Genomic DNA, 144,179 nt, shown 5'->3' with positions numbered 1-144,179 from the left:
AAAACATCCTACTACCACAACAAAATTAACAGCTGCTGTGATGCTCAGACACTCTTCAAGAATTTCTCTTCTCTTCTTAATCCGCTGCCTCCACCTCCTCCATCGACTCTTACAGCGGACGACTTTGCAGCTTTCTTCACAAATAAGACAAGATCCATCAGTGACCAATTCTCCACACCGCAGACTGAGGATAACTTCACAATGACCGACGCACACTCTTTATCCTCCTTCTCCCCACTCTCAGAGATGGACGTCTCCTAAATTCTCCTGTCCAATCATCCTACTACTTGTCCACTTGATCCTATCCTCACTCACCTCCTTCAAGCGATCTCTTCTTCAGTCATACCTTCGCTTACTCACATTATCAACTCCTCTCTTCACTCTGGAACATTTCCCTTAGCATTCAAGCAGGCTCTGGTAAGCCCACTGCTCAAGAAACCATCTCTAAATTAAGCGCTTCTTGAAAACTACAGACCGGTATCCCTTCTTCCATTCATTGGAATTACAAACAACCTTGTACAGAACAACCTCCTGGACAGCAACCAATCTGGCTTCAAAAGTGGCCACTCAACTGAGACTGCCCTGCTCTCGGTTATTGAAGCCCTGCGACTAGCAAGAGCAGCTTCAACATCCTCAGTACTCATCTTACTGGACCTGTCTGCTGCTTTTGACACTGTTAATCATCAGATTCTCCTGTCCACCCTCAGAAAGATGGGCATCTCTGGAACTGCTCTCCTGTGGGTTAACCCTTTCGAGTCGATTAACGCATATATGCGTTTTGAGTCATTTTCACCTGATAACCCTGAAAATAACTTAAATTACACTCTCAGTTTTAATCGTAAAGATAAGAGCAATACATCAATCGAATCTGTAAAGGGTCTAGTTTTTTTTGGATACAGACATAATAACAAAAAACCTTTGTGCACTTATAAAATAAAGATAACAAACAAGGTGCGCTGTCTACAGTCTTTATCTCCGCTGATCGTCATGTACAAACATTTCATTAAAATGAACTGTAACTCCGTGAATACTCAACGAAGAGACATGAGAGAGATATCCATAGAAAGCCTGGAATGTCTACTTTTAAACTAAACAAGTGCTGCCGAAAACAAATATTCTGAGATAAAGTAATCCATATGAAAACAACGCAATGTCTGTTTTTCATATCTCGCTCATTATATCTAATGTGACCACGCCCCCGCGCTTAACGCGCTATTCAGATTCAAACTGAAGCGCGCGGCTTGAATACGCCCACACAGAAGAAAAGGCATTGAGACTGTTCTTCAAGTTTTTTTTTTATTTTACTGTTTGCTTCGCGATGAGAGGAATAAGACATAATTCACCCCAAAAAGATGTGATGTGATTGAGGATTTGAGAAATGGATTTCCTCAGAAAAAAGAATGAAGCGCTTTATTCAGCAGAGATCATAAACATGAGTAAGTCTCTTTTTATTTATTTGTACTAGTTTTCACATAACGTGTAAACATTTTACTAGTTAGACTTTTTCCAAATACTTTTTCCAAACTATAATTCCTGACTAAATGTATAATCAAGTGAAACATTATGAAGTTTCAATAAGAATATACAATACTATACCATTCAAAAGCTTGATGTAAATAATATAAATGTGACAAAAAGAGATAACTCTAACAAATGTAAAAACAATGCAGTTCTTTCGATTTATTCCCCCTAAAAAAACCTGAAAAATATTATCAGCTCTTTTCAACATTAATAATAATAATAATAATAATAATGATGATGATAATAAATGGGGTTTATTTGGTAGAAAATAAGATTGTTAAAAGGATTTCTGAAGGATTGTGTGACTAGAGAAAGGATGCCAAAAAATTTGAAAGTCAGCTTTGATTGTTCCTAATAAACTGTTTAACTGCTCCCCCAAGTGGATATTAAATTATGTTGTAGGATAATTAAATATATTCTTAATAAACTACAAACATAAAATTATATACTTTTATTTTGTTCTCACAATTCTTTCTTGTAAGTCCTCCCTCACAGTGGCACAGTTGAATGAGAGGCTCATTATGCAGCTCATTATGCAGGCCTTTGTCTTCTCAGGTGTAAATCACAATGATATTCATGATAGTTGACGCCTACTCGCATATGACTTTTACCAACAAAAAGTGTTTTAGAAAATTTAAATCAATATATTGTTTTCTGTGAGTGAGTAAACAAGATGATTTTCACATCATTCAGAAAGAAAAATTCTAGGCTACAAGCTCCAGTTCTCAACTTTTCCCGCAACCAATTTTATGTATGTGTTTTATTGCCTTATTCAAGTGATTTAACATTTTTAGTTTTTCACTAACCATGCATAACATTTTTTTTCTCAAAAATACAATCATGTACATGCATGCATTTCACATATTATTATAGCCCAGTTTGTGCTGATTACAGTGATATTAGACTTTACCCATTTAGATATTTATAAGAAACTGAAAAAAGCACAAATGTCAGGGCATGACAAAACTTCTCAAGGCCCCAAAAATACCCTTAGACTCCAGAGGGTTAAGTCCTACCTCTCTGACAGATCCTTCAATGTGTCTTGGAGGGGTGATGTTTTAAAGTCACACCACCTTGCTACTGGGGTTCCTCAAGGCTCAGTACTCGGACCACTTCTCTTCTCCATCTACATGACATCTTTAGGATCTGTCATTCAGAAGCATGGCTTTTCTTATCACTGCTATGCTGATGACACCCAACTCTACTTCTCATTCCAGCCAGAACAGGAGTTGTGATGGATCATCAGTTAAGCTTCACTGACCACATTGCTACAACAGCCCGGTGCTGCAGGTTTGCCTTATACAACATTAGGGATATTAGACCCTTCCTGTCAGAGCAAGCAACCCAACTTCTTGTCCAAGCTCTTGTTCTCTCCAGACTGGACTATTGTAATGCTCTCCTGGCGGGCCTTCCTGCATGCACTGTCAAGCCTCTGCAAATGATCCAGAATGCAGCAGTGAGGGTTTTCTTCAATGAGCCAAAAAAAGCTCATGTTACTCCTCTCCTCATCAGGTTACACTGGCTACCAGTAGCCGCTTGCATCAAATTCAAGGTACTGATGCTTGCCTACAAGACGACCACTGGCACGGCACCAACTTACCTAAACTCACTGGTTAAATCCTATGTGCCCTCCAGAGGTTTGCGCTCTGCAAGTGAACAACGCCTTGTGGTGCCATCCCAAAGAAACTCTAAATCACTCTCACGGACCTTTTCCTGAACTGTGCCCAGCTGGTGGAATGACCTCCCAATCTCAATTCGTACAGCTGAGTCTTTACTCATTTTCAAGAAACATCTAAAGGCTCATCTTTTTCGCCTGCACCTAACCTACTAACACAAGCACTTTTCCTTTTCTTGTCTTTTTCATTTAATAAAAAGAAAAATAATAATACCTGGCTTTGCGTTCTATACTAGACTAACTGAGACTTGTCATTGCACTTGTATACTGTTGTTGTTCACTTGTTGACCTGACTGCTTCTATTGTTCTCATTTCTAAGTCGGTTTGGATAAAAGCGTCTGCTAAATGATTAAATGCAATGTAATGTAAAAAAACAGTGTGTCAATAATGCAAAATGATAGTTAAAGGCAGTTCATCATTGAATTCAGTGATGTCATCTCTGTTTAGTTAAATAGTGTCTGTGCATTTATTTGCAATCAAGTCAACGATATCGGTGTAAATGAAGTGACCCCAACTAAGCAAGCCAGAGGCGACAGTGGCAAGGAACTGAAACTCCATCGGTGACAGAATGGAGAAAAAAACCTTGGAAGAAACCAGGCTCAGTTGGGGGGCCAGTTCTCCTCTGACCAGACGAAACCAGTAGTTCAATTCCAGGCTGCAGCAAAGTCAGATTGCGCAGAAGAATCATCTGTTTCCTGTGGTCTTGTCCTGGTGGTCCTCTGAGACAAGGTCTTTACAGGGGATCTGTATCTGGGACTCTAGTTGTCCTGGTCTCCGCTGTCTTTCAGGGCAGTAGAGGTCCTTTCTAGGTGCTGATCCACCATCTGGTCTGGATACGTACTGGATCCGGGTGACTGCAGTGACCCCCTGATCTGGATACAGACTGGATCTGGTGCCTACGGTGACCTCGGAATAAGAGAGAAACAGACAAATATTAGCGCAGATGTCATTCTTCTAATGATATAGCAAGTACATAGGGTGTTATGGGAAGGGTTCCCGGTTCCGTTTTACCTAATTAATGCAGCCTAAAAATCCTTTAACGGATTTGGATATTAAAAGCATATTAGTATGTTATGTGTAAGCCAGTTTAAAGAGATGGGTCTTTTATTTAAACTGCAAGAGTGTGTCTGCCTCCCGAACAATGTTAGGTAGGTTATTCCAGAGTTTAGGCGTCAAATAGGAAAAGGATCTGCTGCCCGTAGTTGATTTTGATATTCTAGGTATTATCAAATTGCCTCAGTTTTGAGAACGTAGCGCATGTAGAGGATTATAATGTAAAAGGAGCTCATTCAAATACTGAGGTGCTAAACCATTCAGGGCTTTATAAGTAATAAGCAATATTTTAAAATCTATACGATGTTTGATAGGGAGCCAGTGCAGTGTTGACAGGACACGCCCCCCTGTTTGCGTATTCATGTGGGCGGAGGTTAGTAAAAAAACTGTTTTAGTGACGTCATTACTGCAGGAACTAGAGGGATGTAGTCCAAACGGGTCGTTTTTTGTTGGCGAATTCTGTTAAATAAAATATCTCGCTTGGCATTGAACTTTGAGCTTTAAAATTTTACAGATATTATTTATACTCTAACAACAACATTACACACTAACTAAAGTTTAAAACATGGGATCATGAAGAACGGGACCTTTAAACCATCTTAAAGCCTGCCCTTGAATACCTGTGTAGTTTTGTAATAGATCTATGTCATGATTTATAGTGTCGAATGTATTACCAATATAAAGTAAAACTAGCAATGAAATGCAGCCTTGGTCTGACACAAGAAGCAAGAAATTGTTTGTTGAAAGTGCAGTTTCTGTGCTATGACTGGGTCCTGAAACCTGACTGAAGTTATTCATCGATAAAATTTATAGCTAGAAGGAGAATAATTGAGCAGACACATTTATATTTAGTCATTTTGCAGATGCTTTTATCCAAAGCAACTTTGGGGGATACATAAAGCGTTTCCTCTTAAAGAGGCAAACAGACACAGGAAGTGCTTGTAATACCAAAGTTTTAGATATTTTTCAAATAAGTACAAGCTAGCAAGAGAAGGAATAAACAAAGAGAAAGACTTTTTTATTTTTCATGAAACCAAGTAGTTTCGAAAGAGATTAATTTTCACCTGTCGCTTGAAAATTGACAGGGATTCAGCAATCCGGATAGGGGTAGGAAGATCATTCCACCAGACAGGAATGGTGAATGAAAATGTTCTGGAAAGTGATTTTGAGACACTTCGCTCACTAGCAGGTCTCAGACCTCTGGAGGGGATGGCGATTCGTAATAATTATTGGAAGTAGGCAGGTGCTGAGCCTGTGGCTGTTCTATATGCAAGAATCAATGTCTTGAACTTAATGCGAGCTGCAACCAGTAGCCAGTGCAAGGACAGAAGCAGTTCTTCTGCTACAGGGAAAAACTTTTTCAGTAATTTAGTGGGTACAGGATCTAATGTTGGTTTAGATACAGTGATATGTTTATTTAGCTCTTCCTGTCCTGTAGTTGTAAAACACTGCAGTTTTTCTGTGGTTGCGACAAATGAAACTGAATTACAAGATGCTGTAGTTTCTACATTTGTATTGTATTTTGATTATTTTCCATGAGTTTGCAGATATGCTCAGCCCTGGCGGCTTTTAGGGCCTGTCTATATCTGGAAATATCCCTTTTCCATGAGAATAATATAAATGTCTGCATATAGGTATTAAATAGCTATCAGGACGTTAAAATGTTAAATCCTTTTGAGCAACAAAATAATTCAGACCTGCAATATTACAAGTGTCATCCATTATTGCATTATTATTATGACATGGTTATAACTGTATCAGTAACCTTATTCTGCAAAATGCCAACTTCATGTCTTTTATTTTTTCCTTTTCCTCCTTCCTTCCTTCCTTCCTTCCTTCCTTTTTTTTTACTTAGTTAATATAAATTTGTCTTCGTTAAATCAAGATCCTCTATTAACCCTTAAATAGACTGCATAAGACTGCAGACACAGGTGCTGTTATAGACATTGTACTTGAAGGTACAGGTGAAATAATATGGATATAACAGTCCAGATCATAAACTCCTATTACTCACTAGAAAATGGATTCTTATTGAGTGGATTCACCCCAGACCCCCATCTCCTTCCCTTTGGTATCTAGAGATCTTCAGAATATTGGCTATAGAAACACTTACTGCAGTGGTCAGGGGAGACAGTACCATGTTTGAAGAGATGTGGAGGCCTTTTATGGAACATCTTCCAACCAGTTTACAAGAGATTTTATTTGATCTATTTGATTTTTTTTTTTTTTATTTGTATGAGATAGAATGAGGTGCATATAACAAAGTCAAGAGGTACATGATAATCTGAGAATTGTATATATTTATTATTGCTCAGTTTCGATTAATGAACCGTAATATGATTTAACCATTTGTATTATTGTGTTTTTTGTTTGTTATAAAAAAATAAATAAATAAAAAACAGCTTCTGTTTTTCTCTGATGGCCTTACATTAGATGTTGAAACATGACTGCAAGGAATTGCTACCATTTCTATGTAAGCACAAGTGAGGTTATACTGTAATGTTGGACAATTGGGCCAGGCATGCATTTGGGGTTCCAATCCATCCTAAAGGCATTCAAAGGTGGTTAGGCCTGGTACTGCCAAGATATGTGATTTTTTTGGACTTTCCCAGTTAAAACAATCTAAGACATGAGGCTATGAAAAATGTAAATAAATACATAAATGATGCTCATTATTTTTTCTGACAGTCTGCCAGCACCTACCTTTCCACTTAGAGAGCTAGACTGTTACTGGTCTTTCTTTCTTTCTTTCTTTCTTTCTGTCTTTCTTTCACTGCATTTTCTCTGTTACCCACATCTTACTCTTATTCCTTTTTGTCCTACATTTATTAAAAACAGAACTGCGATTTTTGAGATTCTTGATTCAGTTCTTTCCCTTTCAGTTGCCCAAACCCATCGCAGCAGGACAGTAAAAGGTGCAATACAGAATTACATAGATCTGATTATTGCTCACCACACCTTTCTTTCCTCCTAAGGCAAAGGTTACCTGTCTTCTCCTGTTAGATTTTCCTCCTACCTTTCAAACCCATTAGACAACAGTGCAGACAGATCCCTACATTTCTATCTTTAAAGTTAACCACAGATGTAAGGTGTGGACAGAGCTTGACTTTGTTTTGTTGACCTGCTGCCCTGGCAACAAGCATGCTGCTGCAGCCAAACATTTAGTGATCATTTTTCATTTTCAAATTTTTGTTCTGCATGTTTTAGTGTGAGAGTGTCATATTATTATTATTTCTTTCTTTCTTTCAGGTAGACATTTCAGGACATTCACTCATTCACTTTTAAATAAATGTGTACCGCCACTACTACCAGATTACGTGCCACCCAAACCTTAATAGGATTCTTGTTGACCCTTGGAAATGTTGAGTGATCCATTAATGGCTTTGGTCTAATAAACTCTAAAAGTTGCTATTTTAATTCTAGTGAAAACATTATATGAGTGTGTGCTTGCACATGTGCGTGCACATTCTGACCATGCCATCTCTAAATTTTTACATGTAGATAACAGAAACGATGTTTCAGTTTTGTCTCTAAGGAGTTCCCAAAAACTGTCTTATGCTTGAAGTAGCCCTGATCCTTTAGACTTCAGATTGAGGTGAACTCCCTGGTGATTCTACAGTCCAAGTATGCAACATGCAATACAGACTTTCAAATAAAGTCCACCTTACACCATCTTTGAGTCAAGTTTCCGTGTGCTAAATTTGTTTGACACATGGCACATGCAATTCGCTATTGAATGCTGAGGTCACTGGCTCCATTGTTAAATAATGTCACTCTGACTGCTATGAGGAGCGTGACCACTATGAAACACAATATCCAAGGAAAATATTTGTTATTTGTATAAGCCCAATTGAGGACATATTGGGAGATTCCTGTGACCTGAGACATGGAGTATATGACCAGTGGAAAGACCAGTGCACAGTGTATTGATGTTAAGTGTAAACACAGATAAAGTTTTATCCATTTAGTGAAAATGTTGTGCTGCTCCATTTGGGAGAATGAGTGTAAAAAAAAAAAAATCACTGGAAACTACTTCTTGAGGAAACACCATTTTAACAAATATGAACAAGCTTCCATGCACAAAGCAAGGAAGCAATTATTCTCCTAATGGTTAAATGACATGAAATATTTCAGAGGTTCTTAGAACCTTCTTCGTGGTGTGACATGCTATATTCTTTATAAAACTATTTAAATAGCATTTTAAACAACTATTTAAAGAGATGTTTTAAGAATAATTTAGCTGCTTTTGTCTATTCAATAAAACTGTTGTTTAAAATTTTCCGACTTTAAAAAGCACTAAAATAATGCATACAATTACTAACCTTTTCAGTTAATCTCAGTGGAATTATTTGATATGAAATCTGAGATATTTGAGACAATGTAATTGAAGCCAATCATTCTGTAAATGCCCAGTGTTGAGTGTTGAAGTAAACAAGAAACTCACATTATTAGTTTTATCAGTTCAGCTGATACTTTGGAACCTAAGTTCTTTCAGCTTTATTTTTTTATCTGCTTATCTTTGTGCCCTTGTTTTGCTTGTTGTGTATGTGGACTTCGAGGGCCTGTCCACATGAACGCAATCATGGTTTGGCTGTTTGTCCACACGTAAACACAGCGCCAGGATACTGAAACTGAACATTTTTGAAAACTCCTGCAAGGGTGAGGTTTATCATAGAAAACCTCATAGAAACTTTTTCAGGCTTCTGATTGGCCAGCATGGCTTTACCGCTGAGGTTGTATCACCACCTGTTGGTCTGGCATGCTCTTGAAAGTGCATCATAGTGTGTATTTGCGTATTCATGTGAACAGAGTTTTTTTTTTTTTCTTAAATGGAAGAAGTAAAAACTTTGTTTATAAAAATAACTGTGTACATGTGGACATGGCCTGCATGAGTTTGCAGTTTTGCTTGGTTCCTGTTTCCCCTTGTCAGATTATTACCAGCTGGGTCTGCTTAGTCCTCTAAAAAAAAGTGCTCTGCATTTAACCCATCCAAAGTGCGGACACACAGCAGTGAACACACACCCAGAGCAGTGGGCAGCCATTTATGCTGCGGCGCTCAGGGAGCAGTTGGGGGTTCAGTGCCTTGCTCAAGGGCACCTAAGGCGTGGTATTGCCAGCCTAAGACTCAAACCCACAATCTTAGGGTTAGATGTCAAACCTTTCTAACTACTAGGCCACGACTTCCCAAATCCAAATCCAAATCCAAATTCTTAATCCTAATTTTTGGTTTATTCATTTATCTGGTGGTTTTGAAGGTGTTCTTGGTTTCTCATGCTTCATGTTTGTTGTATGCTTGATTATTCCTTTAATAAACTTTATTCTTAACATGGATTCTGCTCTCGTCCATCTTTGACTCACCAGTGTTATAGACCACCAAACCATAAATGGAGCCAGAAGCATTACCACCAGGAGTGTGTCTGCTTCTCTATCAGGGACACGTTCATAATTTCTTGAAGACCATATCTGTGACTTTTTGGACAAATCCAGACAACTGAATGGACCCCATTCAGTGTGGGATGTTGAGTCCAGAAACCATTTCCATTTCCAATAGTGACAATGTTCCATATTCCAATAGTGACAGTGTTCCATAACCCAGGGTTTTACCCTAGAGGTGGCAGTACCTGCTTCCTGATTGATTGAAATGTCTTGAAGTGTCATTCCTGAACTCCCTGTGTTACTTGCTTGTTGTGTTATGGCGTCTATGCCATCTATGCCCCTGAGTCTGTTTGGTTCCCTGTCTCTGTTCCACTGGGGTGGTATTCCACTCTGCTGTGGCAGCCATCTTGAGTTACTTGGTTCTTGTTCCTGTTGTCATTAGTAAGATTTTTTTTCTGCCATAATTATGTAAATTATCATATTGAATGCACATACCTTGATTCATTATGTTCCTATGAATGCTTTTGGTGATAGCATTGCAACAGCCTTTATCATGGCCATTGTTTGCACATTTGGTATATTTTGTACTATAGCCTGTACTACCATACCGGTAGTACAGGCTATAGTACAAAATATACCAAATACATACCAAGTACAGTGTACTATTTTTTGTGTTTCATACAGATAATGTGATGATCATTGTTTCAGTCTTAACGAATGCAGTATTCTGCTTTTGAAAGGAGGGTCTGCCCTCACTAACCTTGCCCTGCAGATTCTCACATACAGCAAATAGAATGTCAGATGTCCAAACGGAATTATTTTATTTGAAGTTTTCTACCACTTATATTTAATTAGGTTGTGTGTGAGTGTGTATACTCTATATATAGATTGGTTTTATTTTAAGCACTGTTTACTTGATTTTTCTCTTCACATCTTTATCTACTAAGTGATTACTTTGATAATTCTGTATTATATTTTAATCATTCAAGTTTTTTTGAATGAATTTTTGAGTTAAAATCAATTATTGAGCAAGTAAGCAAAAAAACGATGTTCAAAAGTGCCTCCTTGCCTTACCATGATACCAACAATCCCTCCAATCAATACACACATATAGGTGGCTTGTCAAAATCCCTAAAATAGAACCCATCAAAGTGTATACTACAAATGCACCAACAGGACACTTCATGTTAATGCTTTCTACTCTTTTATCTGCATCATAATTTGGGATTTGCATAGCTCAGTTGGTAGAGCATTGCATTATACAACGATATGCAATCATGTGATTATGGGTTTGATCACAGAAAATGCACATGCTTATAAAATGTATATGCACTGTACATTTTTTGTTGGAGGACAGTCTGCATGATACAAAATGGTATAATTATAATTAAGAACTTGTGAGCTGCCATGTGATATTTTAAACAAAAAATGTGTTCAAAAAGGCAACGAGCACTGCAGGTCTTTCGGGGTGATGGGTTGTGACAAGCAGTGACTGGCTTGTACCCTTACAGGATCCATTGATATGCCACTGGGGATAGTGATATAGCTCAGGATGTGAACATGAACATGAACATGTTGGACGAGGTCTGTCCAATGGACCCCAGTCATCTTGGTTAAATTGGCAGTGTGAGTGAAGGAAACATTCTAGGTCCTAACTGAGACACTTGGTTTGTACATTGTATTGGGGATGATAACCAGATGAAAGACAGACAATGACATGTAAAAGACAGTGAAATGTTGAAAAGTCATTCTGAGGGTTGATTAGAGGATTTTAGATTTGCACGGATGTCATTGTCAGGTAAGAGAACCAGAAATAGTTCTGGAATGATTCAATAGTTGCTTGGATGCCAGGGTGACCAGCACATGAGAAGGTATGAATCCATCTAAGAACTCGAGGCAGCATACAGTAACATTTAGAAAATGCATAATGTGAGAAGGTCATTCTCGAAGATTCAGCTTAGCTCTTGGCAGAACAAATATACTCCAAGTTATGATAGTCAGTTAGTATTTGAAAAGGATGTTTTACTCCCTTCAACCAGTTCTTCCATTCTTCAAGAGCAGCCTTCAAATCTAGTAACTCTCTGTTGCCAACATCATAATTGTGCTCTGCAGCAATGAACTTATGAATGTTATACCTTGGTTGCCTCCTTACCACTCCCAGGATGTTCAAATAAATCTCTGAGTCTGGCTTGAAATGCCAGACAGAAAGTCATCTGTAATCCTCTTTTACCCACGCTGATGGCGCCCAGTCCAGAGCCATCCTAGAGAGAAATTATATGATAAACACCACCTTAGCTTCTTAACTGGTGAACAAATGTGGTTATTGAGCCAGAAAAAAAGGAATATTCCATAAAATATACCTTGCACTTAGCTGTAGTGCAATCAAACTGCAAGTAAAGCCAAACAAGGATTACCTCCCATTGCATGTATTGTGGAAGCTTGAAGCTGATTTGGCTGGGTCAGTGGCATGGGTGAGTTCAAAAGGAATTTGCAGAGATCTTACTAATTGACAGTTTTTTGTTTGTTTGTTTTGTTTTAAATCTTTGTTCAAAAATCTCCTCCTGGATTAAACCATAAATGTATTATGATATTATATATATATATATATATATATATATATATATATATATATATATATACGTACAGTACAGTACAGACCAAAAATTTGGAAACATTACTATTTTTAATGTTTTTGAAAGAAGTTTCTTCTGCTCATCAAGCCTGCATTTATTTGATAAAAAATACAGAAAAAACAGTATTATTATGAAATATTATTACAACTTAAAATATACACTGTACTCAAACACATACACTGTACTTATGATGTTGCTTCATTCCAGCTAATCAAATAGGCCTTTTTATTGTTGTTGTTTTAAATTTTCAAATGTGGGGTCAACCTCCTTTATATATAGGAGACATGCACACCTGTAGCTGTAGAAATGAAGCCGGTTGCCAACAACATGGAAGTAAACCTTTCTATGACAGGAATACTAAGATATTGTCTGACAAAGCACATACACAGTATGTTTCCTTGGAAATCAGTAAAAAAATTTTTTTTTTTTTTTTTTTTTTTTTTTTTTTTATCTGGTTAGAGGGGAAAGCCCTTGTTCATTTTTCCCCATGTCACTCAGTAACACCTGTGATGTGGTGTTCATTTTCCTACTTGAGGCGATTAATTATGACATCATTGCGATGGGGAAATCAATGCAATGACAGATCAAGGGTGAAGTTCTCGAAAAACAGGCTTAAAGTCATTAAGCGATCAACCATGACTTCATGAAAAAGGATTTTGCTCACTTGCCTGTGTGTGTGTGTTTGTGTGTGTGTATGTGTGTGTGATTTGGGAGGAAAAAAACATGGAGACAATTGGGGGGAAAAAAATTGATACATTGCAATAGAGCAATTTGTTATAGTAGCCCAAGTCTTGGCAATGTGAGGCGTTCCTGTGGGTGTGAGACATTTTTGTCTTGCTGCCAAAACAACTAATATAATACACCATCATAACATCCTAAGGTAAGTGGCACAAAAAAATCCAGGAGAAGAAACGTAGACTCCAATTGTTAAAAAAAAAAAAAAAAAAATAGTTTTCCTGTTAAAGTAGTAAATATCTTAGCACAAACCGAAACATCACGCTATTGTTCTGAAGCCATTTGACATACATAAAAAAGACTTGACATTACCACTTCATATAGTAACTACACATTGTGTCAAAACAGCTATGACTAAAATTGGATTAGATAATTATCTATTATTTGACAGTTTGTGCAAACTAAATCTAAAATGACTTGAGGTAAAATATAGTGTTACTCATACACTGTGTCTAACTGTCCCTATCACTTTGGGAAACAGTGAAAGTGAAAGATAATAGAAAATAGAAAAGACCATAGGATATAATTGATTAAAAAAATGTGGCAGAATTGCTCTATTTTAATAATGACATCTAAGACAGTGAAGTGAATATATGTGAAGATTAAGTTTTTTCTTTTTTTTTTTCTTTATACTTCTCATAGCAGAAATGACAAGTGTTATACTATAGTAAGCTCAATAGGTGCCAGATTCCCCTAACTGGGCTATGTTTCCCTAAAGTATTGTAAGCCTAAGTAGTTTGTAGAAACCATTAGCACATTGCCTTAAACTCCTTTTAGGAAAAGCACAAATGTCAAGTTTTGTTTAATTTTTGGTTTGGGGTTGGCACCAAGGAGTAATATTACACCTAGAGAAAGCTATCCATTAGCATCCCCATTCTTTATATCCATCAGTGGATCAGTGTTCAGATAATTCATGAATTCAAACCAGCTCAATTTGGATATAACTTTTGAAATGGAGCTGTGGCAGAAATGGGAGGAATTCAGTTATAAAGTAACTCCACCTTTTATCTAACGCCCAGCATGTGCTGCTCTTTCAGCCTCCCACCCCTAAACAATCTCAGCTCTTTAAAAGCAGCCCATGTTGCATTTTTTGGGCAAATATTATCCAATTACTCTCTTTTTAACACATGTCTCCTGCACATCCATAGTTCTTCCACTGAATATTAAAGAGGGACATCAATAGCAAAAAAGAAGCTGAAGAGAGAAGACCATTCACAGAAATTACAAAAACTGCTGTTTTTGATCTGCTGAGGTTTTCTAAATTGGACAAAGATGGTTGCTTTACATTATTTACTAACACTTATGGTTACCATTCAACTCAGCCTATATGGCTCCAACTCTCTTGTATTAGGCTTAAAGAATATCTGTACATTGTGTAATGGGCCCTCTGGGGAATCCAAGGCCCACAGAGGTGAGCGTTTATCAGGGGAGGAGATCACATCCGTGTTGGCATTAGGTGAACCCTGTGGGGTTTACACTCTACCGTGTGCTCAGGGTCTTCGGTGTATCCCTCCTCTTGGAGAGCAAAGTCCCCTTCAGGCACTGCTTCAGGGACGAGGGGTCTGCAAAAACATCAAAATTACCTTTACTGACATCCATCCACCTACAGGTAAGAAGACTGATCTCTGTGCATCTCTTAAATGGATTTTGTCTGGTTACAATTTGAGTAACTGACTAACCTAAACAAACTAAACCTAAAAGTTGTGCATGTAGATGTATACACTAGAAAGAAAGTAAATACAATTCACATACATTTTTTGATTTTTCACTTGGATGTGTAAAAGGATTTATAATCCACCAACACATTGCTAAAATACTTTTAAATTAGTTTTTGCATGTTTAGAAGGGATAAGAAACCAGCAAACATACTGCAAAATGCTCATCTTGTACAATATAAGGGTATGATATTTTTTCTATTACGGTAAGAATATAGTTAGTATGTTTTCAGATTATCTGTTACTTCATTTTACAGTCCATGTAATTTTTCATCCTTTGTCCTGAATTAATATTTTAAGTACAACCACTTACAGTATCTGCTGTTCAGTTGAACTAAAGCTATACTGCAATCATCTTAAAACTACACATATTATTATTTCAGATTATCGTCCATCAACCAATGAAGACAATTTTGAAAAGGTAAAATTTTTGATTCAGTTAATTACTGCTCTATGTAAATATTTATGTAGTATTCCTGTATAATTGTAGTCACAAAAAAAAAAAAAATTACATTTAGCATACACTTCTATACAAAGCAATTTACAGTGCATTCAGGCTATATATATATTTATTCATTCATTTATATATATATTTTTTTTATTTTTTTATTTTTACCAGTATGTGTGTACCCCAGGAATTGAACCCACAACTTTTTTTGCAGTGCTGACGCAAAGCTCTACCAAAGAGCCACAGGAAAACTTCTATTTATTATGTGTTTTGCTGCTGTTATTTCATCCTGTAGGGGCCTTGTCGCAAACTGCTAAACACAGTCCTCCAAAGTATAGAGCTCACAATTATCCATTCAATTCCGGACATCTACATCCCCAACTGTGACAGACAAGGGTTCTTCAGGAAGAAACAGGTGTGTAGAGTACACAAAATGTTTTGTGGAAACTTCTGTTAAAACAGTTCCCATGGTTCTTGAAGAGTTTTGTAAATCCATTTGTAAATCTGTATGAGGTCATGATGTACATTGTAACAATGTTATCTATTCTCTATAAACAATAATGTAGTTTATACCTTCTTTTTGGACATTCTTAAAAACAGTGTCGGTCATCAAGAGGAATGCAAAGAGGACATTGCTGGTGTGTTGATGAGAAAGGATCAAAAATTTCATCCCGTAAAAGGAGTGATGGAACTATCTCATGTAACAGTGCCTGAAAATTGTGATACAACTTGACATCTGATGTTAATATGGACCTGTTTAGTGGGGACTGAGAGAGAGTCAGCAAAAGAGATGACAGAAAAAAGATAATATTCTCCCTGAGTAAATGTAACTAATGTACTGTCTGATTTGAAATTTATGAACTATGCAGTAAAGACAGTACAGTATTTTATTTTATTTTCAAATTACATATATTTATGTTGCAAACATATTAACTGCTTATGTATTAATATAATTAATTAATATATTAATTGTCCTTTCTTTTTACATATAAACTCAGCAAAATGGAAATATCCTTCTGCATTCAACTGACTTTATTTTCAAAAACTTTCTTAACAGCTTTAAGTACTAGAGTGCTACACATTTTCATGTTCTGCCACTGATTTGCTGGTTTTTGCTGTGAGATGTTACCCCACTGTTACAACACACACCTCCACCAAGACATTTGAAAGTCCTTGAATACATTAATGGGCACACATGGTTGCACATGGTTTGCCACTGCAAGGACCGTCACCTGTTCTATATCCCTGTAGCATTTACTCTTATGTGTCTTACACTACAGACATTGTAGTTTATTTCTCTGGCCACGTCTGTAGCCCTCATGCCCCCCTGCAGCAGGACTCTCTGTGTATTTTGTTTTTATTTTTTTCCCAGAGTCAGTAGAAAGGTTTCTTTACTGTCCTTAAGTTATTGTTACTGTGACCTTGATTGCCTTCAGCCTGTAAACTGTAAGGGTCTTAAGGACTGTTCCACAGGTGCATGTGCAATAATTATTTATATTGTTTATAATGCATTGAACAAGTATGAAACATATTGTTTAAAACCTTTCCAATAAAGATCTGTAAAGCTTATCTTAATTTTGCTAAATTGTTCCTAAAATACCTCAGCCTGCTACACTGAAAAATTGATGTTCCTTTCTCTCTTTCTTACTAACACAAAGTAAACCCTCTTTATGTGTCTCTGTGTATGTGTGTGTAATTGTTTATCCTATACTGTAGGGATCAAAAGTCCAAATGACCAATGGCCTGCAGTCCCCACAAGGGAAAAAAAAAATAGTACATGATGTTTAGCTAAAAGTGTAACAATGCAAACAGGTTTTCTGTAAGGGGAATATTTAGTGTGTGTGTGTGTGTGTGTGTGTGTGTGTGTGCGTGCGTGCTTGTGGAACATATTGCTCAAGTAAAGAAATTGGAACACTTTATTTCAATCAGACAAGTTAAAGACAAGTTTAGTTTAATTTGAATATACAACAGACAGAATAACACCAACATTACATTTGAGCACCAACGTTTGAATCGATTAACATACCATTATCAGTAGTTCATTGGTCACTCAGTTAATAATGACAGGCATGATGGTGGTCAGCGGAGGAACAGTGAGGTTTGATATAAGTCTTTATATACAAGCAAAACTTCAGAGATAGTATCAGAAATAATTGATTTTTTTTTTTTTTTTTTATCCTCAGTTTCGTCTTCCTTATTGCCTGCTCATGAATATGTTGGTGTTCCCTGCACATCATCTTATAAATGAACACGTAAACACTGATTTCAGTTACTTGTGCATGACAGTGCTGCATGCATTCTTTGTTGTTGATTTGCGTATTCAGGTCAGTTCAAGATGTGAACAGTTCACACTTTAATCTGATAATGTAATGTGAACTTCAATTTAGTAAGAAGCCTCAGTAGCTTCAGTTTCACAAGGCACATCCACCACAGACACTCTCTCAGTAAGAACATAGCCTATACATCTCCATCTGTTAAAGATTAATTAATCTGGAAAGCATTTTTGTACAAACATCTGAAAAAAAAAACCTTAAAAGCTTTCATACATTCTAAACTTAATTTTTTTACATTTACAGTCATTTTAGAGGCATATTTACAAATGTCTATAATATTGCAAACATAATAAAAAAAATGTGTTCTCCAAATTAAAACGTACTTCAAAATACGTAGACATCAAATAGATGAAATCTTAAAGATGAAAAGATTGTGACCTATTTCGGTATTAGTTCAGGGAAAACACTAGTAGCATATATACAAAGTACCAGGGAGGTCTGCAGAGAGAGCTATCAGTTAGCTCTTCTATTTATTTCAGTAGCAATTGCTTGTCTGGTGCACACATGTGCTATTTTTACTTCATGGCCTTTAATTATTAATAAATAAATATAAGTGCATTTCAATAAATTTGAATGTCATGAAAAATTAATCATTTATTTCAGTAATTCAACTCAAATTGTGAAACTCGTGCATTTAATCAATTCAGTGCACCCAGACTGAAGTAGTTTTAGTCTTTGGTTCTTTTAACTGTGATGATTTTGGATCACAATTAACCCTTTAGGCGCCAGAGGTTTTTTCCTAAAAGGTTTGATTTTGACATCTCAATTTCAAAAGGCTATATCTTAAAAGTGATAAAAGATAGAGACTTTCTTTCAATTATAGAAATATTAAGGATGACCCAATGTTTATGTAGGGATACATTTTTTGCCATCTAATTTGCATATTATGACGTCATATGGTGGCGGCCATCTTGAATTATAGAATTTTCATGAAAAGTCACGTTTAAATTATAAAATGCAGTATTTCTTTCCCCCCAAAATGTCCCTTACCTTCTGTATGCTGTATTACACAACACTGAATTTTCAGGTGAATAGTAATTAGTAAACAAGCTGTGTAAATCATTTCTAATAAATGGTAGAAACAAACCAAATGCATGTAGCGGATGGCCTTTTGCTGTAGAGATTTTCAATGTAGCTACTACATACAGCAGGCACTCTGATTCCATGTATGGGGCACATATATATTATTCATATGACACACAAACACAAGTAGACAAGACCTGTTTAGTTCAAAAAGCTATGCTCCATGTCACATCACCTCTGCAACCTGCTACAAGCAGCGCGTCCAGATCTGCCTTGTGCACGCGCCGAGTGTGCACTGCACGGACTACTGTAATTGTCATTGCGATTCCCCAACATGCCTCTTCGTTGCCCCTTTACTGTCCTATGAATACTTCGACCTTGTCTAAAATACCCAGTGGCATTTGACAAAGTCTCCACCACAATACTGTGCCCATGATTGCGGAGAGGCACACGGTCAGGGTCAAAGCTACATGTCTAGCGCGGTAGAAATCACCCGCCTCGTTCCTCGCAACACTAACACGCCTGCTTATTTAGTGATGAACACTACGACCTTGGGAAACATATTTCCCACCACTGACATTGGGCAAAGGACCATCTACATTGGGCAAAGGATTCACTGTTTGTGCTTGGTGTAGGGCATTTATCTTCTGAATGCAGATATTCCCCCTTCAGAATCAGGGTCCGCGAATAGAAGTCCCAACACTTCTTTGCGGGTAAGCTTTATTGATGCCATTAGATAATAATAATAATAATGATAATAATAATAGTCTAATGGCAATACCCGCTGACGTTGACAATATTGCTCTGATAAAATGGCTCACTCTCACACTAGCTCCGCTTTTGTTTGCACTGATTCAATTATGCAGCCAAGTTATGATATCTCAGATCATTATTTAGTTTTGTGCAAACTTCATATAGCCAAAGTTGTAAATTCTACTTCTTGTTACAAGTATGGTAGAACCATCACTTCTACCACCAATGACTGCTTTTTAAGTTATCTTCTTGATGTATCCGAATTCCTTAACATATCCAAAACCTCAGAAAAACTTGATGTAGCAAAAACTATGGACTCTCTCTTAACTAGCATTTTAAATACAGTTGCTCCTTTACGCTTAAGGAAGGTTAAGAAAACCAGTCTGACACCATGGTATAATGAGCATACTCGCACCCTAAAGAGAGCAGCCTGGAAAATGGAGCGCTGCTGGAGGAAAACAAAACTAGAGGTATTTTGTATTGCTTTGCGGGACAGTAACCTATCCTTCAGAAAAGCATTAAAAACTGCTAGATCCGATTACTTTTCTTCTCTTTGAGAAAAAAAACAAACATAACCCCAGGTATTTATACAATACAAAAACTAAATTAATGAAAAATTAAATTAATGAAAAAAAGCCTCAACAAGTGTTGACATTTCCCAACATCACCAAAAAATTCTAGAATCAATACTATTAGAAATAAAATTGTAACCATTCAGCCGTCATCTACAGTACAGCATCAAACAGTGCACTATAGACCTCCTGAGAAACAGTTCCACCCATTCCCTACTATAGGAGAGGAAGAATTGTATAAACTAGTTAAATCATCTAAACCAACAACATGTATGTTATACCTTATTTAAATTAAATTAAATTAAATATTATACCTTATACCATCTAAGCTCCTAAAAGAGGTGCTTCCAGAAGTCATAGATCCCCTTCTGACTATTATTAATTAGTTCAGGATTTAGAGTGTATCATAGTACTGAGACTGCTCTCCTTAGAGTTACAAATGACCTGCTCTTGTCATCTGATCGTGGTTGTATCTCTTTATTAGTTCTATTGAATCTTAGTGCTACGTTTGACACTATTGACCCCAACTTGCTTTTGCATAGACTTGAACACTTTGTTGGCTTTGTTTAGCCATCAATTCGTAGCAGTGAATGAAGAGGTATCATATCGATCACAAGTGCAGTATGGAGTACCTCAAGGCTCAGTACTAGGGGTGCTACTCTTCACGCCTTATATGTTACCCTTGGGAAATATCATCAGGAAACATGGTGTTAGTTTTCACTGTTATGCTGATGATTCTCAGCTCTATATTTTTTGCGGCCCGGTGAAACACACCAATTTGACAAACTAATGGAATACATAGTCGATATAAAAAACTGGATGATGAGTAATTTCTTACTGCTAAATTCTAAAAAATCACAGGGGTTAACAATAGGACCTAAAAACGCTCTAAGCACGGTCTAAGACTTGATGGCTGCTCATCAGCTAGGAACCTAGGTGTGCTATTTGATAGCAGTCTTTCCTTAGTAAGCCACGTTTCTAGAATTTGTAAAACTGCATTTTTCCATCTGGTTCAAAGTCCTGTTTTCAGATGAGACCAAGTTTTGTATTTCATTTGGAAACCAAGGTCCTAGAGACTTGAGGAAGGGTGGAGAAGCTCATAGCCCAGGTTGCTTGAAGTCAAGTTAAGTTTCCACAGTCTGTGATGATTTGGGGTGTGATATCATCTGCTGGTGTTGGTCCATTGTGTTTTTTTGAAAACCAAAGTACCTGCACATTCCTTTAACAAGAAATTGTAGAGCACTTCATGCTTCCATCTGTTGACCAGCTTTTTGAATATGCTGATTTAATTTTCCAGCAGGATTTGGCACCTGCCAACCAACAAAACGTTGGTTAAATGACCATGGTGTTGGTGTGCTTGATTGGCCAGCAAACTCACCAGACCTGAATCCCATAGAGAATCTAAGTAGTATTGTCAAAATGGAAAATGAGAAACAAGAGACCAAAAAATGCAGATGAGCTGAAAGCCACTGTTATAGAAACCTGGGCTTCCATACCACCTCAGAAGTGCTACAAACTGATCACCTCCATGCCATGAAGAATTGAGGCAGTAATTAAAGCAAAAGGAGCACCTACAAAGTGTTGAGTACACGTACAGTTAACGAACATACTTTCCAGAAGGTTAATAATTCACAAAAATGAGCTACTCACCCCCTAGTCCCATGGACCCTTGGCTAAACGTCTGATGCATATGGGACATAAAAGTGGAGACACTTCAAGTCGTCATTGTACTGAAATGAAAAAGGGACCAAAAGTGTTGCTTGCCCCTTTAGTGCAAAGTGCTGATGAAATACTGAGTTTTTGTCAATGTCTGTGTGTTGTGCCCATGTAAGGCCATCAGAGGGCACACTTCTTGGTTGTTGTTTGTTTCCCTGGACTTTCTTTTCCCATCACCCTTTGCTTTGACAATCAAGTCTCATCTCATTCAGCTGTGTCTCATTCATCATGTTAACTTATCCTCATAAGCCCGGTTTTGTGTGTATTTGGCAGTCATGCAAAGTTTGATTAATTTCCGCAAACTGGTTCTTTTTTAACAGATCGGCTCATTAAACCGGTTCAAAAAGCTAATTCACTGGTTCCTGGCATCACCAAGTAATAACAACTAAACACATTTATTTTCTAATAACTTTAAAAAAATCTAATAAGTCATTTGTATCAACACATACAGAAACATTCATATGTTCTACATGTCTACAGTATAAATAATAAATAAACCTTATAAAATACTTGATTTTGCTTAATCAGCTAAATACATTACATACACAGTATTGTCAACTCACTCATCAGAATCTTCGGTAATCCTCAGCAAACTTCATCACAGCTCATCCGGTTCTTGTTGTGTCCTCGATAATTCTCAGTAAACTTCAACCCTGAACTAAAGTTCGATTAAGTTTGTTAATTCTGTTTCAAGTATACCTTTCACATATTCCTCAGAACCCCAATTCCACTACGCCCACCTCAATTGGTTGGCAGACATGATGTTGCATCAGGGAGTGGCCCACTCCCCTTGGTATAAAAGGAGCAATGCAACGTCATCATGAAATTTGAACACCTCTTCTCGCTTCACACCAGAAGCCTACCCAACTCAGATAGACATCAACTAGTCTCTACGCTGGTTGCTGGCTTATCATTTTGGTTCTGAACTTATAATCAATTTCGTTGGCCACCACTTCGGTTTCGCCTAACCCCAAAATTGGCACTCCTGCTCATTGTTGGGGTCATTCAGTACCTCAACTATGGCTGCAGCAAAGCAGACTACCCTAGCTAGCGAGGGAGATCCATGACTTTGCTCATGCGGGAACAAGATCTCTTGCAAAAACATACCAGGTCTGCTCTGTATGTCTTGGGCTGAAACATGCCCAAATGGCAATTGAAGTCCTGGCTCCTGTGAGCACTGCATGCATTTCACCATGAAGAGCCTCCATCATAGGCTAGCATGCCAAGCTAGCTTGTCAGCTCAGGATACCCTCATGTCAGCTAGCCCCACTTCAGTTTCATTCCTGTAGAGCTATGAAGAGAAACTTACAGAAGGGAAAAGTGAAACATATTAAAAAAACATTAAGTCCCTTCACAATCAGCAGTCCAATGATGGCAGATAAAGTTACAGAATCCACACAAGAAACTACATCAGAGAATTCAATCTCATTACAGACATTGAGAGAGGAATTGCAAGTATACAGGATGTGGTGCTGGTGCAGCTAAAAGCTGAGATTGCAACATCATTTAAGGATATCAAAGCAAATATTTCCTCACTGCGTGAAGAAACGAAAGCGGACATTCATGCTATACATGACGAGCTAGCACATCTCCGTTCAACACAAGCAGCGACTGTTAGTACTGTCGAGGAAATGGGAAACACTCAGTGTAATGATGTTCAGGGTAACAGCTTTGGAACAATCACATCAAGCGATTGCAAAAGAATGTAAAAAATTCTAGAAAACAAAAGTAGGGGGGCAAAACCTTTGTCTGGTGGGCATATTTATTGATAAAGTGTTTCCATCATTTGAAAAGCTACAAAAGAAATAGAACATACCTTGATCACATTTTATTTTATATTTGCAACTGCGAAACTTTGTTTAACAAAATAATTAATTATACTCCAAATCAAACCATGATGGAAATGATACTTTGGCGTGATCCTCAGAATAAAAGAGGTATTTCATATATATATGAGCACTATTTTAGGTGACAAGCACATAAACTTGAACACATGAAATTACAGAAGACCAATGGGAGGCAGCCCTTAAACAGATTCAGGGTTCATCAGTTTGTGCAAGACACAGACTCATACACTTTAAAGTAATACATTGTTTACACTGGTCTAAGCAAAAGCTCAGTAAGATATTTCCATATGTAGACTAGGGGTCGGGTCAAGTCAATTCAAGTCACCTTCATTTATATAGCACTTTAAACAAAATACATTGCGTCAAAGCAACTGAACAACATTCATTAGGAAAACAGTGTTTCAATAATGCAAAATAACAGTTAAAGGCAGTTCATCATTGAATTCAGTGATGTCATCTCTGTTCAGTTTAAATATTGTCTGTGCATTTATTTGCAATCAAGTCAACGATGTCGCTGTAGATGAAGTGACCCCAACTAAGCAAGCCAGAGGCAACAGCGGCAAGGAACCAAAACTCCATCGGTGACAGAATGGAGAAAAAAACCTTGGGAAAAACCAGACTCAGTTGGGGGGCCAGTTAGCCTCTGACCAGACGAAACCAGTAGTTCAAATCCAGGCTGCAGCAAAGTCAGATTGTGCAGAAGAATCATCTGTTTCTTGTGGTCTTGTTCTGGTGGTCATCTGAGACAAGTTCTTTACAGGGGATCTGTATCTGGGGCTCTAGTTGTCCTGGTCTTCGCTGTCTTTCAGGCATGTAGAGGTCCTTTCTAGGTGCTGATCCACCATCTGATCTTTATCTTTACCTTTATCATACGTTCTGGATCCGGGTGACTGCAATGACGCTCTGATCTGGATACAGACTGGATCTAGTGGCTACGGTGACCTCGGAATAAGAGAGAAACAGACTAATATCAGTGTAGATACCATTCTTCTAATGATGTAGCAAGTATATCGGGTGTTATGGGAAATGTTCCCGGTTCCGGTTTACCTAATTAATGCAGCCTAAAATCCTTTAACGGATTTGGATATTAAAAGCATATTAGTATGTTATGTGTAAGCCAAGTTAAAGAGATGGGACTTTAATCTAGATTTAAACTGCAAGAGTGTGTCTGCCTCCCGAACAATGTAAGGTAGGTCATTCCAGAGTTTAGGTGCCTAATAGGAAAAGGATCTGAGTTTTTAGAACGTAGCGGACGATGAGGATTATAATGTTAAAGGAGCTCATTCAAATACTGAGGTGCTAAACCATTCAGGGCTTTATAAGTAATAAGCAATATTTTAAAATCTATACGATGTTTGATAGGGAGCCAGTGCAGTGTTGACAGGACCAGGCTAATATGGTCATACTTCCTGGTTCTAGTTAGAACTCTTGCTGCTGCATTTTGGACTAGCTGTAGTTTGTTTACTAAGCTTGCAGAACAACCACTGAATAAAGCATTACAATAATCTAACCTTGAGGTCATAAATGCATGGATTAACATTTCTGCATTTGACATTGAGAGCATAGGCCGTAATTTAGATATATTTTTGACATGGAAAAATGCAGTTTTACAAATGCTAGAAACGTGGCTTTCTAAGAAAAGATTGCGATCAAATAGCACACCTAGGTACCTAACAGGTGATGAAGAGTTGACAGAGAAACCATCAAGTCTTGGACAGTGTTCTAGGTTATTACATGAAGAGTTTTTAGGTCCTATAATTAACAACTCTGTTTTTTTCAGAATTTAGCAGTAAGAAATTACTCATCATCCAGTTTTTTATATCAACTATGCATTCCATTAGTTTTTCAAATTGGTGTGTTTCACCGGGCTGCGAAGAAATATAGAGCTGAGTATCATCAGCATAACAGTGAAAGCTTACACCATGTTTCCTGGTGATATCTCCCAAGGGTAACATATAAAGTGTGAAGAGTAGCGGCCCTAGTACTGAGCCTTGAGGTACTCCATACTGCACTTGTGATCGATATGATACATCTTCATTCACTGCTACGAACTGATGATATAAATACGATTTAAACCAGAGTAATGCATTTCCATTAATGCCAACAAAGTGTCATGTCTATACAAAAGAATGTTATGGTCAATTGTGTCAAATGTAGCACTAAGATGCAATAAAACTAATAGAGAGATACACCCACGATCAGATGATAAGAGCAGGTCATTTGTAACTCTAAGGAGAGCTGTCTCAGTACTATTATACAGTCTAAATCCTGACTGGAAATCCTCACATATACCATTTTTCTCTAAGAAGAAATATAATTGTGAGGATACCACCTTTTCTAGTATCTTGGACAGAAAAGGGAGATTCGAGATTGGTCTATAATTAACTAGTTCTTTGGGGTCAACCTGTGGTTTTTTGATGAGAGGCTTAATAACAGCCAGTTTGAAGGTTTTGGGGACATATCCTAATGACAATGAGGAATTAATAATAGTCAGATGAGGATCTATGACTTCCGTAAGCACCTCTTTTATGATCTTAGATGGTATAGGGTCTAACATACATGTTGTTGGTTTAGATGATTTAACAAGTTTATACAATTCTTCCTCTCCTATAGTAGAGAATGAGTGGAACTCTTCCTCAGGGGGTCTATAGTGCACTGTCTGATGCGATACTGTAGCTGACGGCTGAATGATTGCAATTTTATCTCTAATAGTATCGATTTTAGAAGTAAAGTAGTTCATAAAGTCATTACTGCTGTGGTGTTGGGAAATGTCAACACTTGTTGCCCTTATGAAACAAAAATAGATTGCAGTATATTGGAAAATATCATGTAATATATTAGGCATATATTCTTATATATATTTATTTTTTCCAATATGTTGCAATATATTGAAAGCGGCAATCATTTGTATATTTTGTAATATATTATGTAATATATGTATCATCAATATATTATTAAATGTATTCAAATATGTAAAATATTATAAAATAAAAAGGGAAGATAATATATTACAATATATCACAATATATTTTAAGAATTATATTGGTAAATATATTTTCCTTTCGTAAGGGTGAGGCTTTATTTTTCATTAATTTAGCCACTGTATTGAATAAATACCTGGGGCTATGTTTGTTTTCTTCTAAAAGAGAAGAAAAGTAATCGGATCTAGCAGTTTTTAATGCTTTTCTGTAGGATAGGTTACTTTCCCGCCAAGCAATACGAAATACCTCTAGTTTTGTTTTCCTCCAGCTGTGCTCCATTTTTCAGGCTGCTCTCTTTAGGGTGCGAGTATGCTCATTATACCATGGTGTCAAACTGTTTTCCTTAACCTTAAGTGTAAAGGAGCAACTGTATTTAAAGTGCTAGAAAAGAGAGAGTCCATAGTTTATGTTACATCAAGTTGTTCTGAGGTTTTGGATATGCTAAGGAATTTGGATACATGGTAGTCTTTTGTGGTAGAAGTGATGGTTCTTCCATACTTGTAACAAGAAGTAGAATTTACAATTTTGGCTATATGAAGTTTGCACAAAACTAAATAATGATCTGAGATATCATCACTTGACTGCATAATTTCAACACTATCAACATCAATTCCATGTGGCAGTATTAAATCTAGAGTATGATTTCGACAATGAGTAGGTCCTGAAACGTGCTGTCTAACCACAATAGAGTTCAGAATGTCTATAAATGCTGATCCCAATGCATCTTCATTATCAACATGGATATTAAAATCACCAACTATTAAAACTTTATCTGCAGCCAGAACTAACTCAGATGTAAAATCACCAAACTCTTTAATAAAGTCTATATGGTGCCCTGGTGGCCTGTATACAGTAGCCAGTACAAATAAAACAGGGGATTTATCATTAACATTTGTTTCTCTGGATAATGTTATATGAAGCACCATTACTTCAAACGAGTTATACTTGAAGCCTTCCCTCTGAGAAATCCTGAAAACGTTGCTATAAATTGAAGCAACACCACCTTTGCCTTTTAGACGCGGCTCGTGTTAATAACCGTAATCTTGGAGGGTGGACTCATTTAAAATAATGTAATCATCAGGTTTTAGCCAGGTTTCTGTCAAACAGAGCACATCTATATTATGATCAGGAATCATATTACTAACAAAAAGTGTTTTCGTAGAAAGGGAACTGATATTCAATAAGCCAAGCTTTATAATTTGTTAATCCAAATTGCATCTGTTTTTTTTTTATTTGTTGAACCTCAATTAAATTGTTAATCTTAACTTGGTTTCGGACGTTTTTTGTATTTTCTAGTTCGGGGAACAGACACAGTCTCTATAGTGTGATATCTAGGTGAAAGAGTCTCTATGTGCTGAGAATTAGCTGACCTCTGTGACATGAGGCAGCTAGCAGACGGTCGGTTTAGCCAGTCTGTCTGCTTCCTGACCTGGGCCCCAGTTAGTCAAGTATAAACACTAAGACTATTTGCCATATTTCTAGAGAGAAGAGTGGCACCACCCCAGGAGGGATGAAGACCTTCTCTTTTCAACAGGTCAGGTCTGCCCCAAAAGCTCATCCAATTGTCTATGAGACCTATGTTATTCTGTGGGCACCACTTAGACATCCAGCCATTGAGTGATGACAATCTGCTATGCATCTCGTCACCACGGTAAGCAAGGAGGGGACCAGAGCATATTACAGTGTCTGACATCGTGCTTGCAAGTTCACACACCTCTTTAATGTTATTTTTAGTGATCTCCGACTGGCGGAGTCGAACATCATAAGTGCCGGCATGAATAACAATCTTACTGTATTTACGTTTAGTATTAGCCAGCACTTTTAAAATTGCCAAGATGTCAGGCACTCTGGCTCCCGGTAAATATTTGACTATGGTGGCTGGTGTCTCTATATTCACATTCCATACAATAGAATCACCAATAACTAGAGCACTTTCATCAGGTTTCTCATTGGGTGCGGTGTGTTGACCCACGACTACGCTGCCTCACTTTCACCCAGTTGCCCTGTTGCAGGGGCTCTGTTGCCGGAACCGAACAATGTACAGAAATCCCTGAGCTAGACGCATCCAAAGCCGTATCTAGAGCCCTAACATTCTTACTGTCCTCAATTAAAGTTTGGATGCGTGTCTCTAATTCTGAAATCCTCTCGGTCAGCCTAACTATTTCCCTGCATTTATCAAATGTGAATCCCTCATCTGCGACAGAGATAGATAAACTGTACATGTGGCAAGAGGTGCAAATAACAATACCAGAAGAAGCCATTACTCACCGTGCTTGATGAAATATTTTTACTGCGGTTGTTTGATGAGCGAGCGAGAGATAGGAGAGGAGAAAAGAAAACAGCGATAGGTTCAAATGAAAATGCTAATGACAAGCTAACAAGTGCTAACACTTTGCAGGTGTACTGCACTCACGGATATAAAATAAAAGTGAACGATCAAAATTAATCTGATAAGATTGATCGATAATATCAGAAATATGGAGTGAATTAAGTTATATTTTATCACTTAAAAAAACAGAGTGATAGTAAAATAAAAATTCTAAAGAAAAAAAATTAGATAAAAACAGCTACACAGAACTACGATTAGCTACAGAAGGCCAACAGGAAGTAGAGAAAACACTGTCCAACAGTGACACCCACAGTCAGAGAGTCACAACACCTAATATTAGTCTGTTTCTCTCCAGTTCCGAGGTCACCGCAGCCACCAGATACAGTCTGTATCCAGATCAGAGGGTCACTGCAGTCACCCGGATCCAGTACGTATCCAGACCAGATGGTGGATCAGCACCTAAAAAGGACCTCTACATCCCTGAAAGACAGCGGAGACCAGGACAACTAGAGCCCCAGATACAGATCCACAATAAAACAGATGATTCTTCTGCACAATCTGACTTGGCTGCAGCCTGGAATTGAACTGCTGGTTTCGTCTGGTCAGAGGAGAACTGGCTACCCAACTGAGCCTGGTTTCTCCCAAGGTTTTTTTTTCTCCATTCTGTCACCGATGTAGTTTCGGTTCCTTGCCGCCGTCGCCTCTTGGCTTGCTTAGTTGGGGTCACTTCTTCTACAGCGATATCACTGACATGATTGCAAATAAATGCACAGACACTATTTAACCTGAACAGAGATGACATTACTGAATTCAATGACGAACTGCCTTTGACTGACATTTTGCATTATTGACACACTGTTTTCCTAATGTTGTTCAGTTGCTTTGACACAATATATTTTTGTTTAAAGTGCTATGTAAATAAAGGTGACTTGACTTAAAACAGAACTGCGTTTAGTAGGAATGGTGTATTTATAATGTTCACCTAAAAGACTTTAAAACAACACAATAAAACCAGGTAAACTCAGGCTGTTAAAAGAATACCGGTTGTTTGTAAATACCGTAAACAGATCCAACAAATCCCTGTGTGTTTATAAATCCAATGTGACAATCCAAAAATGATAATCCAAGTGAATCTGGAAAGGTAAATCCACAATCCAGATATGTATTGTTAGCTGAGTTAGTGTTTCTTCTCTTGAGTTTTTTTTGGCAGATTGGCAAACCAATGTTTAATGTGCATATCTGCCACCTACTGGTCTGGAGTGTGAAACATACATGGTTCATCTATGAATTATTCAACTATTATATAAGAAAAGATAAATAAATCTGATATTTTATACATAAATACATTAAAATCTTCAAACTCTTTCCATTAATCTTGTCTTTTTTAAAAATACGTAAACACTTCTCAATATACTCTTTCATTACCCCATAACCTAAAACTGTCTTTAGAGATATAATATTGACTCCCATCATTTCCAGTTCTTGGAACATCTGATATCTTTCCCTTTCATATGCAATACATATTAAAAGAACATGCTCAACCATTTCTGGAAGTCTACATTCATCACAATTGCCTGTTTCATGTTTCCCTATTATGTGCAAACTGTTATTTAAAGCCAAATGTCCTATTCTCAAATGAGATAAAATAACATCATTCATTCTATTTCCATAACTTACTCTCTCTTTACCAACATGCTCCTGGATCTTAAATAAATGCCTAAACCATAACGCTCCATCATCTGTATACAATTGCCTGCCCACACCAATGTCAATATTAGAAATCGTTTATTTATAATTAAATTAATAAGAATAGGACTACTTACACTACCTTGAGGATTTCCGTTCTCTATTGGAAGAACCAGAGAGTATGCAGAACCCACTCTCAAAAAGTTAAATATCCAGTTATACATTTTACCTTTAATTCCCATTCTATCCAAATTCAATAACAAACCCTCCTTCCACAACATATCATACACCTTTTCAATATCTAAAAATACACCTACTTCCTTCTTAACTTGAGACTTCCTGATTTCATTTTCCAAACATAAAATTGAATCCATGGTATTCCTCGCTTTCTGAAAACCACTCTGATATGCAGGAAACAGGCTCTTGCTCTCGATAACATATGACAATCTATTCATGGTCATTCATTCCATAAGTTTGCAAATATTAGAAGTCAGAGATATGGGTCTATAATTGATTGTCTGATACTGATCTTTTCCTGGTTTGGCGATCTGCACCACAACCCCGTGCTTCCATGCATCAGGCAACTTCCCTGTTTCTCAAACCATATTAAAGAGTCCTCATATATTGTTTAATGACACATGCGATAAATGTTTAATCATCTCATAACAAATATCATCTTTACCAGGAGAAGTCTGTTTAATCCGCACCACTGCTCTTTTCATCTCATATGATGTGAAATCTGAAGCTAACTTGCCTCCATCTGGATTCTTTTTTCCAGATATGGGGGCATTATCCATCACACACTGTTCCCTGGACCTCCTCATGTCCTCTGATACATTCGCATTACTATGAACCTTAACAAATGTCTCCACTAATATTTCAGCTTTATCACTATCAGTTACTGCAATATTGTTGTTGTCAATTAACACTGGAATGCTAGTATTCCTCTGAATTCCTTAATTTTATTTCATTTAATTGTATTGCAAAACTATATGGGGTTAAGTGAGGTTAACTAAAGTTCGGGAGCAGGGCCACGCCTCAAACAATCACCTGACTTCCAAACCTCCATATATACCGGGCCACCTCACACCACTCTGCTAGTCTCGTTCTTGAGAAGGACAGGTGTACTTGCCTGGTCTGAACGGCACGCTGTTTGATTCATCGTCACTGACGACACTCGACGATCACCTCTCATCATTCTGATCACAGTGTCTTTCAGAGCGTTCGCGTTCGATCATCCACATTCTGGGCCTCGAGCGCCCACTCACACACTCATCTCAGGCGGATCCTGAGCCCAACCTCCTTGCTCTCCGTAAGTGAGATCTGCGGGCCGAATTCGACATCTTCATTAGCGCGGTGAACGCCGAAACTGAATTCCCGCTCCCGTCGCGGCCGCTCGCTCACGCTTCCTCAGCGCTCTCATTGCACGTCTTCTAGAATCCAGAGCCGAGGACAACTGCACCACGGGTCGCCTTCAACACGCTCTTAAATCCAAGATATCCAGTTCAATCGTGCAGATAACAAACAGTTATTTCAACTATATTGAGTTCAATTAAACTTCTGTCATAACAAACTTTGAGCCCCCCAGCACTTCCGGCAACTCTACTCTCCGTAACATGTGATGTCACCTGAATTCTCCTCCACAGCATCAAACCACAGCGCCCCCTAGCGGCAGGCAAGACGTAATTCCACCTACTCTCATTCAATCGATCTCTCTTCACGATGTTCACATTTCGTTCATAACTCCTCTCACAAACATCCTTTCATCCCAACATCCATTCCTATACCCTTCCTTTCCCTCCCTTTTGATTAAAGCAATACGGCTCACAGCCCAAAGACATGCAGGCTGGTCAAATTGAACAGTCTAAATTGTTCCCCCCTTGACTTGTATGTATTAAAGACTTGTGCACGGATTGATTTTATGTATTAACTGATTTTGCCATGACATATAGCCTCATATGCTGGTATGGCTTAATAAGTAAATAGAAACTATCAGAAATACAGCTCCATGTTTTCTAATAATTTTCTACAGCTACTTCTAAATTCCAGATGCCCATTCACTGTCCCTCACGCCACCCAAAACTAAAGGAGTGACATGTCTTCTGTATTCTTTAGTCTTCACTCATGCAGACCAGCCGGTCTCCCTTCAACCTCCAATTCTATTTAAATCTTCTTTTCATTCTCTACCTCCCAACCTCCCTCCCTCCCCGCATCTTGGAACACGCCCCACTCACAAACATCCCTTCATCCCAACATCCTTTTTTCCACCCTAACTTCAGCTGGTTACAGGAATATGGCCCTGTGTTTCTAATTATCTAACTAATCTGACAAGCACCGTGTCATAATGTTGTTACTTCTGCCCAAATAGCATTGTTAAATCTGCAGCTATCACCACCGCCACCACCACAGCGGTACCTCAGGTGGATGACCTCACAACTAACAACAGCACCACCTCTACAGTGCCCAGCGGTCGAGCCTGCAGTTAACTACAGCACCACCATCAGCGCCTCAGATGAAATGATCATACAGCTACAACAGCACCGCCATCAGCGCCTCAAGTGAAACGATCATACAGCTACATCAGCACTGCCATCAGCGCCTCAGGTGGAATGATCATACAGCTACATCAGCACCGCCATCAGCACCTCAGGTGGAACGATCATACAGCTACAACAGCACCGCCACCAGCGCCTCAGGCGAATCGATCATACAGCTACAACAGCACCGCCATCAGCGCCTCAGGTGGAACGATCATACAGCTACAACAGCACCGCCACCAGCGCCTCAGGTGGAACGATCATACAGCTACAACAGCACCGCCATCAGCGCCTCAGGTGGAACGATCATACAGCTACAACAGCACAGCCATCAGCGACTCAGGTGGAACGATCATACAGCTACAACAGCACCGCCATCAGCGCCTCCGATGGAACGATCATTCAGCTACAACAGCACCGCCACCAGCGCCTCAGGCGAAACGATCATACAGCTACAACAGCACCGCCACCAGCGCCTCAGGCAAAATGATCATACAGCTACAACAGCACAGCCATCAGCGCCTCAGTTGAAATGATCATACATCAACAACAGCATCGCCACCAGCGCCTCAGGCGAAACGATCAAACAGCTACAACAGCACCGCCATCAGCGCCTCAGGTGGAACGATCATACAGCTACAACAGCACCACCATCAGCGCCTCAGGTGGAATGATCATACAGCTACAACAGCACCGCCATCAGCGCCTCAGGTGGAATGATTATACAGCTACAACAGCACCGCCATCAGTGCATCAGGTGGAACGATCATACAGCTACAACAGCACCGCCATCAGCACCTCAGGTGGAATGATCATACAGCTACAACAGCTCCACCAGCAGCGCCCCAGGAGGAACGATAATTCGGCTACAACAGCACCGCCAGCAGTGCCTCAGGTGAAATTATCATACAGCAACTACAGCTCTGCCAGCAGTACCTCGGGTGAAACGATCATACAGCTACAACAGCACCGCCACCAGCGCCTCAGGTGAAACGATCCTACAGCTCCAGCAGCACCACCACCAGCGCCTCAGGCGAAACGATCGTTCAGCTACAACACCACCACAGCAGAGCCTCAGGTGAATGATCACACAGTTAACAACCGCTCCACCTAGACCTCAGCGGAAGGGCCCCGCAACCATCTGCACCACCTCAGCAGCGCCTCAAGTGGACGAACATGCTCCTAACAACAGCATTGTTACCTTATTCAGGCTAAGATTAGTCAGTGAGAGCGCACAGTCCTAAGTGCATGTGTAAGACTGCTGACTGTTTCTATAGCAACCAGGAAGCTTCTAATAGCAACTCCAGTGACGTGCAGTGTTTGGCTCTTTCATTCAGAAGGTGGGGCTTCCTGTGATTTAAGCAACCTATTGAGCATTGCATGTTCTTTACTGTTGCTCACACAGACCAGCCGGTCTCCTTCAACCTCCAGTTCCATTTCCAAACCTCTTTCCATTTCAACCCCTCCCTGCATCTTGCAACACACCCCACTCACAAACATCCTTTCGTCCCAACATCCCTTCTTCCACCCTTCCTCTCTCCCTACCTTCCCTACCTCCTCCCCCCCTCCTATCCTCTCATCCCAACATCCCTTCTTCCACCCTTCCTCTCTCCCTACCTTCCCTATCTCCTCCCCCTCCTATCCTCTCATCCCAATATCCCTTCTTCCCCCTTCCTCTTTCTCTACCTTCCCTACCCCCTCCCCCTCCCATACCCTCTCATCCTCAACCCCTCCCCCACTCAAGACATCCTTTCATCCCATCATCCTTTCTTCAGCCACTGTCAGGGCCGCCTCTCTTCTACAGGCGCCTCCACACCTGTGCATTCCGTGATGGAGCCACGTGAGAAACTCCTGCTCTCATAACCCTACGATACCAGCAGACTGACTTGCAAAGCACCTCCGCACTCCTATCAAGAACCTGACATAGTCGACAGGCCACTAGCTAGAAGAGCTGTATACGGATGCAATACCCTAAGTAGACTTCAGCAGTTAATATGGTGGTTGCCCGGTTGATTCTGAACAGCCTCCGGAATTTAGTTCCTACAATTCACAGTCAAGAGCAGTCTCCACAGCATTATGAAATGTGTCCCATAGTCATAATATAACATCCTTGGGGGTTTGAATAGTCCGATTCTACTCATCTGCTCAGACGATGCAGTAGAAATTGGAAACATAAACAAGGGACAATTATGTTTGGCAGTTATGCAATTCATGCATAGGCCAACTTAATCTACTCAACAAAAACTCCTCCGAGCCACTCCTATACCACGACTCCTTAATCTCGTAAACCGACTCTCGTCTCGTTTCCCATTCCAGAAGTTAGACTTGGCTCCGGAATAAATCATGCATCTCTCACCGGTCATACCACTGACCAAACACCAAATAGGCTTCCCAAGAAGCCATTCTTAATCGCCTTGCTCCAAGCATGATCTTCACAATACCTCTCCGGCCGGAACTGTCTCAAAGCTTCTTTCCCATCAACTGACCCACTGTATATCTTTAACTTAACATCTCACTCTCATTCCTTCCTCAGATCCCCACATGCATTTAAACCTACTTGAGGGATCAACTATTCCTTCAAATAACCACTGGCTGCGATTGCCCAGCTTCTCTCTTTCCAACACATTCATATTTAAAGGCTTTCGAAAAACAGAAACCCACGTTAACCATCTAACGCCTGAACTAATCAGCCTTTGCATCCTCTCCGTACAAACAGGCTTATTGAGCTCACATATCTCAACTCTTCCCAACTTTGGGGGTCCTCATTGTCTGGCCTAAATATACGCTAGAGATGGTAACCCCACCCTGAGTCTCCCTGAGCCATCAATTCAAGATTCCCTGATCAACCTGACCATCATCCCATTCCCTCGACCCCTTCATCCTCTTTCTACTCTTCCCCAGTTGCATAGCTGGTTTGTGGCGTGGTCCTAGCTAGTGAAATGGGGTTAAGTGAGGTTAACTAAAGTTCGGGAGCAGGGCCACGCCTCATACAATCACCTGACTTCCAAACCTCCATATATACCGGGCCACCTCACACCACTCTGCTAGTCTCGTTCTTGAGAACCCACCCTTCCCTCCCTTTCTCATCCATTCAACCAACCTTACCCCACATTATATTTCTATCAGGTTGTATCAGGGGGTCCTCATTGTCTGGCCTAAATATACGCTAGAGATGGTAACCCCACCCTGAGTCTCCCTGAGCCATCAATTCAAGATTCCCTGATCAACCTGACCATCATCCCATTCCCTCGACCCCTTCATCCTCTTTCTACTCTTCCCCAGTTGCATAGCTGGTTTGTGGCGTGGTCCTAGCTAGTGAACTCCAAAAATGTTTCTCTGCTCTTCAAATTTCTCTCCTCAATATTGCCTGAGCTCTTTTATAATTATAACTAATTAAAAATAGATTTTCTTGCTTTCCTAAGAGCTTTATTTCCTTTAAGAGCTTTAACTAATTCACTGCATTTTTCCACCATGGGACCGCCTTGGTGGGAAGTCGTGGCCTAATGGTTAGAGGGTTGGACTCCCAATAGACGGAATTGTGGGTGGGGGGAGTGCATGTACAGTTCTCTCTCCACCTTCAATACCACGACTTAAGTTCCCTTGAGCAAGGCATCGAACCCCCAACTGCTCCCCGGGCGCTGCAGCATAAATGGCTGCCCACTGCTCCGGGTGTGTGCTCACAGTGTGTGTGTGTGTGTGTTCACTGCTCTGTGTGTGTGCATTTCGGATGGGTTAAATGCAGTATGAGTAATGAGTATGGGTCACCATACTTGGCTGAATGTCACTTCACTCACTCACTCGCTTCACTTCACTCACTCACTTTCTTTTGTTTTTAGATTTGTTTTTGCCAATTGCCTCCTCTGCTGTATTTCTAAGTATACATCACATATTTTATGACTTAACTCATCTACACCCATATCCGAATAGTTATTTAATCTGTTTTATTCTGGAACAGTTCTTTAAAGATCCCCCATTCAGCAGTCTTAAACTTCCATCTTGGATTTCTCACCACTTCCACTTTTGTTATGTACACCCCAGTTATAACAACAATAGGAAAATTATCACGTCCTATAGTACTTTGTTTCATTATATTCTATTCACAGTTTCCAGCAAAATTTTCAGACACTAACATTAAATCTAATGCTGAATCACATCCATGATTAACATCCATTCTTGTATTACTTCCATCATTAATGCACACTAACCTTCCCCAATCAAGCATATCCTCGACAACTGAACAAATCAAATCATTTTTGTTACTCCCCCACAACATGCTGTGTGTTAAAATAACCACACCAAATCACTTTATTCCCTATATTCCCACCAATATTTTCCAATACATTTAAACTCAACTTCTCACATGGACTGTAGAAATTAATTACTTTATAACTTTGTATCACTTCCCATACTTCCACAACTACTACCTCTTGCTCCACATCTCTTACAGTATTTCTAAACCCAATTCCTTGTTTAATGAAAGTAGCTACCCCACCTCCATTACCTTGTTTCCTATCTTTCTGAATTATTGTATATCCCTGTAAAGTAAAATTAAACTTTGGCTTAAGCCAAGTTTCTTGTATACATATTATATCTGGGCTGCGTTCTTTCTTGGATATATATTCCTTAAATTCTTGACCATTTGCAATAAGACTTCTGGCATTCCACTGTAAAATTATAAATACCATTATTAAGATCCACCACATCCTGATTGTGAGCTTGTTACATATACTTTTAGATTTTTATTTATCATGTCTACCGAAATATCCTTTATCTCAAAATACTTTTCAGCTGATTTGATTATTATCTTGATTTTTTCTATCCAGCTATCAGTTTGAGCAGAACAGTTGTCAACTTCTGCCATAAACTACACAAATGACACTTTGTCTGTTATTTTTGATCAATATGCATTGGCCTGGCACACTTTTTACAACCAAATGATGTGCAACCATCACAGACACGACATCTGAGAAACCTGTTCCCTTTAAAACAAAATGAACAATTTACAATGATTTCTCTTTCGTATAGCTTTTGGAACACATCTGCAGGTGTTAAATGTTATAATAAAAACAAATTTTCATATAAATCTGCCTACCTGTGTTTATCGGCCAGTGAGCAACACCATCAAACCTGGAAATATCAGTCACAGCAGCTGACATTGAGGATGGCCTCCCTTGTCCTTTAGGTGCCGTACCAAATTTTTTCAGGAGACTTTGGGCAACTACTCGCTGAAATCCAAGGAGATCATAGTCACCATCCATGACATCTCTGTGGAACAGCCAACTGTTGACCACAGCACTGTGGAGAGTCCAGGCATAAATTGGCCACCACCACTTTTTTGATCTTATTGTGCAGTGGTAACGGGACACCTGAAGATCATGTAGATCTACTCCTCCCATTTGCTAGTTGTAAGAGTGGATTATTTGAGGTTGTTGAAGGTACTCATATGCCTTTCTTTCCTTGTTCCATCTCCTAGTTGGTAACTCAGTGTAGACATTTTCCACATTGCTTGCAACAGTGACCACACTGTTGTCCCTCCACCTCACCAGTAGCTTTTCTCCTTCAGACAAAACTTCTGTGGAGCCCCTCTGTAGCTTTTGGAATTCATTCATTGGTTTAAATGTCACATCACACAACTGGTTTTGCCGCATGGTCCCAGTGCAACCATATCCTCGCTTTGTCATCTCATCAATCAGGGATAATGTGGTGAAAAGGTTGTCATGCGTGAAGTTGCATCCTCCTGGAACACCAGCTTGTTCAGCCAAACCCAGCACTACACTGGGCCCATGACCTAACCCAGTCTCTGGAAGAAGGGTATGCACTCCAGCATAAGGCTCCATGTGGTAGAGGTAACCCCCTGTGGATGCCAGGCTCCAAACCTTATAGTCGTAGCGGATTGGTTTTCCCTTTATGAACTGTTTGTACCCGTGGCGCCCATAGTAGGGAATCATACTTACATCAACTGACAGCCATTTACTGAATGGCAGAATTTTGTATGAGCTATTAAGCTCCTGGAAGATTGGCCTCACCTTAAAGAAGGGGTCATTGTTGCACGTTGTGTTGTCCACAACATGGATGGAAGCCATAATTTCATCAAATCGGTTTCGTCTCATAGCATTGGAGATTGTACCTGTTGTGGACATCCCCATCTAGTGACCAGAGAAAATGCCGTCATGGAACAGTACAATATCCAGAGGTGAGGAGCACACCATAGAATACAAGTAGTTCATCCATGCTTAAATTAAGAGGTTTGTTTGTGTTTTGAACAGAGTAGAGATTTGACATTTCTATGGTAAGATCTCTCAGAGATGAGGGGTACATTGCTAAAAACACATCCAATGGATTCGGATTTGTTGCTTTTAGACATTTTGCTGCAGTTGGTTCATACACAATGTAGTCAGGCAAATTGCTTTTTGCTGTTTTTTTAGACTTTCTGAAACACCTACTCTTGTTTTTCCCTTTTAATCAGCTGGGCAGGGGTGCTTTCTGCCAAGGGCACTGGTATGGTGGTAGTAGTAGCATCTGAAGAATGCAATAAAGATGATGAAGCAGCTTCAAGTTGTTTTGTACGATTTCTTGTTTGGATTTTGAGTTTCGGTTGGTGACCGCAAGCAGTTTCAGGGATGTTTTCTGCCAAGTGCGGCATGGTGGCAGTAGTATCTGAAGATGGCAACAAAGATGATGAAGCAGCTTCAAGTTTTTTTGAGAGACTTCTTGTTTGAATTGTGAGTTTTGGTTGGTCCTCGCATTCAGGTTCAATTTCCTCAAAATGATCATATCCAAACAGTTCTGCAGTAGAATTCAAAATTCTTGATGGTATGTGAGCTGAGTCACCAGTAAAATCCATGTCAGATGCATCGCTATCACAGTCGCTTTCTATTGCATCCTTCTCTATCTTAGGGACCACTGCTCTATTACAAATTGCAGGCTCTGGATCATCAGTGTCAAGTAAATCCAAAACTTGACTTAAAGTCATTCTGAAAGAGAGTTCATAAAAATAACACAGAATTACATATGGGTAACATAGACTCCCTGTGTTATACCACCGGTCACTATTATGACCATCTTCATTTATTTGCAGTTTGACAACAGAATAAAGCATGTTTTCATTTAATTTCAATGTGTATGTATAGATAATCCTTTCATGACGATATGTGCAAAAAAATTATGAGATCCTCAAAAAGGAAGTTAGTATTCTTACCTGTCCTTTCTGAACTTTGACGTCATCCTTCTGTTAAGATGGCAGTACCAGGAAATAAATGTGTGTGGTCACATTACCAAACTAACCAATCATGTTAGACCTGCCATAAACTCATATAGACATCTTGCATTTTCATTATATATGAACATATGCTTGATAATATGAGTTACTTTTCAATTTTACACAAAAAAAATGCAAGGAATAATTGTGGTCACAATTGTGACCAATGGGATTAAATGGGTTAACCCAACTTTTTTTGCTTCATTGTAATGTAGTCAGTTTAATACGAGGGCATTTCCTATCCCATATATACCGTGAAACATGCATCAAGTTTGTTTCAGTAGCCAGCCAATGGGGCGAGAGGAATAATGGAAGAAAATAAAGACGTGGGAGAATATTCATTTTAATCAGAGATATACGAGCCTGAAGAGAAGTAGGAAGACGAGACCAATTTTCCAAATCTGTGGATACTTTGGCTAGAATACTAAACTAGTATTATAGTTTTTTGCGAGAATTTCCTGCAAGGAAGGAAAAACATCTATCTCAAATTACTTAAAGTTTTAAACCAATGAAATAGATACAGAAAAGGAAATGGGATCCATTTTAGAATTGAGGGGAAGTCGACATGACTTACTTCAATTAGTTTTTAACCCAGAGAGAGATCCAAAATGGTCAAATAAATTCAATGAGGAATAGAATGTGATGGTGTCACATAAAAGAACATGAAACCCAATTGCAAGAAGAACAGTTTATTTGCCACAAACGCAAAACAGCAGGGTACAAGAAAATAGAGCAGGTGAGCTGGTGAACAGGTGAGCTGGGGAATAGGTGAGCTCCAAATAACACGAAGACGTTGGCTCAGACTGGTGGTGATCGGCCTGGGCCTTGGTGCGCGCCCCACCTGGAGGATGGCTTCTCTAGCCCTCCTCCAGGTGCGGTGGTACTTCTGGACAAAGGCGTGAGCAGAGTGGACCGAAACTTCAGATTCAATACTTTGAAAGATAGGTGGCTGGTAACCTGTGCTACACTCAAACGGAGATAGGACCGTGGATGACACTTGTAAAGAATTGTGTGCGTACTCCACCCATGAGAGTTGCTGACTCTAAGAGGATGGGTTTTGAGACACCAAACACCACAATATACATTCCAAATCTTGGTTGGCCCTCTCCATCTGACCATTACTCTGGGGATGAAACCCAGAAGAAAGACTAACAGTCGCCCCTAACAAACGACAAAATTATTTCCAAAATTTGGAAACAAACTGAGGCCCCCTGTCAGAGACCACATCTACCGGGAGGCCTTGAATACCAAAGATGTGATCAATGACAGCAACCGCTGTTTCTCTGGCTGAGGTTAATTTGGGCAGAGGAACAAAATGAGTTGCCTTCGAGAACCTGTCCACCGATGGTGGGAGTCCCGAAACAAAATCTAGGGAAATGTGGGACCAAGGTCTCGAAGGAACCGACAACGGCTGAAGGAGTCCAGCAGAGGGTGGCACCTTAGAAGTGGCACAGACAGAGCAAGTCAAAACAAAATGATGCATATCCCGGGCCATAGAGTGCCACCAGAACCGCTGTTTCACAAGAAATACTGTAGAATTTACCCCTGGATGACAAGCTACTTTGGAAAAATGGTCCCAACGGATGACCTCGGACCGTAATTCCTCTGGCACATATGAACTACTTGTTGGGCATCCAGATGGAGGCATTACCCCTTCTCGATCTCCCAAGTCATACCAAATACCACGATGTCATGTGGCACGATAGACTCGGGAGACAATGCGCGTTCAGATTTATCAAAAATACGAGACAAGGCATCAGGTTTAACATTCTTAGAACCTGGACAATAAGAAAATGAAAACCAAAAACGACTGAAATATAAGGCCCACCGAGCCTGCCTAGAATTTAACCTTTTAGCAGAACTGATGTATTGGAGGTTCTAATGACCAGTCCAGACTATAAAAGGTTACTCCGAACCCTCCAACCAATGACGCCATTCTTCCAAAGTGAGCTTAACTGCCAGCAACTCTATTTCCAATGTCATAGATGTCAATGTCAGCAGGAGAAAAACGATGAGAAAAATATGCGCAAGGGTAAACCTTTACATCCACGGAAGAATGCTAGGAAAGAACCGCACCAGCCCCCACCTCTGACGCATCGACCTCCACCACGAACTGACGGAAGGGGTCAGGGATGGGAGCTGAAACAAAGCAACTCTTTAATTTGCAGAATGCGGCTTACACCATTCTAGACCACATGAACGTCATCTTGGGGGAGGTCAAGGCTGTCAAAGGGGCGGCTAGCTGGCTGTAATTGCGAATAAAACGCCGATAAAAATTGGCAAAGCCCAGAAACCTCTGCAGGGCCTTGCAGGAATCTGGGGTTGGCCAATCTACCACAGCCTGAACTTTGTTGGGATCCATGTGTAATCCCTCAGATGATACTATGTACCCTAAAAGAAACAGATTGTGCATGAAAAATGCATTTTTCCACCTTGACAAAAAGCCCATTCTCTAGCAGCCTCTGAAGCACAACCCTGACGTGCTGAACATGTTCCTGGAAAGAATGAGAAAATATCAAAATGTCATCCGGGTAGACATATATGAACTGATCGACAATGTCTCTCAGCACATCATTGACTAGTGCCTGGAAGATCACGGGAGCATTAGAGAGCCCAAATAGCATAACAAAATACTCAAAATGCCCCCTGTAGGTATTAAAAGTGGTCTTCCATTCATCCCCCTTTCTTATGAAACCAAATTATAGGCATTGCGAAGATCCAATTTTGTGAAAAAGGAAGCACCCTGCAGACTCTCGAAGGCTGAAGACATCAACGGCAAAGGGTAGGTATTCTTTACAACGATACTATTCAACCCTCAATAGTCGATAAGAGGACACAGGGAACCAACTTTCTTTTCAACAAAAGATAAATCCCGCACCTGCAGGAGAAGAAGGACGGATGATCTTGGCTGCAAGAGAATCAGAAATATATTTCTCCATTGCCTTCCACTCTGGTACAGAAAGTGAGTATAATCTGCCTTTAGGCGGAGAAGTACCTGACAATAAGGCCCAATCCCAATTCTACCCCTAAGCCCTTCCCCTTTCCCCTACCCCTCTGTTTCGCGTGTTCATGTGAAAGGGTAGGGGTGTCCACACTTCAAAAGAAGGGGTATGAATTATCTCGGCAACATGGCTGCAACAGCAAACAAAAAGACACATAAATGAAAGCTTTTATTGCATAAATAAAGATTTTAATGAAAAGTAATCATTTGTTTTATGTTAATTTCAATTGTGAGTTCATATTAAAAGTCATGTTACTCAAAGAAATGTTTGCAAAAAAAATAAATAAAAATAAAAAATCGCTAATATTTGTTAACGTCATATCATTATAGACTGCATGATAGTGCCACAGCATATGTCTGATCAGGGTGATAACTGCCGTAGCATTGATGGGGGCTAATCCCCCTGATAATTAGAAATCGCTAAACCATTTTCTCAAATATTGCCTAATAGAGAGAGAGAGAAATGGAAGTTGCGTGTTTTCGCGTCTGTGCGTTTATCTTTTTAGAGTGAGTTCACTTAAAAAACGTGATTGTATCCTCTCGTCACTGGAAAATATAATGTAGCGATTCAGTATTCAAACTGTATCTAATAAGAGTCGTGGACAGCATTGACAAGTTTATTTTCTTCTGGATGTGTGAGCTGCACGATTTTCGATATGTGTGTGTGTCAGTAAGCAGCTCATTAATACAGAACGATAATCAAAGGCTTTAATGCACACCAGCAGCACACTAGTATATGCGTGTATTGTAAGAGCTAGACGACGAATAATGACGTGTGATGGCATAGTATTGGTTTCCCAATCCTTATGGGAAGGGGAAGGGGTACAAAATAGAATTGGGATTGGGCCTAAATCTATTGCACAATCATGAGGACGATGCAGAGGAAGAGAAGCAGCGCGGGACTTACTGAACACTCCTTTCAGGTCAAGATACTCCGCGGGCACGTTAAACAGATCCACAAGTTCATCCTGCAACACAGAACAAGACACAGAAGAGCAAGCAGAACAAGACACAGAAGAGTAAGCAGACAACAAACATTTTGCATGACAATATTCACTCCAGGATGAGACTGTGTTTAGTTGCCAGTTTATATTGGGGTTGTGTAACACTAGCCAGGGGAGACCCAAAACCACAGGAACCAAAGGGAAATCACTCAAATAAAAAACTGAAGTGATAAGACTCAATGACTCAGTGGCATGGATGATGGGTGGAAGCGACATGAGATAGGTGAACTAAGTGGGACTGCACGAATACCCAGCTTAGACGCTATCCCACAATCCCAAAAATTACCTTCTGCGCCATAATCCACCAGGGCTTTACTAGAGAAAATGTCCCGGCCCCTCCGTATTTGAACCGAGAGCAGAGTTACCGTGGAGGAGGACTTCTGAGTGGTGACTCCGCCCGTCAGTAGCCTCCTTACTGACAGGCTCTGGTTTTTACCAGGCACTGTGCAGCGATGTGACCCACGGCACCACAGTATAGGCACAGCCCCAGGTTCCTACACCTGTCCTTCTCCTCTCGAGAAAGGTGAGCTCTGCCCACCTGCATGGGTTCAGGATCGAAGCGGTGATCGTTCGTCTTCTCCGCCATGGCTGCATACTCGTCACACTGATGTAGTCTGGTGTCCACTCTGATGGCCAGATCGATCAATCCGTCGAGGAGATCTGAGACCTGCGTGACGAGTGCCTGCACTGCACGACCAGTAGCCATGATTTGCTCCTCCTGCTGTGCAAAACGGCTATTGCTGCTGGAGAGATTGTCTCTCAGCTCTGCCATTCTTGCTGGATCCATCTTGGTTAGATCGTTCTATCACATTAAAGAACACGAAATCAAATTGCAAGTAGAACTATTTATTTGCCACAACGCAAAACAGCAGGCTACAAGAAAATAGAGCAGGTGAGCTGGTGAACTGGTGAGCTGGTGAGTAGGTGAGCTGGTGAGCTGGAGAGCTGGAGAGCTGTTTCTGTAACACGGACACTATAAGGCACTGACCCGAACCAACCAAGAAAATATTCCTTGTAACAGGTATGAAACCACACTGGGCGATCTCCTAGGGTGAGAGCAAGAAGAATGAACAACTATGAACAACGATCTGACAACATGCAGTCACAACCACAAGACAGATAAAGACAGGACAGAACCAGCATCAGGTGCAGCCACGCTGATTAGCTCATCAGCCCAATGATTGACGGAGTAATGCTGAATGAGCAATCAGACAGATAATGAGAAAACAGACATGCAGAATGAACACACAGATCTATGAACCGTGACAGATGGCTTCTCCAAAAACAATAAGATATCATCCACAAACAAAGAAATATGATGAGTATCCCATAAAATTATTGGAGAAATAGTTTCAGATTCTCAGAATGCTTGAGCTAAGGGTTCCAAGAATAGGACAAATAATGTAAGAAAGCAGGCAACTCTGACGAGTACCTCGATGTATCAAGAATGGGTTAGAGCAAACAGAACCTCTGAGAACAGAGCCTGCTGGATTGGCGTACATAACTTTTATCATATTTATAAAATTTGATCCTAGACCCAGATGCCGCCCATAAATAGTTCCATTCTAGCTGGTTGAAAGCTTTCATAGCATCTAGAGATAAAACTGCATAAGGGGAAGACAAACTATTGGTACTGGTATAAATCAAGGTTAGACAGAAAAGATGCAATAGTGTCAGGATCACCATTAGTAGAAGTATAGAGGTTAGAATAAAAAGTTTGGAAGATGATAGTAATGACATTAATGTATTTTGGGTTTGTCATAATGAGCTCAAATTGGGATTTCAATGCTGAAATATTAGCAAACTTTTCACTGTTGCTAATCTTAGAGCTACAATGTGGCTTGGTCTACTTACTTGAAAGTAGTAATTCTGCCTAGATCTTTGAATCAGTAATGCTGCCCTGGATCTCAGTAATGAATTGAGTTCAGACCTAACCGCCATTATTTTTGCTGAGAGTATTGTCCAGTTCAACTATATTTTTGTGTCTGTATTCCTGAAGGAAAGAGGCATGTAATTGAGTTATTCATAAATCCTTTAACTGAATGCACAAATTTCCATCATGATCAGACAAAGATAAGGAACAGATATCGGCATCACGAACAGCTGAAGATAAAGAAGTAGAAATGAAAATATAGTCTAGTGTGATTCCTTTGATCCAGATCTATCTAGGATATGTGATAGATGTCATATCTGCACACAATACAATTTTAAATTTCAAGAGACAGGTTGACAAAACAAAGAAAAAATAGGGTCAGGAATAAAAGGGGCATAAACTGAAAGAAATACAATATTCCTATTCTCCACTATTGTTTTAATATATGCTATTCTACTATCTGAATCACAACCTTTATCTAAAATAGTAATATTTAAAGTCCTCCGCCCTGATGAATGAGATACCTCTTCATAAAACTTATTATTACACCTGTGTACGTCATCCTATTTCAAATGGGATTCTTGAACTAACACTATATCAATCTTTCTTCACAACAAATCCAGAAAACCTGTATGTTTGTGCGGGTCATTTAGGCCATTAATATTACAACTGAAAATATTAAGGTCAGTCATATGTGTCAAACTAAATTACTGCATAATAAAACAAAAAAAAAAGTATAATTTTTTATTTATTTATTATAAAACCAGTTGAGTCTAACATTAAACCACCCCCCACCCTTCCCGTCACTATTCAAAAAAATGATGAAAACTGTAGTTTAGCGCAATCTGAGTAGATCCTTGTGTACACGCGATGCACTCACTCTACTTCAGTCTCTTTGCCCACCAGAGATGGGAGCCACGTTGGTAGCGATCTTTTCAAAAAGCCCATAGGGTCGTTCTTCCAAATGCAGATTGCTACGCCTTTTGTTATCCTGTAAGTGCACAACCTGTTGCTCGAGCGAGGCTACTTGTCTGCTCTAACTTTCTTTTGTTCTCTCATCTCCCCTGTAAGAAGATCCAATTTAGAGCATTGTGACTGAACAACTGACATGTGAAAAGCGAACTCTTCCACATCGCTGTCAACTCAGTTCTGAGAATGTCCTCGAAGTGCGCAACAGTGTTCACCATCTTGTCCACCATATCACCCATGGTTGGTGGCTTGGATTTATTCTTAATCGATGGGGCCAGTGCCCAGGGGCCCTTGACTACCAAGAGCCTGGAGGGGGCCATGGCTTTAATGTTGCGCGTTACAGTTAGGTACGAAAAACCCATAACCAATTAAAAATATTTTTTTTATTTATGCTTGAATATATGTGTCCCTTAGATATACAGTGCCTCTTGAACAAGGCTCTCTGGCACTCCTATTACTAATGGGCCTTGTAAATATGAAGGCCTCCCAATCTTTATAGAACCAGGGCTAGAGCTGGAGTCTCCGGGGCCCAATGCAGGTTGTTGCTGTGGGCCCCCTTGAAAATACATTCCAGAAGCAGGGACCTTTCAAGCCCGGAGCTCCTAGAAATGTCACCACCTTTCCCCGCTAGCAATGGCCCTGTGAAGAACCATTGTATGTCCCATCCTGTTTCAAATGAAATTTATTTAAACCACTCATTGAGCTTCTTTCTTTGTGTAAGAGTATAGGAAAAAGTAGGGTACAACGGGGCTAAAGGTGTCCCCGGGGTAAAAGGCACCTTTGATATTATTTTCATCTAAACCACTAGATGGCACACAAACTGTTTCTGAAACATTTTCCTATCTAGATGCACTTGTATATTTGACAGATCCTTGACAATACAGCACAAAGTAGTGCAAAATTGATTATGTGCATATATGTATATATATGTGTGTGTGTGTGTGTGTGTGTGTGCGTGTGTGTGTGTGTGTGTGTGTGTGTGTGATGTAGATTTAAATATGAATTGCTAAAATTAATGAATGTTTTCGAGAAGGTTTTCTGAGATTTTCAGTTTTAAGATAATGACAGTATATTTATTGAACAAAAATGTATTATATTTTTCAATATAAGTAGGAAATAGTACAAACTTTGCTGAAGTGATAAATTTGAACAAGTATTAACTCAGACATTATTAAAAAATAACAACAAAAAAACAAAAACATTATTTTAGCTGAAGTATTTTATGTGTGGGGTAAAAGGCCCCCTTGTCACCTCATTCATTTATTAGATTTTTAAACAAAATAACAAACTATAATTATTTATTTCCACACAAAACATGTTGCTCCATTAATGTACAATACAACATAAATATATATGATTTTTTTTTTCTGCAATTAGGCGCAGTGAATAGCACATTTTTTCTTAAGGTGGGCCTTTAGCCCCATTGAACCCTGTTATTATACAGTCTATGGTTGAATCCTGTTATTCAGTCTATGGTTGAACCCTACTATTTGTCAGAATCAGAAAGAGATTTATTGCCATTGCACACACAATATATATATATATTTTTTTTTTTTTGGTTACAGAAAAAGCTTATAGTGCAGACTCTAAGAAAACAATTGTACACAGATACTAAAATAAGAAGATAAAGATAAAGATATGTGAATAAGGGGCATAGAGAGAGCAATTGAGTCTGTTAATAAATATTAAAAATTTGGGCAAAACTTACAGGGGGGCCACAGAACACGTTTTTCCATTCCAGTGCACTATTTTTACACTGTTTTTCTACATAAACAAGTGATAGACAGAGATGTATACACATTGCGCTCGCGTCTTGCAGTCTTTTGCAACATCTCTTACTTTCAAATGTGTGCTTTTTACTACTATTTCACTCCTCAAGGCAAAAACGTTCTGTGTGAATGTGTCATAAAGCATTTGCTGATTAATTTAGTTAATTGCAACATTTCTAGTGTTAATCAAACAATAATGTAGGCTGTCAAATCAGGCCTTAAAAACAAATTAGTTCATTCTAGGCAAAAATGCAAATTTTCTTCTTGTTCCGGTTCCATAGTTACCTGTTAGAACAAAATATAAGGCTTTATTTATTCTAAAACAAACGTATTTAAATTTGTATTTGTTTATTTTAATTTTCATTTGATGAGTTTACAGTAAATAACACTCCCAGCGGCCAACACAGGAAACTCTATGACTTCATTTGAGATTTTTAGTGTAATTTCCTCATCATATTTACTCAAATATATTAGATATAATTGAAGTGTGTGTGTGTATATATAGATATATATATATATATATATATATATATATATATATATATATATATATATATATATATATATATATATATATATATATATGTGTGTGTATAGTAAAATTATTTTATTTACAAATGATCTATTTTTTTTATTCGTTAGACTATGCTTATTTTAAAAAAGGGGCTAGTCATAAATAAGTGCAGTTTATAAGCTAACATTTTATTCTTCCTGTTTAACATTTATTAGACTCCAGGTTGAAATAAAAGGATGCTTAATGTTATTTAAAAAAATAGAGATAAATCACAGTTTATTCTGGATTTTTACCAAATGCAGTTTCACTGTGCAGAACAAAATGAATATCCTGTCACGTACAGCGATACAGAAAACAAGGAGAGATCCAAATGCAGGTATGCAGTTTATTTTAGGGCAAATCCAAAGGGGTAAACAGTCCAGGCAGGGTCAAAACAGTATATCCAAACAAACGATAAAACAGACAAGAGTACACAACAAGGGTCAGACTACGGATAGCAGGAAACATCGACATTAAACAAGGACTCCGTAACAAAGACAGAAACAAACCAGGTATTTATAGACATGTACAAACGATGAAAGTGGAAACAGCTGAAAACAATGAACAGTGACGATAAGGGGAAGTGAGACCTCTAGTGGACACCCAGTGATACACAGACCAGACACACTGTGACATATCCTAATGTGTACATTGCATTAAGACGTTTTCTAACACTGCCAGTTATGAATTGCGAGGGAGACTGCTCATTTTCTACAATGTCTTGAGTTAAAAACAAACTGAGAACGAGAATGTGCCAAGAATGTTTCTACTCTCTGTCGCTCATGGCCATTGAGTCCGAAAACTTAAAAGAGCTCAGTTTCAAGTGGTAGATGACTTCGCGAGAAGGAAGATAAGAAAGAAACTCCTACAAGAAATTGTTTCAGTAGCCACAGTGGTTTGTCAGGGCCTGCAAAAATTTTTGTAATTATGTGTTTTCTTAAATTGCATTTTCTTATACGTAATAATCTGATGTTTATACTTTACATGCAATGTTTTATACAGATTTGTTTAATGGCAAATATGTCTTTTTTTATTCATGATGCATTAAACATATGTACTTGGCAGTTAATTAATTAAAGAAGTGTTTCATATGTGTAACGATTGGGAACCCAAGGAAATACAGGAGACGAGAGATCCAAATGCAGTGTGGTTTATTAGGCATAATCCAAATCAGCATCCAACAAGCAGGGGTCAAAACCAGAAATCAATCCAATTAAATAAACAAAGAAGGAGCAGGAAAGGGAACAGGAACGAGACAGGAACGGGAACTGGGAAGACAAGAAAACTGGGTAACGGAAGGAAAGGACTCCATGAAGACAACCAGGAAAAGACTGGTAAATATAGGGAGGATAATGACTAATAAGTGAAAGCACCTGGTGCAATTAATGTGATGAAGGGATAAGGCTTTGTGGGAATTGTAGTGCCTACGGTGAGGTGCCTAAGGGGAAGTGAGACCACTAGTGGACACCCAGGGAAACAGAGACCAGACAGCGTGACATTACCCCCTCCTCCACAGAGCAGCTACCAGATGCTCCACCCGAACCCAAGAAGAGACCAAGGAACACAGAGACCAGGAGGGATGTGGAGCGGCGGAGGACCAGGGGGAGGGACGGAGGGCCAGGTAAAATGGGGAAGCGGAGACAAGAAGTGCAAACACAAAACAAGGAGCCCAGCAGGGAGATGGACCAGCGGAGGATCAGGGCGAGGGACGGAGAGCCAGGTCTATAGATGGAAACAGACAGAATAGGAGCAAAAACAAAAAACAACAACAAAACACAAGTCCAGGAAGGACATAACCCAGGGCCGAACCGACAGGGCAGGAATCCAGAGAGGAGCAAGGTAGAATTGGAGCCCTGCAGTCGAGACAGAAGCCCACAAGGGCGGCGCAGAAGACCACCGTATCCGTGCGATCGAGACAGAAGCCCACTAGGGCAGCACAGAAGACGCCCACTAGGGCAGCACAGAAGACCACCACATCCGTGAGGTCGAGACAGAAGCCCACCCAGGCAGCACAGAAGAACGCTGCATCCATGCAGTCAAGACAGAAGCCCACCAGGGTGGCGCAGAAGACCACCACATCCATGCGGTCAGGACAGAAGCCCACCAGGGCGGCGCAGAAGACCACCACATCCATGCAGTGGAGGCAGGGGGCCACCCGGGCAGTGCAGAAGACCACACCAGTGGGATCGATGACACAGAAGAGCAAGTCTGGTTAGGCAAGTCTGAAACAGAGGGCAAACAGTCTAAGTTATTATGCAAATTAATTTGAGTCAGAATGCACAGTTGCATTTGTCACCCGTCACCGTGTCATCAAGTGGACTTTTGAAGCTGAAATAATGAGTGGATTCAGCTTGCATCAAAGGCAGTCAGGTACAAGGAAGAGAGACTACGGCTCTTTAAATTAGGTAAGACAAAAAGCTGTATTTTTCGCAACAGGTTTATTGACTTGTAATAACAATTTAAGCTGGAATATTTGACAGTCGGGTCCAGTCGGGTCTGTGTCTTCCTTGCAGGTTTGGGTCCAGATTTCAAATAATATACGGGTCCGGATCAGGTCCGGGTAGGCATTTCTCGGATCTACACAGGTCCGGGTCCAGCATTTGAAATATTAGATGGGTCTGGGTCAGTTCAGTGTAGTACCTCTTCTCCAGCAGGGGCGGGATTCTTTTTTGTGGGTAAGAAGGATGGTTCTCTGCGACCTTGCATTGATTACCGAGAGCTGAACAACATCACAATTAAGAACACCTATCCTTTACCACTCATGTCTTCAGCTTTCGAGAGGTTGCAGGGAGCATCCATATTCACAAAACTGGATTACGTAATGCTTATCATTTGGTCAACATCAGGAAGGGGGATGAATGGAAAACCGCCTTTAATACCCCTAGAGGGCACTTTTGAATACTTGGTGATGCCGTTCGGGCTCTCCAACTCGCCCAGGGTTTTCCAAGCACTCGTGAATGACGTGCTCGGTGGGCTCGGTGGGCACTTTTTTTCGGTCGCTTTGAGTTTACTTTATCGTACCGCCTGGGTTCCAAAAATGTCAAACGCGACTCTTAATCACGTCTTTTTGATCTCTCCGCCCGCCCGGTGACTCCCGAGTGTATTATACCTGAGAAGTAAGTGGTCTCAGTACGCGTATGGGAGGTCGAGTCGAAGGTCAAGACAGCCTTACAAGGGGTAACGCCTCCGTCCGGTTGTCCACCGAACCATTTATTTGTGCCGGTGGAGTTAAGGTCCGAGGTTGTCCAGTGGGGTCATTGTTCTAATGTAGCTTGTCACCCAGGGATAAGTAGAACTAATGGGTTGGTTAGACAACGATTCTGGTGGCCACGTATGGCTCGTGACATCCGCGATTTTGTTTTGCCATTTCATTCCCTTGCCCAAATTACCTACAGCCAAGGAGACAGCGGTCACTGTCCTAGATCACATCTTTTGGCTTCATGGCCTCCCGGTAGACGTGGTTTCAGACAGGGGCTCTCAATTCATATACAAATTTTGGAAAAAGTTTTGTAAATTGCTAGGAGCATCAGTTTGCTTGTCTTCGGGTCATCATCCTCAAAGTAACGGAAAGTCTGAGCAAGCCAACCAAGATTTGGAGAGGACATTGCGATGTTTGGTCTCCAAGAATCCTTCTTCCTGGAGTCATCAACTCTCTATGGTGGAGTACACCCACAATTCGTTGCCAGTGTCAGCTACGGGCCTTTCTCCGTTTCAGTGCAGTTTAGGTTACCAGCCACCAGTTTTTCCCAGTTTGGAATCTGAAGTGGCGGTCCCCTCCGCTCCCGTGTTTGTCCAGAGGTGCCACCGCACCTGGACCAGAGCCCGTACTAAGGCCAAGCCCGAACGCCACTGGTCAAAGCCTCCCATTTGCGTTGTGGGTCAAAAGGTGTGGCTTTCTACTAGTAACATTCCTCTGCGTTCCGTTTCTAATAAATTAGCTCCCAAATTTATTGGCCGTTTACTATCACCAAGATCATTAGTCCGGTGACAGTCCACCTCAAATTACCTCCAGCATACAAGAGGATACATCCTGCCTTTCATGTGTGTTCCCTCCCCCCCCGCCGCATCTCATAGATGGGGAACCGACTTATTCGGTAAATCGTATTCTGGACTCGAGACGGAGGGGACGAGGATTCCAGTACCTGGTGGACTGGGAAGGTTACAGTCCGGAGGAGAAGAGTTGGGTACCTGCTAGGGACATGTGTGTTTGTGTCTGTGTGTTTTGCGTCTGCACTGATTAGTTTGTGGGCGTCTCCGTTAATTGTCATCAGCAACAGCTGTCACTCATTACTCATCCCCTATATATTGGCTTGTCTCACGTCTTGTGTTTGTGAGATCGTTGTTTAATGTCGTTTACCCTGTTTGTCGGCTTCAGTGTTGTCTGCGTTGGATGTTCGTGTTTTCCCAGAACCTCATCCACTCTACGCACTTCCACTCAGCCACAGACACTTATCTTTGGCTCTATTCCCCGCAGTTCCTGTGCCATCCTCTCCTGCTGCCATCTCACCTCCATCTTGGATTGTCGTCTTCCCAGCATCTTTGTTCCTTCGTGTTTGTTTGTTTGTTTGTTTCCATTAAAACTGTTAACTCGCATTTGTTTCCAGTATTTCCTTCACCCCACCATCACAATATCAACGTACTACACAACTCCCAACTATCACTGTTTATATCAATCAATTATGAGTCGTTATTTTTGTTTTCTTTGCATAGAAAAAGTTAAATTGCCTTAAATTGTGTTCCAATGATGAACAAAGCTTTTATGGGTTTGGAACGACATGAGGTTACGTGATTAATGACAAAATTTTCATTTTGGATTGGAATAAACCTCTCATTAAAAAAAAAAAAAAACAACTTGACCCCAAAGAACTAGTTAATTACAGAACAATCTCAAATCTCCCTTTTCTGTCCAAGATACTAGAAAAAGTAGTGTCCTCACAATTATATTCCTTCTTAGAGAAATTTTCCAGTCAGGATTTAGACCGTATCATAGTACTGAGACTGCTCTCATTAGAGTTACAAATGACCTGCACTTATCATCTGATCATGGTTGTCTCTCTCTATTAGTTCTACTGGATTTTGGCGCTGCGTTCTACATTATTGGCTACAATTTTTTTTAACAGAATAGAAAAGTTTGTTGGCAATTGGCATTAGTGGAAGTGCATTAGCATGGTTCAAATCATACTTATCTGACCGTCGTCAACTCATAGCAGTGAATGAAGGGATATCACAAGTGCAGTATGGAGTACCATAAGGCTAAGTACTAGGGCCGTTACTTTTCATGAGTAACGGCGTAGCTTTTCCTGTTATGCTGATGACACAGCTTTATATAACTTAATGGCCCAGCGAAACATACCAATTTGAAAAACTAATGGAATGCATAGTCAGTATAAAAAACTGGAAGACGAGTAATTCCTTACTGCTAATTTCTGAAAAAACAGAGTTGTTAATTATCGGACCTAAAAATTCTGCATGTAATAACTTGTTATATTGTCTGAGACTCGATGGCTGCTCTGTTAAGTTTTCGTCATCAGTTAGGATCCTTGGTGTGCTATTTGATAGCAATCTTTCATTTGAAAGCCACATTTCTAGGATTTGTATAACTGCATTTTTCCATCTCAAAAATATATCTTAATTACGACCTATTCTCTCACTGCCAACTGCAGAAACTTTAATTAATGAGTTCATGACCTCAAGGTTACATTATTGAACACTTCCCATACCACCCGATGAACTTGCTACATCATTAGAAGAATGGCATCTTCGCTAATATTAGTCTGTTTCTCTCTTATTCAGAGGTCACCGTAGCCACCAAATCCAGTCTGTATCCAAGTCAGAGGGTCACTGCAGCCAGCCGGATCCAGTACGTATCCAGACCAGATGGTGGATCAGCACCTAGAAAGGACCTCTACAGCCCTGAAAGCCTTACTTAGCCTTATGATTTCTCTCACTCTGCTGCTCTGTGTTTCACGGAAACCTGGCTGAATGACGCCATACCGGACAGCGCGCTCCATCTGCCGGGCTTTCAGCTGTTCAGAGCGGATCGCGAATCAGAGTCTACTCGGAAATCGCGCGGCGGCGGGACATGCTTTTACATCAATGAGCGGTGGTGTAGAGATGTAACTGTGTTAAAGAAGATGTGCTGTCCTGATCTAGAAATGCAGTTTGTCAACTGCAAGCCGTTCTATTCGCCGCGGGAGTTTCATTCGTTCATTCTGGTTAGTGTTTACATCCATCCGCAAGCGCACGTGAGCTCAGCTTTACAGAAACTCGCTGATCAGATCACAGAGACAGAACAACAACACCCGGACTCTGTTTTAATCATTCTTGGGGACTTTAATAAAGCCAATCTTTCCCGTGAACTGCCAAAATACAGACAGCATGTTACATGTCCCACCAGAGACAGTAATATATTGGATCACTGCTACACCACAATAAAGGACGCATATCACTCTGTTCCACGAGCAGCTTTGGGAAATTCTGATCACTGTCTGATTCATCTTATACCATCCTACAAACAGAAACTTAAATCTGCTAAACCTGTAGTAAGGACTGTGAAGAGATGGACCAGCGAAACGGAGCAGGATTTACAATCTTGTTTTGACCTCACTGATTGGAGTGTTTTTGAAGCTGCTACCACCGATCTGGACGAACTCACAGAGACTGTAACATCCTATATTAGTTTCTGTGAGGATGTTTGCATTCCTACCAGGACTTATTTAACATTCAACAACGATAAGCCATGGTTTACAGTAAAACTCAGACATCTTCGTCAGGCCAAAGAGGATGCCTACAGAAATGGTGACAGGGTCTTGTACAATCAGGCCAGGAACACACTGAACAAAGAGATCAGAGCGGCTAAAAAGACCTACGCTAAAAAGTTGGAAGACCAGTTTTCTTCCAACGACTCAACTTCAGTTTGGAGAGGACTGAGGGCCATCACAAACTACAAGACACCATCCCCTTGCACTGAGGCTAATCAACGGCTTGCTAACGACCTGAATGAGTTTTATTGCAGATTTGAAACCCCCAACACCCATTCTGACCATCTCCCTGCACAACCATTAACACCTCCTGCAATCCCCCGTTCCACACCTACTGCTCTTCAAATCTGTGAAGATGATGTGCGCCAGGTCTTCAAGAAGAACAAAAGAAGAAAAGCACCAGGCCCAGATGGTGTTACACCAGCCTGTCTGAAAATCTGTGCTGACCAGCTGGCCCCCATCTTTTCACAGATCTTCAACAGATCCCTGGAGTTGTGTGAAGTACCTTCCTGCTTCAAACGCTCCACCATCATCCCCATCCCAAAGAAACCCAAGATAACAGGACTTAACGACTACAGACCTGTGGCTCTAACATCTGTCGTCATGAAGTCGTTTGAAAAACTGGTTCTGGGTTATCTGAAGGACATCACTGGACCCTTACTGGACCCCCTGCAGTTTGCTTACCGAGCAAACAGGTCCGTGGATGATGCAATCAACATAGGATTGCACTTCATCCTGCAACATCTGGACAAAACAGGGACTTATGTGAGGATCCTGTTTGTGGACTTTAGTTCGGCTTTCAACACCATCATCCCAACAACCCTCCAGACCAAACTGACCCAGCTCGCTGTTCCTAGCTCTATCTGTCGGTGGATCACCAGCTTTCTGACAGACAGGCAACAGTTAGTGAGACTGGGGAAATTCACATCAAACAGCTGCTCCACCAACACTGGCGCCCCTCAGGGATGTGTTCTCTCCCCTCTGCTCTTCTCCCTTTACACCAACGACTGCACCTCTAAAGACCCCTCTGTCAAGCTCCTGAAGTTCGCAGATGACACTACAGTCATCGGCCTCATCTAGGACGGTGATGAGTCTGCTTACAGACAAGAGGTTGAGCAGCTGGCTGTCTGGTGCAGTCTTAACAACCTGGAGCTGAACACGCTCAAAACAGTGGAGATGATCGTGGACTTTAGGAGAAACCCACCTGCACTTTCCCCACTCACCATCATGAACAGCCCTGTGACTGCAGTGGAGTCATTCAGATTCCTGGGAACCACCATCTCTCAGGACCTGAAGTGGGACAGTCACATTGACTCCATTGTAAAAAAGGCCCAACAAAGGTTGTATTTCCTTCGCCAGCTGAGGAAGTTTAACTTGCCACAGGAGCTGCTGAAACAGTTCTACTCAGCAGTCATTGAGTCTGTCCTGTGTACTTCTATAACTGTCTGGTTTGGCTCAGCAACAAAATCAGACATCAGAAGACTACAGAGAACTGTTCGGACTGCTGAAAGGATTATTGGTGCTCCCCTGCCCACCCAGAGTGAGGAAAAGGGCTCATAAAATCACTCTGGATCCCTCACATCCAAGTCACTCCATTTTTGAACTTTTGCCATCTGGCCGGCGTCTCAGAGCCGCAAATACCAGAACAGCAAGGCACAAAAACAGTTTCTTCCCCCAGGCAATCTACCTCATGAACAGTTAAATGTTCCCCACTTATGCTTATGCAAACAAAATTGCAACATCCTTATATTTATTTGTTACCCCTCCATCCTAGTACATCCCTGCATCTTTTTCAATCCTATCCCATTATCATTTATAGCACAATTGTTTATACACTTATTTATTTGGCTAAATTTTTTTTTTTTTTTTTTTTTTTTGTCTGTGTGTTGGTGTCTCTGTGTACTGGAAGCTTATGTCACTAAAACAAATTCCTTGTATGCGCAAACATACTTGGCAATAAAGCTCTTTCTGATTCTGATTCTGATTCTGATTCTGATTCTGAAAGACAGCGGAGACCGGGACAACTAGAGCCCCAGATACAGATCCCCTGTAAAGACCTTGTCTCAGACGACCACCGGGACAAGACCACAGGAAACAGATGATTCTTCTGCCAATCTGACTTTGCTGCAGCCTGGAATTGAACTGCTGGTTTCATCTGGTCAGAAGAGAACTGGCCCCCCAACTGAGCCTGGTTTCTCCCAGATGTCCAAATCAACAAATATCAATGCGATTATAAATCAGATTATTATTATGTTGTCAGAGTGGATATGAAGCAATGCAGGTAACGTAATGTTAGGCTGTTTCATTTGTTAGCAGCTGGCTGATTAACAAATTTTAAAGCTGTCATTTGCCTTGATAAGAGTTAATATGTTGCTATCTACCGTATCCGTCTTTGGATATTTGCATTTAAATGCGAGTTCAACCATAATTTGGCCGCGGGATACTAAGGCAGATTGTGCAGTATCTGTGGTGTCTAACGGGACAACAGAGCCAGAACACAGTAACTTCACTTACTTTGTACTTGTAGTTGTCTCAGGAGCAAGAGAGTCCTTCTCCTGCCTGGGTGTCCAGAGCCCTGTGATGTATGGGTTAAGTCCAAGAGGGGCTGACGATGAGTTGGGGGAACATAGAGTCTCCCCTCTGGACCTCCTGGGAAAGCAGGGTCTAATTGAGGGTCATAATTCTGCTCCACCGGGGATAACTTCTTAGAGTAGAAGGCACATGGATGGGGCCATGGAGGGTCACCCTGCCACTGAGAGAGGACTGCTCCGACCCCAGTTGCCGAAGCGTCAACCTCCACCAAGAACGGCAAATCTGAATTTGGATGAACTAGGACCAGAGCGGATATGAAGGCTTGTTTTAATTGGGAGAAGGCTTCTCAGGGCAGGTGTTGTCCATGATAGAGACTTGGGCCAGTTCTTGAGCATAGATGTGAGGGGAGCACTAAGAATACTGTACTTGTTAATTAAGTTGCGCTGAAGTTCTTTCACAGTGTTGGGTAAGGGCCACTGCAGGATGTATATCAGGGTATCGTCTGTGTAGATGATGACAAAGCAATTCATGTACTCACGGAAGAACTTATTCATGTAATTCTGGAAGACGGACGGAGAGTTGGACAGGCCATACAGCAATTACTCAGTATTCTTAGTGTCCTAACGAGGTTATGAAAGCAGTCTTCCATTTGTCGCCCTTTCTAATATGGATGAGATTGTAAGATTGAGAGTTCACGTGATGGTAGTCAATGCATGACCTCAAGCCTCCATCCTTCTTGGCCATGAAGAAGAAACTCGAGGTGGCAGGGGACGTAGATGGATGAATAAATCTCTGGTGCAGGGCTTCCTGAACGTACTACTCCATGGCCTTCAGTACCAGGATGGACAGTGGGTAGATCTGATCCTTTGGGAGAGTTGCTCCAGGCAGGAGGTCGTTGGCACAGTCCCATGGCCGATGAAGTCGTAAACGTGTAGCCAACTACTTGCTGAACACATCCTGGAATGCCTGGTACACTGGTGGGATTTCCACTTTCACAATGGTCTCCAGACTTTCCACAGATTTGGACAGAACAGGAAGATGATCAGAGGTTGTGGGAATTCTAGGTTGGGGCTTTCTTGTACAAGTAATACACATCTCAAAACATTCATCACTTCATTTGAGAATTTCACTGGTTGTCCATTTGATGTCCATTTGATGTGAGGCTGATGGGCGTTTAACCAGGGGCATCCCAGGATCATGTCCGCAGTTGACTCCTCCAGCACCATTAACTTGATATCATCCTTATGCAGGCTGCCAACATGGAGGGATAGTGTGGGGGAGTAATGGCTGACACGACCTGTACCCAGTGGCTTTACCTGGATATTCTCAGGTTGACGGGGCATATCTTCCGATGAACATTTCATTCTTGGAAGATTTGGGTGCTAATGAAGTTCCCAGTCGACCAAGAGTCGATGAGGGCTTGCGCTGAAACACAAGCATAAGAATTACCGACATGGACCAGAGTCTTAGTGAGTTGAGAGGTATGAGGCGGTAATTGGAGTGTACTCAGAGCTGAATGTAGAGGTCAGACCAGACAGTTGGAATCACTTGTTCTTCTCCCCCAGAATAAAGACAAGATTATTCATCCATTGTTGGTAAGATGGTTTGAGTCAACCTGCATTTTAGAGAGTTGGACTCGTAATCAAAAGGTTGTGAGTTCGAGTCTAGGGCTGGCAGGAATTGTAGGTGGGGGGAGTGCATGTATAGTTCTCTCTCCACCTTCAATACCATGACTTAGGTGCCCTTGAGCAAGACATCGAACCACAACTGCTCCCTGGGTGCTGCAGCATAAATGGCTGCCCACTGCTCTGGGTGTGTGTTCACAGTGTGTGTGTGTGTGTGTGTGTGTGTGTCTGTGAGTCTGTGTGTGTTCACTGCTCTGTGTGTGTGCAATTGGATGGGTTAAAAGCAGAGCACAAATTCTGAGTATGAGTCACCATACTTAGCTGTATGTCACGTCACGTCATAAAATAGGTTCAGGTGCAGGAGCGGCGACAGCTGCTACAGCAGGCAGAGTATTGACACTGGGAGTACTCATGTGGCAGGCATACAAACGTTGTGACACTCTGATGGTTTTCTGAATAAGATTCTCAAGTCCCGTGGTGTCTTCGTAAATGACTATTAATTTTTTAACCTCCTTTTGCAGTCCCTTACGAAAAGCAGTGATCAAAGTAGTTGCATTCCAACCACTCACCGAAGCCAGGGTGTGAAATCGGAGAACATACATACTGACTGACGAATATGATATAGCTGATCGTGAACTGACAGTTCCGCAGTATGTTGACCAAGCACTTCTTTCATGTGGGCAAAAAAGGCGGATAATGATGCAACTACTGAATCGTTTGTCTCCCAGAGAGGTTGAGCCCAGTGTAGCGCTCATCCAGAGAGAAGTGAAATGAATGCAACGCGACCGCGTCCATTCTGAAACAGGTGAGCGTTTGCCTCGATGTAGAGCGAGCACTAAAGCAAAAACCCACTGCAATCCTCCGCCGCACCACTGTATGACGCTGGTCGGGCCACGGGACTGGCAGAGGCAGCGGCCAAAGTACGCATTGTTGAAGGTGGCTGCTGGAGTGCTTGCTGTATGATCGTGATGATCCCAGGGGGAACATGGGTTGTGCTTGTCGTGGGTTGTGGTAGTGAGGACCGTACAGTGTGAACCAGTGTAGCAAATGAATCCACGTTGCGGTCCCCATCTGTGTCCAGAGCGCTCTGCATGAGGTCTGATCTTCTGTCAGACACAGACGGGAACACAGAGGTAGGTGAAGGTATATATAGTGTTTTATTGTCACAGAGGTTTCAGACACAGGTGTGGTAATAGGAAATATCTTGACACAAAGAAGAATATAACTTAGCTCTGGTCGTAATGTCTCTTTATAACAGGATCAGAAGAATGCACAGAAGAACTGACGAAGAACAGGAACAATAGGTATCCAGGGGAACAGCACAGGTAACGAGAATATGGGTAGGTTCATGGAGATCAATGCGAGATCAGACGAGGATTGAGGGTAAGTGAAAGTCCTTTTATAAGATCCTGGTGATGATGAACAGGTGGTCAGAATTCCGGTGATTGTGAACTAGTAGGCGTGGCATCTGGAGAGGGTGAAGGCTGTGACTCCGTAACACATAGTGGTATGTTCCCTGTCTTGTGTATGGACATTTAATTTAAAGAGTATTTTCTGTCCCTATTCTTCTGTGTTTTCATTTCTTGTTTGCCTTTGGTTCCATTGCTTCTTTGTTGGTTGCCATGGTTTTTCATTAGCTCCACCCTCTCCTTGTAAACTTATCTTGTGTATTTACACCTAATGTGTTTCTCTTATTTTGGTGTTTGTCCTACATGGATATATTGTGTGCCTGTTGTCATTTATGTTTTATTACCTTTTCTTGCCCATTTTCTTCACAGTGTTTGGCTTTACCATGCCTGGATTTATGTTTATTACGTTTGTTTGAATAAATGTTGGTGACTGAACCTGGAGCCTGCTTTCCCTCATTCTGAAACAGCCATGTTACACATACAGCATACTCACAATACATCCTAAACAGCAAATCTAAAATTCTTGATTGTTTAGCCTATATCATCGCACAATGTGAACTACAGTATATTATTGCCTAGCTCTAATCTGGTTAATGTGGTTTCAATGAAGATTAATATCATGTTTTTCTTTTGAAAATGTGTATTGTAAAAAAAATATATACAAATACATTTGATGACCTATTTTGAAATATTTTTTTTATTTATATTATATTATATTATATTATAAAGAACATTAGCATGCTGCTTCTTGCATGTTTTTAGAAATGTTAGAGTTATGTGAGGTAATTGTGCAGATACAGTAAAGTACAGCAGATACACATTTGACTGTGTAATCATAACTAACTACCTCACTGGCTGCCACAGTACACACAGTGGACAAGAATCTTTTGCTCTTTTACCAGCACTGAATATATACTAAAAAAAAACTCTCATTGATGAAAATAGTTTTTTGATAATTATTTGTCTACGAGGGTATATTCATCTAAAAGAATAACTATCAGGCATGTGACTGTTTTGGATCAAGTTATGTCAAGTTTAATTCTCTCCAGTTTCATTTGGAGCAAGTCAGCGGAGCAGTTTATCCTCTACTGTATGGGTTCACTGGGTTGCAGTATTTATATCCTGGAATTTCAAGACCACCATCAATTCACCATCGCAACTGAGGAGGCAAGTTGTTGTTTTGGTCTATGATTATCTGGGTACATTTCTGCAGTTATGTCTTCTCCTGGTAAGACAGGAGCAGTTTCAAGCTCAGCGAGAAGGCTTTCACGAACAAAAAGCAAGAAAAAACATTTTGTACATCAAAAAGTGGAGGTATTCTGGGCCAGCGATCCCATACTGACTGTTTTTATGTGGGGCATCAATCACACGGTATGTTATTGCAAAAATGTGTTTTACATCTGAAAAACATATATAAAAAAATTTCTCAAGTACTTGAAAATGATATGTTGCTTATTTGCTTAAGTATAATGCATTTTTTTTTATTCTTGTTATGCGGTGGGAGAATGATTTTAATTGATACCAACACCAACATAAAGCATTACAACTTTTCAGCCTTCCTTGACATTTTAACCTGCATTTTACCATTGTAGATAAACGACCTCTTTCAAGTGCCTATGCCAGTAATGCTACTTCCAGATGACTTCAAAGCCAACATAAAAATGAAAGTCAACAACCATTTATTCAACAAGTATGTATTCAATAATTTTACTACATTTACCACAGTTGACTCATGTCATCATGAATTAATATTTGGCAGTGGTTTGGTTTAGTGTGGTGCTGCAGTCCAAAAGTTAGAGATGACAATATATGGTTGGCTACATTTACATAGGTACATGGCAAATATTTATTTATTTTGTATTATTAATCTAGACATATCTGGTGTCATAGTCACAGTTTTTAGTCAATTTTACATGATTGCACTTTGAACTGCACAAAGCTTTTTAAAACTCATAATCCGCCCTGGTATGGAATTTTTTTTTTTATTTTTTTTTTTTTTTTTTTTTTTTTTTTTTTTGATATTGGTTGGAGTGGGGTTTATTGACAAAACTTGTGACTTCGCTGAAATGCAACCTTAGTCTCAGTTCTTCTTATTAATTAGCAATTAGATGAGAACAAAAATATATTGCTTATTCAGACACACATGGCATGAGTATCTGTAAATATTCAATGCTATACTGTAATCTTGAGAGTATATGTGATTGTAAGTGGTTTCTGCAGTAAACATGAAGTAAAACAAATGTATACTTTATTTGTATTAATAAATTAATTAAATACATTTGAATAGATAGTGATGTAAGTTATCACTGTCAATTCACTATTCACTGGTTTAATTAAAACAAACTCAGGTGAAATTGGTCAGTTTGGAACCACCATCTCCTTGCAGCAAATCTCTTCTGTTAGCTCTGTCACAAAATATGCATCATAAATTCTGTCCAGTCAGGCTGTATCTTTAGGTTCAATATTACATATGACTAAATATAACATTATATTTTTGGTCTGACCAAAAGACTAAGCATTAACAGTCCCCTAATGTCTTCAAGCACCCAGTGAACAAATAAATATATAAAAATAAAATATTATTTATTTATTTATTTATTATTGTTTTTTATGTTAAGTGGATTTATTAGAAGTATTAGAGGGGTCTTGCACTGTTAAAATCCACATTGTTTATTTATTTGTAAATTTTCAGGGAAAACCTCCCTGGACATTTTAAGTTTAAGGAGTACTGTCCACTGGTGTTCCGGAATCTAAGAGAGCGATTTGGAGTTGAACATCAGGATTATCTGGTATGAATTTTTTGTACAGTTTAAGTCTAAAGGTATGAAAAGTTGAAAGATTTCTGTGATGTTTTTGAACATGGTTCTCTGCTGTACTTTATCTGTACTTCAAAAAGTTACATGTGAATCAAAATCAAGATTCACACATCACAATTGTTCACACAATATTTTGCTGTGAGTTTGCAAAAGCCTGCAAAAAGCATTATTTGCATGAATCAGGTCAGACAGGACTAGTATACAAAAGGACTTCATGGGTGTTTTTAGGTCATGTGATCAAGTACATTTGCATGGTGGCTATCATTTGCTTTTATGTTTGCATGAGGCAATTGCCGGTGTATTCTGCATTTAGTCCATCTGCTCATAAAATGTGCTTGCTTAGTTTATTTTATTTTATATTTCTTTATATGAATGCTTTATATGGCGTTTTATGTCACTGCATGCTGCAAGGACCTTGTAACCCACACAAAATCTACATTTAACCACAGAGCAAGTTCTATAGAAATTTATTTTCTTTTAATACTTGCATACTCCTGTGGATCAGCATCCTACACCACTTTGTGTTCAAGGATTTTGACTCCTTTCCCATTGTATTGCTATCCAGTACGATCAGTGGAAGATGTCACCACAATTGATATACTCACTAGACCACTTTTAATGTAAATACTGTATCACTAACATAAAACCTCTTTACAGAGATGTCACAAGATCACCAGTTTATGTCTTCCTGTCTGTCACAAGACCAGTCACCTCTGGTCATTACATTTCCCAGAATCACACCAACTCATTGTTCCCAATCACATTTGAACCACAATAATGAACCATTATATTCACGGATGCCCTGTAACATGAACAATTGCATGTTGGAACAATAAGTTCTATATGCCCTCCTGCTGAACCTTTCCTCTCCTGAAAGACCACACAACCCTCCTGTGATATTAGAGTCTGCGCCAGATCAAATACATCCAGAGTTTGCTACAGTCAAAACCATTTCAGGGTCCACTCCAGTGTCTTCTCAAGCTCTTAAACCCACTCCAGAGTCTACTCCAGTCAAGTCAGAGTCCGCTCCAGTGTTAGCTCCAGCCCCTGAGTCTGCTAACTTCATCAAATTCAGTTCACAGTCCACTACAGTCCAAACTAATTCACAGTCTGTTCCAATTCCAGAGTTTAGTTACAAGTCTACTCCAACCCCAGAATTCAGTAAAGCATCAGAGTATGCATCAGAGCCCACTCTAACCCCTGAATCCTTAGCTTAACCCATTCGTACCAGTTAGTTAACTCTAAGTTTATCTACAGTCCAAAAGCCCATACAAGAATACCATCCAGACCATGCACCCCTCTCATGGGTGGTTCTAGCCAGAGTCGACAGAAGGCTTATGTTCCCAAGTTTATCCCAGAGAGGGCTTCCGTCTCCAAGTTTAGCCCAGAGAGGGCTCCAATCCCCGAGGCTCACCCCAGTTTGAGCTTGGCCCAGAGAGGGTATTTGTTCCATTTGTTCCCATGGATTTGCTCCAGAGTTTTCTCCTAGTCCAGAGTGGGCTCCAGAATGTGCTCACTTTACAGAGCTTAACCAGGAGCCCGGTCACTTCACAGAGCTCAATTCTGAGCGTAGCTCTCCTTCATCGTCCCTGGTCCCATTAAGCTCCTCATTGTCTCCTGAGATTCTTTCGTCTCTGCTGGCCCCATCCAACTCTTCTTCATCTCTGTTTAAAATACCACATAATAACATTAATTTCACTCAAAACTCACTTCATAACATTCCAGCGTTTGAAGTTAATCCTTCTGTGAGATGATGTGGCTTCTTACACAGAATAAGAAATGTAACATATTTTATAGTATTCTAAGCAGTGATAAAGGCTATGTCAATTAGCATTGCATTTTTATATACTTTATTACAATAAATGTTATAATACAAACTCAGATAACCCATATATTGTCATAGTCATATCTTAATTAGTCCCGATGAATTAATGAAAGCAGTTAAATCTTCAGCAACCACTATTGGCATTTCCTGGGTTTCTTCTGCAAGGTGTATTTGGCCTTTGGATGGAGATTTACTGCTGATCACACAACCGTGCTTCACTGAAAGATATGCATGACAATCGCAGCTTCTGCCTAATCATGTTTTATCACCTTTGCGATTTCATTTTGATTAATCATGCAGCCCTACCCTCCAGTGACCGCTCCTCCAGAGCGCTTCCCAGTGTCTGCTCCTCCAGAGTGCACTCAAGTATTCTCTGCTCTTTTACTCAACATGGAGCCTACCTTGGTCACCTTGGCAAAGCACAGTCCTGTGATTGTCCCCAAGAAAATTTTGGGTGAGGGATTCTCCCTCATCAAGGCCAGTGAGGTCATCTGTGCTCCATGTGCTCCTGGCTCCTTCAGTATGACTGCGGTGGTCATCTGTACTCTCTATGCTACCAGCAACTTCGAAATGACCGTGGTAAATGTCTGTACTCCCTGTGCTCCTGGCCACTTCGATACCACATGTGTTGGTCGTCTCTACTCCCTGTGATCCTGCTTTCTGTAGTATGGCAACAGCAGTGTTAATTTGTGTTAATAAACAGGCATTTTTGATTTAGTATTAGGGCCCTATTTTAACGATGTAAACGCAAAGTGTAAAGGACACAGCGCGCGGGTGCACTCAGGGCGTCAAAATAATTTTTTGCTATTTTAACGACGGAAAAACAGTTGGTGTGCCCGGGCGCATGGTCATGGGTTGTCCCTATTCTCTTAATGAGCAATGGGTGTTTTTGGCAAAACGTGCAATAAACCAATCAGAGCACAAAGAGAGAAAGCATCTCCGAGATGAAACGGAGCTGCTCGAGTACGAGCCAATAATTCTGATACATGCGATGACTATCCATTATGACATGTATATATATATTTATATTTATATTTATATTTATATATATATATATATATATATATGTATGTTTTAAGCCGATTCTTGAAGATGGCTAAGGACTCAGCTGCTAGGATTGAGTTGGGGAGGTCATTCCACCAGGAGGGAACATTTAATTTAAAAGTCCGTAAATGTGACTTTGTGCTTCTTTGGGATGGCACAATCAAGCGATGTTCACTTGCAGAACGCAAGCTTTTAGAGGGCACATAAGTCTGAAGTAACAAATTTAGGTAAATGGGTGCAGAGCCAGTGGTAGATTTGTAAGCAAACATCAATGCCTTGAATTTTATGCGAGCAGCTATTGGAAGCCAGTGCAAATTAGTGGTGCACTGAGGTGTGACTTGTATTCTTTTTGGTTCATTAAAAATGTATCTTGCTGCCGCATTCTGGATTAAATGTAAAGGTTTGATAAAACTGGCTGGAAGACCTGCCAAGAGGGCATTGCAATATTCCAGCCTGAACAGAACAAGAGCTTGAACAAGGAGTTGTGCAGCATGTTCCCGAAAGAAAGGGCTTGATCTTCTTGATGTTGAATAAAGCAAATCTGCAGGATCGGACAGTTTTAGCAATGTGATGTGCCTGCCTAACTTGATGGTGAAATTGTGATGAAATGATTGGTTTGCTGGAATTACAAGCAGTTCTTGGTGAGGTTGAGTTGAAGGTGATGGTCCATCATCCAGCAATAAATGTCTGTTAGACAAGCTGAGATGCGAATAGCTACCGTCAGGTCATCAGGATGGAATGAGAGGTAGAGTTGAGTGTCATCAGCATAGGAGTGGTATGAAAAGCCAGAAAAAAATGTTTCTGAATGACAGAACTTAATGATGCCATTTACACAGAGAAGAGAAGTGGTCCAAGAACTGAGGCCTGAGGCACCCCAGTAGTTAGATGTTGTGACTTGGACACCTCACCTCTCCAAGATACTTTAAAGGACCTATCTGATAGGTAAGACTCAAACCATTGAAGAGTGGTTCTTGAGATGCCTTTTGCCAGTAGGGTTGATAGGAAGATCTGGTGGTTAACCATGTCAAAAGCAGTGGACAGATCAAGCAGGATAAGTACTGAAAATTTGGATTCCGCTCTTGCCAATCTTAGAGCTTCAACAACTGAGATCAAGGCAGTCTCAGTTGAATGTCCACTTTTGAAGCCAGATTGGTTGCTGTCAAGGAGGTGGTTGTATGTGAGAAATGTAGAGACTTGGTGGAACACAGCTCGTACAAATGTTTTTGCAGTGAAAGGAAGAGGGAAACTGGTCTGTAGTTCTCTAAAAGAGATGGGTTGAGGGTGGGTTTCTTAAGTAGTGGAGTTATACGAGCCTGTCTAAATGATAAGGGAAAAACACCAGTGTGGAGGGATGTGTTGATGATGTGAGTGAGTGCAGGTACAACTGTAGGAGAAATGGCTTTAAGGAGATAAGATGGAATAGGATCAAGCGGACAAGTAGTAGGGTGATTAGAAAGGATGAGTTTTGAGACTTCTGCCTCAGAGAGTGAAGAGAAGGATGTAAATGAGTGTAAGTTTGCTGGTGATATGAGCTTGACTGAGTGTGGTGTGGAAAATTGTACACTGATGTGTTTAATTTTATTAATGAAAAACGTGGCAAACTCGACAGCTATTAGAGATGAAGCAGGAGGGGGAGGAGGAGGACAAATAAGTGAGGAAAATGTTTTAAAAAGCATGCGAGAGTTGTTAATTTTGTTATGGTAGTATGTCATTTTAGCAGTGGAGACATTAGCAGAGAAGGAAGATAGGAGGGACTGATAGTGGCTTGCCTGGAAGATAAGGGGCAAACAGTGTCTAAACAAGATTTAAGAGTGGAGCAGAAAGTATCAGTAGCACTGTTAGCATCCAAAGATGCAAACAGTTTAGGGGAAGGAAGTGAAAATGAAACCATTGCAGATAGCCGGGAGGGTGAAAGTGTGCGTAGGTTACATCGAAAGATGATATGTGGAGGGGTAAGTGATGTGTCAGGGACCATGTTGAGGTTAAGAGTGAGGAGGAAGTGATCCGACGTGTGCAGTGGAGTAACCAGAACATGATAAGTAGAGCAGTGTCACATATAAATAAGGTCCAGTTGGTTGCCTGATTTGTGAGTAGCAGTAGTTGACACTCGGTTGACATCAAAATAGGCAAGCAGAGTGTGGAAATCGGCATACAGAGGTTTATCTAGGTGGATGTTGAAATCTCCAAGCATAACTAGGGGAGTACCATCCTCAGGAAAGGTTGAGAGCAACGCATCTAATTCATCAAAAAAGTTACCCAGTGGTCCTGGGGGTCAATAGACAACTACAAAATGTATTTTAAGAGGGTAGGTAACAGTAACTGTATGAGATTCAAAGGAGCTGTTAATACCCAAAGATGGTAAAGGATTAAATTTCCAATCATTAAAGATGAGCAAACCAGTACCTACACCTCTTCCTGTCAAATACCTAGAAGATGATAAATAAGGGATAATGTACACACAGCTGGTTGTGCTTACAGAATAAACCATGACAGAGTGATCAGAACTTTTGTTATGTGTTATGGTTTAACTGGTAACCGTGTTATCTGGTGATCAACTTCCTGGTTCAGGTCTCCGCTCCAGATGTGATGCAACGACCGCAGCAGATTCGCCGATTCTGAAAGCACAAACTGACTTATTAAGATATTAAGTTGTCTACTAAACGCAGACTTTCTTATTACATAATTTTGATATTCTTATAAATATTACAAGTTATTTGTATGATCACCCATAGCGGCTGAAGTAACTGGGATAAACAAAACAATACGATTTCTGGATTCAAGACAGGACTCTCGGCATCACATTGTGCAGCTGGTTGAATCAAGAAAATGTGACCGTGTTAACTTGTGACCTGTGTTTACCTATTATGAAAATAAACCATAGTAGAACGAGGACTAAATTTTATGGTTCATGATGTTGAAGAACATTTCATGACGTCTCAGACAAATTTGTGGCTACTGTGGTTTAATTATAAACTCTATCGTTAACTTATATTTACCATTGTAAAAACATGGTACATTTTCTTTAGAGCCTGGTATTTTATTTGATTATACAAGTATTTGAAATATTAGCTTTATCCTGTAATAAAAAAATCTGTATATAAATGTAATACTTTGTACCTTGAGACTTGCGTTCACTAGCCAATGACTTTAAAAAATATAAAATATAAACTGTATTTTCTGCTTGTGAATATATTTGCAAACAAAAAATACTGTTTATATTTCATAATTAATATTTATTTATATAGTCAATATTTCAAATAGTTCTATAATCAAATAAAATACCAGCTAGTGAACGAAGATAACAAGTTAACACATTTATAAAGTAATGTTTATATGCATCATTTCAGCTAGCATAATCTTATACGTTTACACTTCATTCAAATCAAGTCACGTTTCCAAAGTAATGCTATGAGAAAATAACAGCAACGTATCAAGTGACTGCAGTGACCCTCTGATCTGGATACAAACTGGATCTGGTGGCTTCAGTGACTTCGGAATAAGAGAGAAACAAACTAATATTAGCATAGATGCCATTCTTCTAATGATGTAGCAAGTACATCGGGTGTTATGGGAAGTGTTCCTGGTTCTGGTTTACCTAATTAATGCAGCTTAAAAATCCTTAAACGGATTTGGATATTAAAAGCATATAAGTATGTTATGTGTAAGCCAGGTTAAAAAGATGGGTCTTTAATCTAGATTTAAACTGCAAGAGTGTGTCTGCCTCCTGAACAATGTGAGGTAGGTTATTCCAGAGTTTAGGCAGCAAATAGGAAAATGATCTGCCGCCCGCGGTTCATTTTGATATTTAAGGTATTATCAAATTGCCAGAGTTTTGAGAACGATCATAATGTAAAATGAGCTCATTCAAATACTGAGGTCCTAAACCATTCAGGGCTTTATGAGTAATAAGCAATATTTAAAAATCTATACAATGTTTGATAGGGAGCCAGTGCAGTGTTGACAGGACCGGGCTAATATGGTCATACTTCCTGGCTCTAGTAAGAACTCTTGCTGCTGCATTTTGGATTAGCTGTTGTTTGTTTACTAAGCGTGCAGAACAACCACCCAATAAAGCATTACAATAATCTAGCCTTGAGGTCATAAATGTGTGGATTAACATTTCTGCATTTGACATTAAGAGCATAGGCCGTAATTTAGATACATTTTTGAAATGGAAAAATGCAGTTTTACAAATGCTAGAAATGTGGCTTTCTAAGGAAAGATTGCGATCAAATAGCACACCTAGGTTCCTTACTGAGGATGAAGAATTGACAAAGCAGCCATCAAGACTTAGACGGTGTTCTAGGTTATTACATGCAGAGTTTTTAGGTCCTATAATTAATACCTCAGTTTTTTTTTCAGAATTTAACAGTAAGAAAGTACTCGCCAGTTTTTTATATCGACTATGCATTCCATTAGTTTTTCAAATTGGTGTGTTTCACCATGCCACTAAGAAATATAGAGTATCATCAGCATAACAGTGAAAGCTAACACCATGTTTTCTGATGATATCTCCCAAGGGTAACATATAAAGCGTGAAGAGTAACGGCCCTAGCACTGAGCCTTGAGGTACTCCATACTGCACTTGTGTTCGATATGATACCTCTTCATTCACTGCTACAAACTGATGCCGGTCATATAAATATGATTTAAACCATGCTAATGCACTTCCATTAATGCCAACAAAGTGTTCAAGTCTATGCAAAAGAATGTTGTGGTCAATTGTGTTAAATGCAGCACTAAGATCCAATAGAACTAATAGAGAGATACAACCACGATCAGATGGTAAGAGCAGGTCATTTGTAACTCTAAGGAGAGCAGTCTCAGTACTATGATACAGTCTAAATCCTTAAAGTGTAACACAGGTCACAAGTTAACATGGTCACATTTTCTTGGTTCAGCCAGCTTCACAATGTGATGCCGAGAGTCCTTTCTTGAATCTAGAAATCTGTAGCTGAATCAGTGTAGATTGTTAGCTCGATGGTTCATTACTGTCATCTCATGGTGCGCCGTCTTTTAGCAGGTGTTCAAAACCCGTGCCAACACAGACTTACTTTATTTTTATTGTTTTGTTTATCCCACTTACTTCAGTCGCTATGGGTGGTCATACCAATAACTTGTAAGGTTTACAAGAATATCAAAATTATGCAATAAGAAAGTCTGTGCTTATTAGACAAATTAATATCTTAATAAGTCAGTTTGTGCTTTCTGAATCAGTGAATCTGCTGTGGTCTGGAGTGAAGACCTGAACCAGGAAGTTGGTCACCAGATAACACGGTAACCAGTTAGACCGTAATACCATCACAAAGTGTAGTGGTTCAAGTATCACCCTGATGTGGTGATGCAATGATTTTCAATAACTATTATTTGTTTCCAAATTTCTGTGTGTTTCAGGTTTCTCTTACACGTAGTCCTCCAGCAAAGGATGGCAAAAGTCAGGAAGCAGGATTGGTGTTGACATCATATGACCGAACATTAATTGTCAAGCAAATATCTAGTGAGGAGGTGGAGGACATGCACAACATTCTTTCAGAATACCACCAGGTACTGACTACTGTTTGTTAAGTCAGGTTGTTTAATTACAAGTACATTTAACTTTTGTTAAATTAAATCTCTTAATTACTCTTAAAGAATTACTTCACTTAAAAATCTAAATTATGCAATCGCATACTAACCTTCATATCATAAAAAAACTATATGATATTCTGTCTTCCACAAAAACAAACCTTTTGAATAATGTACTGGTTGCTTTTTTCCATACAATTACAATGACAATTTATCCTTAAAGCAGTGCTTACAGTACATGCACCATTAAGTCTTTTGAAGCTTTATGATAGTTTTGTTTGATAAAAAATGAATGTTGTTAGAATTTCTGCATCTATAAAACTGTTAACTACAACTGGATCATTAAACTGGATCTGATTCTGATTCACGCTGATTTGTGAACCAATCAGTCAAGGCTGAATGTTCTTCATGGTGCTTGTTTGTCATTTTGGAGCTTGACAGCCTGATAGTTAATTAATTTCCTTATATTGAAAATAGTGGCCGGAATATTCTTCCCAAAATATTCTTACAAGGATTTCACTTTTTTAAGTTCAGGGCTACAAGGAAATGAAAAGGTGGTACAAGCAACATTAGCATTAGTAAATGGCATATTTTAAGGCCAGAGCACCAATGGTGCGAGGACCCTCTTGTATCTTCTCCATCTATTCTTCTTCTTCTTCTTCTTCTTCTTCTTCTTCTTCTTTTTCTTCTTCTTCTTCTTCTTCTTCTTCTTCTTCTTGTTCTCCCAAATGAATCGCATTTTTGAGGGCTTAAACATGCTCAAAAAGTCATGAAAATTTGCACACGCGTCAAACCTTGTGAAAATTTTCTCTGAAGAGGTTGTGGCAAAATGGATCGACAGCGCCACCTATACTAAGAAAATCAACAGCCTTCCAGCTGTGTTTCACGTAAATGCACGATAATTGCCACACACATGTAACAAACCAATTCCTACAAAAAGACTCTTGGAGCAAAATTCTTAAACCAACAGGAAGTCGGTTCTTTTTAATATTATGAGCAAATTTTGTGTAATTTTTGTCATTTGCATGCGTTGTATTTTAACAAACTCCTCCTAGAGATTTATTCAGATCAACACCAAATTTGGTATGCCTAATCTAAAGGCCTTTGTGATGTTAAATTGTGAAGATCTTGAGGTTTCGTTAAAGGGTGTGTCCATGGCGGCCTGACAACTTTGGATGTTTCGTCATGAAAATGGAAGTTCGCTGTAACTCAGACATACAATGTCCAATCTGCCCAACAAAACTTCACATGTTAGATAATACTCCTGCCCTTAACAGATCTACATGCCCATATTCAGTTACAGTCATAGCGCCATCTGCTGGCAACAGGAAGTGACATGTTTTACACTGCGACAAACTACTCCTCAAAAATTTTTGACATTAATGTATTTTTTGTTGTCAGTCTAATCTTAAGGCCTGTGCAATGTTAAATTGTGGAGATCTTGAGTGTTTGTTAAAGGGCGTGTCCATGTCGCCATGACAATTTTTTTTTATTTTGTCTCTATGCCCTCTATGTTGCATTGCTCCATTGGTTCTCATTCTCTTTTATAGTTGCTTGACTGCTTTGCTTTTTGGGTTGCTTCTTTATAAATTGCTAAAGTGATCATTCTCTTTATCTGGTTTCTTTCTAACCATTTTTGTGACACCGGTTGTCATGATCCTAGTAATCTAAACGAAACTTAAATATCAGTATTCTAGATACAACAGCACTTAGTAATATGCTGTTTAACACAATTCTTTATTTTCAGACGCTACATACTAAGAAAAAAGGACTAACCAACTAGCTGGTCTTACAGTAGATGGTTTGGGATAGCCTTACTGTGTCAACCAAGCAACTGATATTTAGATAAACTTGAATTATGTTTGGATGGATAGAGTTCTCCAGACACACCAAGCATAAACCAAAGATAAAGCTAGATAAAGACATTTATTGAACCAAAATAGGTAATAATAAATAAAAATACTTTTTATTCCCTTTTCTGTCATATTAAAACTTTTTTTTCACCTCAGCACATCGTAACATGCCATGGTAGCACACTTCTTCCCCAGTTCCTTGGCTTGTACCGTGTTACTGTGGACAATGAAGACACATACCTTTTAGTCATGAGAAATATGTTCAGCCACCGACTAACTGTCCACATGAAATATGACCTCAAGGTAAACAAATTCTTTACTCTTTGTCTTCATTTTAAATTACTGATTTATTAATTTGTTATTGAGCTATCATGGTGAGAAATTAGCAGCCTTGTTTTGTTATAGTGACTTTTTAGTCAGTTTGCACATTTAAGGCAATCTATTACATTTAATTACTAATTTATTTAATTATCATTTGTAGCATTACTGTTTCATATTCATGTAGATCAACTATTAGTTTTTAAGCATTATTAATTTTTGTTATGCATCTTTATATGGCATTACATTTTATAGGGGTCGTTGGTTTCTCGAGAAGCAAGTGATAAAGAGAAGGTAAGAACGCTACAACATAACATACCACAAATCATGCTGATTTTGTCTAAAACATTCACATCTATGTTCCAGATAAACATACTCTATTCTCTTTCTGTAGCAACTTACAGCAAAGTTACAGTAAAAACAGGTGTTCAAGTACCTAAAATAGAAGAGAAACAAGCTTGACAAGGTTACATGTTCAGTTGCCAGGGAATGCATGTAAAATGTATAAATGAAATACAATGTAAGAGGATGACACACGTATGACCAATTTTTTTTTTACTTAGATCAATCTCCTAAATCTTCCTACAAATTACTTTTGAAACATCCATACACAAAAGTAATTGCTCTTAAATACATCTTGCTTTGTAATTTGCACATCATTTTAAGATTACGTGCACATGAATGAGCAGTTTACTTACAGCAACTTGACCTACTGAACACCCACAAGCAGTGTTAGATGGTTTGACATGCTTTGAATGCAGTATGAAAATATGACAGTGGATGGGTGAAACAAGATCATTTATTAATTAATAGAATTCTCCGTAATGGTAAATAAAGTGGGAAAGTAGACTGCAAGTGGTAAAACTAAGTTATATTTGCTTGACAAGTTTTTTGTAGGTTGCACACTTTACAAAAAAATAAGTCATCAAATACGAGATAAAGGCAACACTTTAAGTGAATATTGTGAACTCTGCATTGACAAAGGTGACATCTGAAACATTCCCCCCTTTGTTTTCAGTAAATATTAATTTTATCATATTTTTCTTGGTAGAGTTTGCTGACAAAATGTGTTTTTTTTTTTTGTCTACACACCTCATTTGGACTGGTTTAAAGGTGAGGTGAGATCCTGGCTATTCTTGCACTGAGGAATAACCAGCGACCTTTTCAACTGAATTGTATGCTCAGACCTTGCTCAGGGATAAGCTGCATTACAGCTTTCAGGGTCTGTGGGTTTTGCAAGGGAGTCAGTAAGCACATTTTAAGCGGATAACCTCTGTCACCTAGGAAACAAAGAATGCAGATAAGAGAATTAGAATGTCTTAATTCTATAATTTGCACAATTGAACTAGTTGCAATAGCCCTGACTTCTCTTTAAAAGGGTTCTGTAACAACCATACAGTGGCGTACATCTAGGTATGCAAGGCAAGTACATATGAGCCCGGGCAGATTGGAGGCCCGCCAAGCCGTTTAATTGAAACTTTAAATACATTTTTTTTTAAATAACCAATTGGCCAGTGGCAGACAGTGAGTTGAGCATATGTCTGATCTATTTAAACTTCTCAAATAAACACAACTTGCCAAAAATAAAATCTATAGAAATAATACATTCATGCATTTCACAATATTAATTAAAAAATGTAAGATAAATGTTCACTATTAGGTGCATATTGAATCATTTGTGCGGAGAGTGAAAGTTGAAGTGTAAACTTAAAGTCATTTTTGCTCATAAAGGTAAGGGTAATACATCATTCAGAACTGCAAAGTCTTCTTTTATTAGTGCGCAGTCACAAAATCAACAAAACATTGTGCTTTTGTAAAATAAAGACAAACAGGATGCACTTTGCACAGGCTCAATTTTGAGCAGGAGTGCTTCACAAAAATTAACCCAAAACTCAGCTAATACTTGGCTCACAGACATAATAAATATATCTATAGAATGCTATAAATTACTATTTTAAAATTAAATAATTCAAATCTAAAACAGAAACTCTTTCATTATGTAATCTGTAAAGATTAATTTCTCCCAAAAAGCCCATCCAGTGAGGAGATGATGGCGAGTCAGGATCATCAACTTCATCTTTGAGAAACTACTCAGAAAACATTAGTTTAATAATGGCGCTGTGCCAAGTTTATGTTTGCAAGCAGTATAAATAGTCTAAATCCGTCTATATTTGTTGAAAAACAAATATCTAAATAAATGAGATTAACGTCATAATATTTTAAGAATAAAGTGTGATTATTAAGAGGCTTGCATGTTGAATGTTCTATATTATTTCCAAGCATTTACACATAATTAAAACAGCTTGTGAATAGTCATATGATGTAATTTGCTTCAGAAAAATTTGTTACGTTTCCAAGTAGGAGCCCATAACTATTTTTTTGGGGTGGGGGGGGGCAAACACATTTTTTGCATATGGGCCCGGGGCTGATTTTGCTACACCACTGCAACCATGTCATAGACGGAACTTTTACTTTTACTGAAATTTTGACTAGTTTTGCTCTCAAGGGTGTGATGGAGCTGTAGACATATGTTTAAAAGGTACAGCCTACTCTTGGAAGATGGTATAGACACATTATCATGGGCCAAGAAATCTAAACAATATTGGAACACATGCTCTCTGGCTTTCTGGATCCAGACTGAAGCTTGTGTAAATCTTAGTTACCACAGGATGTCAGTCCCGTGGCAAAACAGAGAAACAAATAGGGACATAATTAAAATTGATTAGTTTAACCTAAGCTCAAGAATAATAATGCACTTTTGTTCAGATATAACTGCAGTCCAAAATTATGAGATGCATTATTTGAATGCTTGGAGAAAGAGATGTGTTTTTAATCTAGATTTAAACAAAGAGAGTGTCTCTAAAGCCCAAACATTGTCAGGAAGGCTATTCCAGAGTTTGGAAGCCAAATGCAAAAAATTTATATCCCTTTTAGTGGACTTTGCTATTCTTGGTACTACGAAATGTCCAGCATTTTGTGACCTTAGGGAACGTGGTGGATTGTAGCTTGGTAGAAGGCTAGTTAGGTACACAGGAGCTAAACCATTTAGGGCCTTATAGGTAAGTAATAATAATTTGTAACTGATATGGAACTTAATAGGTAGCCAGTGTAGAAACTGTAGAATCTGGGTAATATGATCATATTTTCTTGACCTGATAAGGACTCTAGCTGCTGCATTTTGGACCACCTGTAGCTTGTTTATTGAAGAAGCAGGACATCTTTCTAGCAGTGCATTACAATAGTCCAGTCTAGAGGTCATGAATGCATGAATTAGATTTTCTGCAACAGAAATAGGTAACATTTCGTAGCTTGGCAATGTTTCTAAGATGGAAGAATGTTGTTCTTGTAATATGGTAAATATGGTTTTCAAAAGACAAGTTGCTCTCTAGTATTGTGACGGCTGGTGAAAGGACAGTCTGGAAACAATAGCGGGTTTAAGGTTTTAATGAGAAGATATGGCGATGGTACATAAACAATGACGATGAGACAGCGACACTCCGAAGGGATGGTGTAGCGGTAAGAAGTCCAGACGGTGGTGGAGAGAAGGTGAGGAATCCGGATGTTGACGGCGTGAGGCAGCAGGAGAGAGTGGCACAAGAACTGCGGGGAATAGAGCAGAAGGTAAGTGTTCGTGGCTGAGTGAACATGCGAAGAATGGATGAGTTTCTGGGGAAACACAAACATCCAAACGCAAAACAACACAGAAGCCAGACGGGGGGTAAACACAAACACAGGATGTGAGACAAGCCATTATATAGTGGATGAGTAATGAGTGGCAGCTGTTGCTGATACAATTAACGAAGACGCCCACAACTAATCAGTGCAGACGCGGAACACACAGAATTCACCACAAAGTGTAAACAACCCGAGATCACGGTTTACCAACCGTGACAGTACCCCCCCCCCCCCCCTCCTGGAGTTCCCAGAAGGGCCTACCTGCTGATTGTATTCATCAATAAGGGAGTGATCCAATATGTCCCTAGCAGGTACCCAACTCCTCTCCTCCGGACCGTAACCTTCCCAGTCCACCAGATACTGGAATCCTCGTCCCCTCCGTCTCGAGTCCAAAATGCGATTAACCGAATATGTCGGTTCCCCATCTACGAGACGCGGCGGCGGGGGCACCGGAGTAGGCGGATTAATACGTGCATAAAACACGGGTTTAATTTTGGACAAAGGCGGGGTGTATCCTCTTGTACGCAGGAGGTAGTTTGAGGCGGACTGTCACGGACTAATGATTTTGGTGATAGTGAACGGGCTGATACATTTGGGAGCTGATTTATTAGAAATGGATCGCAATGGAATGTTACTGGTAGAAAGCCACACTTTTTGACCCACGATGTAGACGGGAGGCTTTGACCGGTGGCGATCGGCCTTGGCCTTAGTGCGCTCCCTCACCCGGAGCAGAGTCTCACGGGCTCTGGTCCAGGTGTGGTGACACCTCTGGACAAACGCGTGAGCAGAGGGGACAGCGACTTCAGATTCCAGACTGGGAAACGCTGGTGGCTGGTACCCTACACTACACTGAAACGGAGAGAGGCCCGTAGCTGACACTGGCAACGAATTGTGGGCGTACTCCACCATAGAGAGTTTTTTGACTCCAGGAAGAAGGATTCTTGGAGACCAAACATCTCAACGTCCTCTCTAAATCTTGGTTGGCTTGCTCAGATTGTCCGTTGCTTTGGAGATGATAACCCGACGACAAGCTAACTGACGCTCCTAATAATTTGCAAAACTCTTTCCAAAGTTTGGATTAACTGAGATCCCCTGTCTGAAACCACGTCTACCGGGAGGCCATGAAGCCGAAAGACGTGATCTAAAACAGTAACCGCTGTCTCCTTGGCTGTCTGTAATTTGGGCAAGGGAATGAAATGTGCCGCCTTCGAGAACCGGTCCACTACGGTCAAAACGACCGTCATGCCATTAGAGGGCGGGAGGGCGGTAAAAAAATCTAGAGCGATATGGGACCAGGGTCTCGAAGGGACAGACAGCGGTTGAAGAAGCCCATCAGGAGGTCGGTTAGATGACTGTGACAAGCCATGTTGGAACAATGACCCCACTGGACAACTTCGGACCTTAACTCCTCCGGCACAAATAAGCGGTTCGGTGGGCAACCGGACGGAGGCATTACCCCTTCTAAGGCCGTCTTGACCTTCGACTCAACCTCCCATACGAGTGCTGAGCCGTGACGGGCGGAGGGATCAAAAAAACGTGACAAAGAATCAGGTTTGACATTTTTGGAACCCGGGCGGTACGATAGGGTAAATTCAAAACGACCGAAAAAAATTGCCCACGGAGCCTGCCTGGAATTGAGTCTTTTGACAGTTCTGATGTATTCTAGATTCTTGTGATCGGTCCAAACAATAAAGGGAACCCCTGAACCCTCTAACCAGTGGCGCCAGTCCTCAAATGCTAATTTGACCGCCAACAACTCTCTATTGCCAATGTCATAATTATGTTCGGCAGGAGATAATAGATGTGAGAAAAACACACAAGGGTGTACCTTATCGTCTGAAGCAGCACGTTGGAACAACACTGCTCCTACCCCCACCTCTGATGCTTCGACCTCCACCACGAACTGCCATCTGGGATCAGGGGCCACAAGGATGGGAGCCGAAACGAAGCCGTTCTTGAGGTTAGTGAACGCAGCCCCAGCTGCATCAGACCACCTGAACGGAGTACTGGGAGAAGTCAAGGCTGTCAGAGGTGAGGCTAGTTGGCTGTAATTATGAATGAAACGACGATAGAAATTGGCGAATCCCAGAAACCACTGTAGGGCCTTACGGGAATCTGGAGATGGCCAATCTATCACAGCCTCTACATTGTCAGGGTCAATTCGTATCCCCTCAGACGACACGATATACCCTAGGAAGGGGGCTGACTGTGCATGGAATACGCACTTCTCCGCCTTGACAAAAAGCCCATTCTCAAGTAACCTCTGGAGCACTTGTCTGAACATGTTCCTGGAGAGATGAAGAAAAAATCAGTATGTCATCCAGGTAAACATATATAAACTGATCTACCATATCTCTCAACACGTCATTCACGAGTGCTTGGAAAACCCCAGGCGAGTTGGAGAGCCCGAACGGCATCACCAAATATTCAAAGTGCCCTCTAGGGGTGTTAAAGGCAGTTTTCCATTCATCCCCCTTCCTGATGCGGACCAAATAATAAGCATTACTTAAATCCATTTTTGTGGATACAGATGCTCCCTGCAACCTCTCGAAAGCTGAAGACATGAGTGGTAAAGGATGAGTATTCTTAATAGTAATGTTGTTCAGCTCTCGGTAATCAATGCAAGGTCGCAGAGAACCATCCTTCTTAACCACAAAAAAGAACCTCGCCCCCGCTGGAGAAGAGGAAGGACGGATGAACCCAGAGGCTAAGGCAGTGATCCTCAAATCTGGCTCGCGAGAGCCACTTTCCTGCAAAGTTTAGTTCTAACCCTAATCAAATGAGTTTGCTAATCAGTGTCTTAAGGAACATTAGAAAATCACAGGCAGGTGTGTTTAATTGGAGTCGGAGCTAAACTCTGCAGGAAAGTGGATCTCGCGAGCCAGATTTGAGGATCACTGGGCTAAGGAATCAGAAATGTATTTCTCCATGGCCTCCCTCTCAGGAATAGAAAGTGAGTATAACTTGCCTTTAGGTGGAGATTTAAAGAAGCAGCCCGGGACTTACTGAACACTTCCTTCAGGTCCAGATACTCAAAGGGCACGTTTGGCAAAACCATGGTCTCCTGCTGAAAAACAGAAACCGGAACAACAGGACAAGCAGAAACCAGACAAGACTCATGACAACTTTCATTCCACAATGTGACAGTGTTAGAACCCCATTCAACTCGTGGATTATGTTTGAACAATCAGGGGTGACCTAAAACAATGGGAACAACAGGGGAGTCCATGAGGAAAAAGGATATGGTTTCTTGATGGTTGCCAGATGTCATCAGTGTGATGGGTTCTGTATGGTGGGTGACGTGAGGCAGTTCCTGGCCTTTGAGTGCGGTGACATGGATGGGGAGAGACACAGGAAGGACAGGAATGTTCAGGTGATGTGCAAGTGAAGAATCAACAAAATTACCTTCGGCTCCAGAGTCCAGAAGGGCTTGACATTCATGATGTTGATTCTTCCACCGCAGTCTCACCGGAAGGAGGGTCGATGATGTAGGTGAGGACTTCTCAGCGGAGATCCCACCCGATAGTAGCCTCAGATTTACTATCGGGCTGACTCTTTTACCGGGCAAGAGTAGTTGGTATGGTCAGAGCCTCCGCAGTATAAACATAGTCCTTGGGACCTCCGCCGTTCCCTCTCCCTCCGGGACAGCCGAGCTCTACCCACCTGCATGGGCTTGTGATCGTCGACAGAACCGACCGTGTTCTCTCGACTCAAGCGCCCCCTACCAGGAGAGAAGGGAGGCCTGGAAGGACTGTGTTGGCAGCCCATACGATTAAACCTGGCCTCCACCCGCAACGCCAGGTCATTGAGTTTGTTTAGAGTAGGGGGCAGCTCGAGGAGGTAGATTTCCTGCTGAACACGGTTGGATAACCCATGCAGGAATTTATCCCTCTGCGCCGCCTCGTTCCACTGGCACGTGGCCGCCAAGGTACGGAACTCGATGGAGTACTCGGTTACGGATGAAGATCCTTGTCGGAGTTCCGAGAGGCGATGGGCGGCCTCCCTGCCGGTCGCGGCCCGGTCGAAGACTCTCTTCATCTCATCTGTTGATTCTCCCACACCGCCGTTCCCCATAAGGCAGCCTTGCCAGAGAGAAGTGTGAGCGTGAACACTACTTTGGATTCCTCCGTAGCGAAAGTGCGGGGCTGCAGAGCAAAATGCATCGAGCATTTGTTAAGAAATGATCTACAAAAGGTTGGCTCACCCGCATAGTTCTCCGGTGCCGGAAGTCGCGGCTCTGGCCGGAAGTGGTCCTGGGGAATCCCCGGGGGAACGGACGGCACAGGCAGTGCGATAGGCGCAGTGGGAGACGTGAGCTCGGACACCTGTGCCACCATTGCTTTGACAACGCGTCCGGTGTTCGAGATACTCTCCTGCTGCTGATCCATTCTTTTGACACTGTGGTGCATGAAGTCGGTGAGGGTATTGGTGCTTGCTGCTTCCATGATGGGTGAGATCGTTCTGTGACGGCTGGTGAAAGGACAGTCTGGAAACAATAGCGAGTTTAAGGTTTTAATGAGAAGATATGGCGATGGTACATAAACAAACAATGACGATGAGACAGCGACACTCCAAAAGGGATGGTGTAGCGGTGAGAAGTCCAGACGGTGGTGGAGAGAAGGTGAGGAATCTGGATGTTGACGGCGTGAGGCAGCAGGAGAGAGTGGCACAGGAACTGCGGGGAATAGAGTGAACGTGCGAAGAGTGGATGAGGTTCTGGGGAAACACAAACATCCAAATACAAAACAACACAGAAAGCCAGACGGGGGGTAAACACAAACACATAGAACAACGATCTCACAAACACAGGACGTGACAAGCCATTATATAGTGGATGAGTAATGAGTGGCAGCTGTTGCTGATACAATTAACGGAGACGCCCACAACTAATCAGTGCAGACGCAGAACACACAGAATTCACCACAAAGTGTAAACAACCCGAGACCACGGTTTACCAACCGTGACAAGTATAACACCCAGATTTTTGACTGTAGAGGAAGTAACAGAACATCCGTCTAGTTGCAAATCTTAGTCCAATAAGTTATATCTCTCTAATCCAAATTTAATAGGAGAAAATTATTGGTCATCCAGTCTTTTGCATTTTTATCACACATTGTATTTTCTAATAATATTACCAATGGGCAACATGTATATTCAAAATAGCAGAGGACCTATGGTGTCGAACGCAGCACTAAGATCAAGTAAAACTAGCAGTGAGATGCAGCCTTGATCTGACGCAAGAAGTAAGAAATTTGTAACTTTAACAAGTGCAGTTTTTGTGCTATGGTGGGGCCTGAAACCTGATTAAAAATTTTTTTATTATTATTGCAGGAAGATTAAGATTAAGTTGTGTATACTTGAATCTGTAGTACAAGTAATTGGTGGAAAAAAATGCTCACTGGTGTCTGAGTGCAATCATTTTGTAAAAATATTTGTAGCATTTAATTTTACTGTCCTGTTCCTCATGTGCATACTACTGTATATGCTTATTATAGAAATTATAATAACTAGGTAATAACTACTAACCCTGAACCTACCATTAAGCCTAACTCTAGCCCATGTATTTATTAGATATTACCAAAAGTTTCTTAGGTAGGTACACTGTAACTACATGTATATACACATTCTGTAAAATATAGTCCAACCACGAAACCCATAGAATTTAAGATCAATATGATCACACATGCATTTTATAAATGAGGCCCCTGCATGGTCTTCGTGATTCTTTATTTCACTTTTCGTATTCCAGAACTTTTTGATTCCGAATTAAATATATCTGAAAAACAACCAAATCAGGAAATAAAGATAAATGATATTGACAAAATTACTCACATCTAAGTGTTATCTTAGCACAGGCCTTTGGTCCAAATAATGAAGCACTTTCTATAAACATCAGTGAGTTTCCTGCACCTCTGTAATGCCCACTCCACTTGTGCAAACTGCTCACGTTCTCCCATATTAAAGGTTGCCTCCACATTACTACTCTCCAGTACAATTTTTCAATTAGATCTAAACTCCTAGACACTTCAGAACATTAAAAAAAAAAAACATTTAATATGATATAAAAATATATATATATGATTTTCTCAAAGATCAATAAAAAAAAGATTTACAAAACAGAAATGTTCAAGATCTCCAAAGCAGGTTTAATTATGCACTCATAACTTGGTTAGGGCTCCTTTTGCACGAATTACTGCTTCTGTGCGGCATGGCATGGAGGTAATCAGCCTGTGGCACTGCAGAGGTGTTATTGAAGCCCAGGTTGCTTTGATAGCAGCCTTCATTTCCTCTGTATTGTTTTCAGATGTTACTTATCTTCCTCTTCACAATACCCCATAGATTCTCTGTAAGGTTCAGGTCAAGTGAGTTGACTGGCCAATCAAGCGCAATAATACCATGGTCAGAGGTGGGTAGTAACGAGTTACATTTACTTCGTTACATTTACTTGAGTAATTTTTTGGGGTAACTAATACTTTTCGGAGTATATTTAAAGATGGGTACTTTATACTCTTACTTGAGTAAATTTATTGGGAAAAATCTGTACTTTTACTTCGTTACTGTGGGCGACGCCCCTCTCGTTACTTTATCTTAATGCAATAATTGTTATAAATGCTTCAGTTTATTCCAAACGCGCCGTCTACTTTTCTCTGGGCGATGAGCGATGCCCATTCGCGAATGATTCATTCTTTTGAGTCAACTCTGTTCAAAGGCTTGATCAAACCAATTGGCAAACGAGTGAATTGGTTCATGAATCAGTTTGATTAAGTCGTTCAGTTCCATGCTGCACGCGCTGAGCTCTGAAGCGGTTCACTCAGAGATGTAATGTTTAACATCAGCAGCGTTGAAAACGTGGCTATGGAACTGCACTGAATTGAAAGCTAATCTGCAAAGGCTATTATTTGCTTGCGATGGAGATCCTTATTAGATGAACACCACGTGTGCTGTCTACTGTTTAACAGGTAATAACTTGGGCTACATTTGATTACAGGACACGATACCACTGTGACATTAGTTTGTTGTACATGTGTGGCTTATAACAGAGGGGAGTCAAGTTGAATGCAGCTTCCAAAAGACAAAAAAAAAAGCTGCTTAAAATTGTATTCATTTTAATACAGTCACACCAGTGCGAGTACGTTCAGCAAGTCATATCATCAGTTGCTAAATTCAGATCTGTGATCGCTTGCTGGCGCTGAGCCAGAGAAAGACGCGTTTTTACAGCGCTGCGCATTATAACCAATCACACACGGTTCTGTTGAGCTTTTGAATGCGTCACTCGCTCACTGACTGACTGAATACCTCTTTCTGGCGAATTCTCTCGTCAGAAACAACAAAGTGCAGATGTGTGTACGAATCTATAATTAAGATTTCAGTGATTTTAATAGGGGTTTTTGAGAGTGACTGAGCTCTAGACAGTCAGTGAAAATTATCTTTAATAATGTAAATGTTATTTGCTCTCTTTCTGAACAATGAAAGATTAGCAGCAATATTTATATCACATTAACTTTCAATGTTAAATTCACATTTAATATAAAGTCAGTTGTATTAAAAATATGTTATGGCATGACACCTATATCTGTTAGGTTACTTAAGTAAACATACAGGGTTTTATAATAAATTACATAAATTGGAGTAAAGGCTGATGAAATATATACATTTATACACACACACATACATTACATACATTTTATCTATGTATCTAAATAAAAATAGGCTCAGTATATATGACCCAAAGTAACTAGTAACTAACTACTTGAGTAGATTTTTTATCCGATACTCTTTTACTCTTACTCAAGTAACTATTCAAGACTAGTACTTTTACTTTTACTTGAGTAAATATTTCTAGAATTACTTTTACTTTTACTTGAGTACAGTTTTTGGGTACTCTACCCACCTCTGACCATGGTCATCAAACCACTTGGAAGTGGTTTTGGCATTGTGGGCAGGTGACGTTGTTTCTGTTTCAGAAGTGGCTTGGTATCTCTTTTTCTGAAGACGTCTGAGTGTGGTTACTCTTGATGCGCTGAGACTGGCTTCAGTCCACTCCTTGTGAAGCAGTTCTTGAATCGTCTTTTCCTGACAATCTTCCCAAGGCTGTGGTCATCCATGTTGCTTGTGCACCTTTTCCTACCACACTTTTTCCTTCCAGTCAACTTTCTATGAATATATTTTGGTACAGCACTCTGTGAACAGTATGTATGTATATGTGTGTGTGTTTCTGTTTGCACACAGCTTTTTCTGACAAACAAAAAATCTAAACATCAGGTAAGGTCAGGAAATGTTGAGACTGTCGACTTCCGATGCCTTTCTCCCTTTGCGCCTCTGCAGCACAGCAGTGTAGCACACATTGATTGGCATATGTGCATTACAAACAGAGAGCTGCAGAAGTGAAGCCCTCCCTCCTTTTCCAGTTGTGTTTGTCTTGGTGTGGAGGTGAGTGTTGATGAACAACAGACTAAGCTACCTGTGCCTCAAATGTACAGCTAATTATCCTATCCATGACTCATTAAGAGCTACCATGTAAATTAGCTAAAATATAGCCAAGGCAATAGGAAGTGTAGTACTGTAGGTTAGACTAGTGCAAGTTCTTTCACTGCATTCAGTTTATTTACAAACCTGATTCCAAAAAAGTTGGGACACTGTACAAAATGTGAGTAAAAAATGAATGGAATAATTTACAAGTCTCATATACTTATATTTTATTCACAATAGAATATAGATAACATATCAAATGTTGAAAGTGAGACATTTTGAAATGTCATGCCAAATATTGGCCCATTTTGGATTTCATGAGAGCTACACATTCCAAAAAAGTTGGGACAGGTAGCAATAAGAGGCCAGAAAAGTCAAATGTACACATAAGGAACAGCTGGAGGACAAATTTGCAACTTATTAGGTCAATTGGCAACTTGATTGGGTATAAAAAGAGCCTCTCAGAGTGGCAGTGTCTCTCAGAAGTCAAGATGGGCAGATGATCACCAATCCCCCAATGCTGCGGTGAAAAATAGTGGAGCAGAGTTTCTCAGAGAAAAATTCCAAAGAGTTTGAAGTTATCATCATCTACAGTGCATAATATCATCCAAAGATTCAGAGAATCTGGAACAATCTCTGTGCGTAAGGGTCAAGGTCAGAAAACCATACTGGATGTCTGTGATCTTCGGGCCCTTAGACGGCACTGCAGCACATACAGGAATGCTACTGTAGTGGAAAGCACAACATGGCCTCAGGAATACTTCCAGAAAACACTGTTGGTGAACACAATCCACCGTGCCATTCGCCGTTGCCAGCTAAATCTCTATATGTCAAAAAAGAAGCTATCAAAACATGAGGCCAAGGCTCATTTAAAATGGACTGTGTTCTTTTTGGAAAACTGGGACGCCATGTCATCCGGACTAAAGAGGACAAGGACAACCCAAGTTGTCATCAGCGCTCAGTTCAGAAGCCTGCATCTCTGATGGTATGGAGTTGCATGAGTGCATGTGGCATGGGCAGCTTACACATCTGGAAATGCACCATCAATGCTGAAAGGTATATCCAAGTTCTAGAACAACATATGCTCCCATCCAGACGTCGTCTCTTTCAGGAAAGACCTTGCATTTTCCAATGTGACAATGCCTGACTACATACTTCATCAATTACAACATCATGGCTGCGACGGAAGAAGGATCCGGGTACTGAAATTGCCAGCCTGCAGTCCAGATCTTTCACCCATAGAAAAAATGTGGCTCATTATAAAGAGGAAGATGTGACAAAGAAGACCTAAGACAGCTGAGCAACTAGAAGCCTGTATTAGACAAGAATGGGACAACATTCCTATTCCTAAACTTGAGCAACTTGTCTCCTCAGTCCCCAGATGTTTGCAGACTGTTATAAAAAGAAGAGGGGATGCCCGTAAAATGATACATTTTCTCAGTTTAAACATTTGATATGTCATCTACTGTATATTGTATTCTGGATAAAATATTGAAATTTGAAACTTCCACATCATTGAATTCTGTTGTGTCCCAACTTTTTTGGAAATTGCATATATTTATATAATTTCATATAGTTATACAGTATCACATGAAGACTAACGTTTTTTCCACCTAAAATATTACAAAATTGATTTTATACAGTAGATCAATAAACAAGAATTTAATATTAAAGGGTTAGTTCATCGAAAAATCAAAATTATGTTAAGGAACACTGTTTAAGATATTTTAGATTTAGTCCGAGAGCTCTCAGTCCCTCCAGCATTGTGTACGGTATACTGTCCATGTCCAGAAAGATAAGAAAAACATAATCAATGTAGTCCATGTGACATCAGAAGGGTCAATTAGAATTTTTTGAAGCATCGAAAATACATGTTGGTCCAAAAATAGAAAAATGCTGTGAAGAGAGAACTGAAGATGAACACCGTGCCGAGCCAGATAACAAACAAAAGATTGACTCATTGGTTTTCCAATCACTAGAAGTTCTTTCGCACAGTTCAATTCAATAAACATGAGGGTGAGTTATTAATAACATAATTTCGATTTTTTTGATGAACTAACCCTTTAAGAAACGTACGTTTTAGATAGAATATTGAATATTTTTGATCTATTTCACCAGCAAATATTATTTCAGTTTGCGTCTCTGAGCAACATGACACTGTTTTGTTCCTGAATGAATTAAATATTTAAATTATTCGGTTCAGTTGTAACGACTCACTTATTAACAGTGACTTGCTGCCACCTACTGGCAATTTTAATTTCACATTTAAAGTATCTTTTTATTTAATTTTTTTATTTTATTGTTTTTATATAATTGTAAATATCAGTATTTAACAGTTTTATATCAGTTTTATGTTTAAAATATCAAAACAGTATTAATGCAGTATTGTAACTGCAGGTTAAATTCATTCATGTCCTGCATTGAACAATGTGTAAAATGTCCCTTCTAATGTAGTTTCTGTGTTTCCTCTGCATTGCAAAGATTAATTTTCTCGATGCTGAATTTGGACTGGTAACATCCCAAATTATTTATTATTCTAATTGACTGATTCTATTTTAAAAAATTTACTTAAAAGATGATGCACAATTCAAAAGGCTTTATAAAGGTAAAAATGCTCATAAAAGGTAAAAATCTATTTAAATTTATTGGAAAAGATTTATTTCTATCACTGCTGTGAACTTACCACACAGAATATGAAGAATATCAAAAACCTTAGGAATCAGCTGTACACGGTAGTCCTTAAGATATTGTCACAGTTGGTAAACCGTGATCTCGGGGTGTTTACACTTTGTGGTGAATTCTGTGTGTTCCGCGTCTGCACTGATTAGTTTGTGGGCGTTTCCGCTAATTGTATCAGCAACAGCTGCCACTCATTACTCATCCACTATATATTTTCTTGTCTCACATCTTGTGTTTGTGAGATCGTTGTCTAATGTTAATGTGGTTCCCCTGTTCGTCTGGCTCTCAGTGTTGTTTGTGTTTGGATGTCTGTGTTTCCCTAGAACCTCATCCACTCTCCGCACGTTCACTCAGCCACGGACTACTGCCTACACGCCTGCTGCCTACACGCCGGATTACTCAGCTTCTCTCCGCCATCAGCTGGATTCCTAACCTCTTCACCATCATCACGGATTATCGTTGTCTCATCGTCCTTGTTTGTTTGTGTACTCAGATTCATATCTTCCCATTAAACTTGTTAACTCGCATTTGTTCCAGACTGTCCTTTCACCCATCGTCACATAACGATCTCACCACCATGGAAGCAGCGAGCACCAATACCCTCACCGACTTCATGCACCACAGCGTCAAGAGAATGGATCAGCAGCAGGAGAGCATCTCGAACAACGGACGTGCTGTCCAAGCGCTGTTGGCACAGGTGTCCGAGCTCACAGGTGTCAGAGCTCACCCAGCAGATCCATCAGCTCACGTCTCCCAATGCGCCCATCGCACCGCCTGCGCTGTCCGTCCCCCGGGAGATTCCCCAGGACCACTTCCGGCCAGAGCCGCCACTTCCGGCACCGGAGAACTATGCGGGTGAGCCAGCGTTTTTGTAGAACCTTTCTAACCAAGTGTTTGATGCATTTCGCCTTACAGCCCCGCACTTTCGCTACTGAAGAGTCTAAAGTAGCGTTTACGCTCACACTACTGTCTGGCAAGGCTGCCTTATGGGGGACGGCAGTGTGGGAGAATCAACACCCATGTTGTGCCTTGTTCCACGCCCTATCCGAAGAGATGAAGAGAGTCTTCGACCGGGCCGCAACCGGCAGGGAGGCCGCCCATAGTCTCTCAGAACTCCAGCAAGGATCTTCTTCCGTCACCGACTACTCCATCAAGTTCCGCACCCTGGCGGCCGCGTGCCAGTGGATAGAGGCGGCGCAGTGGGATAGATTCCTGCATGGGTTATCCGACTGTGTTCAGCAGGGGATCTACCTCCTCGAGCTGCCCCCTACTCTCAATGGACTTATTGAACTGGCGTTACGAGTTGACGCAAGGTTAAATCGCCTGGGCCGCCAACCCAGTCCTTCTAGATCTACCATCTCTCCTGTTAGGGGGCGCTTGAGTCGAGAGAACACGGTCGGTTCTATGTGATCTATGATCATGAGCCCATGCAGGTGGGTAGAGTTCGGCTGCCCCGGAGGGAGAGGGAACGGTGGAGGTCCCAAGGACTATGTTTGTACTGTGGAGGCTCTGCTCATAACACCTACTCATGCCCGGTAAAAGAGCCAGCCCGATAGTAAATTTGAGGCTACTATCGGGTGGGATCTCCGCTGAGAAGTCCTCATCAACATCATCCCTCCTTCCAGTGAGACTGCGGTGGAAGAATCAACATCATGAGTGTCAAGCCCTTCTGGACTCCGTAGCCGAAGGTAATTTAATTGATTCTTCACTTGCACATCATCTGAACATTCCTGTCCTTCCTGTGTCTCTCCCCACCCATGTCACCGCACTCAACAACCAGGAACTGCCTCAAGTCACACACCATACAGAACCCATCATACTGATCATGCCTGGAAACCATCAAGAAACCATATACTTTTTTCTCATGGACTCCCCTGTTGCTCCCATTGTTTTAGGTCACCCCTGGTTGTCCAAACACAATCCACAAGTGGAATGGGGTTCTAACACTGTCACATTGTGGAGTGAAAGATGTCATGAGTCTTGTCTGGTTTCTGCTTGTCCTGTTGTTCCTGTTTCTGTCTTTCAGAAGGAGACCATGGTTTTGCCAAACGTATCTGGACCTGAAGGAAGTGTTCAGTAAGTCCCGTGCTGCTCCTCTTCCTCCACATCATCCCTACGACTGTGCCATAGACTTAGTGTCAGGTAAGTCTCTCCGCCTAAGGGCAAGTTATACTCTCTTTCTATTCCTGAGAGGGAGGCCATGGAGAAATACATTTCTGATTCCTTAGCCTCTGGGTTCATCCGTCCTTCCTCTTTTCCAGTGGGGGAAGGACTCTTTTTTTGTGGGTAAAAAGGATGGTTTGCTGCGACCTTGCATTGATTACCGAGAGCTGAACAACATTACTATTAAGTATACTTATCCTTTACCACTCATGTCTTCAGCTTTCGAGAGGTTGCAGGGAGCATCTATATTCACAAAATTGGATTTACGTAATGCTTATCATTTGGTCCGCATCAGGAAGGGGGATGAATGGAAAACCGCCTTTAACACCCCTAGAGGGCACTTTGAGTACTTGGTGATGCCATTCGGGCTCTCCAACTTGCCCGGGGTTTTCCAAGCACTTGTGAATGACGTGTTGAGAGATATGGTAGATCAGTTTATATATGTCTACCTGGATGACATACTGATTTTTTCTTCATCTCTCCAGGAACACGTTCAACACGTCAGACGAGTGCTCCAGAGGTTACTAGAGAATGGGCTTTTTGTCAAGGTGGAGACGTGCGTATTCCATGCACCATCTGTTCCCTTCTTAGGGCATATCGTTTCGTCAGAGGGAATTCGTATGGACCCTGACAAAGTTAAGGCTGTGATAGATTGGCCATCTCCAGACACCCGTAAGGCCCTACAGCAGTTTCTGGGATTCGCCAATTTCTATCGACGTTTCATTCGTAATTTCAGCCAACTAGCCTCACCTCTGACAGCCTTGACCTCCCCAGTACTCCGTTCAGGTGGTCGGATGCAGCTGAGACTGCGTTCACTATCCTCAAGAACCGCTTTGTTTCGGCTCCCATCCTTGTGGCCCCTGATCCCAGACGGCATTTCGTGGTCGAGGTCGACGCGTCAGAGGTGGGGGTAGGATCAGTGTTGTCCCAACGTGCTGCTTCGGTCGATAAGGTACACCCTTGCTCGTTTTTTTTCACATCGACTATCTGCTGAACGTAATTATGACATTGGCAATAGAGAGTTGTTGGCGGTCAAAATAGCGTTAGAGTCAGAGGTGGGGGTAGGATCAGTGTTGTCCCAACGTGCTGCTTCGGACGATAATGTACACCCTTGCTCGTTTTTTTTCACATCGACTATCTGCTGAACGTAATTATGACATTGGCAATAGAGAGTTGTTGGCGGTCAAATTAGCGTTAGAGGAGTGGTGCCACTGGTTGGAGGGTTCAGGGGTTCCCTTTATTGTTTGGACCGATCACAAGAATTTAGAATACATCAGAACTGTCAAAAGAGTCAATTCCAGGCAGGCTCGGTGGACACTTTTTTTCGGTCATTTTGAATTTCCAAAAATGTCAAACCCGATTCTTTGTCATGTCTTTTTGATCCCTCCGCCCGTCCCGTTACTCCCGAGTGTATTTTGCCTGAGAAATTAGTGGTCTCAGCACTTTTATGGGAGGTCAAGTCGAAGGTAAAGATGGCCTTCGAAGGGGTAAACGTTATTTGTGCCGGAGGAGTTAAGGTCCGAAGTTGTTCAGTGGGGTCATCGTTTTAACGTGGCTTGTCACCCAGGGATAAGTATAACTAATGGGTTGGTTAGACAACGATTCTGGTGGCCAAGTATGGCTCGCGATGTCCGCGATTTTGTTTTGGCTTGCTCAGTTTGTGCCAGTGGTAAGTCATTGTAATAATATTAACTCCAAATTCGTCGAGAAGAAGGAGGCGGGAACCGGCGGATAATCAATAGACATTTTAAATGATTCAAAATAAACAAATAAAAACCAAAACACAACTAAATGCCCAGGCCTGGTCCTCTCTCGTCCTTCAAGGTCGTTGCTCCAGTTTTATATCCTTCCATCTCCTACGTGGGACTCGAGACCAGTGGTGGGTCGCAGGTGTAGCTCATCTCCAATCACTACACCTGGCCTCACTCCTCGTTCCCACATCTCTCGGCCCTGCCCCACTCATCACTGTCATCTAACCGACCTCCTAATGGACTTCTTCAACCGCTGTCTGTCCCTTCAAAATCCCTGGTCCCATATCGCTCTAGATTTTGTTACTGACCTCCCGCCGTCTAATGGCAGGACGGTCGTTTTGACCGTAGTGGACCTGTTCTCGTAGGCGGCACATTTCATTCCCTTGCCCAAATTACCGACAGCCAAGGAGACATCGGTCACTGTTCTAGATCACGTCTTTCGGCTTCATGGCCTCCCGGTAGATGTGGTTTCAGACAGGGGATCTCAGTTTATATCCAAATTTTAGAAAGAGTTTTGCAAATTGTTAGGGGCTTCAGTTAGCTTGTCATCGGGTTATCATCCCCAAAGCAACGGACAATCTGAGCGAGCCAACCAAGATTTAGAGAGGACGTTGCGATGTTTGGTCTCCAAGAATCCTTCTTCCTGGAGTCAACAACCCACTATGGTGGAGTACACCCACAATTCGTTGTCAGTGTCAGCTATGGGCCTCTCTCCATTTCAGTGTAGTGTAGGGTACCAGCCACCAGCGTTTCCCAGTCTGGAATCTGAAGTCGCGGTCCCCTCCACTCACGCGTTTTTTCCAGAGGTGTCATCGCACCTGGACAAGAGCCCGCGAGACTCTGCTCCGGGTGAGGGAGCGCACTAAGGCCAAGGCCGATCGCCACCGGTCAAAGCCTCCCGTCTACGTCATGGGTCAAAAAGTGTGGCTTTCTACCAGTAACATTCCTCTGCAATCCATTTCTAATAAATCAGCTCCCAAATTCACCAAAATCATTAGTCCGGTGACAGTCCGCCTCAAACTACCTCCTGCCTACATGAGGATACACCCCGCCTTTCATGTGTCCAAAATTAAAACCGTGTTTTATGCATGTATTAATCCACCTACTCCATCTACTCTCGTAGATGGGGAACCGACATATTCGTTTAATCGCATTCTGGACTCTAGATGGAGGGGACGAGGATTCCAGTATCTGGTGGACTGGAAAGGTTACGGTCCGGAGGAGAGGAGTTGGGTACCTGCTAGGGACATATTGGATCACCTTATTGGATACCTAATTGATGACTACAATCAGCAGGTAGGCCCTTCTGGGAACTCCAGGAGGAGTTCTTGGGGGGGGGGGGGGGGGTACTGTCACGGTTGGTAAACTGTGATCTTGGGGTGTTTACACTTTGTGGTGAATTCTGTGTGTTCCCCGTCTGCACTGATTAGTTTGTGGGCGTCTCCGCTAATTGTATAAGCAACAGCTGCCACTCATTACTCATTCACTATATATTTGCTTGTCTCACATCTTGTGTTTGTGAGATCGTTGTCTAATGTTGATGTGGTTCCCCTCTTCGTCTGGCTCTCAGTGTTGTTTGCATTTGGATGTCTGTGTTTCCCTAGAACCTCATCCACTCAGCCACGGACACTTACCTTCCGCTCTATTCCCCGCAGTTTCTGTGCCACTCTCTCCTGCTGCCTACACGCCAACATCATCCGGATTACTCACCTTCTCTCTGCCATCAGCTGAATTCCTCACCTCTTCACCATCACCACGGATTATCGTTGTCTCATCGTCCTTGTTTGTTTGTGTACTCAGATTCATATCTTCCCATTAAACTTGTTAACTTGCATTTGCTTCCAGACTGTCCTTTCACCTACCATCACAGATATCAGCACAATAACACACTCAACAAAATATCATCTACTTATCGTTGTATAAAATAAAATCCCAGAAAATATTGAGATAAATATGTAATATTTCACACCACTAATATATTTAACTTTTTGTTTAGAAAATAATTTAAATAAATATAAGAAGTGCCCTCTTTTCTACTTGAGCCCCTGCCCCTCAAAATGTCTGTGCATGTCCCTGTTCTAGGTTTTTGTCCATGGAGTGGACATGGAAAAGCAATATCGTCAGAAGAGCCAGTGTGGTGGGCTTAGACTTTAGACTCAGAAATATCTACACCTAACACATTTTCCCTTCTTTTGACTTCTTGTTTTCTCTTTTTTCCATGTTGGAAATTGGTTGTTAGACATTGTTTTGGCTACTTTGTTTAAAGTTACTTCTATACAATATGCATTTTTCATGTTATATTGTTGTGGAGACATACAGTTTTGGATCCTTCATGTATTTCTTGAAGAAATTGTTTACATGTGATCACAACTTGATATTTTGTCATGTATATTCCAACATTTTTTTTTTTGCCCTCTAAAAGAGTTTTGTCTTCTAATGAAGCATTTGCAGCATAGTATGAACTTGTAATTGTATTGTAATGCCATATGCTTCCCTGACATGGCTTTCTCAAAAATTCAAATTTGTTTCTTGAATATAATTGCTTGAAAATCATTTGGAAATCCAGGTGAAGGAACTGCCCACCTTCAAGGATGTCGATTTCAGAAACAACATGCAGCGAGTGTACATCAGTGAAGAGGAGAAAGAAAAGCTTTTGGATAAACTGAACAGGGACACAGAGGTGAGATGATTTACATATTATTACATTCGGCTTAGATGTACTTATAACTATATTGTGTTCTATGTGAAAATATTTATTTCTAGTTTTTACCCCCTTTCAAACTGAGAAGCCGAGCTCTAAAAACATGATAAAGCAGTGTACAAGACCTTAAGAAACATTCTCATCTGCAAATAGCAAAATATAGTTTTTCAAATTTAAGAAAATGTTTCATAGACTATTTCTTGATTAGTATACAAATATGAAATTGTACCATATATGCCCTTTTGCATTAAGTAGAGGAGGAAATATTTTTTTTATTGCACATGATGATATGGTCTGCTACCTATATTACTGTATATCAAGAAATCTATATGGAAGAACTACCGTTTATTAAGGGACATATTGAAATTAACAGCATGTTTGTATGCCTGTATGTGTTTGGCAAGTTTCTTGTACGTTTGAAGATCATGGACTACAGCCTGCTGCTGGGCATTCATGATGTCGAGAGGGTGGAGCAAGAGGAAGTGGAAGAAATGAAAGCCCCTTTAAGTGAAGAGGAGGAGGATGCAGAGAATGACCTTTCGCTTATGGCTGTGGGGTCTTTTGGCACTTCCCCTGAGGGCATTGCAGGGTACATGAGCTCTTACAAACCTCTTGGTCCAGGACAGTTTGACCCTTATGTTGATGTGTATGCCATCCAGAGTGCAGCTGGTGAGTCACATTCCAGTAGATAAGTTTAATAGGTCAGCATTATTTACACGTCAAGCTGTTCATGAAATCATTCAAATAAATAACGGATAATGATAATTAATGCAAACCGCATAAATACCAATCTCAACTTTTCTATAACCTTGAAGCCATTCATCTTTTCATGAAGATAATTCTAAGTTATAAAAACAAATGTCCTTTACTAATTTTGTGCTGGTTTTCGATGCAGATTCAGATTGATCAAATTACATCTGCTTTGAATTTGTTTAAACCCTTCAGAGTCAATGTTTTATTCTTGTGTTTGTCTCTCCTTAATCTAGGTTCCACACACAGAGAGGTATACTTCATGGGTCTCATAAACATTCTGAGCCAGTATGATACCAAGAAGAAGGCAGCCCACGCAGCAAAAACAGTCAAGCATGGAGTAAGTGACACTTTATGAATGGAAAACTGAGGCTTTGTGTAGTTATTTGAATATATGCTTTTTACACGTTTATTGTAAAAGAATTCAACTGAGCTGTAAATGTGTAATTGGTATTACTGTTTGTCTGTCTGTTTTGCATTGTGTACATTTTTCAATATATTTATTTTTCTTTAAAGGCTGGGGCTGAAATCTCTGCAGTTCATCCTGAACAGTATGCCAAACGGTTTCGGGAATTCATTGCAAACATCTTTGCCTAATTGAGAGCATTTTAAATATACTCTTCCAAATCTAGTGCACAAAATGGTAAAAAACAAAATCAAATTGGATACAAAAACCTTTATTTGGAGCTGGTGATTTGTACAAATTAAATTATTTGAAAAGCATTATTTAATTCAGTTATTTAATGTTTAGCATATATATGTGAATGATAAAAATTATCGCTCTAATTTGCAATAAAAATGTAATAATGCAAATATAAAATGTATACAATAAAACTGACTCCATGAAATGGATGTGCAGTTATAACTGTTAAAATAGTTTAGAATGTGACATTTTAGTCTGCAGGAATTTCAAATGGTGAAGATTTCAATATGCATTTTCACAAAATAAATATGAAAATTTGTTTGTCATTTAACCCCTTTTGACGTTTTGATGTAATGTTCATATTATAGCCTTGAGTGTCCATCCAGTAAAATGGTTTCCAAACTTCCACAAAAGCAAATCTGCCCTTAATACTGCACATTTTTCCAGTGCCTGATTTTCCCTTGTCATTAATCATTCTTAGTGTAAACGCTTTTTCTCTCTTGAAGCATATTTCACCACCAGACACATCCTTTTTTTTTTCCTTTAGAGTTGAGGACTTCTATTTCATTCCATACTTTAAAACGGAAATACATGTTTGATTAACCCAATTCTTCTTGCTCTTCCACTTATCACCTTTCCCCCAACTATTACACTATTACAGGTCAATCAGCACATTTTTGGCACAGTACTGGAGAGAGTGGTACCCTCTCATATATATGTGTGTGTGTGTGTGTGAGAGAGAGAGAGAGAGAGAGAGAGAGTGAGAGAGAGAGAAATTAATGTTTGGAAATTAAGAAAAAAAAAAGAAAATCGAATCAAATCAAATCACATTATATATATATATTCTTTTTTTTTCTCTTAATTTCCAAAAAATAACATATACAACATATACACACACGTAAATGTACAATTGTGCTCACAATTATTCATAACCTTGGGATTCTTTTATCAAAGAAGGCTATTAAATAAGTCTGCATTGTTTATCCATTTGTTCTTTCATTCGAAAATTTAAATAAAATAAAAAATCTAACCTTTAATTGAAGATAAAAGTGAAAGTGGGGGGAAATCACATTAAAAAATAAATATTATTCTCTTGTACACAGTAGGCACAATTATTGGTCCCCTTAGAAATTCTAACACTAGGGTGACATAAAATTATCCAGCCCTGGCCTCAGGAATTTAAATATGAAGGAAATTATCTATAATCAATGATTAAAATGAGTAAAATCAATTAATATATTTCTCATGTGCAGCAAAAATAAATTAGACCATGGCTGTAAGAAAAGAGCTAAAGCATTAAAAATCTCCATTTCCACCATCAGGACAAAAATTATCAATCAACAGGAAAAAGTTACAAATCTGCCTGGAAGAAGATGTGGGTCTATTTTGTCTTAAAGCAAGGTGAGGAGGATCGTTTGAGTGGCTAAAGACTCCAAGGATCACAGCTGCAGAAGATAGTTGAGTTTTTTTTGTTTGTTCCAAAAAATGAAAAACATTTAACAGGTCTCCACAAAGACCAAAAGCAACCAGGAAATGTACAAAGCTGTTGATTAACAATATGATTAACAGGACACTATAATTTATAATAATGAGGGTGTCATTTAATTTTCATTCATGCATTTCTCTCTGTACCATGCATTCAACAACTGTGCTTAAGCCTTAACCTCTGCTTTACTGATATTAATTTCCATTTCATATGCAATAATGAACTTGAATGAAAACACGTAGTTATGCCTTCCATGGTTTGAGGAAGCAACTCAACCATCTTGAGCAAGAGAAACAGATATTTAGCAAGACCATAGCTATTTTACTGACACCAGGTGGTGCTATAATGTGAATTTAGTTTGCTCATTTAAAGTTTTCCCATTTCTGACTCAATTCTTGGCTGTTTTTCTGATTTTCACAAAAATAAACTGACATAGAGACTCTCTAGAAGGAAAAAGAAAGAAAGAAATGTGTCTAATCATCCCACAAAAATAAATAAATGAAATAAACCAGGAGTGTTCAGTCCTGCTTCGGGAGGGCCACTGTCCTGCAGTCAGCTCCAGCCCCAAACACACACACCTAAACCAGTCAAGCAGGTCTTCAGAAAACGTTCAGGCAGATGTGTTGACACAGGCTGGAGTTAAACACAGGACTTTGACCCTCGTGACTGACTAATTTTTTTACTGCACTTTTGTTATGTGCTTTTGCTAAGCTGACGTATTTAAATACATTAACAACAAACAAAACAACAACGACTTGGCCTACAGTCATATAGTCTAAAAGAATGATCAAACAATTGAGCAATTTCAGACCAGTAATGTAGATTTTAAAAAGATCAAAATTTGACTGGAATGTCTTGTGGATTGAGCTGCTCAACCTGATCCTAGAAGATCTTCAAGAAACAAGACACGTCTCATCTACACTTGACACTCTAATAATAGCACTCTATGTTCTATTTCTATTCAGTCTACTTGTTTTCTTTTTATTTATTAAAAAAATAGCAATTGGCCCTCTAAAACTAATACTCTTGATTATATCTCTAATTTAGCCTATCTTCTTTTTTTCTTTTCTTTTTTTCTTTATATAAAAAAAGATCCTCAAAAACTAGTGTTCCCTGGTCTTTTTCTATTATTTTTCATTTTCGGTTTCTTTCTAATAACTTTGCATTGTTCTATTTATTTATTTATTTATTCGCTATAGCCTCCTGTGTTAAAAAAATATAAAGAGGTAAATCTAAATAAATAAATAAATAAAGTAAAATTTTATAAAATGTAATAATTATTTTGATACCAACCTAATCTCTTATTCGCCATAATAGATGCTTTATTTATTTTTTATTTATTTATTTTTATTTTTTATTTATGTTGACTTTCAAATACTCTACCATATAATAAATAGCCTAAATAAAACAAAAATAATATGAACATGAAAAACAAAAGTACACACACATCAGCCATTAATTTCTAATGATGACATTTTACTACATTTACTGAAGAACCTTTTCTAAATTCACTAGAGATTCAGGAGTATATAATGAGTAATAAACGCACTGGAGTGAACTTCACTGATTATTTGCATAATTCATGAGGCGATTGTTCACAGTTGGCGCGCGTCCCCGCTGCTGAGCAACAAGATGGCGGCCGCCGCCGGATCAGGTAAATTTATGAAAAACTGCCTTTGTATTTTATCGTTTCTATCTTTCGTATCCAAAACGAGTGTTATGAAATGTTAAGACGCGGAAGAAATATACTTTCATTGAAGTATTCACGCATGTTGCTGTGTTTAGGGTCTCCGTATTCATGTGGGTGTGTTTGCACAGCATTAGCCTGTCAAATCAGTGACATTTCTCGCGTTAAATGTCGATGGTGCTTATGTTTGAGTCGGTCTTAAATAGTTTAACATCCATATACATCGCTCCTTATGTGTATGGATTCAAGTACAATGGGGTTTTAATATTATTGTACTATTCAGTTGATTAGCCATGTAGCTTATTCAACTGCAGCGTCATGATAGAGAAACAACACCAAACACTGGCTGTGTCTCAATCCGTGTGCTGCCTAGATAGACTGCAGTTTTGTGCACCACAGCTGCGTTCCGTGTCATTGAACTACGTTAATGTTTTAAACCTGCTTTTTTTGTTGTTGTTGGCAGTTCGCTACTGTAGGTTTAAGAATACGTTTGCCAAAATGCCGTATATGTAGTCAGCTCGCTAATTTAAGACACGGCCATTGATTTAGTGATGTTCAAAACGCTCACATTTCATAATCTCTTCCATTTAAACACGAAAACTAACATTAATAATGTCAGTTTCTTTGCGGACCTCTTGTTGAAAATATAAAGTAAAGTCTTACTCTTTATATTCGTTTCCATTCATTAAATCGGTGGTTTGTAGCACACTTCTAAAATGTTAAACCTCGAAAAAATACTTTTAGAAAATACACTTCTGTTCAAATTTGCCCTTTTTTGGAGCTGATCATTTTCTCTTGTTATATTGAGTGCAGCAGTAAAAATGGCATTCGTATTCTTCATAGTGGATGTGATTTTCAATGATCATTTCTAAACCTTTATAACATACAAGCTGTGAGCTACAAGGTATTGATGCTATAAGTTTGTTGAAGCCATTAGTCTGCATTTTTAAGTAACTGTTTAACAGTGGAATTTCCTGTGAAAAAAACTAATGTGATTGCAAAGAAATCTCCGCCGATCTCTTATTGATCCAGTCTTTTAATCGATACTAATCAAAATTGCTTTAAAATGTATGTGAAGCTAATGACACAATAGATCCAGTCTACTTATGCTGACAAATTATTTAAATAGTATTGTTTCAATATAAATTTTGTCTCTTTGTCCAGTTTTTTTATATATATATATATATATATATATATATATATATATATATATATATATATATATATATATATATATATATATATATAGGCCTTGTGCTTGAAATCAAAGTTTCTGAAGTTGTGGTTCACGTCGTAGATGGTTTGCTTGGCTAATGGCTTATAACTCTTAGAGATCTTTTTAAAGTCCCTATGGGGAAAAATTAATGGGGGGAATTTCTTCCATAATTGTTACCAAAGGCATTGTTTCACCTTTTTGGGGCTCATATTTTGCTGCCGAAGAAGACACTGATTACTTATTGTGATCGACTGAGGATGTCAAATATTTCAGTTTCAATTCCAATATATTCAGTTCAAATCTAGATTTTTTTTTTCTTTTTGTTTGCATTGGCCTAGAAAGAAATTTAAACCCTAAATTAAATACAACTCTTATAAAGATTTGAAATGACATTTCTAGCCATATATCAAATACAAACTCATAGAATGTTTATGATCAAGCATTTTTCACAGTTGTCTTTCTCTCCATTTCTCCTGCTAGAAGACTGTTTTGAACATTATTTCAGCAGCAAATGTTTGTTTCCACAGGCGTGAAAGTCCCACGTAACTTTCGGCTGCTAGAGGAGCTTGAGGAGGGTCAGAAGGGTGTTGGAGATGGGACGGTGAGCTGGGGTTTGGAAGACGATGAGGACATGACCCTCACACGCTGGAGAGGAATGATCATCGGACCCCCTAGGGTCAGTTTTACTGGCCTTCTTTGCTCCATTGAATTCATATGTTAAGATACATATTCTTATGCATGAGTAAAACTATAAAAAAAAAAAAAAAAATCCCCACATGTTCTTACTCAGAAAGTTTGTGTTTATTCTGTTAGAAACAAACACACCAAATGCCAAGAACAATATTACTGGGGAAAAGGCACATTACTACGTTTGATGTGTGCAATATGTATCATCATTATTGTTGTTTTTACTGACATTATTGAAAATGTCACTTACTTTGCAACCACTAATATTTTCAGAGTGCAGAGTGCCCTTTGTGGTCTAGCCTGTAAGAATGCCCCCAATATTCAAGATTCAAAATGTAAGGCCGGTGACACACACTGGCTGCGTGGTGTGAGCGTGGTGTTTCTGCTGCGTGATCGCAGCTGCGTCGTGTTTTCTGTGTCTTTACACACCAGAACCATGCCAGCACTGGCGCGCTGCTGCTGTAGGTGACATAGAAGGAGGCCGCCGACAGACCAGGCTCTTGTCTTCACGACAACAATATCTAGATTTCATGTTGAGCATAAATATAAAGGACACCGTCAACAGTATTGACGGCAAAATAGATTGTGTGTCAGGTGCAAATTTTTGAAAATCGATAATTATTTTATTTTTTAAATTACATATACAGTGGGGCTCGAAAGTTTGGGCACCCCTTGCAGAATCTGTGAAAATATGAGTAATTTTTCAAAAAATAAGAGAGATCATACTAAATGCATGTTATTTCTATTTAGTACTGTCCTGAGTAAGATATTGTGCATTAAAGATATTAACATTTAGTCCACAAGACAAAATAATTGCTGAAATTATTAAAATAACCCTACTCAAAAGTTTGGGAACCCTTGGTTCTTAGTACTGTGTGTGGTCACCTGATGATCCTCGACTGTCTTTCTGTTTTGTGATGGTTGTGCATGAGTCCCTTGTTTGTTCTGAACAGTTAAACTGAGCAGCGTTCTTCTGCAGATTCTTCAGTTTTCCAGCATCTTTGCATATTTGAACCCTTTCCAGCAGTGACTTTATGATTTTGAGATGCATCTTTTCAGACTGAGGACATTTGAGGGACTCAAACACAACTATTTAAAAAGATTCAAACATTCACTGATGCTCCAGAAGGAAACAAGATGCATTAAGAACTGGGGGGTGAAAACTGTTGGAATTTGAAGATCAAGGTAAATTGTACTTAATTTGTGTACCGGGAAACATAAACGTATCTTCTGTTACTTACGAAGGGCAGAACTAAATGGGAAAAAATATTTCAACAAAATAAGATGAATTTGGCCATCTTCATCATGTTCAAAAGTTTTCACCCCTCATCTCTTAATGCATCTTATCATCTTATCATCAGGTAAGAGAACACAGTACTAAGAACCAAGGGTTCCCAAACTTTTGAGTGGGGTTATTTTAATAATTTCAGCAATTTTTTTTGTCTTGTGGACTAAATGTTAATATCTTTTATGTATAATATCTTACTCAGGACAATTTTAAAATAAAAAATAACATGCATTTAGTATGATCTCCCTTATTTTTTGAAAATTACTCATATTTTCACAGATTCTGCAAGGGGTGCCCAAACTTTCGAGCCCCACTGTATATCTGAATTTATGTCAACCTATAGACTTTCAAACATCAAAATGTCATGAATTAATATGTATTTGTGTACAAAATGACGTATAAACATATTTTTCCTATTCTATTTTGCCCGGAAACACTTCCAACATATAGTCATGATAGCTGGCATGGCATTAAACTATAAACAAACAAGTGTCTTAGCTTATTAAATCATATCTATACATGTGGAACTTTTGAAATCTAAGTAATTATATCAATCATTATATTAAATCATGTAGATGATTATATTAAGGCCACAGGTGGACAGTAGTGAAGTATTTTTACTTTACAAGTAAATTTATGAAGTATCTGTACATTCAAAAGCATAATGTTGTACTTTTTACTGTACTAAATTTTATAAGTAAACGTTTTTTTGTTGTTGTTTTTGTTTATCTTTAATACTTAAGAACATTATAAAATAATGGGAAATGACAAACTGTAGCAAAACAATATTATGTGCTGGTGTTAATGCTGCTATAGTTTGAACAGGTCAGTAGTGGTATTGTTTTGTACTTTTATAATGTTTTTTTTTGTTGTTGTTTGTTTTCATGAAGACCATCTATGAGAACAGGATGTACAGCCTAAGAGTAGAATGTGGACCAAGATATCCAGAAACGCCTCCTTTTGTTCGTTTTGTGACAAAGATCAACTTGAATGGAGTGCATAACTCAAATGGTGTGGTAAGTTCAACTGAGCACTGAATAATCATCTGCTTTTATCATATCCTTTTTGTCTCGTCAGGACCTTCATAATTCCTTTGTTTACCATACTGTGTGTCTACACTTTAATAGGAGTTCTGGATTGCTAATGAACTGAACCTGCCTAAAATGTACAAACCAAATATGTCAGTGTTTAATATTGTTTTTAGCTAGAAAGGGGAGGAATAAAAAGAGAAAGACAGGTTTTTTATTTATTTATTATTAATAGCACCGAAAGAGATGAGTTTTCAGCTGCCGCTTGAAAATTGTCAGGGATTCAGCATTCATGGATTCTCAAATTGAATAGACGTATAGGTCCGTTCTGAAGGACTGTTTGGAAAACCTCCTGAACAAACCAAATTCTCTCTGTCTTTTTTGTTGTTGTTATTATTGCACAGTTTAATAGGATTTTCTCTGGTTGACTCAGGTCGACATGCGAGCTGTATCCTCACTGGCCAAGTGGCAGAATTCGTACAGCATCCGTGTGGTCCTGCAGGAGCTGCGACGACTCATGATGTGCAAAGAGAACATGAAGCTGCCGCAGCCTCCCGAAGGACAGATCTACAGCAACTGAGCTCAGAGCTTCTCCTTCATCCTCTCTACCTTCATCTGGAAAACATTCACACACGCAAGGCTGAGCATTCCTCCTCCTCCTCCTCCTCTCTGGACTCATGAGAATCCCTCTCTGTTCCTGACCACTCCCCATGTGCTGCAGCAACCAATGAGCAGTCCTGCTTCAGGAGCTCCCATTGGACAGAAACGATGGATGTAGTGGTGTGCACAGCAGAATACTGTACATCATTCTAATCTTTTTTTTAAAGGTTTATTTGTTATACATGCAAATTGTAAAAATAACAAATGATCTTATTGAGTGTAATTTGAGTGCCCTCATTTGAGATTAGTTCTGCAAGTGAAAATGAATTTGTGCTATCATGTAACATGCTGTGTGGTGGGAATGTTAAGATTTTCTTTTCTTTTTTTTCATCTTTTTCTAGCCTTTGAGTCAACGGTCTTGACTGTTTAATCCAAGGCTTCTGGCCTGACCAGTCAAGGTTGAGTCTTGAATGGTGTCTCACTTCCTTCAGGCTCTCAGCTTTAAGTCACTTCAGTTAAAAGCAAAATAATAACATAAGCTCAATAATAGAACATGTTTGCAACAGCAAAGATGACGTGTGCGATTTCTGTTTTATGATATATTCTATCCCATTTTAATATGCAGAGAAAACAAGGCAGATGGTTGTAGGTTGATGGCTCATTATTATTTTTTTTTGGGGGTTTTGTTTAGTTTGCTGCTAGGGCTGCAGATTACACAGTTTTAGCATTCTATGTTCCATTGAGCTGTTGAGAGCTTTGACACCATGGACATTATAAATAAATTTTGTGGTCAATACATTCTAGACCAATTAGATCAATTGTTCATTAAGATCTGTCGCACTTCAGGTTTTATAAAATCAACAAGGTGTTTACTGTTCAGTTATGCTGTGCAAAATCTAACCGAAGCCAGCAAACGTGCTGCATGTTGCTCCAACTCCAGGGAACAGTTGTGGGCAGTACGTTTACATAACCCTTGAAGAAACAGCAAGTTTTAATAATTAAAAAAGATGGGGAGGGGGTATATTACCTCAAATAAGATATTTCACTTAACAGATGTTTGAATATTCTACACAAGGATAAAAAAAAAAAAAGAATAACTGAACAGAGTCTCACAACTGTGAGGAAAAACTTGATTTCAGTTATTTGCAGTCATTGTTTGAAAGGGTTCAGATATGCAGAAGATGCTGGAAAAACAATGAAAATGGGACTAGGGGGATTTTCCTAAAGAACAATGGCCAGTGTAACTGCACAGGGTAATCGAGGGTCTCATGAACAATCACGAAACAGACAACCACTGATCACTCAGCTTACAGCAGTATGAGGAATCGGAGGGGTGTACACTTTTTAACTACTTCATTGTTTAAATTCTGTAATTATTTTGTCCTGTGGACTCAGTGTCTGTGTTGTGAGATAGCATATTTTTGGTAGTATTTAGTAATTGAATTTGTATCAGAAATGATTAGAAACATTTGGCAGGTTCTGCAAGGTGTATAAACTTAAAAGCACAACTTTAACAACACCTTACAAAAATAATCACAAGTGAAGTCAGTTTTCTGATTTTACTAAATTTTCAAACAAAAGATTGTTTCTTCAGGAGAACGGATTTGGATAAATTTAGCTCACTCACTCTGCAGTGAATGGGTGCCATCAGAATGATGGTCTGAATGATAAAAACCATAGTAATCCACTCCAGTCCATCAGCTAATGTCTTTTAAAGAGAAAAGTTGCACGTTTAAAAGAAACAAATTTCATCATTAAGGCATTTTTAACTGTTTCTGGATCAGATCAGCAGAGGATGTGTTCCAGTGGATTATTGTAATGTTTTCATCAGCTGTTTGGTATCTCAATCTGACGGCACCCATTCCCAGAAGAGCTGTAATGCTACATTTCTCCAAATCTGATAGAGAAACAAACACATCTACTTCATGGATGAGTACGTTTTCAGCACATTTTCCTTTTGGGGTGACATTCATTGGATCACTTGATGCACTAAATAGGTGACCACGTGCACAGAATTACATTTTTGAAAACTCAAGGCTATAAAAGCGGACATGAGAAATGAATTCAGGTTTATTGAGCCACATTTCTCCACATGTAATGACAAAAATGTCGACCAATGTTTACATGATATATATACATTTTGGTGCAATGTGGCTTTGACATAAAAACGTAATGACGTTTCTGCCATGTCTATAAAAAAATGAGTCAGTTGAATCATTTATGATATGAATTTGCTAGATAGGTTTATCTAAACAGATTTACTTTGCATTCAGGCTATACAGTGTGTTTCCACTGAAATCGAACCATTTGTGGCGTTAGCACCAAGCTTTTTTGAAAAAAAGAAGAAAAAATACTGTTAGTCTAGTCAGTCAGGATATGGATATGTGTGATGTTTGGCGCGTGCGCTCTCAAAGCCGTTATCAAACAGCCATGTTGAGTCTCTGAGACAGAAATGACTCAATATTTCATTGAAATAAGGATTAATATCTCCATGACGTGCTGAATATTAGCGCTTCAACACGACTGCCATCGAAAAGGTAAATGTGTCTCTGCATGCAGTGTCATTTGTGTAAAGCTGTAGTAAAGAAGGGTGTTGAGATGAGGAAGCCGGCACTGCTCATGGGTTCTGTGGAGAAAACTCATCCTGTTTATTACACTGTGCTTCCAGAAGTGTGTTTGCACCACTGCTGTAAGACATGATAGGATCACTGAGTATTTGGTGCTAGTAAATTCTTCATTAGTTTAGCAGGTGCTGTGTGCTGTATAGCGGGCATCATATCTTTTAACCAATATATCATGGTATATCTCTTACAAAAGACTTAATATAATACCAAGCAAGTTGAACATCTAGTCGCTTGCAGAAATGAATTATAATTAATATAGGCTATTTCAATTCAAATTATTTATTTATTCCTGGTCAAAATGCCTAGTAAAAAAAAACTTGCATTTCTAATGAAGTTCATCCCAATGTTTTGTAGCCTATATAAAATGCAGTTTCTATAAAATAAATAATAATAATAATAAATATAGCTGCAAGCAGCAATCACGGGGCCAAGCATTATAATAATAAAACGTTATTTAATTATTGATGATAGCCTATGTAAGTAACATCATTTTCTCAGTTTTCTATAGTTGACTCTAAAAGCAATGACTGATATTTATAATGAATTAATTATTGAAACGTGACTAGCCGTGCATCCAGGTTGTTACCCTGCTCGGACAGGCCTCAGCATCCTCGTGACCCGACACTGGACCACTTTGGTTATAAACACTGGTTAAAGGTATGAAGGGCTTCTGTTCCATCACAAAGAAGAAGAAAAAAATTGCAACAAATTGGAAACACCCTTCTTTAGAATGTCGTTATATTTTGTAGTATTGAGAGTTTATTTTTTATTTTTATTTTTTTAACTGCTTTATTGTCAACGAGTAGCATGTACAGTGCCATATCACAATATATCACAAAACATTTCACATGCCTCAACAAGAAAGAACAAAGAAACATAAAAAAAAAGTAAAATTAAAAGACAGGGAACATATACATCAGATTACAGACAAATATATATTACACATATATTAACATGTCCATGGAATATAACACTGCAATTTTAATACAGAAAAAATATATTTTACAGGTCAGCACCGTTATTTATTATTATTTATATTATATATTTATACTACTGTATTATTTATATATATTATTATGTGGAAGAGCATATATTAATCGTTTTAATTGTTCTGCTATTTTTAGATTTTGACGTCACATCTAAATACATTTTAATCTCTTTTTCAAGCACCATAAAAAGATGTTTACCTTTTGTAAACTTGCATTTATGAATGTGGAATTTACTAGTATTAAGAGGTTGTTCTCACTGGAATTATTTCAGTAGCCAAACTCATTAATCAGTGGTGTACACAGAATTTTGCCATCTATAATTGATATCCTGTGATTGATTAAATGTTAAACCTCCTTGCCATATAACAGCACTGGAGACAGAAACACCTTCAAATTCATTCAGCTGCCTCTTTTGATATTTTATTCTTTAAAACAATTTTATTATGTGTATTTAAACATCATATCTGCTCATTTACAAAACTTCCACAATTTTAATTTTAATTTATTTATTTTATAAAACATTTAACTGTTTTCAAGCATTAATTTTGCAACAAATAGGGCATGTCTAAGCAGAACTTAATTTGCTTACATAAAATAGAAAGAAAAACATCAAGCTTTTCAATGGCCAGTGCCTATTCATAACCCTCCTGACCTTCATATTTATGTAGAAACCATTTCAGAGAAGAAAAAATGAAACCCTAGAAATGTAAAAATATAAAACCTGTACAGTCATTTATTTTTCTTAGATGGCTCATGAACAGAGAATCATTGATCATGATGTGATCCGGGTGCTAGAAACCAAATGAACACAGAACTTACCAAATCAAACAATTATATAGACATGTCACAATTTATATACCAGTGCTATATATGGAGATGGATTGTGAATTAATGTAAACTATTTATGATGTTTCTTCTTGGTCGCGATGTGTTTTGCATTGAATCATTTGCCGTGCTAATGGCTGCAAATATGTTGCATGAGTGGAAGAAGTCATGACTTAAAAAAACGTTTGATCTATTATACTGCAGTTATGCAGCATAAATAATATGAATGTAACTTTGGTCTTTGTGTACCCCAGTTGTATCTGGCACTTTTAAATGCTAAATAGATGTAAAATGTATGTAAATCTAAACAACTATCCCTGACTTAAACCTGCATTGTTCGAATATTCAGCAAAGACTCGGTGCCATAATAGCCTGGAAAGCTGATGATGTCATACATTTTCCTCTTCCTTTACTGAGAAAAAGGAGGGGGGAAAGTTTTTATTTTGCTTTCTCAAGTACTAGTGTTTTCTTGAGACTTTTTAAAATATTCTATAGGGATTGACAACATGTTCTTAAAAAACACTATTGTACTGTAGTTCTTATTTAGGATGTCATTATACTGAAGCAAATACAGTAGAGAGTTTACCCCCCCCCCCCCCCCCCATGTCATTCCAAACATGCTTGCCTTTTGCTCTTTGTGAAAAAAAAAAAGATATTTTGAGAAATGTTACTTTTTTTGTTTTCTTTGGTGTTCCCCAGAAGTAGGGTGAAAAAATAATGAATGAATAAAACTGGGCGTTTAAAGTCAGGTTTCAAGTTTTTAGTTCAAACACAACCTAATGAATGCAACACTTTGCTGCAGATGAAGTGTGAGTAAAAGTTATTCAACACACACTAATAAAAATATAGCCTATATGTGTGTGTGTAGTCCTCTTGACAATCTCTCAGATTTCCCATTTTATTTACCTTTCCCCACAGCCATCCGGAGACGCTTCCATCTTCTATGGCCCCTCTCCTGTAGCCAGCACGTTCTGCAAAACTGTTCTCATCTGATTTTTAATTGGCAGTACAGTAAACACAGATCTGAACTGTGCATCATGCCAGGACCTGTGGCGAGTCGCGCCAAAGTCTACACTGAGGTCAACACACAACGGCCCAGAGAATACTGGGATTATGAATCACATGTTATTGAGTGGGGGTATGTATCTCTATACATCTATTGTAGTATCATCATGTGATATACAATATATTTTCTTTATTGCAAACACAAGCATTCTTTCTACTTTTATTCTACTGTACATTTTGCTCAAGTAGTAACACCATTAATGTGGCGACCTCAATCAATTTGCATGGTTTCGTCACTTTATGTTGTTTTTGTGTTACTTTTTTTTTTCGCCCTTGAGGAAAAGCTCCAGGAATGTCACCAGATTCTAGCTGAAAGAGGCGATGAGCAGGGGCCCTGCACACTTATTTCGTTTTTCCTCTTCAGTTCATTGAAAAAAAAAAAAAGCTTCTGCAGTTCTTCACTGTGCTCTTTTTACTGATGTGGTTCAGACGCTTTTAGAAGAGCTCTTTTGACTACTTTGTATATTGTTGGCTGATCACATGCTTTTTTCAATACTAGGTCACTTTCAAAGCTCCTCACATAGTGAGCACAACAGTAGTCTATATGGGCTGAGCTGTGGATCATTTATCTTTACTTTGGCGCAGAATACATTCAGTGACTACGTTTTTCAAATGACATGAATTCTTTTCTCACTCAGACACAACTAGCACTAAAACTATATGAACCTACAGGCCAGTTTGCACATTAACGTGCTCTTTTCATAACTGTTCAACTTAAATTCAAAACAATATAAAACTGAATAAGAAAGCAAGCAATTTGCTACATTTGAGTAGAATCTAAAAATATTAAAACAATTAGATGAAGCTAAACACACGCACAAAGGTGTTAGTCTTTAATTATATATGTACAGAAGGAGACACTTAGCAATAATGTTTGCAATTCAATCATGGACCATCTGACATATACTGCAGTGAATTTCTGAACAGTAGACTGTGACATTCTTGTTTTTAAAATATATTTCACAACAGAAAACATAATGCAGTCTGATTGTGGTTTTAGGTCCGTGCTTTATGAATGACAAAGTAAGGGAAGTGGGAAAAAATGAATTGATGAGATGAGTGTAAAGTCTTTTGGTAGTTTGTGTGCACTTTAAATGTGAAATTACTGTATCTGCTGTGCTAAGCAAAAAGTTGGTAAGGAGAACTGTGTGAAGAGTTTTAAAAAAGTGACAGAAGTATTGAGATTGTAAAAGCTGAAAAATTACCTAAAGGCTGCCAAATACTTTTAACACATATTTTCCAGCAATCAAGATGATTTCCAACTGGTCCGCAAGTTAGGAAGAGGAAAGTACAGTGAAGTGTTTGAAGCAATCAACATTACAAACAATGAGAAAGTAGTGGTTAAAATACTAAAGGTAAGACCAGCTCCTCTTGATTCTGTAGTTAACAGAAAGGGGCAATGCAAGTATAAAAATGAAGGCATTTGAAGCCATGTTTTTCTTATTTGTCAATTATTAAAGGGTTGGTTTATCCCAAAATCAAAATTCTGTCATTAATGACTCACCCTCATGTCGTTCCAAACCCATAAGTCCTCTGTTCATCATCGTAACACAAATTCAGATATTTTTAATTGAAACCAGAGAGCTATCTGACCTTTCATAGATAGCAATGCAACTGAAATGTTCCCAGGTCCAGAAACATAGTAAATACATCTGTAAAACCATTCATGTGACACCAGTAGCTTCACTTAAGTTTTGCGATGCTACAAGAATACTTTTTTTTGCGCAGAGAAAACAAAAATAACATAATTTACTCCACCATTCTTGTCCCCTGAGTTACTTTTTCCGCTATTCTGGACAGTACCAAATAATGTATTAGCCGTAATCAGCATTGTTTACATTTATGGGGTAGTGTGCACATGAATTTAACCTGCGTAATAAGTATTGTTTACGAAAGCATATGCTTTGTTAATACTCTATAAAATGGCGGAATGGTTGAGTAAATTATGTTATTTTTGTTTTCTTTGCGCAAAAAATATTATATAGCATCAAAAACTGATGTTAAGCCACTGATCTCACATGAACGTTTTACAGATGTATTTACTCTGTTTCTGGAGCTGGGAATGTTATTTCAGTTGCGTTGCTGTTTATGGGAGGGTCAGAGAGCTCTCCGAATTCATCAAAAATATCTTAATTTGTGTTCCGATGATTAACGAAGGTCTTATGTGTTTGGAACGACATGAGGGTGATTAATTAATGACAAGATTTTCATTTTAGGGTGAACTATTCCTTTAATATGGCAAGTTGGTGTACCTGTCCAGAGTTATCTGTGCCTTTAAAGAATACATTGTTGTTAACACAAATTACTTCTCAATATAAAAAAATATACAAACACAGTAACACTTTATTTTAATGTGTCCTTGTTACACGTTAAATGTATTTTCTATCATAATAACAATTAAATATGCATAATTACATGCATTTAACCCTGAGCCAAACCCTAATCATGTAGTAATTAAATGTAGTTAATTAAAATTACTCAATTCTTAAGTGTATAGTTAACAAAGACACCTTCAAATAAAGTGTAACCAAAAACACAGCCAGAGGTGCAAAGAGGTGACACAGATGCAAAATTAATCTACTCTTATTAACTTGATTCTTTTTTCTTTCTTTGATGTAATCCTTTCTAGTATTTAAAAAGTTGTTACAGATTTAATAGATTGTGGATCATTAGGAACTCTCTCTTTTTAAGCCTGTGAAGAAGAAGAAGATAAAGCGTGAAATAAAGATTCTCGAGAACCTTCGCGGAGGTCCGAATATCATCACCCTCCTGGACATCGTCAAAGACCCAGTGGTCAGTATTCAGAACCCTTGCAAAAACAACAATCAATGTATACTGTAAAAACTGATTTTAGCACTTAAGTGTATTTCTTTTGTTTGATGATGATGATGTTGTACACACATTGCAGTCCAGAACACCTGCCTTGGTTTTTGAACATGTGAACAACACAGACTTTAAGGTAAAAACCTTATTCTCAATCTCTGATAACTTCAAAAACAAAACCCAGTTATGTAATTAGCTCCATCCTTGCTTTGCTTTCATCAGCAACTGTATCAGACCCTGACAGACTTTGACATTCGCTTCTACATGTTTGAGATCCTGAAGGTGAGATTGTGGTACCTCAAACTCTTTTAAAAATAAATCTTCACCAGAGACTAGCTTACGTTTACAAATGATGCTTTCAAGTCATTTTTTAAAATGTATATTTCCCATGAATTCAATAAATAAATAAATGTTTGTTAGACATTTTTCTTACAGTCTAGGAAGAACATTTTGGTTAAAGGTTGAATTCAACACTACGAGAAAACTGAGGGGGTCTCTCCCCCACACTATAATTAGCATTTTACATTTTGAAGTGTGCAGGAAATCAAACTCAGTCTAGCGCATTAGATATGTACAGTGCATCAGATTAGAAATCAGATATTGTATTGTCATTCCTGTAAATCCTTTTTAGAGGTTTTGATATGATCTCATGTTTGCTGTATGTCTCTAGGCTTTGGATTTCTGTCACAGTATGGGAATTATGCACAGAGATGTCAAGCCACACAACATCATGATCGATCATGAGCACAGAAAGGTAATCAGTCAACACTGCTTAATATTCACATAAGAAACAACAACACTGATTTTTTTAAGATGAAAGTATGTTGGAAACAATTATCGAAAACAAAGTATAAAATAATGCTGCATAGTTCTAGGAAAGCAATGTTGGAGGTTTAAAGCTTCATTAAGCCATTGACGTTTGCAGCATGTAAACTTATCATTATTATGTATACAGACAAACAGGCTGATGTCGAATGACTGTTGGATGCTGTCGTGTTTCAGTTGCGTCTCATTGACTGGGGACTGGCTGAATTCTATCACCCAGGACAGGAGTACAACATCCGAGTCGCCTCTCGCTACTTTAAAGGACCAGAACTACTGATAGATTACCAGGTCAGACCGAACATCTGTTCATATACACATGTCAGCCACTTGAGAAGTCTTTAGCTTTTGAGGATTTACCTTTTGAGATTTTGATTTCTGAACATGGAAAAACAACTTGTGAAAACTTTTGGAAATCAGAAACAAATCGCTTTTATTCTGTCACTCCAGATGTATGACTACAGTCTCGATATGTGGAGTCTTGGTTGTATGCTGGCCAGTATGATCTTTAGGAAGGAGCCATTCTTCCACGGACATGACAACTATGACCAGGTGAATATCAGTAAAGAAAAGAACAGTTGATTGATAACCAAAGGAATATTCAGTGCTTTTATAAGATGATCAGCCTCACATAAATGAAACATTATTCCCTATTTACGTTAACCATTTGTAAATGCCTTACTTTAACCTTGATGTTTGCTTTAAAAATTTTAATAAATAACAAAAAGTGTAATTAGAGAACCAGAACTAAAGGCCTGTTAACACCAAGGACAATGACTATAACATTAACGATAACACTTTATTTTACAGTCCTGTTCTGCTTGTACATACTACATACTGTAAGTATTATAAAAATTATAATAATTGGGTAATAACTAAGTACTAACCCTGAACTTGCCCCTAAACCTAGCCTTAACCATGTAGTTACCTTATATTAAAAACTCTAAAAACTTACCTAACTATATAAACTGCAGTGTGTGCTCACAATAAAGAGAACAGGATTGTCCTTTGGTGTGGACACTAATATAATCGTATGGTTATAGTTATTGTTCTTGTCATGAACAGGCCTTAACTGTGGACTAAAAATAAACGAATCAGCAGTGCTTTCAACATAACACTCTATTAAATTTGCTCATTTTTATATGAGGTGTACTGTGTATGTGATTTCTTTTTTTCTTAAACGTTACAAGAAATGTAGGATTAAAGTTTGAAAATGTACTTAATAGCCACTATTAATGCAGTCTTTTTTACAGTGTCTTTGATACACATTACATTACTAATAGCTTATTAATTATTATAATAAAAGTAATAACAATACGTAAGTTCAAGTATCTCTCATATAGTAACATGAGCACTGTAACAAATGAATGCAGTTGTTGGTCTTTACTTTTGAAGTTGAATTGACTGAACTGATCACAATGTTCGTATTTCTTCAAAGCTGGTGAGAATAGCTAAAGTTCTTGGAACAGAAGATCTTTATGATTGCATTGACAAATACAACATTGAGCTGGAGCCTCGGTTTAATGACATTCTGGGAAGGTGAGCCCTCCTTAATAATCTGACATTGTTAGCACTGTCTTCTGTCATTTGATTTCAGCCAATTCACATTTACTTCATGTTAGACATTCCCGTAAGCGATGGGAGCGGTTCATTCACAGTGAAAACCAACACTTGGTCAGTCCTGAAGCTCTTGACTTTCTGGACAAGTTGTTGCGTTACGACCATCAGAGCAGACTGACCGCGAGAGAGGCCATGGAGCACCCCTACTTCTGTAATAGCATTTGAAATATTACATTAGCACCAGGTCTATTGAATTACTATGGAGAGAATTTCATATGATTCTATACATTTACACTACTAAATACTTGTGTTTTTAATTAATTATGAAATCTTGCCCCTTGCCTTAGACCCTGTTTTGAAAGATCAGACTCGCATCGCAGGATCAACCTCTGTGCCAACAACTATCACTGCAGTGAGCTCTGCCGCTATGATCACAGGTCAGCTAACTCTTTGCCTGCTTTAAAATGACATTATGATATTTATGATTCAAACACACACCCGCGTTTTTGTTCAATTCTGTCCATAGAACTAACTTGGCATGCTTTAAATAAGGGGAAATTTCTTTAAGCACAGGTCACAGAATCAAGAACATTTACATTTAATCATTTGGCAGACATTTATATTCAAAGTGAATTACAAATGAGAATAATAGAAGCAATCAGACCAACGAGGGAACAACAACAGTATACAAGGGCCATGACAAGTCTCAAGTTAGTCTAGCACAGAACACGTAGCTATGTATTTTTTTTTCAAGAATAGGATAGACAAGAAAAGGTAAATGCTAGTATTAGTTGCTCAAGTGCTGGCAAAAAAAGATGAGCCTTTAAATGTTTTTTTTTTTTTTTTTGAAAATGAGTAAAGACTGTTCGAATTGAGATTGGGAGTTCATTCCACCAGGAACAACAGAATTAAAATTTTATTCTAATTAAAAATTATAAGCAAATGTATTTGTACTTTACAACTTTGTGCCAATAAGTGGATCTGCCTGCAGACTGATCAGACGTTTGGAATCAGAGAGGTTTTTTTGTAGTTGTTTGTTTATTTGCTTGTTTTTAAAAGGAATGTATACTTTTATTTAGCAAACTATGCATTAATTGATCAAATGACTCAAAGGTGATCAAAACACTGTTGCCTTGGTACATAAGTACCTGATGAATGATTTCCAACTAGAATTAAGTTTCGGACTATAAGTCACACCTGAGTTTAAGTAGCATCAGTCCAAAAGTACGCCATGATGAGGAAACAAACATATATAAGTCGCACTGGACTATAAGTCGCATTTATTTGGAAACAAAAACCAAGAGAAAACATTACCGTCTCCAGCTGTGAGAGGGCGCTCTATGTTTTCAGTGTAGACTACAGGAGCAGCATTGAGCGCCCTCTCGCGGCTGTAAACGGTAATGTTTGCTCTTGGTTAATGTCTATTGGTTCATGTCAAATTAATTTTGATAAATAAGTCGCCCCTGACTTTAAGTCACAGGACCACCCAAACTATGAAAAAAAGTGTGACTTATAGTCCGGAAAATAAGGTAAAGAAAAAGAAAGATGAATGTAACTCTTTTTTTATTATTTCACAACTCTGACTTTGTTCTCGAAATTCTGAGTTTGTAAACATAAACGTAGAATTCTGACTTTAATGAATGTGCAGCTTCTTAGATCTTGGTTGTTTTTTTCCTTCATGGAATACAAAATAATAATAATAATAATTGCTTTGAATCTCTTATTTAAGACTTTTTTTTTCAGAATTTTAAGTTTAAATCTTGTGCAATCCAGGATTTATATCTCAGGATTCTGACTCAGAATTCCTAGAAAGGAATCTAAATTGTGAGATAAAAAAAGTCTTCATTGTGTTTTTCTAATCTCTTGGCAGAAGTTTCCATAGTGCATTTAAACTTTATTTATCAAGCATTTTCTTCAAAGAGCCATGAAAGAAAATGCATCATGGTTTCCAGAAAACTAAAAGGCAGCAGCTGTTTTCAAAATGGATAATAAGAAATGTTTCTTGAGCGCCAAATAAGCATGACCAAGCTCATGTTTACATCCAAGAAATTGCTTGTGTCACTAGAGTGTTTGAGATTCCTCTTTCTCCTGACTGCTTCACCAGGAATAGCTGCGCTTCCAGCCTCCACAGCTCTAGGGCCCCTGACGGGCTCCCCCATTCTCATGGCCCCCAGCAGCCTAAACACTCCAGTGCCTGCAGCCACGGGGGCCGCTCAGTGATGCACCGTACCTGTCAGTCCTGTCACACCAAACCTGCTGAGGATCTCTGGGACTGTTGTTAGATCGAGCTCCTCAGCACCACCACCCTTCAGTTTACCTCGCAGTGCAGCATGAGTTTATCTGAAACTGCATGCACTTCATCATGAGATGTTCACTTTAAGCAGAAGTGTGCAGGATGTGTTTGAGAGCTTATTCACAGAAAGAGAAGAAGCCTGTGTGGTCTTACATACATTGTCCTGCCATTAAACAGCTTAGCTTTACTTGAAAACAGATGGACTGTTTCTTGGAGCAAGTGAAGCATGCAGTAGCACAGTATTTCTGTCAGCAGTCAATAAGAAAATCCTCTCTCAAGTGTGAAATGATACTGCCGTTATACAGCTGTGGCCGTAGTTCGGAGTGTGTATTGGTGCTGTTTACTGTAGCTCACATCAGGTCACACCAATCGCCTTGACTCAACACACAGCAGTGTTTTTAGCTCCTCTCACCGTTGACGTCCCGTGTAAATGGCAATGCTGTGGCATATTTGATTTGTTTATTTTTATAAACACAGCAGTCTATAACTTCTGTATACCCATAATCCAGTAATAAAGAACCATTGCTCATCCAATCTTTGTATTCAGTTCATTTGACTGAACCAAAATTAACAGTGTGACTATGGAAATATACCAACAGCTTTTATTCTGATGGGTTGCAAATAAAGAAATGTATTTTTTAAGATTTAAATATCATACTTTGAACCTTTGTAAGTTAGAGCACTGAACCAGGCAATCATGTAGCTCAAACAGTTCAGTTCCCAAGGAACGCATGAACTGAGCAAATATATATCCTGGATGCAAAAAAAGTGCCAACATATGAATGTTAAATGGTTTCATTGACTATTTTAAAATTCATGCAAAGCAATGATAGTGTTTATAAACATGTTGTATTTAATAAGAAAGGGTTTTATTTTGCACTGTGCCCTACTTTTCCACTACAGTGCACAATTGTTTTTCTTCATTGAGCTGAATAGAAGTACATATCAATTCCAGAAATTTCATTTATTTAAAAAAATTCATGAAAAATTGAAGTTTTTCTCTATATCGTTGTTTATTTGTTCTGTGCACAATTCCACAGCTCGTCACACATCGTTTAAACAATGTTTCAATAATTTAAATTGTACATTTTTAATGTGCTCCGGACACATTGATTTTATCGCACACTGCAAAAACCATAAAATGAGAGTCAGGTGTTAATGTATACTTATTCCAAATCATAATTACAAAAGTATTTCAATATTTCATAGAGATTTATCACTAGTAAATAAAACATGCATGTAAACCAACCATATGAATCATAGTTCAGTAGTTTCAGAAATAGATAGCCATTATCATTATAACACTGAACAAAATTATCCAGAGAACAGATTGATCCGTATTGATGGTCAGCAGGGGGGTTTCATAACTTTCTGCTTCATGTTGTTGTGCTTGTCAAATGAACTCTCTGATATAGAATTCCTCAGATTTTGATGCACTGGCTTGATGTTGTCAGATATTGCTGAATTGCATCAAGCACAAGTCAGAGTCCATTACTATTCCAGTTCCTTCTGACCAAACTGCTTTACTCCAAAGGAAAATCGTAGTGGACACCAACTGCATGAGAGATGGTATAATAGCAAGTCCAAACACGTACCTCCATCCTGCTTGGACACCAGAGAAAGCATAGTTGAGTGCGCAACAAGTTCCCAACTGTAATTCCACCTTCGTACAGGGTAACCATCAACCCTCTGTGTCGGGAGAAACCTTCTCCGAGACAAAGATGCAGCTCATGGAAGTAATGCTCACTGCAAAACTAATGATGGCCCTACACCAACCACCAGTGCCAAAAAAGAGATAATGGTGCCTCCCAGGATGTGGAGATTACTGGATGTCTTCCTGTCATGACCATCAATCAGCCAGCCAGCCATTAATCACAGATGCTGACAATGATCTGATCAGAAGAGCTCTAACCACGGCTTACTGCTGGACACAACCCAGAAAGAACTGAGCTCGAAGCTGCGGCAGAGCTCCGGATATTATTCCGAGCTCATGGCCGAACATTAGGCCGTCCAAAAGTGGACGCAGTGATAGTGAGCACCAGGACAGAGCGACCTAGAAAAGAGAAAGTAGCACACAAATAACACAGAAGATAACTTTGCAGCTGGGATGGCCTGCTCTTATACTCCTCCACGTCCGCTGCATTCATAAAACTCTGGCAATTTGATAATACCTAGAATATCAAAATCAACTGCGGGCGACAGATCCTTTTCCTATTTGGCGCCAGAACTCTGGAATAACCTACCTAACATTGTCCGGGAGGCAGACACACTCTTGCAGTTTAAATCTAGAATAAAGACCCATCTCTTTAACCTGGTTTACACATAACACACGAACACATTTCTAATATTCAAATCCGTTAAATGATTTTTAGGCTGCATTAATTAGGTAAACCGAAACCGGGAACACTTCCCATAACACCCGATGTAGGCTACTTCATTACATACATCGTTAGAACAATGGCATCTACGCTAATATTAGTCTGTTTCTCTCTTATTCCGAGGTCACCGTAGCCACCAGATCCAGTCTGTATCCAGACCAGATGGTGGATCAGCACCTAGAAAGGACCTCTACAGCCCTGAAAGACAGCGGAGACCAGGACAACTAGAGCCCCAGATACAGATCCCCTGTAAAGACCTTGTCTCAGAGGACCACCAGGACAAGACCACAGGAAACAGATGATTCTTCTGCACAATCTGACTTTGCTGCAGCCTGGAATTGAACTACTGGTTTTCGTCTGGTCAGAGGAGAACTGAACCCCAACTGAGCCTGGTTTCTCCCAAGGTTTCTTCTCCATTCTGTCACGGATGGAGTTTTGGCTCTGGCTTACTTAGTTTGGGACACTTCATTTCCAGTGATATCGTTGACTTGATTGCACAGATAACTGAGCTACATTATGACATCCTTGAATTCAATGATGAACTGCCTCTTACTGAATAATTAGTGTTTACCATTGTCATTTTGCATTATTGACACACTGTTTTCCTATTTAATGTTGTTCAGTTGCTTTGACACAATCTGTATTGTTACAAGCGCTATATAAATAAAGATGACTTTGACTTGACTTACAAAAATAAAGGTTCCTTATTAGTATCTATGATTCTGTGAAGAAACTTTAACATATATGAAACCTTCACTGCACGAAGGGATTCTTGAGATTTTTTATATTTTTAGCACTAAAAAAATGTATTATAAGAACTCTTAACAGAAAGGTTCTTTGTGGAACCCAAATGGTTATTCTATTGCATTGCTACAAAATCCCCCTTTTGAACCTTTTAATAAGAGTATACGGTGAACCAGAACTTTTCTTGGTGTTCTGATCTGCTCAGGATCCAGAGCAGGTTAAAATGTCATGTATAAAATTACAACATGTACTACCATCCGATAAATGTGTTAAAAATGTAAGTAGCACATCTCTTTGGGCAGGATGTGCTGCCACCATGGGTAGCATATTTTTATGAGGCTTCACTAACCTACAACTCTAACTTCACTCTTAACATAGTGAGGGTAGATCATCCTGAAAGATGGGTCAGGTTTTCAGAACACTCGTCAACTTAAAACTATACAAATGGTTCAAAAGTAGAAAAGTCATATTTCAGAAAACATATATAAGGCCATAAACTATGAACTGCATATTATGTATAATAATAATAAATTATTTATACATGTTGTTCAAGCAGGCTACAACAATTTCACAATGACGATTTCTATAACAGGCTACAAACAATCAATTAAAATACTTCATTTTTTATTTTGAAAACTACATGCTAAAACACAAATAAGCATCGAACATGTCTGACACTTACCCATACTAAACAGAATTTACAGACGCTGGCTCGTCAAATACGTAACAAGTCTGTCTCGTCCGGGAATATGATCTATTTCCAAAACAAAAACATAAACATAGCGAATGGGAACTGTGAGTTTAAAGGGACAATCTGTTGTTTAGTTGTCTAGTCGTCCTAATCATTGAGACTGTCCGCTTCATTCAGAACGCTGTCACAATGACTACTGGTTTCATTAGAGCAGATCACTTGAGTGAGTTTCTCATTAGCTGTAAATAATCTGCAGTTGATGTTTCTAAATAGCAGTCCTGTCCTCACAGAACTTGAAATACTACAACAACAACAAAAAAATCATCCACAGGACATAACAAGAGTAAGTTCTTTTAAAAACTGATTGTTTCTTGTAAGTATGACATTTTTTGTAGTGTATAAATCCTGAGAACAGCCATGTTGAAGGTAAAAACCTCAAACAAAGGAAAGGAATTTCAAAGGAAATTAGATGTAAAAACTTCAAACTTAATCATGGACTTAGTAGTATTTAACATGTAAAAACTCACAATTGTATACAAATAAAAAATGTTGCAGAAACAAACAATGGTAACTAAGCATGTGCTTGATGCTCATATGCTGCTGACTCATATGTGGCTGGTTTTAGCTCAATAACACACAAAATAACCTTTATTAATGTCTATGTCCCTGAGTTGTTGTCCTAATCCTTAAATTGCATTTGAATGTTTTCCCCTGTAAGAAACAAATACACCATCTATGACCTTGTTATGCAGCTAGGCTAGACTAGGCCCCCTATTGCTCTGGTATAGTAACAGGAGTCAGGACTGATGATTTGATGCTAATATGCTAATTTCTAGCTAACAGGTCAATGTCAGAAAGGCAAAAGGTATGTAATCTGAAAGGTTACTACTTCTAGATTTTGGTAATATCAGGATTAATAAATAATTGTTTATATGTACACTTAAAAAATGGTAACAGGATTGATGTTGTATGCCGACCCCTCTCTAATAACCCTGATAAAACATGAAAAATAGAATATTTAAGAACAGAGAAACTTACCCTTGCTTACACTGTGGAAACCACTTGCTCTAAATTATGTCACCTCCATGAAATAATGTCACTTCTGGGTTGTACCATTATTTTATATTATTTTATAGGGGAGTTTTGGTGTTAGTAACAGGACATTAGGGGACATAGATAAAATTAATTATATTTCTAAGAAGAAAATAATAATAATAATACTAATAATATATATATATATATATATATATATATATATATATATATATATATATATATATATATATATATATATGATTACCTGATCTATAGTAACATTACGTTTTTTTAAAGACACATTTAATTTTTTTGTTAAAGCAACTGATTATTTTTTAGGGACGCAAAAGGCACCTATTTCACGGAATCAGTCTAAAATATTCAAATTCGAATATTCGAATAGACTAAATTACGACACAGCTGCAAAAATTCTAAATCACTAAACATCTGTGCCATCAGAGTAATTCTACAGCATCTGGAAGACAGAAGAATGATTATTGTGTAGTGCAGTCTAACAAATACACCATATCTAATGGGAGTTTGGGTGATAAATTAGTGTTTATGTCTTTTTAAAGGACAATGAATACAGCCTACTAACGATACTAAAATGTGGGGAAACACAGTAAGAGAGTTAAAAAACGATTATGGATAGGATAAAGTTAGACCGGTAGGTGGCGGTATGCGCTTGTGTATCTAACAAAAGAAGACGCGTAAGCAGAATTATTTTTCCCCCGGAAGCAGAGAGCACGTGGCCTCATGTCATAAGGTCAGACTGAAACATGGCCCACTCAGACTCCGTAAAAGCGGGTGTACCGTCGTATTTAAAGGAGGCACAGATGATTAAACAGGGCGCTGAAGCCCGTGTATATCGAGGGACGTTTCTGGGTCGGTCCGTGGTTATTAAAGAGCGATTCACAAAATTATATCGCCACCCTGAAGTCGACGAGAAACTGACGCGCCGCAGAACCACGCAGGAGGTGCGATCCATCCTGCGATGCAGGAGAGCAGGTCAGTGCACAACCACCTTAATATATATCCTCCTCACTTCAGTCAGCAACAACGAGAATAGGTTTAATCATGCAGACTCGATAAATGTCAATCAAGACAATCAATGCAAATGTAGTTGACTAATCAAAGACTGCACACTATTTAAATAATAAACTAAAGAAAGAACAACCTAACCTTAACCACGATTGCAGTTGGAGTTAAAATATTAGTAACTTATTTGGAAATTAAAATAGTCATTATTTACTCACCCTCAAGTTCCAAACTTGCAAGAATTTTAGATGTTGAACGCAAAATAAGTTATTTTGAAGAAGAGTGTAGGTAACCGAGCAGTTGCTGGAAGCCAATGACTCCCATATTATGGAGAAAATACTGTGGACATTAATTTCTATTGGCTACTGTCAACTTTTTGGTTACCAGCATTTTTTTAAATATAGTTTGTTATCATCAGAAAAATAACAGGTTTGGAACAACTTCATGGTAGGAGATGATTACTGAATTTTCAGTGAGAGGCTTCAATAAAATATTTTCCTCATAGTTCATTTTAAAGGGTTTGACAAATTAATTTTTTCCATCACGCTGCATTACGAGTCCACACACAATAATCTGCTAATTGAACTAATTTAAATGTAATTAACATCTCTCAGTGATCTATGACTTTCCTTTGTCCCAGGTATCAATGCACCCGTTGTTTATTTTGTTGACTACACCACTCATTGCATCTTCTTGGAGGATATTATTCACTCCGTGTCAGTAAGAGACCACATCGCATCGGCTCAAGCATCAGAACAAAACCCACAGCATCTCCAGACTCTAGTAGACAAGATCGGTGAAATCCTGGCGCAGATGCACGATGAAGATGTCATCCACGGTGATCTCACCACCTCCAACATGCTTCTGGTCAGTGGAGCTGAAGACCACAACATGAAGCTGGTTCTGATTGACTTTGGGTTGAGTTACATTTCTGCTCTACCAGAAGACAAAGGAGTTGATCTGTACGTGTTGGAGAAAGCTTTTCTCAGCACTCATCCCAAAACAGAGACTTTGTTTGAGAGACTTCTGAAAAGTTACACCGCTTCATCCAAAAAGTCACCTGCGGTCATCAAGAAACTGGATGAAGTTCGACTGAGAGGACGGAAGAGGTCTATGGTGGGATGAAGTGCATTACGGAGTGTGTTCTGGCATTGGAATAGGTTTACACAGGATTTGCTACGAGTTTAGAGCAGTACTTTGATGTTGGAAATGTAGTCATCTTTGTAGGACATGAATGTGTAGGGTTTTTTGATGCACTGAACATAAGGTAATGAATGATTCAATCTCAGATTCTCCCATTCAGTGTGGATTCATAACGCAAATGCACTTGGAAATCCACTGATACCAGCTGATGTCTGGCCCACCTGGTCAATTTTACATGAATGTTAGTCAAAGAGTAACCATTTCTACCATCTACCATTTCATCTATAGTTCAATATAATTAATACTAATTGCCATAAAATGGCAGTTGAATTTTTGGGGCCGTATTAAAAATGCATGTGATGTTAAAAATGTAAATCATCATGTTCAGAGTGATTTGAAGACCTGCGAATGAAACCAATAAAAAAGTGCATTCAAGTTTTGCTTTTGTAATGTGCATTTAAATCAGTAATAAACAGATTCTGGACAACCTTGACTGATTGTCAAGTCAAATTAGCATCATTAATATACAGTAGTGCTTTATAACACACAGATCGTATAAAGAAGATTGAAAAAAGATAGAGATGCAGAGACCAGGTTCAGTCGGGTTCTTGTCATGTAGCTTCATCATCAACATCAGAATTCAGGATTAATATTATTCAAAGAAATTGCAACGGACATTGCATTGCATCCTTCTGCTTGAGAATCAGGTAACATCAGACCAGCATTAGGTGAGAAGGACGAGTTGTAGTTATGGAGGTAGGGCTGATGTGATGATATAAAATCAATGACAAAAACATGCAATTATAATAGTGTTCATGATCACTTATTTTCAGTTTAAGTGATCTCCAAATAAAATAACAAAAATATATTAATGTTAATTAATTCATTGTATAAATAATACAAGACTTTTCCTGGTTGTACAAAAACACGACATACTTGATAATTAACCAAAATATATTTGCATGCTTGATGATCAGAAATATTGCTTTTTGTCACTTTACTCCTTGATTTTATGATGAGAATACAGCATTTTTTATACAAAACAAAACCGTAAAGATACAAAAAATAGAAAGATCGGTATGTTTTGCCTGATCAACAGAGATAAAACACTGTTTCAGCATAAATCACGAGTATAAACACACCATAATAAAAATTTAAAAAGTTTTATCTAAAGCAGTAAGCAGACATGGAGGAAATATAACATATATTGTCATTTCAACCGATGGCACAGAGAACACATGCTGAGGTTATTAGGCAAAATGGTCCAAAAATAAAATCCATTAAAACTCAAATAAATAGGAACAAAAAGCAAACAGTATTTTTATAATAGCATCAAGGCTCTTAAAAAAATGTTTTTAACGATTTTCATAGCAATGAAATAGAACAACCTTTATTTTAAAAGGTGTTCTGCAGAAGTGCGTCTAGGTGAAGTCTCTGTTGGTGAGAATCATCGGAGCGACCAGACTCCAGGTGTATAATGACAGACAGACCCAGCTGGAGGAGATCTTCACCCACACTGACGTCCACTTGCTCGTCATGGCATCGTAGTCTGCATCAGGACTGCTTGGACAATAAAAATCAATCTTACTGCTTTAAATATAATTATACACAGTGCCTGCTGTTGCTTGTGTTTCTACTTTTCTATTCAAAATGTTAAAAGAATTCTTCTTAGTGATCATTGGGAAATGCACACACCTGTACCAGTTGGTGAGAGTCATCATGATGTAGAGAGACGCCAGGAACAGCATGAAGTGAAAGAAAGCGTAGCTGTACTGAACAGTGTCTCTTTCGTTGTCCTCCACAATTGATGTTGTGACGTCTTCTGCTGTCTCAAGACTCACTGTGTAGCTTTCATCCACAACTGTGCTATCTTTATCTGCTAAGGTTAGTTTATTAACTTGACTGGTGTTGGAAGATCGTATACTGTGAGGGGAAAAAATGCATAAGCATTCAAAATGGCATTAGCATTAGAACTTTAGTATGCCCCATCTGGATACATGTGTTGTGTTCAATATAATGTCTTCAGGGATGTTTATTCATCTATTTAAAACCACCAGTCAAAAGCTTGGACACATTCCCATGCATGCTTTACAAGTTAATAAAACAAAAACAAATCCATTATGCAACTTACTCATTACAAAATGTATATGGTAAAGGTAAATAATGTCCATTTATTCAAGTATGTCCAGAGTTTAGAAGTGGTTCCTTTGCATTTTTTTTCTTTCAAATAATTCACAATTTAAATTAAAGCATTTTCTGGCTTTGTCTGTCTTTGGTGTGAAGCTGACTGAATGAATGAAGCCAAACAATATTATTGGCACCTTCTAAAAGTAGTAACAAATCATTTAATTTGAAGCATATCTTTTCACATTGGTTAAGAGCTTACAAAACAAAGATCAAATTCAACTAAAAAAATAAAATAAATAATAATTTCCTGTTTTGTGTCACTGTTTTAACCACAACAAGAACAGACAAAGGAAAGAGGCACAAGATCATAGCCAAGCATGGACAATCTCGAGGCTACAAGCACATCTCCAAAGACATTTCCACTATACATAATGTTATCGTGAAGTTTGAGGACTGTGGCACACCTCACTGTCAGTGGCCATAAGAAAAAAGAGTGCCAGACAACGACTGCATATACCACAGTAAAGTATTGTACCTTGAATACAAAATGCAGAGAACAAAAATGGCCAATCCGACGATGCTTTGAGCGTCCCACCACTGCAGATACGGGGCAGTTGGCAGCGTTTCCTCTGTGTCTACAATGATGATGGCCGTCTGGTTCTCGACCTCCAGCGGTGCGACTGTGGAGGACGTGATCTGCTGGAAGATGCTGATCAGTCTTGGGTTGCATGTGCGGTCTGGAGATGAGGGATGGACAAAAACAAAACAACAGAACTTCTGAAACAAGTTTTTCCACAAGGTAAAAGCAAGATCAAACATCCTGAATATCAACTAAGTCATATGGTCTAATTTAGCTAAGAAAGAAGACCGATTAAATGAATAAAAGCTTTGTGAAGCTGCTAACCTGGCTCATTGGTCATGGCTGACCAGGTGAGGTACATGGTGTACAAAGTCATAACGGATGACTGAAGAAGTCCAGATCTGGGCTGGTATTCCTAGAATTACACACAGTCTCTTTGGACTACAAATCACTAAAGGACCATAACTGATTAACTAACACTAAACATGAAATACAGTTAAAACTGCATGGCTTAGTTATGTTTATACTGTATGGCAAATGTCTCAGAGAAAACACATTCTCTTGGCTAAATACCTGAATTGTGGGCAGTACAGAGAGAGCAGAAGCTACGACACATAATAACATGTTGAAGCAGATGAAGAACTTGTTAAGCATGCATCCTTCTGTCTGAGTGTAGATGTTATAGCAGAGAACTGCAGCCGTGAGGGACAGAATATAGTTCAGTCCTGTTACTGACAGCAAGGCTAGAAGGAAGGAGCATTAAATTACTCAACATACATATTAATATTAGTGCTGTCAAATGATTAATCACATCCAAAGTAAATGTTTTTGTTCACACAGTATATGCATGTGTACTGTGCATATTTATTATTTTGATATAAATACACACCCGTGCATGTATATATTTAAGAAAATATATGTTAATTTTTTTTATATATTTATATATAATATAAATTATGTGAATATGAATATATGTATATATATCATCTGAAAACTGAATAAATAAGCTTTTTTCATTGATTGTTTTTATTTTTTACACACGTAACATATTTACCTACCTATATACCACCTCTTTCTGTTTTCTTTTTCCATTTTATCAAGCCAGGATTCGTTCCACGAGTGGGCAAAGTCAATAAGCAAGACCAGCTGAATCAGAATAAAGAAAAATGCTCCACAGCTTCCCACAATAAAGCACACTAAAGAAAAAGACATAAATTAACTCAGATTTCTTTCAAGCAGAAACTAAGCTGGGCATAAAGAATGAAGAACATACTGTACGATTCATGAAGGCCTCCTAAAACTAGAAAGAAATATCCCTAGAGGTGATGCTCAAGCAATGCTTGATCATTTATTACATTATTAATAATAAACGGAATAAAAATTAAAAATAAAAATCCTCTGCAAGCACAAATTGCTCAAACAATAGTTAAGTTAAAATAGTTAGAAAGGTTGTTTGGTTGCTTACTCCCAACAACATGTAGTGTGTGATTTGTGCTGAACTGAGCCTCACACTAACATCATTAAGATACTTATCACAGTGAAAAGAGTCAAGTGATCAGATCCGGTCCAAAAACATCCATAACCCTCACTATACTCTGAACTCTTTAGTTATCATATAATATACTACTACCTACAAGTCATCTGTACACCTCATCATAACCTAAATCAATATTTAAATGTTTTGTAACAATAATTTATCTTAGGACAATTAATGTCTATACATGTGTATTTAGGAATGAGGGCTGACATATATTTTAAATGACAGCATGCAATGATTTAAACACACAGGCCTTTCATATACTTACACTAGAAAAGTCAACAACCTGACAGTATGACGAGATGGCAAGGGTTGTACCTTGTGATTTTTTGCCTTTTGAAAGGATAGTTCACCAAAAAAATTAATAATCTGTCATCATTTTCTCACCTAGTGTAACTGACTTATGCTCATCTTCAGAACACATTGTAGTCCATTCACTGAAAGTCCACGCAAACAAAATTTTCATCATTCTTACAAAATGATAAAAAAAATAAATTTGTTTGTTTAATTCAAGTCCTCTGAAGAGACTCCATTGCTTTATATAAAGAACGTAATTAATTTGAACATTACAAACATTGATTAACACACATATGGTGAACAAATGTGCTTCCCTGAAGCATCTTATAAAGCGAGTGTTTCTGTTCAGAAGACTTGGATTAATCCACTCAGATATTAATTTTGCGATGTTTTCTAATAACTTCCTATTTCATAAAAAATATTAAATAAATCTTCATTTGTGTTTCGAAAATGATCAAAAGACACTACCCCTTCCAGCTGAGACTTAGCAAAGGGTCAGTTGCAAAATAAACGATTTCCACAAAAACTTTAAAATTATTATTAACATGGAGTCTCATCTTTGAAAAAGATTCACCTGAAAAAAAATTATTTGCAGAGCATAGACAATCACAGAAACAAGAGTGACTTCTAATAAACTATCTCCTATTGCAGTGATATCTGATATATGACAGATATCAACTTAAACATTGTATTCATGACATATCAAAAACAATAACAAAAACATTCAATTTACAGTAGCTTTGCATAATTGACAACCAATCAGATCAGATTTATAAAATGAGTTCAATTCTTACTTCGGGTAAAAGGCTCCTCGGGAATATAGAAGGCACCAACAGTGACAGCAACCATGACTGCAATCTTGACAATCCAGAACCTAATGAAATATAGAGATGTCTCACTAGTTTCATAAAATGACCAAATTCTATAGTATTTCTTCCACAAACTGTGGTTTAGCAATAAACAGATTATACATATTGTAAATCAAATCAGAAAAACAGAAAACGTGTCCTCATCATCTTGATGGACTAACCCATTGTGAATGGCAGCTCTGGGATCTCGGCTGTTCTTCACATTGATGGTGAGAAGGGAGAACATGAGAAAGAACAAACTCATGCCACAACAAACCCGGTACACAGCCTTATAGCCGAGAAAAATCTCACACTGAACATTAGCCTCAATTCCTGGTATACTGGATCCTGCTCCTCCATTACAGAAACCAGGGATCTAAGAATGAAGAAATTCAGATAAATAAAAATGTATTCAACTTTCAAATGAACTACAAACAGGATTTTATCACAGTATCAGAGACAAAAATCGAATCATTTCAACACAATATAAAATCCCATTTGGTCTACATTACTTGACTTATGGATTATTTCAAACTCTACTAACGCTTTAGAATAATTCGTTCTTACTCTTTTAAGCTGTTGTTCAACACCAGGTGACAACATGACACAGGCAATGATGGTCCCAAGCAAAAGGATGAAGGCATACATGATTCGGGTTACGATAGACTTCTTGATCTGTGGGCAGCATCTGCACCTAAAGCATCCTGCATGGCTGCAAAGGCAACAAACCTTAAGAAAAAAAACAAGAAGAAGAAACATTTCCATCTGGAGCGCTTTTATAAAGAAGAATGATTTAAAAAAAAGACAAATCAAGAGGATAGGTATTGGCTGAAGGGTGCACGCAGGATTCAGAATTGACAGATATTAATAAGACCGTTAGACTTACTTTCTCCAGCAGCAGCAGATGTTAATGAATTAAAGCAGCTGATGTGAGATCTGAGCTCAGTCTGTCGTAAACAACTTAATACTACTGTCACCTTGAGAAGCGATGTTCACAACGCATGCAAACTTAACCATGTGCTTGATGTTATTATGGCCAACGGTAGAGTACACCAGAAAAAAGAAAAAAAAAAAAAAAAAAAAAAATATATATATATATATATATATATATATATATATATATATATATATCTTAGAGTAGCATGTGCTTAGTAATCTCCAGAATATTCTTTATAGACTTGTTTTATATACAGAATAATAGAATGTAGAACACGTATAATTCGCATGTTTAATAATATTAATTATATCCTGAATAGTGTCTGTCAAGCATGGTCTCTATTGTCTGACACACTCATCCAGTGTGTGCAGTGCTGAACTACAGAGCATGATGGAGAACCACTACAGTAAGCGTGTAAAACCAAAGTAGGCTGTTACATAAGTTTAATAAAATTCTCAATAATTTACCTGTTTAATATTATTCTGTATATTACTCTTAATTACTCGTCTTTATTAAATAGCATTTTTAACCTTTCTATATACCCTGTAGACGCAGTTGACGTGACGTAAGTGAAGCGCCCGGCTGCTGACTGTCAGAGGAAACAATTTAATCCTGTTAAGCAGGAGCGTAAGTAACAGCTGATTCTCTTGACCTGTCCTGCTTTCATTACACATTAATCACATTTATTTGATTCATGGAAAGTTTCATTATATTACAATCTGAACAAAATGTCAATTTATAGTACTACATAAAAATGCAAATTGACTTACCCAACTCGCCAGGGTCCCTGACACAGCACCCATACTTTCAGCGAGAGACACAATAGCTCTAATCTCCTGTTAGTGTTAATAACGAGTCAATTCAGAATAAAATAAATAAAAACAGAAGCGATCCCTTAGAAATTAACACAGCATGCAGAAAATTATCCTTGATGTCCTTAATGCAGGTGTCAGGTCCGATCCGCCTGTATTTGAGTTCTGGAATGACAGGTGAGATCCGTCACGTGACCAAACATCATTCATATTAATGACGCTCCGTGACGTTTTCCAAACAGACCTCATTGATTGGCTGGAAGAGAGACGTCCCTTGAAAACTAACCAGTTAGAAAACCCCTGAAAAGCTTAGCTCATGAATATTAACTACTCTCTCTTTCTGAATGCTCCAGGAAGATTGTTAATGACCTCGTTAATATTCTAGCAAAATTTAAAAATTAATTTTCATTTATGGATTTATTTAGTACAAATAAAGTGGAATCATATTTAAAATATGCTAATTACAATCTTCTTCACAACTGTCACAGTAATGTCAAATTATGCAGCCGCTGGTTATTAAACACATTTTTCACTACATTTGAATAATGCACTGAGATTTCAGACACCACTGAAAACACCAGAGTTATAGAAAGAGAACAATTCAGTGAATAATATATTGTAAATAAACGGTATGATTATTTAATAAATGTATCAGTTTCACTTCTACAAGGGTGTGTGTACTTAAACATTACACAACAGTTAACAAGAACTACCAATTCATTTTTATTAACAAGAACGTGACAGCATAATGAAGAACTGACATTATCATTGTCTAACATCAAACATGATGAAAAAAATATCTGAAAAGATGCATTATTTCACTATACATAAAGTATTTTTTAACAAGTCACATGTGCAGATGGTAATGTATACAGCCTTTTTATAATGAGTTACCAATCATAAACTCACTTGTGTGAGATACTTGGACTACTTTTGTAAAATGAGTCTTAACTAACAGAAAATACATAATCTATGTGCCAAACCAATTAGCAGTAAAGCTAAACACAACCCTATAGTGCAATGAAGGCAAGAAAAAAAAGATCTTATAATAGGCTATTAAAAGTCAAATCTTTACTATTATAGTACAATATACAGTGTTAAATTACAAAAGGTATAATGTTCTAAAATATATTCTCATTTCTCATCACCTTTATCTTCTGAGCTGTGATCTTCAAGTTTCAGTTTTACTTGGGGAAGCATCCCAGTGATTTAGCAGGATCATATTATCCTGATTGTTGTGTGTGATATGGATCTACACACAGACAGAGATCAGTTTTAGGTTCATTAGGAAGTACATGTAGGTACAGTAAATACACTTTATCCCGTATATATTCTATTCAGCAATAATAAAATCTGGAGTATGAATGTCTATGATGGAGTGAGTAGCTGCGGTTTCGAGCAAGTGCTTATCATACCCTGGGTCATGGCCCTCTGGTGGTTTGTGAGACTTAAAAAACGGGTTGCCACAGAGTGATTTAAAGTTTAAGACTCAGGGAAGTAGGAAGTGGGAACCAGCTAATATCTTTAATAACAAAATAGACATAAATAAACAAATGAAAATAAGTGGCAGACTCTTGCAGTGCGTATCTGTCTAGCTTCAATGGTTTCTAATTACAATGTGTTTTACATTGTAGTCAATCACAGATGTACCTGTTGATTTCTTAAACGCATGCAGAGGCCATTCAGGGGTGTTTCAGTTCATCCGAATCCACTGTCTGCTCAAAACTCTGGAGTTTTTCTTCAGTCCTGAATTCTGAAAGCTAATCCTCTCATTATAACCACAAAGTGAAGACACGATGTACAGTAAATACAATACATTTGTGCAGTGTAGAGGGATCCATTGATTATAACATAATTTTCTACGATTGCGATAAAATAAAATTAGTGCTCAGGGATTAGTTCACAAAATTAAAATTCTGTCATTAATTACTCACCCTCATGTCATTTTAAACCCATAAGACCTTCGTTAATCTTTGGAACACAAATTAAGATATTTTGATGAAATCTGAGAGCTCTATGAGAATCCATAGACAGCAAGGATTTTCTCTAAAAATTGTTTGATATTTATGGCATTTTAACTGGTAACCGATTATATTTGATAATCTTTCTGAATTTCAAATGAATGTTTTTAACTGTTAATCATTTTATAAAATGTTATGCAGGCAGGGTTAATGTCAGAATTGCATCACTTTACTAAATGGCCTTTAAACAGTAGGAGGCATCGTGCACATCAAAAACAGGCAAATAAGCATATAACATATCCTAGCTTTTTACAGAATATATTCAGATCCAACCCCTTTCATAACCTTTAACATTTTCTTATGTAACTATAATAAAAAAAAAATTAATAATTAATTTGTTATTAAATTACGTAATCCCGTTATATTTAACTAGCACTATGCACTTGTGCAATAATGTAAGTGACAGTAAGAAAACCATTAACTACTATAAATATATTTTTCTCCATAATTACTAAAAAATGTATTTCATAATACAGAAGGGAGTTACAGATGCAGATGGTTGTATGCTGTCACTGATTATATATTTTGTACCTATTTTAAATGATGAATTGAACTTGCATTGTCAACTATTGCATTTACTGAAAATATGAAAAAAGTGCATTTGCATAGAACATTATCATCTTGTCATGTGCAATATAATATATGTAAACAAGGTGTTAGCACGCTCATGAAGTTTGGATGTGAAGAGGTTAGAAAGACAATAGACAAGTGCATACAACTGCAAGATAATTCCTGAGGGACAGAGAAAATCCTGTTGCAAGTGCTTATGTAAGATAATGTACCATCAAATTCAAAATTTCTTATTATTTTTTTTTTTTCATATTCATCATATGAAAAAAACACCATATACATATAATACATTTTTGCATTAAAAGTAAAGTTCACACAAAAAAAGAAAATTCTGTTATTTAATTGAATAACTTTCCAAACCTGTGATAATGTTGTGTTGGTCCTGACTGACTTTCACTGGAACAACAATGAATAAATGAATGAATGAATTTGTTTATTTATTCATTCTGGGTATGAACTATCCCATTTACACTTTAAGTTAAGTTTCCCTCAAGTTATAGACTACTTTAAATGTAACCAAAACCTGACTGAAAATCAAACAATCACCCCCCAAATTTATTATATATTATGTTTTTACGTGATGATTATGTTACTTATGGAAAAATGAACTATTGTGGGAGCCACTAACATCTTATAACCTGTGGTGGACCAGCCTTCCACCAACATGAAATTCCTTCATTGCATTTTTCGCCTTCACCCCATTGTCTAGGAAATTCAAAGAGGAATTATTTTGTTGTTGTTGTTGTAAAAATTTTATAAAAAACAAACAAATAATAACAAACTTTTTGACAGCTATTTAACTTAGAATATTCTGCCAAAGTCTGTTCCATGATAGATCTTGTTATTCTAACATGTATGAGTCAAGGAGGGATGAAAAATTGTTTCTCATAATATTCTGGATGTGGTGATTTAGGAAAAAAAACATTTGTACTGCACAACAACCAAATAAGAAAATTAAACAACGACCTTTTTGTGGCAAACTGCTTTAATATTTTGTGTTAAATAAAAGAAGGTGTTTTTAATATCCACTCGTGAATCATTTCTGTAACATGCGTTGAAGACATTTCTGAAAGTTAACGTAGAAGCTCAGCAGATGATCAAAACAATGAAACAAATAAAGATAAACGTTAGCACATTAGTGTTATGTAAACTGACGCATTAAGCCAAACTTTACAAATTCGTCTAAGGGACTAGTAGTTTTCAAATAAATCATTAATTAAATCCTTTGTTGCTCCAATTTATAAAGTTTGTCCAGCGATTTAAAGGTGATTTTGTATGCTGTGTCAGCGTGTGCATTCATATAACTACTGTTTCAAAACGCACCCTAAACACACTTATTTTAATTACTCTTAAGTTACCTTAAAAAGTCGAAAACTCCCTCGGATCAAATGAATTAGGGATTAAATGCACGCTTTTAACGCGTTACATGCAGCCTAGATATCTATCATATGTGGATTAACCATAGACTGTTTAAACAGGGATTAACACGCATGTATGTTACAACCTATTACAAATTCTGCATATATTTTTATACAGTCTATGGTTTGAACTTGTGCAGTTCGTATACGGATAACTACGCCATGACGTACGGAAAACATGGCGTCATGACGTTTTAGAAAAAAAAAAAACCGTCAACCACTGAAAGCGGTAGTTGAATGCACAGGTTAACTGTGATGATTGACAGCTGTCAGAACATTTGGTGTCTTAAATACGATTACGAGAAGTGAGTATTTTTAAGATTATTCACACAAAGTGTTGCAGATGTAGTAGGCTAACGTTACTATTTAAACAGAAAAGGCATCCATAGCTCAGCGCTAAACATGAGGTGTTTCCATTAGTTTCCTGATTTGAAAATGTGTAGTATTGTTGATCAGCTGTCAGTGTTGCACGTGCATGTGTCGTCACAGCGAAATGAATGTTTGTTCGACAAAAAAAAAAAAAAAAAAAGTTATTTGCATACATGCATCGGTATTGTCTTGCAATAGTGAGAGTTAATGTGTACTGACATGTTGTGTATCAGTTTTTGTAGGATTTGGGCAGAAGCAGACTGATCATGAGCACAGAGACTCATGTGAAGGACATTAAACCTGGACTCAAGAATCTCAATGTCATCTTCATCGTGCTGGAAACAGGTGTCCAAACCACACATTACCTACATGAACAGAAGGAAGACACATAATAATAATTTAACTGCATTAACATTGTATTATTTGGCAATGCTTTTTATTAAAGTGAGCATCGACCGACAGGAAAAACACAAGAGTTGTATCATACAGAAACCAACAATAGCCATACACAATACTGAATTTTGAGAATAACTGGAGTGGCTCTAATAATGGCTTAAGCATTATAGTCTCTTAAAAAACAGTTCTGTTATTGTACTATGGTACTAAACGCTGCAAAACTTTTTCTATGCCCTAGGGTTGTATTATTTCCATATTCATCATGCACTCATGTTAATCCTTTGAATTTTTGTACTTTTTTTATTGGCTCTATCTGTCATTGACATTTAATTCCTTTTTAAAATATATTTAAGTATATTAATTAATGTAGTGTTAATAAATAACAATTCCATGAAATTTAACAGCGGATATGTTTGCTTGGACTAAAAATCTACAAAAAAAAAAAGTAATTGTAATTGTATATTTTATTAACTGAAATAGTGTTAATATACCACATTACTATTTTTAACCTATTAAAGTATTATGACAACCACCATTATACAGATGGTAAAAACATGACTCTAAAATAATGTAATAATTCAAATGAAATTATTATTACTGTAAATTATATTTTCCTTTTGTGAATTTAGCTATAAATACTGTAACAGTCGAATCTCAACCGTAGTCATCTGGATTCTGAATCTTCTCTCAAACTCTCATTCAAGGACGAGTGACGAAGACCAAAGACGGTCACGAGGTGCGCTCATGTAAAGTGGCTGACAAGACGGGCAGCATCAGTGTCTCGGTTTGGGACGAAGTCGGTGGCCTCATCCAGGCGGGTGACATCATCAGACTGACCAAAGGGTGAGACTGTGTTTGATCAGGGATGCACATTGAACATTTCTTTCAGACATTTGAACATACGTTGACTATGCTCAAAAGACACATTCATTCTGTAATATTATAAACAATCGATTATAGTGAACAGTTTAATAATTGTTTAGTAAATATTGCTAGTATGTTTGTATTTTGCCGCAGTTATGCCTCAGTTTTTAAAGGCTGTTTGACGCTGTACACTGGAAGGGGAGGTGAACTACAGAAGATTGGAGAGTGAGTTGATTATTGATTAGATTATGATTAAGAAGTTATTATTTAATCATTCTTTTTTTGTTGTTGTAAATGTCAGGATGGTTATCATAGAAGTATATTATTTCAATATGGATTGTTTTGCATAAAAAAACATATAATATTAGTAAATACAAATACAGACAAATATATATATATTACCTTATTACCATATTACCTTATTAACTTCATCTTGCCCAAAATATTTGATTTTGATTGAATTAATGTTTTATATCCAATTTGTTAGATTCTGCATGGTGTATTCAGAGGTGCCAAACTTTAGTGAGCCAAATCCAGAATATTTGGCCCAGATTAATAAAACGGTATGTCTAGATGGATTTCTGTCTTAATAATTTATCAAATCATTATTTAAAATATTTAACTGTTGGTCATGGAAATTCACTATGTTCTTGTGACCCGTCAGGGACTCAATGACCAGAGCAGCACTGCTGCCCCTGCAGGTAACTTTTTAATGTGTCCGGTGTTTCCCAACCTTTTTTTAGGTTTTGATATGTGACCCTGGACCACAAAACCAGTCTTAAGTGTCATTTTTTCTAAATTGAGATTTATAAATAAACTATTTATAAACAACTGTTTGAAAATCTGGAATCTGAGAGTGCAAGAAAAATCCAAATATTGAGAAAATTACCTTTTCTCAAGTTCTTAGCAATGCATATTAATAGTCAACATTTTCTTTTTTTTTTTTTACAAAATATCTTTGTAAAAGATTATCTTTACTTAATATACTAATGATTTTTGGCATAAAAGAAAAATCAATAATTTTGACCAATACAATGTATTTTTGATAGTATATTTGTATTAAATCATAAAAGTACAGAATCTAGAAAAATTAAGTCAAACCAGAATTTATGAATTTGAATGAATAATTAATGATAAATATAAGTTATTAAACTAATAAATAATCAGTGATCAGTAAATAAAGTAAAATCAGTTTCGATTGTTTAATACGTATACCGTGAAAACGTATGGCCATGATATTTTCTGTGACGATTATCATACCGTGAAAATCTCATACCGTTACAACACTATTATTTGCATTATGTTTTCAGCAGTTTGCAGGTTATAGTTTATTGTAGCTATATGAGTGCTCTGTTTCTCCTGTTGTTTAATACATTTGGCCAAAATCTCACAATATATATAAGAACTGCTATGCATAGGATATTTAAAACATAGAAAAGTGTATTGGCTACAACTAGAAACTAAGACTCTTCTCTGCTCTTTAAACACACAAAAACATTAGCTTTTATAGACAGAGTTTCTTGAGTAAAGGAAACGGTGCACTTATCCAAACATAAGGTCTTTATTTACCCTTGCATTATGAAGAAGTAGACATCTGTGGTGCTACTTCATTCTGAATGGAGTTATGAGGTTTGACTGAGAATTTGAGGATCCAATGGCATAACAAGGTTCAGCTCTTTTGAACGCTTTTCATTTGTTAAATATTGAACTGAAATATTGAAAATTTTCTCTTTGAAGGTAATGACACTCTCAATGGAAATGGGATGAATTCTCAAGACTCTGGTAACTCTACTAATGCACAGCCGGGTGGACGAGCAAGTAGTGGAAATGGAAACAGGTTGACACCAAGTCCAGGTGTGGGAGGAAGTTCTGTGAGCAATGGCAAGGAGACACGGCGAATGGTCAAAAGATGATTTTGTTCAGTAATCGAATTAGCATAGTGTACAGTAATAATTTCAAAATGGTTGTAAGCAGCTATGTGTCATGTCTCATTTGAAAACCTATATTGCTAAACTTTGAGCTTAATGCTTATTTAAAAAAAAAAAAAAAAAATATATATATATATATATGTATATATATATATATATATATATATATATATATATATACATATATACATATATCCTGTTTTTTTTTATTATATAATTTTTATTTTTTGCATATTTGTCACACTTGAATGATTGAGATCAAACAAATGTGAAAATTACACAAAGATAACCCAAGTCATTTATTAAGGGAAAAAAGCTGTCCAAACCTGCCTGCCACTATGTTCAAAAGTAATTGCCCCTTAAATCTGATAACTGCTTGTGCCACCCTTTGCAGCAACAACTGCAATCAAGCATCTGGGATAACTGGCAATGAGTCTTTCACATCGCTGTGGAGGAATTTTGGCCCAGTCTTCTTTGGGTTTTTGAGCCTGAAAGGACTGTTTAAGGTCATGTTACAGCATCTCGATCAGATTTAAGTCTGGGCTTTGACTTGGCCGCTTCAAAACCTAAATTTAGTTTATCTTGAGCCATTCAGAGGTGACTTGCTGGTGTGTTTGGGATCATTGTCCTGCTGCAGAACCCAAGTGTGCTTGAGCTTGAGATCACAAACTGACGGCCGGACATTCTCCTTCAGGATTTTCTGATAGAGAGCAGAATTCATGGTTCAGTCAGTTACGGCACGTCATCCAGATCCTGACCCCAGACCATCACACTACCATCACCATGTTTGACTGTTGGTATGATGTTCTTTATATGAAATGCTGTTTAGGTTTTACACCAGATGTATACACACTTTCCAAAAGGTTCAACTTTTATCTCATCAGTCCACAGAATATTTGTCCAAAAGTCTTGGAGAAAATCAAGATATGTTTTGGCAAATGTGAGACGAGCTTTTGTGGGTTTTTTTGGTCAGCAGGGCTTTTGCCTTATAACTCTCTCATGGATGCCGTTTTTGCCCAGTCTCTTTCTTATTGTTGAATCATGAACACTGCCCTTAATTGAGACAAGTGAGGGCTACAGTTATTTAGATCTTGTTCTGTGTTCTTTTATGACCTCCTGGATGAGTCGTCGTTGCGCTCTTGGAGTAATTTTGGTTGGCCCGCAACTCCTGGGAAGGTTCACCACTGTTCCAAGTTTTCTCCATTTATGGTTCGCTGGAGTCCCAAGGCCTTAGAAATGGCTTTATAACCATTTCCAGACTGATACGTCAACTTAAAAGTAAAAAAAAAAAAAAGTTTTATCTGTTATTGAATTTCATTAGATTGCAGCATGATTTGTTGCTCTTGAAGCATGCTTCACTTTGTCAGACAGCTTCTATATAAGTGATTTCTTGATTCAACAGTAATCAGGTCTGGGTGTGGCTAGTGAAATGTAACTTTCTAAAATAATGTGGATAATCACAGTTCTTTCATGATTTTACAGGATGGGGCACGTAGGGCCAGGTAGGTTGGGACAGCTTTTTTCCCTTAATAAATGAAATCATGACTTATAAAATAGTTTTTTTTTTTTTATTTACTTGCATTTTCTTTTTGTAATGTACATTTTTTTTGATGATCTGAATCTTAAATGGAAAAAAAAAAAAACAGTTTACGTTGTAATTGTTGTCCATCGCAGAGGGTTTTTGAAACAGAAAAGCCAAATAAAAAGAACATTTATTCCTAAACACTGAAAACATGCAACCATTTAAACTTTTTTTAACTTGCATTTTCAGATGTATTTTAGCAGAAATTTCTGATATAAATAAAAAGGAATGGGGAAAAAAAAAACTTGAAGGTGTTTCAACTTTTTTTTTTTACCTTTTTTTATGCTTTGTAGATAAGACGTTGACAAGATGAGATGAAATAGTGTCTAAATTGTTCAAAAGTAACTCTCCCAACGGTGACACCATGATAAAGGTTGGGAGGCCATTTTCAGCCTATTTTACATTTAAGTTAATGGCATGACTGTGAGAAAAAACAAAACTGGAAAATAATGTGACATTTCACGTCAGTTCACACTGTATTTCATGATTTAAAGGCAAATCTGACCATTCCTTAAGGCACATGGCATTTCATGTGCCTTTAACCTGCAAACTGCATAATTTGTATTCCAAGATAAATTTCTCCACATTTCATAAGTCTACCACACTCTAATGGTTTGAACAACACTTTTGAATACTACAAATCTTATGACTTATGACTTTGTTTAGCAAGAATGCTTTAGATTGATCAAAAGTGCCGATAAATGTTACAAAAAAATGACAAAATTTCAGTTAAATGCTGTTCCTATGAACTTTCTATTCATCAAAGAAACCTGACAAAAATTCTATTCAGCTGTTTTCAACATAATAATAAGAATAATAAATGTTTATTTGAGCAGCAAATCAGAATATTTGAACGATTTATGAAGGATAATGTGACTGGAGTAATGATGCTAAAAATTCAGCTTTGAAATTACAGGAATATATTAAATTTTAACAGTTGTAATATAACAGTATAGAAAACAGTTGTTTTAAATATTACAAATATTTTGCAATATTACTATTTTTGCTGTATTTTGTATCAAATAAATGCAGGCTTGGTGAGCAGAAGAGAATTCTTGAGAAAAAAGACATTATTTCTTTTGACTAGTATAGTGTATACTGGTGCATCTCGAGAAATTAGAATGTCATTGAAAAGTTCATTTATTTCAGTAATTCAACTCAAATTGTGAATAAATTCAGTGCACACAGACTTAAGTAGTTTAAGTCTTTAGTTCTTTTAATTGTGATGATTTTGACTCCCATTAAACACAAACCCACCAATGCAACAAATTAGAATACTTCATAAAACCAGTAATAATAATAAAAAAATTTAGTGAATTGTTGGCCTTCAGGAAAGTATGTTTATTTACTGTACATGTACTCAATACTTGGTAGGGGCTCCTTTTACTTTAATTACTGCCTCAATTCAGTGTGGCATGGAGGTGATCAGTTTGTGACACTTCTGAGGTGGTATGGAAGCCCAGGTTTCTTGGACAGTGGCCTTCAGTTAATAATTTTTTGGTCTCTTGTTTCTCATTTTCCTCTTGACAATACCCCATAGATTCTCTCTGGGGTTCAGTTCTGGTGAGAACAGAATCTTTTATTCTTTAAAATCACCAATAAACGCTGTTTGTAAGTGTTTAGAAGCTTCTGTCACCTCTGTATTACAGTCTTGGCCCATTCCTCGCTTGAAAAAGCTTCCAGATCACTGATAATCTTTGGTTTTCACATTGCCACTGCTTTCTTCAAATTCAACCAGATGTTCACAATGAGAATTAAGCCTGGAGACTGAACAGGCCACTCAAGTACACTCTATGACTGATCCCTGAACCAAGCAGTAGTAGATTTGGATGTGTACTTCAGGATGACTGTCCTGCAGGAAAGTCCAGTGATCATCAGCTTCAGTTTTTGCACCAAAGGCATCACAATTCTTGACAAAATGGCCTGAAACCT

General features: G+C 38.6%; 8 protein-coding genes and 2 long non-coding RNA genes across 13 annotated transcripts; 8 read left to right on the top strand and 2 right to left on the bottom strand.

Moving 5' to 3' along the window:
• The first annotated feature begins 14,126 nt into the window (after positions 1-14,126).
• On the top strand, positions 14,127-16,704 carry igfbp6a (insulin-like growth factor binding protein 6a). The gene is made up of 4 exons (XM_052569037.1): positions 14,127-14,602; positions 15,092-15,129; positions 15,452-15,571; positions 15,757-16,704. The coding sequence occupies exons 1-4, from the start codon at positions 14,266-14,268 to the stop codon at positions 15,868-15,870; spliced, it is 609 nt and encodes a 202-aa protein (XP_052424997.1). The 5' UTR covers positions 14,127-14,265; the 3' UTR covers positions 15,871-16,704.
• A 44,692-nt stretch (positions 16,705-61,396) lies between these two features.
• pip4k2cb (phosphatidylinositol-5-phosphate 4-kinase, type II, gamma b) lies at positions 61,397-98,270 on the top strand. 3 transcript variants are annotated; one of them, XM_052569036.1, is made up of 11 exons: positions 61,397-61,411; positions 61,537-63,058; positions 63,280-63,377; positions 64,380-64,476; positions 72,767-72,916; positions 74,947-75,093; positions 75,364-75,402; positions 96,412-96,525; positions 96,951-97,215; positions 97,533-97,636; positions 97,813-98,270. In XM_052569036.1, exons 2-11 carry the CDS (start codon positions 62,903-62,905, stop codon positions 97,891-97,893), a joined length of 1,251 nt encoding a protein of 416 aa, XP_052424996.1. In that variant the 5' UTR covers positions 61,397-61,411; positions 61,537-62,902; the 3' UTR covers positions 97,894-98,270. The 3 variants fall into 3 exon arrangements, with proteins under 3 accessions (XP_052424996.1, XP_052424995.1, XP_052424994.1); XM_052569035.1 differs by having other exon boundaries at positions 61,397-61,421; XM_052569034.1 differs by having other exon boundaries at positions 61,403-63,058.
• Positions 90,797-92,590, top strand: LOC127968126 (uncharacterized). Its single transcript, XR_008155897.1, has 3 exons — positions 90,797-91,619; positions 91,958-92,073; positions 92,580-92,590. It is a non-coding gene; the product is annotated as an uncharacterized LOC127968126 (long non-coding RNA).
• Positions 94,588-96,249, top strand: LOC127968125 (uncharacterized). Its single transcript, XM_052569039.1, has 2 exons — positions 94,588-95,141; positions 95,501-96,249. Exons 1-2 carry the CDS (start codon positions 94,755-94,757, stop codon positions 95,771-95,773), a joined length of 660 nt encoding a protein of 219 aa, XP_052424999.1. The 5' UTR covers positions 94,588-94,754; the 3' UTR covers positions 95,774-96,249.
• A 2,691-nt stretch (positions 98,271-100,961) lies between the features above and the next one.
• ube2v1 (ubiquitin-conjugating enzyme E2 variant 1) lies at positions 100,962-106,745 on the top strand. Its single transcript, XM_052569038.1, has 4 exons — positions 100,962-101,079; positions 102,856-103,004; positions 105,194-105,319; positions 105,765-106,745. The coding sequence occupies exons 1-4, from the start codon at positions 101,058-101,060 to the stop codon at positions 105,909-105,911; spliced, it is 444 nt and encodes a 147-aa protein (XP_052424998.1). The 5' UTR covers positions 100,962-101,057; the 3' UTR covers positions 105,912-106,745.
• A 153-nt stretch (positions 106,746-106,898) lies between these two features.
• On the top strand, positions 106,899-119,466 carry csnk2a4 (casein kinase 2, alpha 4 polypeptide). 2 transcript variants are annotated; one of them, XM_052569033.1, is made up of 13 exons: positions 106,899-108,468; positions 111,288-111,507; positions 112,678-112,789; positions 114,126-114,227; positions 114,343-114,393; positions 114,480-114,539; positions 114,928-115,011; positions 115,260-115,370; positions 115,530-115,631; positions 116,518-116,618; positions 116,702-116,850; positions 116,987-117,076; positions 118,744-119,466. In XM_052569033.1, the coding sequence occupies exons 2-13, from the start codon at positions 111,407-111,409 to the stop codon at positions 118,857-118,859; spliced, it is 1,179 nt and encodes a 392-aa protein (XP_052424993.1). In that variant the 5' UTR covers positions 106,899-108,468; positions 111,288-111,406; the 3' UTR covers positions 118,860-119,466. The 2 variants fall into 2 exon arrangements, with proteins under 2 accessions (XP_052424993.1, XP_052424992.1); XM_052569032.1 differs by lacking the exon at positions 106,899-108,468 and having other exon boundaries at positions 110,986-111,507.
• A 460-nt stretch (positions 119,467-119,926) lies between these two features.
• Positions 119,927-122,809, bottom strand: LOC127968128 (uncharacterized). The gene is made up of 2 exons (XR_008155898.1): positions 122,737-122,809; positions 119,927-120,985 (listed from the first exon to the last, which is right to left on the bottom strand). It is a non-coding gene; the product is annotated as an uncharacterized LOC127968128 (long non-coding RNA).
• Positions 122,810-124,504: 1,695 nt separating this feature from the next.
• tp53rk (TP53 regulating kinase) lies at positions 124,505-126,396 on the top strand. The gene is made up of 2 exons (XM_052568365.1): positions 124,505-124,788; positions 125,459-126,396. Exons 1-2 carry the CDS (start codon positions 124,560-124,562, stop codon positions 125,941-125,943), a joined length of 714 nt encoding a protein of 237 aa, XP_052424325.1. The 5' UTR covers positions 124,505-124,559; the 3' UTR covers positions 125,944-126,396.
• Positions 126,397-126,851: 455 nt separating this feature from the next.
• On the bottom strand, positions 126,852-133,251 carry si:ch73-267c23.10 (serine incorporator 1). Its single transcript, XM_052568565.1, has 10 exons — positions 133,058-133,251; positions 131,918-132,079; positions 131,533-131,726; positions 131,297-131,376; positions 129,727-129,864; positions 129,242-129,411; positions 128,993-129,083; positions 128,624-128,825; positions 127,657-127,884; positions 126,852-127,521 (listed from the first exon to the last, which is right to left on the bottom strand). The coding sequence occupies exons 1-10, from the start codon at positions 133,088-133,090 to the stop codon at positions 127,383-127,385; spliced, it is 1,437 nt and encodes a 478-aa protein (XP_052424525.1). The 5' UTR covers positions 133,091-133,251; the 3' UTR covers positions 126,852-127,382.
• A 4,061-nt stretch (positions 133,252-137,312) lies between these two features.
• Positions 137,313-140,775, top strand: LOC127967838 (SOSS complex subunit B1-B-like). The gene is made up of 7 exons (XM_052568566.1): positions 137,313-137,413; positions 137,711-137,822; positions 138,578-138,716; positions 138,891-138,962; positions 139,225-139,300; positions 139,402-139,438; positions 140,475-140,775. Exons 2-7 carry the CDS (start codon positions 137,744-137,746, stop codon positions 140,648-140,650), a joined length of 579 nt encoding a protein of 192 aa, XP_052424526.1. The 5' UTR covers positions 137,313-137,413; positions 137,711-137,743; the 3' UTR covers positions 140,651-140,775.
• Positions 140,776-144,179: the final 3,404 nt, after the last annotated feature.

Source organism: Carassius gibelio, chromosome B11, assembly GCF_023724105.1.
Source record: "Carassius gibelio isolate Cgi1373 ecotype wild population from Czech Republic chromosome B11, carGib1.2-hapl.c, whole genome shotgun sequence".
In the NCBI taxonomy this organism is placed as follows: Eukaryota; Metazoa; Chordata; class Actinopteri; order Cypriniformes; family Cyprinidae; genus Carassius; species Carassius gibelio.
The sequence above is the reverse complement of the archived record's forward strand: the minus strand, read 5'-3'. Positions and strand labels throughout refer to the sequence as shown.

Coding starts and splice junctions, on each gene's coding strand:
- igfbp6a (XM_052569037.1), top strand. CDS start 14,266: ATGGTTGCTTTACATTATTTACTAACACTTATGGTTACCATTCAACTC. Junction 14,603..15,091: donor TGACATCCATCCACCTACAG/GTAAGAAGACTG, acceptor TTATTATTTCAG/ATTATCGTCCATCAACCAAT. Junction 15,572..15,756: donor GGTTCTTCAGGAAGAAACAG/GTGTGTAGAGTA, acceptor TCTTAAAAACAG/TGTCGGTCATCAAGAGGAAT.
- pip4k2cb (XM_052569036.1), top strand. CDS start 62,903: ATGTCTTCTCCTGGTAAGACAGGAGCAGTTTCAAGCTCAGCGAGAAGG. Junction 64,477..72,766: donor TTGAACATCAGGATTATCTG/GTATGAATTTTT, acceptor TGTGTGTTTCAG/GTTTCTCTTACACGTAGTCC. Junction 75,094..75,363: donor ACATGAAATATGACCTCAAG/GTAAACAAATTC, acceptor TACATTTTATAG/GGGTCGTTGGTTTCTCGAGA.
- LOC127968125 (XM_052569039.1), top strand. CDS start 94,755: ATGGGTCAAAAAGTGTGGCTTTCTACCAGTAACATTCCTCTGCAATCC. Junction 95,142..95,500: donor TTGATGACTACAATCAGCAG/GTAGGCCCTTCT, acceptor TATTCCCCGCAG/TTTCTGTGCCACTCTCTCCT.
- ube2v1 (XM_052569038.1), top strand. CDS start 101,058: ATGGCGGCCGCCGCCGGATCAG. Junction 101,080..102,855: donor GGCGGCCGCCGCCGGATCAG/GTAAATTTATGA, acceptor TTGTTTCCACAG/GCGTGAAAGTCCCACGTAAC. Junction 103,005..105,193: donor TGATCATCGGACCCCCTAGG/GTCAGTTTTACT, acceptor GTTTTCATGAAG/ACCATCTATGAGAACAGGAT.
- csnk2a4 (XM_052569032.1), top strand. CDS start 111,224: ATGTGTGTGTGTAGTCCTCTTGACAATCTCTCAGATTTCCCATTTTAT. Junction 114,394..114,479: donor TGAACAACACAGACTTTAAG/GTAAAAACCTTA, acceptor TGCTTTCATCAG/CAACTGTATCAGACCCTGAC. Junction 115,632..116,517: donor GACATGACAACTATGACCAG/GTGAATATCAGT, acceptor ATTTCTTCAAAG/CTGGTGAGAATAGCTAAAGT.
- tp53rk (XM_052568365.1), top strand. CDS start 124,560: ATGGCCCACTCAGACTCCGTAAAAGCGGGTGTACCGTCGTATTTAAAG. Junction 124,789..125,458: donor CCTGCGATGCAGGAGAGCAG/GTCAGTGCACAA, acceptor CCTTTGTCCCAG/GTATCAATGCACCCGTTGTT.
- si:ch73-267c23.10 (XM_052568565.1), bottom strand. CDS start 133,090: ATGGGTGCTGTGTCAGGGACCCTGGCGAGTTGG. Junction 129,412..129,726: donor CAGAAAGAGGTGGTATATAG/GTAGGTAAATAT, acceptor CCTTCCTTCTAG/CCTTGCTGTCAGTAACAGGA. Junction 127,885..128,623: donor CTCTGCATTTTGTATTCAAG/GTACAATACTTT, acceptor TTCCCCTCACAG/TATACGATCTTCCAACACCA.
- LOC127967838 (XM_052568566.1), top strand. CDS start 137,744: ATGAGCACAGAGACTCATGTGAAGGACATTAAACCTGGACTCAAGAAT. Junction 138,963..139,224: donor GAACTACAGAAGATTGGAGA/GTGAGTTGATTA, acceptor CCAATTTGTTAG/ATTCTGCATGGTGTATTCAG. Junction 139,439..140,474: donor CAGCACTGCTGCCCCTGCAG/GTAACTTTTTAA, acceptor TTCTCTTTGAAG/GTAATGACACTCTCAATGGA.